General features: G+C 42.7%; 3 protein-coding genes across 6 annotated transcripts; 2 read left to right on the forward strand and 1 right to left on the reverse strand.

The window, feature by feature from the left end:
* The first annotated feature begins 8,287 nt into the window (after positions 1–8,287).
* On the forward strand, positions 8,288–32,665 carry GDAP1L1 (ganglioside induced differentiation associated protein 1 like 1). 3 transcript variants are annotated; one of them, XM_043989073.1, is made up of 7 exons: positions 8,731–8,843; position 9,096; positions 14,122–14,389; positions 15,376–15,549; positions 19,572–19,669; positions 22,610–22,724; positions 32,314–32,665. In XM_043989073.1, exons 1-7 carry the CDS (start codon positions 8,731–8,733, stop codon positions 32,655–32,657), a joined length of 1,113 nt encoding a protein of 370 aa, XP_043845008.1. In that variant the 3' UTR covers positions 32,658–32,665. The 3 variants fall into 3 exon arrangements, with proteins under 3 accessions (XP_043845006.1, XP_043845007.1, XP_043845008.1); XM_043989071.1 differs by lacking the exon at position 9,096 and having other exon boundaries at positions 8,288–8,843; positions 14,197–14,389; XM_043989072.1 differs by lacking the exon at position 9,096 and having other exon boundaries at positions 8,705–8,843; positions 14,120–14,389.
* Positions 32,666–43,739: 11,074 nt separating this feature from the next.
* Positions 43,740–48,620, reverse strand: FITM2 (fat storage inducing transmembrane protein 2). The gene is made up of 2 exons (XM_043986319.1): positions 48,380–48,620; positions 43,740–46,114 (listed from the first exon to the last, which is right to left on the reverse strand). The coding sequence occupies exons 1-2, from the start codon at positions 48,562–48,564 to the stop codon at positions 45,499–45,501; spliced, it is 801 nt and encodes a 266-aa protein (XP_043842254.1). The 5' UTR covers positions 48,565–48,620; the 3' UTR covers positions 43,740–45,498.
* On the forward strand, positions 47,643–100,914 carry R3HDML (R3H domain containing like). Of its 2 annotated transcripts, XM_043986321.1 has the most exons (7): positions 47,643–47,836; positions 82,669–82,792; positions 88,420–88,744; positions 91,525–91,643; positions 93,904–94,036; positions 94,854–94,969; positions 99,462–100,914. In XM_043986321.1, exons 3-7 carry the CDS (start codon positions 88,484–88,486, stop codon positions 99,592–99,594), a joined length of 762 nt encoding a protein of 253 aa, XP_043842256.1. In that variant the 5' UTR covers positions 47,643–47,836; positions 82,669–82,792; positions 88,420–88,483; the 3' UTR covers positions 99,595–100,914. The 2 variants fall into 2 exon arrangements, with proteins under 2 accessions (XP_043842256.1, XP_043842255.1); XM_043986320.1 differs by lacking the exon at positions 47,643–47,836 and having other exon boundaries at positions 82,574–82,792.
* Positions 100,915–144,179: the final 43,265 nt, after the last annotated feature.

A 144,179-nucleotide genomic window follows, 5' to 3' on the forward strand; every position in this document is an offset into this window, starting at 1 on the left:
TACAGGTAGGCTAGTCCCACCACTTATTTTACAAAAAAAAAAAAAAAAAAAAAAAGGATACAGGCCCAAAGAATTTAAGCGACCTGTCCAAGGCCCCACTAGCAATAAGTAGCAAAGCCAGAATTCAAACTCAAGTCATCTAATTCCAAATCCAGTGCTCTTTCTACTATTCCATGTTACCTTTCATGAGTATGTAAAAATAAAAGGTTACATTTTCTAAAAGTTTTTTTGATGCCTTGGTTTTTTTTTCTTTTTTTGCAGGGCAATGAGGGTTAAGTGACTTGCCCAGGGTCACACAGCTAGTAAGTATAAAGTGTCTGAGGCCAGATTTGAACTCAGGTACTCCTGAATCCAGGGCCAGTGCTTTACCACTGCGCCCTCTAGCTGCCCCATGATGCCTTGTTTTTAAACCACATTCATTTCCAGATGTATGTCTCACCCAGTCACCCATGCAGTGAGCCCTTCCTTGTAACAAAGAAAAAACAGTTGAGCAAAGCCAACTGACCCAAAGACTATGTCTGATCACACACACACACACACACACACACACACACACACACACACACACACACAAGCAAAACATTCTGCATCCTTAGTCCCTCATCTCTCCAAGGAAAGGAAATGGAATTTCTTATCACTTCTCTGGAGCCAATGCTGGTCATTTCAGTTACACATAATCCAGCTTTAGGTTATTGTCCTTTACATTTGTGTGTGTGTGTGTGTGTGTGTGTGTGTTATATATTGTGTTCTGGTTCTGCTTACCTCATGCTGCACCAAGTCATATGTCTTCTCACATTTCTCTGAATGTTTCATATCTGTAATTTCTTATGGTGCAATTATATTATTCTGTTATAATTACATACCATAGTTTCCCCAATTGATGACCACATACTTTGTTTCCAATTTTTTGTTAATATAAAAAGTTATAATTTGCTTTAAATCTTAAATGGTTATTCCTGGAGCACTGGATTTACAGTCAAGAGACCCTTCTCTTCTAACTGAATGACCAAGGGCAGGTCACTTCCCCTCTCTAGGCTAATGTTATTCATAAATACTGTGAAAGAGGAATGATGAAACTGAGCCCTCCATCAAACAGACACCTGGTTGTGGTTGGGGAAAACTGCCTCAATAAGGTAGAGAATATGCTGTAAGCAAAGAATAATTTCTTATTATTTCTAGAAATCTGTCCTGTCTAGGACAGATTATAATATAGGGAATGAAAGGGAAGATTCTTCCCCTCCCTTTAGGTTTAAAGGAATAAGAGGAAAAGATCAATCAATAAACATTTATTAAGTGCTTCCTATATGTCAGGCACTGTGCTAAGCACTGAAATACAAAAAGAGGCAAAAGGCAGCCCCCGCCTTCAAGGAGTTTACAATCTAATGGGGGAGACAACATATATACAAAGCAAGTTATATACAGGATAAAAAGGAAATAATTAAAAGAGGGAAGGCACTGGAATTGACAGGGGTTGGGGAAGTTTTCCCATAGGAGGTGTAACAATTGGAATGATGCCACCTGCTGGAGAGTTACTGTAGGAAAGCTCTGCCAGGAGGAGAAGGTGTCTGAGGGCAAGCCATGCTGTCAGGTCCATGGCATCAGGAAGTGACATTTGCTTGCGGGTACTATCTAGCAAAGCTACCAGCCAATTAGCTTGGAGCTGTGTGTGTGGGATGTTCCTAGTTTCACAGGAGGCTTCTGGGAGGAAGGAGGAAGCATTGGGTGCCTTTTTGTTCCTGACCTTGCCATGGCAGGTCGGATGATGGGGTGTCTTAGAAATAGTTATATTTTTACCTTTCTCTCTGATCATTAGATCCTAATGCTCTTTAATAAATACTTAAATACTCTTGCTAAAGCTTCTAATTTATTGGTGACCGCTCAGATATTTTAGACAGTATAGCTAGAATTTTACCCCCTTATAGAGGTAAGATTTTAATTGGGACTTGAAGCCAGGGAAGTCATTAGTAGGAGAGGTGGAGGGAGGACATTCCAGTCATAGGGAACAGAGAAAATGCCCAGAGCCAAGAGATGAGGTGTCTTGTTTGTGGAATAGGCAGGAGACCAGTGTCACTGTATTGAAGAGTATGTAGGGGATATAAGGTATAAAAATGGAAAAGTAGGAGGGGGCTTCATTATGAAGGATTCTGCAGTCAACATAGCCACAATCCTGTCGACACTACCAAAGATGCAAGGATCAGAAGTCAAAGCAATTTACCTCCTGGTGACCCAGAAACCTTAGTCCTGTCTTCACCTGCCTTCAGCCGGTACCTTGGTGTACTCATTAGAAACAGAACTGGCTTTATTGTCATTACTCAGAAAGATGTGGAAAGGGTTATGCAACCATTAGCAAATCAGTTTCCTTATAAGTAAAATTAGTATGAAGATGCTTCCATCTATCAATAATAAGGATTTATTGAGTGCCTACCATTTGCCAGGCACTGTGCTAGAAGCTGGGAACACAACAAACAAAACAACTCCTGTTCTTCAGAAACTTGCATTCTAAAGGGGAAGACAACATGTGTAACGTATTGTGTGTGTTTACACATACATACAATGAATATATAAAGATATAAGGCAACCTGGGAAGAGGGAAAGGCACTAGCAACAAAAGGAACCAGGAAAGGCCTCAGGTAGAAGGTGATGCTTGATTTGTCTATTGAAGAAAACCAGGGATTCCTAAAGGCAGAAAGAGGGGAAGAAGTAGAGCATTCTAGGCATAGAAAACAGCCAAGAAAAGACCCCACAGAGACAGGAGATAGAGGTTAAATTTTGGGCAGCTAGGTGGCACAATGGATAGAGCACTGGCCCTGGATTCAGGAGTGCCTGAGTTCAAATCCGGCCTCAGACACTTAACACTTGCTAGCTGTGTGACCCTGGGCAAGTCACTTAACCCCAACTGCCTCACCAAAAAAGAAAAAAAAAGGTTGAAGTACCACCAATAAAAATGAAATTAAAACAATTTGGGGGAATTATTTTGACCAACTATAAGCCAATAAAACTGACAATCTAAGTGAAGCAGAGTAATATTTTCTCTTTTTTTTGAGTAATATTTTCAAAAATATAAATTTCCCAGGTTAACAGAAAAGGAAAAAGAATATTTGACCCTATCTTAGAAAAAGAAATTGAACAAGCCATAAATAAGCTCCCTGAAAAAAATCTGCAGAACCAGATGGATTTACAGGTGTATTCTATCAAATATGTAAGGAACAATTAATCTCAATAATATATAAACTATTTTAAATAGGTAAAGAAGGAATCCTACAAAATTCTTTTCATGCCATAAATACAATTTTGATACCCAAACCAGAGAAAGCAAAAACAGAGAAAGAAGACTATAGACCAATTTCCCTAATGAATTTGATGCAAAATTTTAAATAAAATACTAGCGAGGAGATTATAGCAATACATCACAAAGATCACACAATATGACCAGGTGGGATTCATACTAGGAATGCAGAGCTGGTTCAATATTAAGGAAACTATAAGTATAATTAACATATTAATAACAAAAACAACAAAAATCTTAGGATTATTTCAATAGTTACGAAAAAGGCTTTTTGGCAAAATGCAACACTCATTCCTATTTTTAAAACTCTAAAAAGCATAGGAATAAGTGGAGCCTTTCTTAAAATGATAAGTAGTAGGGGGCAGCTAGGTGGCACAGTGGGTAGAGCACCAGCCCGGGATTCAGGAGGACCTGAGTTCAAATCCAGTCTCAGACACTTGACACTTACTAGTTGTGTGACCCTAGGCAAGTCACTTAACCCCAATTGCCTCACCCCCCCCAAAAAAAAAGATAAATAGTATCTAGATACAACCAAAAGCAAGCATTATCTGGAATGGGATAAACTAGAAGCCTTCCCAATAAGATCAGAGATGAAGCAAGGATGCCTATTATCACCACTATTATTCAGTATTATACTAGAAGGCTGGTTCAAACAATGAGACAAGAAAAAGAAAATGAAGGAATAAGAATAGTCAAGGAGGAAACAAAATTATCCCTCTTTGAAGATGATATGATGTTAAACTTAGAGAACTCTAGCTAATCAACTAAAAAAAAAAAACTAGTTGGGAACAATTAACAATTTTAGCAAAGTTGCAGGATATAAAATAAACCCACACAAATCATCAGCATTTCTATATATTATTAACAAAACCCTACAGTAAAAAAGAGAAAGTCGATTTTTTTTTTTAGTGAGGCAATTGGGGTTAAGTGACTTGCCCAGGGTCACACAGCTAGTAAGTGTTAAGTGTCTGAGGCCGGATTTGAACTCAGGTCCTCCTGACTCCAGGGCCAGTGCTCTATCCACTGCGCCACCTAGCTGCCCCTAAATTATTACTTTTCTTTTTTTCTTTTTCTTTTTTTTTTTTTGTTTGTTTTTTTGTGAGGCAACTGGGGTTAAGTGACTTGCCCAGAGTCACATAGCTAGTGAGTGTTAAGTGTCTGAGGTCGGGTTTGAACTCAGGTCCTCCTGAATCCAGGGCCGATGCTCTATCCACTGCACCACCTAGCTGCCCTGAGTCAATTTTATTTAAAATTACTGCAAATAAAATAAAATACTTGGGAGTTTACCTGCCAAGATAAACCCAGGAATCAACACAATTGCAAAACACTTTCCACAAAAATAAAGACAAATTTAAACAATTGGAGAAATGTCAATTGCTCATGGGTAGGCTGAGCCAATATACTAAAAATAAAAACTTTATCTAAATTAATTTAATTATTCAGTGCCATACCAAATTACCAAATAATTATTTTATAGAGCTAGAAAAAATCAAAATTCATCTGGAAGAAAAAAGGTCAAGAATAACAAGAAAATCAATGGAAAAACTTTAAAAGAAGGCAGCTCAGCAGTACCAGATTTCAAACTATATTACAAAGTGGTAATCATCAAAACAACCTGGTACTGACTAAGAAATAGAATAATGGATAGGTAGACTAGATAAGGACACAATGCATAGTAGTAAATGACCATAGTAATCTAGTGTTTGATAAACCTAATGATCCAAGTTTTGGGGGCAAGAACTCGCTGACAAATATTGCTAGGAAAACTGGAAAGCAGTTTGGCAGAAATAAGGTATAGACCAACATCTCACACTGTATACCAAAATAAGGTCAAAATGGTTGAATGATTTAGACATAAAGGGTGATATCATAAATAAATTGGGGGACCATGGAAAAATTTACCTGTCAGGTCTATGGGTAAGGGAAGAGTTTATAACCAAACAAGATATAGAGAGCATCACAGGAAGTAAAATGGATATTTTTGGTCACATAAAATTAAAGTTTTTGCACAAGCAAAACCAATGCAGCCACAATTAGAAGGAAAGCAAGAAATTGGAAACATATTTTTAGGAACTTTGTTAATAAAGGCCTCATTTCTCAAATATATAGGAAACTGAACCAAATTTATAAAAATCAGAGCCATTCCCCAATTAATAAATGGTGAAAGGACATGAATAAGCAGTTTTCAGAAGAAATCAAAACTATAAATAGTCACACACACAAATGCTCTAAATCATTATTGTTTAGATAAAAACAACCCTGAGAAACCACCTCACACCTATCTGATTAGCTAACATGACAGAAAAGAAAATGACAAATGCTGGAAAAGATGGGGGAAATAGGTATATTAACGTACTACTGGTGGAGTTGTGAACTGGTCCAACCACTGTAGAGAACAATTTGGAACTATGCCCAAAGAGCTATAAAACTGCACACCCTTTGACCTAGCAATACCAATGCTAGGTATATATCCCAAAAAAGATTAAAGAAAAGGGAAAGAGACCCATATGTATAAAAATATTCATAACAACCCTTTTTGTGGTGGTAAAAAAAAGGGAAATTAAGGGGATTTTCATCAGGTGGAAGATGGCTGAATAAGTTGTGGTATATAATTGTGATAGAATAGTATTGTGCTATAAAAATGATGGGGGGAGGGGCAGCTAGGTGGCGCAGTGGATAGAGCACTGGCCCTGGAGTCAGGAGTACCTGAGTTCAAATTAGGCCTCAGACACTTAACACTTACTAGCTGTGTGATCCTGGGCAAGTCACTTAACCCCAATTGCCTCACTAAAAAAAAAAATGATGGGGAGGGGGTCTTCAGAAAAACCTGGGAAGATTTATATGAAATGATGCAAATTAAAGTGAGAAGAACCTTGAGAACATTGTACCTAGCAACAGCAATACTGTAACAATGATCAATTGTGAAAGACTTAGCTGTTCTGATCAAGAAAATGACCCAAGACAATTCCATGATGAAAAATGCTATCCACCTCCAGAGAGAGAACTGATGAACTCTGAGTGCAGAATGAAACATATTTTATTCACTTTATTTTTCTTTCTTTTTTTGGTAATGTAGCTAATATGGAAATATGTTTTACCTCACTTCACATATATAATTGATATAATATTGCTTGCTTTCTCAGTTGGTCGTAGGAGGGCTGGAGGGAGAGAATTTGGACTTCAAAAAATTTTAAGTGAATGTTATAAATAAAAAATAAAAAGAAAACTGGATAAATAAGAGGGGCCTAGACAATAGGAAGCAGCCAGAATTTATTGAGTTGGTGAGTGGGTGCTCCTCCCCTACAGTATATATGATGTGATCAGTCCTGAGATTTAGGATAATCACTTTATCGGAGGATGGATTGAAGTGCAGAGACTTGAGGAGGGCAGAATCTCTAGGGGACAATTGGAATAGTCCAGGCAAGAAGTTATGAGAGCCTAAATTTAAGTGGTAGCAGTGTTAGAGGAGAGAAGGGGTCATTTTCAAGAGATGTTGCAAATATAAAATCCACAGTCCTTGGCAACAGATTGGATTGGGTGTGTGTGTGCGAGAGAGAAATAGTGAGGAGTTGAGGATGAACCCTAGGTTGTGATACTGAAAGATTGAGAGGATGGCACAGCCGTCAAACAGTAAGAGGAAAGTTATGGAGGAAGGCACTCTAGGCTGGAGGGGTGATGGCCTCTATAAACTCATAGAGGTGGAAGATGGCAGGATGAGATTTAAAAAACAGCCAGCAGTCCAATAGATCAGAATGTAGAGCACAAGGAGAATCGTGTGAAATTAGGCTGGGAAGGTAGATTGGAGCCAGATTGTGGGGGGACCTCAAATTCCTGTTTGATATACTAACCAGTGAATGGCTGAGAATTAAACAAACCACCACTCTCAGAAGTTCTTGCCTTTATAAAAGGAAAGCTTGTTACCAAACTAATGAATAACTCTCAAATGCTGGAATGTCAGAGAGTGGGATGGACTGACAATATGAATTATGTTGCCCTTCTAAAGTGTTTTACAACTTCAGAATTCTACTCAGCGCATATCTAATCTTGACTTCAGATAGCTGATGGTGAATGGGCTGGGCTGCAGTGTCTGGGACAAAAGATGATAGGGTCTCATATATCAGGTCTGAGAAATCTCCTGCCTCTCAGCAAAGATGTGATGGATTGATTATAGGTGCTGAAGGAGGCGTTCATTTTTAGACACAGCCAATGTGATGATTTGTTTTGCTTTACTGCACTTATGTGGCACAAAGAAGGCTGGTATGGGGGACAGTGTTGGAAAGTGATGATGATATACAAAAGAAGAGCATCAATAAAACATTTGTTAAGTCATGAAAAAAATATGAGAGGCAGCATGGCATATAGTGGATAAAGAACTAAGTTTTGAAGCTAGGGAGACCTGGATTTAAACCTAACTGACATCCTGGCTGTGTGATCCTGGGTAAATCATTTAACTTCTCTGTCCTTTAGGGAGCTACTCAGAAAAGGTATAGACCTGCATGATAGAGTGAGATGCCTCATTTGGGAGTTCCTATACCAACAAAAGCATGGCTCCAGTCCCTGTCCTTATAAAGAAAAGTATGGTCCCCAGAGTTAAGTAGTGTGTGTATGTGATTATTCCTCATTTTATTGAGGTGAAAAAAGTCACACAAATAATGGCACAGGTGGGACTCAAACCCAGGTCAGTGCTCTCGATGAACCTTGCTGCCTTTCTAAGTAAGAGGAGGTTTGGGGGTGGGGATGGGAAATACTAAAATCCCACTATCAGGTAGTCACCTGTACTTAAGACTGGCCCTCTCTCAGAATCATAGAAGGTAAAAACTATAAGGGAATGTAGAACACAGACTGGCAAAAATGAAATGACTCTTAGAACATGAAAAAGTCCCATTTTACAGATGAGAAAACTGAGGCCCCAAAATATTCAATAATTTGCTCAAGGTCACATGGCAAGTGATTGGTACAGCCAGGACTTAAACCAGGTCTTCAAGCCCAGGGCTGCTATTCCTCTCCAGTGATGTCCTCGACAGAAGAGGTGAAGGTCCCTTCCCCTGTGGGCGGGATGATCTCTCCATCATAAATCAAATTCCCAATCACCCTAGGGATTCTCAGGTGTCTTGCAGAACTGCTGGGGCCAGCTCTGGGTTTGGGCTGGAGCAGAAGCAGGGTAGTGAATTCTGCAGTGACCCTCCAGGGTGGGGCAGGGGCAGGTTCCCTGCTGGTCCCTCTGGAGCCCCCCGATGAGTAATGAGATTCCAGCCTGGAGCCCCAGTGACAACAGAGGGTTTGGAGAGGCCATGTGATGCTCCGTGAACGCTGCTGCTGCTGCTCCTGCCACCACTAGGAAGCTTCCTTCCCCCTTTCCTTCCGAGCTCAGCCTGTCATGGCGACGCCGAACAACCTGACTCCCACCAAGTGTAGCTGGTGGCCCATTTCGGCGCTGGAGAGTGATGCAGGGAAGGCTCCGGAGGCCTCGGAGGGCCAGGAGGCGGCTGACCCCTCCCAGTGGGCCAAGGAGAGCCTGGTTCTCTATCACTGGACTCAGTCCTTCAGCTCCCAGAAGGTACATGCAGGAGGCAGGTTCTGGAGGGCAGTGGGAGCGGGGAACCCAGAAGCCTGGGTATTGGAGCCTCCTGCTACAGGGGCCCTGGGATGGTATGGGACCTGAGCTTGGTGGGGGGAGGAGTGTTGGAGTAGGCGAGGCTTCCCTCTCCTCATCCCCGAGGAACAGCCAATATCCTGGGTTTTCCCCGGGTGCTTCAGCCCCAGCCTGCAGCTAGCCTGGCTTTCTTGGCAGGTTATAGTTGCAGTTGAGGGTTCCGGGTGGAGGAGGCAGCTGTCCCCAACCCACTCACCTACCCACCCAACTCCCGGTGTCTGAGACCTGCTCAATCCTTCTGCCTGGCTATTCTGGTTCCCAAGGAGAAGCTAAGAATGGAAGGGGGAGGGGAGGGGATGGGACCAAGCAGACAACTATAGACAAAGAAAACAGCAAAGAAAGCTGCTGTCAGAAGGAAGAGAGGAAGGAAGGGGGTCTGAGGGGCTCAGCTGGAAGAACTACTGTTTTCTCAGACCTGCCATACAAGACCCTATCATCCTTTGTCCCAGACACTGCAGCCCAGCCCAGCCCAGCCCAAAAGAGCTAGCTCCAACCTTTTCCCACAGAGGTGGAGATGGGGGTTGGGGTAAGTGGAGTGTCTATGGCTTTAAAGCACCCCAAGTCCACAGATTTGGAGCTACAGGGTCTCTCAGAAACTGTTTATTTCAACCCCATCACTTTACAAAGGAGGAGACTAAAACCTAGAACAATTACTTCCCCAGGGCCATGTAATGAATTGGAACCAAGGTCTCACAAATTCCAGTCTTCGGGGATTAGGGACTTCACTCAGCCACCTTTCTCCTCCCCACTCACACAGGCTCAGTCCTCCCTATACCTACTCACCTCTCAAACCAATGGATTCAAAGTTTCCTGGGTTCTGAAAGTAACATGAAATAGTTTTTGTTTTTATAAGAATGAGATTTGGGGTCAGAGAATCCAGGTTAGAATTTTAGCTCTCCTACTTACTATCCCTGTGACCTTAGGCAAGTCACTTCCCATCCTGACCCTCAGTTTTTTCAACTGTAAAGTAAGGGGGTTGGATTCTAAGATCCCTTCCAATTCTTAATTCCTTTGATGCTTACTGGCTTTATAATAGCGGTTGTCAGGGAAACCAGAAGAACTGTCTTTTCCCCAGAAGCTCTCAGCATCTGGAGCTGCAGCCAATACCTCTACACTACCTTACACTACTACTTTCCCCTCCCGGCCTATTTTCATACTGGAAAGGAAAGAGTTAACCCCCTCCCCTCATTTTCCCCACCCTCCTCTGCTTGTCACGGCTCCTTGAGGCCTGCTGGGCCCTTTCAGAGCTAGGCAGGCACATTTAAAGGCACAGGACACCCTTGATTCATTAACCCTTTGAACCTTACAGTTTCCCTGCAAATGAGCTTCAATGATACCAACTTTCTGAGTGAAACCCAGGAGCCATAACTATGGAGTTCATAATACCTGAGAATGGCCAGAGAAACAGAGGAAGAAGGAATATCACACACATCCCTTCCCCCCCCCCACACACACACACTCCGAGGTAGGGACAGTGAGGGAAGAGGAGAGAATTTAGAATTGCATAGCATAGTAAGGATTTTAGAGATCCAACTCTCACACACCCCCAAACACACACTCTCAATTGTATAGATCAGAGTACTGAGGAAGAGAATTAACTTTCCCAAGGTCAAACAGCAGGTTAGTGGTTGATCCAGGACTAGAACTCAGGTCTCTGGACTCTAGTCTGCTGCTCTTTCTGTAATATCTCACTCCTTCTCTATGTCCTTTTAGGTAGATATTTCTCCAAGAGTTGGGGCTGGGTTGGGGAAAGGCTGTAACAGTGTGGTTCTAGGGAGTGAAGGAGGGACTTGAGATCCTCCCCACTCCAGCATCTTTGCCAAGAAAACCCCAAATGGGGTCACAAAGGGTCAGGCACGACTGGAACAATGGAACAACAACAACACAATCAGTTGCTGACTGGAAGTCAGGTCCTGGGAAGTACTAGGAAGAAATGTGGGAGGGCAGAGTGGGGAAAAAAAAAAATATCCTTGTGTTCAGCACCATGGTCAGGGACACTGGTGAGGCTCTGCTGAGAGGAGCTCAGATCTCTTCGCTTTGACTTTTAACATGGGGAACAGTGAACTCTGACAGGTGTCAGTTCCTATGGTCCCCAGTCCTCTAAGGAGCCCCCTGCTTTCCTTAAGTCTTTGTGTTCCTACAGGTACTTTCCAATCTTGATCAAACTTCTGGATGACCAACCCTTGGGTTGGCCTTAGCTTTTCTCCTCAATTATAAACATGCACTAGTCATTGCTCCCACCCTTTCCCCTTTTCAGAACTGTCACCATTTAAAAGCATCATAAACTTGAGGAGGTAGCTGTGGTATGTTACAGAAAAAGGACTTGACTTGGGATCAGAAGGCCTAAGTTTAAATCCTGGGTCTGCCTCTTAGTAGCTTTGTGGCCTTGAACAAATCAGTGGGCCTCTTTGGGCCTCAATTTCCTAATCTGTGAAATAAGGAGGTTGAACTAAATGTTCTCTAAAGACCCTTCAAGCTCTAAAATCTGAGCATTGTAATCCTATTAGGGTGTAGCTTGGTGATGGTTTGAAGTCTTTCTACCTATTTACTAATAGGGACTTTTTTCCACTTTAAATGGGGCCTCTGTAAGACTGGGCAGTCTTTAAGGTTCAGAGGAATTTGACGTGAAGATGTATACTATCCCCTGCTACAGAAATGTGATCTATTATCATTTTTGATCCCCGATACAGTGCTTTCAGGTGCCCTTTTTCTTCAGAAAAAAAATAGTATGAAACATTCACTCTAAAGAGTAAGGAATGAATGTTCTCTCCCTAGGGTAAGGGGAGGAAGGATTTACAGCTTGCCAGAGGATCCTGGAGAGAGTGATACTTAAGCCAAAGGAATGAGTCACTAATAGTGGAGACTATCTGAAATGATAGTCATGAAATCATAGCATGTTTTTAATTAGAAAAGATCTCCAAATACAAAACACAGAATGTGAGGGATGGGATTGTTTGTATCCCCAGTGCCCTACACACAGTGGGTGCTTAATAAATGCTCATTGAATTGAAATAGAACTCAGAAAAGTCTGTAAATAATAATTTATTAAGTGCCTATTATGCACAGGCACTATGTGAGGTGCTGAGGATACAGAGAAAGGCAAAATACAACCCTTGAGCTCAAGGAATTCATGGTCTAATGGGGGAGAGGGGTCCAAATATCTCTGAATCTTATACACAAGATAAATAGGAGATAATCCATAGAGGGAAAGCTGAAGGTGGGATTTTAGCTGGGACTTGCAAGAAGACAAGGAAGTTCAGAGGAAAAGATGAGGAAGGAGAGTGTTGTAGGCAAGACAGACAGCAAATGAAAATGCCTGGGGTTGAGAGATGGATTCAAGAGAATATGCCTAGAGCCTCTAGTACAAAGAACAGCAAGGAGGGTAGTATCACTGGACAGCAGAAGATGTGGGATGGGGTTAGTGATGTAAGGAGTAAGAAGATTGGAAGGGTAGGAAGGAACCAGGTTAGGGAGGAATTTAGAGCTGAGACTTTAGTCACAATCTTGTTCAACCTTCTCATTTCACAGTTGGGGAAACTGAAGCCCCCAAAGATGAAGTGACTTGGCCAAGGTCATGCAGGTAGTTACATGGCAGAGCTGGTCCTATAACCTAGGTTTTCTAACTCAGAAGTCCAGCACTCTTTCCACCTGGGTAGGCATGATAACTAGGGACAGGAATCCCTTCCAGGAGCCCCTCCAATTTCTATTTAAGGCTGGCCCTACCCCTGCACAGCAAAGATGGCAAAGCTGAGCAGATGAACCTGATGGCCCTTCCCCACCCCCAGCTAGACTTTCCAACTGCTTTGGCCCACAGCTTGACTCAGAAAAAGAGATTCTCCTTGGTAGCTTCCGCAACCTCACACCTAGAACAACATTTACCCTAAGTCACTCTCCCTAAATAAAACATCAGTAGCTCCTTCCTCCCCCCTCCCCCGCTTCCAACCTCCCTCACTTCTAAAAGTTTAATGTAGGTGACAAGCAAAGGATTTTACAGTTGAAAGAGAGCTTAGAGACTATCATTTTGTGATGAGGAAACCACGGTCACGAGGGAATAAGTCATTGGTGTAGAATGATTGATGTAACTTACTGCACAGATGTCAAGCCCTTTTACTATAAAAATTATAGCATGCAGAACATCAGAGCTCCAGTCCAACCACCCCATTTAACAGATGGGGAAGCTGAAGGCCAGGGAAAGTGAGGGCATAGCCCAAGATCACACGGTGAGTCAGTGGGAAGTCCAGGAATGGAATCCAGGACTCCTGACCCCCAATCTAGGACTTTTCCATGTGCAGCAATTATGGTACCTGCTCTCTCTGTGTGGTATTGTTTTTAGTGCTCTCCTCCCTTGGAATCTGAATCTTTTGCTGTGGCCCCTGAAAGGGGAATCCAAGTGCTGCCTCCCTGTCCAGGGGTACTGGCACTACTAGGGAAGAAGGGGAGACAGTGCCTTGGCCAAGTTAGAAAGCATTGACTAACATTCCAGGAAAGAACTCAGGAAGAACATAAAACTTTTCTCCCAACTCTCCCAGCCCTCACCACTGTACCCCATGCAAGTAGGGAGAAGGAAGAGCAAGGATGCCTTATACCCTTTGTCATAGATGTTCAGGTGCTCACATATCATATATAGCTTGTGTTTGTGGCCCGCTTTAGAGTGTGTACACACATGCTCTGTGTCATATGCAGGTGCCTAAGTGCTTGTAGAGGCACGGAGAAACAGTACTCCCCACCCACGAAGAGCTCCCATTCAGCCCCACAGTGCTCCCACTGGCAGACATTGACATCCAGACTCACGGACAGAACAAGCCTCCTCCTACCTGCCATGAAATATGAGGATCTCGGGCTTTGATTAATGAGCATCCAGCCTTGGACTTAGCCTCTTTGGGCCTCTGGAAAATGAGAGGGGTGAATCAGATGATCTCTACGGTCCTTTCCAGCTCTGATATTCTTTGTTTTGTGCCCTAATGTCCCTTCCAACTCTAACATTCTGTAGCAATGAGACAGGAGAACATGGTGGAGAATGCCTCCTTGTAACTGATTGGGCCCACCCTCAGGAGGATGAGCAGAGTGTTTAGGGACCCAGGTCCCTGCCAGGTTACTCCCAGCTCGCATCCCCCAAAACAGTATTATACCCTATTGTGTGTTATCTCCCTCCCCACATGCCCCCCATCTCCCCTGAACAGAGTTTCCCCCTGTGTGTGTCTGGGCTCTTCCCATGCCCCTGTCCCCTCTGAGCCCCTCCACCCCAACCCCCACCCAGGTACGGCTGGTGATTGCAGAGAAGGGGCTAGCCTGTGATGAGCGGGATGTCAGCTTGCCTCTGAGTGAGCCCAAGGAACCGTGGTTCATGCGCCTGAACCTGGGCGAAGAAGTCCCCGTCATCATTCACCGAGACAACATTATCAGTGATTACGACCAGATCATAGACTACGTGGAACGCACTTTCACTGGAGGTATGGCTGCCTCTTCACCTTGGGAGAAGCCCTGAAGGCTGGGGACAGGCACAGGAGCATGGAGAACACCATGGGCTCTGCCACTTGCTAGCTATGTACCTATGAAAAAAGTTATTTCTCCCTCTGTGCCTAAGCCTCCACACTGGCAAAATGCAAGGGTTGGACTAGAGTTCTTAACCTGGGGTCAGTGAACTATATTTTTAAATACATACATACATGTGCCTATGTGTATATGTATATGTAGGTGTAGGTGTATGTGTGTGTATGTCTGTCTGTATATGTATATATATACATATGAACTGTATTTCAATATTCTTTTGTAATCTTATGTTTAAAAATATTATTTTGAGGAATATATATATATATAAGCTTCACCAGACTGCCCAAGAGGCCATGGGCATCAATTAGGTACCATGGGAACCAAAACCAAGTTAAGGACCCCTGAATGAGAGGATTTCTTTCTAGCTTTCTGACCTTTCTAGCCCTAAAGCCTATGACTCCCTTGAGATCTAAGGGTTCCTCAGTGGGAAGCTCCTTTGATCATCTCTGGCATGAGGATTCCTAAAAGGCACCAGGGGAAGAGGCTCACGAGCAAGCAAGAGCATCTGTGTGATGGGAGATGCTCTAGCCTGGAATTTCCAAGACCCAGATCTGCTAGTGATTGACTGTGAACATGAGCAACCCACTTCCCTGCTCTGGGCCCGTTTCCTCCCTTGTAAATGAGGGTTGGTCTAGATGCTTGCAGAAGTCCTTTCTCACTCTGCTGCTGAGGGATGCTGGTACCAGCAGGGAGTCCTGAGGAGTCCAGCTCTCTCCCAAGCAATGGTGTTCAGAGGAAGTGGGTTTTGCATAAGGGAAGAAAAGGTGATTGCTTCAGCCCCAGGTCTGAGACCATGACCCTAAGACATGCACATCGGGTCTGTTCTGAAATCCCCATCTTTGTGGACCGTACCCAGATCTGCCTCTTTCCTCTTTCCCCATTCCAGAACATGTGGCCCAGTTGATACCTGAGGCTGGCAGCCTGCTTCATGCCCGGGTACTGCAGTACCGTGAGCTACTGGATTCCCTCCCCATGGATGCCTACACCCACGGCTGCATCCTCCACCCTGAGCTCACCACTGACTCCATGATTCCTAAGTATGCCACGGCCGAGATTCGAAGTAAGTAGCCAGACCAGGCAAGCCTAGCCCAGCAGGAAGAGCCAGGGGTTTGAGCATCAGTTTTTTCCATCTGGTTGTTTCTTCTCCCTTCCTACTCACCTCTCTCTCTGATTTCCCTCCTCTTCTCTGCTGACACATTTATCTCCATCTCTTTTTACTCTGCTTAAATGAAAGCATAATCCTTCAGATTCTTCTCCTCTCTATCACTGATCCTTTCCCCTTCCTTCCCTTTTTCTACTATACTTAAAAAAATTTCTCTGCCCTCTGTCTTCTTTTCCCCAATTCTAGGTTCAGTGTCCTCCCCAAACCAATACCAGACCTTCTGTGTTGTCTCCAGTCATCGGATGCATCCCCATTTTCCTCCCCACCAAAGCTGCTATTGCTTTTACCAGGGCCAATCGTAGAGAGCCAGGTAGAACATGTGAAGTTGAGAGTAGACATAGCCCAACCCCCCCACCCACCCCCAGCAGCTGGGCAGGTGCTGAGGAGAACAAGTCACCTTGGCCAGGGAAGCTGATCAGACCTTGGGACTTACAGTGCCAGGTGCCTGATGGAGTTTGATCCTACTAATCAATCACTGGACAGGCCCACAGGGAGCCCTCCTCCTCCATGGTTTTCCTTTCTTTTCCCTCCCCTGCCAGACCTATGCTGAGTAGCCCTGAGAGGGGCCAATGTCTGCCCCAAGTGACTGACTGACAAGAAGATGTTGCTCTTGACCTTCAAACATTCATGAAACATTGACGAAGCTTAATATAGCCAGGCAGCAGGAACTGGGAAGGTGCTCCCTAGAGCCTGCAGCAGACTAGGGAGGGTGAGGTCAAGCTAAGAAGGCAGTGGAACCCTGATATTCCCCAAAAGCAGGACCCACACAAGTGAAACAGTCCCCTCCCCCAAGGGACACCCCAGACATGCCAAGTACCCTGGCTCCCTCCTTACTGCTGAGTAGTAGGGTTTTGACCCTGGGAACAAACAAGTGGCCCTTAGCTATCTAGGGCTATAATTTGAAGGGCTTCCACAGAAAGTCCCTCCTTCCTAAGTGGCCCCTTCCTGTTAGTGCTGCCTGCAAATACACCTTGAGACACTTTTCCTCTGGCTTAAATTCCCACCCTTCAGCCGCTAAGTGTTTACATGTTCACCACTCCTTCCCACCCTACCCTGGACTTGGAATTCACTGTAAATACTCCGAGACTAGGAGAACTAAACCTGGAGGACCTGGGCTTAAATACCAGCCCTACTACTTACTAACTGGTATGACCTTCAGCAAATCACCACCCCTGAGAGGCCTCAGTTTCCCCATCTGTAAAATGGGAAATGAGAGGATTGGACTAGATGATCTCTTGAGTACCTTCTGACCACACACACTCTCTCTCTTTATATATACATATACATGCATGTATATATATGTATATATGTGTGTGTGTGTGTGTGTGTGTGTGTGTATAAAATCTACCTTCCCCAGAAGTGCTCTCCCTTCATGATGCTGGCTCCTGCTTCTTCCTGTTCTTCTTTCCCTTCTGAGTCTGGTTAGCTAATCTCTCTTCCTGCTCTGACTACTCCAATCCTGTCAGATTAAGAAGAAGAGAAAGATTGGGTGAGATTGTGAGGAAGAGAGAAGAAGGGGAGTGAGGAGAGAGAGAGAGAGGCAGAGAGAAAGACTTCCCTTGGCTAACAAGGAGGAAGAGAGTGAGGAGTAATACCAGGAAGAATTAAGGAAACCACTGCAAGCTAAGTGGGGATGGCATATGAAGAATCGACGCTGAAAAGATAGATCTGACATAATCACTTCAGGTGATGTCTGCCTCTCATCAGAGAGCAGCATTTAGGAAGACACTTCGAGACCCATGGCAGAGTGGAAAGAGTCCTGGACTTGGGTTCAAATGCAAGCCCTGGTATTTCCTACCTGTGTGACCTTGAGGAAGTCACTTGCCCTCACTATACCTCCATTTGCTCAGCAGTAAAGCAGGGGAGTTGGACTAATTAACCTCTTAGGTCACTTTCTATTCTAAAATCTCCCCTCCTCCCCCTCTAATCACCTGTGATCTCTAGTGACTGAGAAGTGAGAGCAATGCATCTCATTGGGTTCTTCTTTGGGTTGGAAGGAGGAGGAGGAGAAAGAAGTTAGTTGCATGTCTGTGTATGGCGGCAAGGGTGGGAAACAAGATCATACCCAAGTGTGCTTTCTGTTATTTCTTCTAGTCACGTTCTAGGATACAATCCTATGGAATCTCCAGTGGTCTCTGGTTTTGATCTTTATTTCTATCATGATTATTACTCCTGTTATCTATTATAACTCATATTTCTATAGTACTTTACACTGGCTACAATCTCTACCAGTGAAGGAAGTACTAACAGAGAACACTGAGGAAACTGAGGATCACAGAGGTCTCGTGGCTTGCCAAAGTCACATGACTGAGTTCCAGTTTGCAAAGCTAGATCTCCCAACTCTAAGTCAGACAATATAGTCCTCACTGGATTCTATGCCTGGACACTAGAGCGGGGCAATCTAGAAGAACCAGGGAGACAGGCAGGTGACTTCTGGGTATTGCTTTGTTTTGAGTTTTTTTGTGTGGGGCAATGAGAGTTAAGTGACTTGCCCAGGGTCACACAGCTAGTAAGTGTTAAGTGTCTGAGGCCGGATTTGAACTCAAGTCCTTCTGAATCCAGGGCTGGTGCTCTATCCACTGCACCACCTAGCTGCCCCACAGGTTACTTCTATATAGACATAGTGGACAGTTAGGTGGCACACTGGATAGAACGCCAGAAGGGAAGTCAGGAAAACCTGAGTTCAAATTCAGCCTCAGACACTTACTGGTATGACCCCGGGCAAGTCACTTAACCTCTTTTTGTCTCAATATCCTCATGTGTAAAATGGAGATAATAATAGAACCTCCCTCCCAGGGTTGTCATGAGGATCAGATGAGAGAATAATTATAAAGCACTTAGCACTGGGCTTGGCACATAGTAAGTGCTATATAAACGTTAGCTGTTGTTCTATATCCCCAGTGAGAGTCTACTAAAAAAAAATTAGGAAAGCATGCAGAGAGGAGGCCTGGGACCCCACCATGGAGCCAATTTCTTGAACATCTAGATGAAATACCTGTGTGAGATTGGACGAGACAAGGCATCACAGAATCTCTGAGCTGGGAGGAATTTCAGAGGTCATCTAGTCCAACCAACACCTGGGCAAGAAACCCTTCCACAACATGCCCAGCATCTAGTCATTTAGCCTCTACTTGGAGTCCTCCAGAGTGGGAAAACCCACTGCCTCCCCTTCCAGATGACTCTCAGCTTTTCCTTGCATGGAGTTCCAAAGGCGCCTCTTTGGGACTTTCTTTTATATCTGCCCTTTAGCACAAAGAACAATCCTAAGGGGCAGCTAGGTGGCTCAGTGGATAGAGCACCAGCCCTGGATTCAGGAGGACCTGAGTTCAGATCTGGCCTCAGACCCTTGACACTTACTAGCTGTGTGACCCTGGACAAGTCACTTAACCCCAATTGCCTCAGCAAAAATAAATAAATAAATAAATAAAACCCCCCCCAAAACAAAGAACAATCCTATTCCCTCTTCCCTGACAGACCTTCAAATACTTGAAGACAGCAGCATATTCCTCCTGAGTCTTCCCCAGGCTAAATATCCCCCATTCTTTCACTTAGATCACTTTCCCTCTCTGTGCCTCCATCTCCTCCCCTGTAAAATGGGATCAATCATACCTGTGCTACCTGCTTTATAGGAATAATGTGGCACAATCCCTTTTTTAAGCCTTAAAATGATACCGGGGAGGGGTGGGGGCAGCTAGGTGGTGTGGTGGATAAAGCACCAGCCCTGGATTCGGGAGGACCTGAGTTCAAATCTGGCCTCAGACACTTGACACTTACTAGCTGCGTGACCCTGGGCAAGTCACTTAATCCTCATTGCCCCAGAAGAAAAAAATGATACCAGAAACATGAGTTGTTAGTATTATCTGTGTGGCAGATGCTGGAGGGAGTGAGGGGACAGGATCTGCCTTGCCTTCTTTTCTTAGGACACTTGGCAAATGCCAGCACTGACCTGATGAAATTGGACCATGAAGAAGAGCCTCAGCTATCAGAGCCCTACCTTTCCAAACAGAAGAAACTCATGGTGAGTTGTTTGAAGCCCCACCCCAGCTCCAGTTCCAGCTCTAGCACACATTAACACACACACACACACACACACACACACACACACACACACACAATCCTACCATGTTCTTAGAGGGAAAGAAATATCATGGGGTGGGGAGGGGCGGGGAGCTAGGTGGTGCAGTGGATAAAGCACTGGCCCTGGATTCAGGAGGATCTGAGTTCAAATCTGACCTCAGACATTTGGCACTTACTAGCTGTGTGACCCTGGGCAAGTCACTTAACCCTCATTGGCCTGCCCCCCCCCAAAAAAATATCTGGGCCAGGAAGATTCTGCAATGAGGAGGCTAAACTTCTGGAAAATTAGCAGTGACTCAAATGAATGCAAAGCCCTCCAAATAAGACCACTGGCTATATTGTTGGGAAGGGGGGGAGGGAATCAGGATGGTTAACAGACATACCAGTTCTGGGAGTAAAAAGTTGTGTGACCTTAGCCAAATGACTTCTCTGTTTTCTCCTTAGTAAAACTGGGGGGTTCTACAAAGTGATCTCTAAGCTCCCTTCCAGTTCTAATGTTCTATAAGGTCTCTTCTAGCTCTGATATTCTATGTTCTAAGATCCTTTTTAGTCAAAATATTCTACTAGTCTATTACTCTGAAGATGATAAGACACCTCTGTGTGTGTGTCTCATACCTCATCATCAAAGCATGGGAGAAGCTCCATGGAAGTATGGGCAGTAAACCTTCCTTAAGATCTTCATCAAGATTTATTAGAGGCAGTCAGGTGTTACAGTAGATACAATTTTGAACCTGGAGTCAGGGAAGACCTGAGTTCAAATCCAGCTTCAGATGATTGGCTGGGTGACTTTGGACAGGTCATTTTAACTCTGACTGCCTCATCTGTAAAATGGAGATAACAGCACCTACCTTCCAAGGTTGCTGTGAGGATAAAAAGATAACCTTTATAAAGTGTTTTGAAAGCCTTAAAGTGCTTGTTGCTGTTGTTGTTGTTGGATGCCTCACTATGGTGTGAAAGTGATCTTGAGTTCTTGAAGGCTATGCTAGAGATGTGCAAATTCTGACAGATCCTCGTAAAGTGGAAAAGCTTTACATATGGTCAAATGATGCACTTTGTGCCTGTCACCCAAGGACTAAACGGGGCAGAAGGCTAGCCACCAGGGGGATGTTTTTGGCCACAGCATCTCATGAAACTGTCTCCTGCAGCATGGCTGGGTTACCATCTGTGTCTGTGCAGAGAGCAGTAACAAAATCATGGATGCTTGAGATACTGGAGTATGGACCATGTAGTGAAGTGAGTAGGTCACTAGACTTGAAATTAGAAAAGCCCGGGTTTAGATCTTACCTCAGATCTTACTAGTTGTGTGACTCTAGGCAAATGGCTTAGCCTTGCTAGATCTCAGTTGCTTTATCTGTAAAAACAAGGGGAATTTATGGCTTCTAAGTCCCCCTAGTTCTAAGTCTACGGTCCTATGGGCAACAAGTTATCATCATGGTGCCTCCCAAGGACCACTGAAAAAAATCAGAGCTGACCTCTAGGGAGATTTTGGTCCTTATCCCTCACTTCATTCTCCTCATACCTGTCCATTCATTCAGTCATTCATGGATCCATGAATTACCTAATAATTTCTTATTGATACTGAGCATGTGCCCAATCCTGAGTTACATTCTGAAGAGAAAACAGAAGAAACAAATTATGTAATCCTTGGCATCAGGAGTTTATAACATAGTTTGAGAAGACAAAATACATGTTCTCTAATTGTTTCATGAGTGTTAATCTTCTCCTCCCAACTAGACTATGTAATTCTCATAGTTTTTGTCTTCTCCTTCTATTCTGTCCCCAGCTAGTGTGACACTGGGTGCATAATAATTACACAGTAAATCAATAGTGGATAGAACAGATATACCAAAGCAGAAGAGAACTAGAGAATGTTAGTGCTGGAAGGAACCCAAGAACATCAAACATGGGATGTCAGCACTGGAAGAAACCTTGGAACGTAGAAAATGAGAGTTGGAAGGAACCTGAGAATACAGAATATTAGAATATTAGTAATAATAGAATATTAACTGCTGGCACAGTAGAGAGAGTGATGGGCCTTGAATCAGGAAGACCTGAGTTCAAATCTGACCTCAGACACATACCAACTATGTGACCCTAGGCATGTCACTTTACCTCTGTCTCAGTTTTCTCATATGTAAAATGAGGAAGATAATATCACCTACCTCTCGGGGTTGTTGTGAGGATCAAATGAGATAATAATCATAAAGCACTAAGCACAGAGCCTGGTACATGGTAAGCACTATATGTTAACTATAATGATGCTGCTGCTGATTACTAACTGAATAGAACCTTAGATTATAGGACATAGAATGTCAGCATTAGAATAATAATCACAATAGCTAGCATTTTTATAATGTTTTCAAAGTACTTTATAATACCTCATTTAGTCCTCACAACATCCTGAGGCAGTAGATGCTATTATTAATCCCAATTTTACAGATAAGGAAACTGAGGTAGACAGAGATTAAGGAACTTGCCCTGGGTCACACAGCTAGAAAGTGCTTGAGCTAGATTTGAATGAACTCATGTCTTTCTGACTCTAGTCCCAATGGTCTATCCATTTGACTGCCAATTTAGAGATTATCTAATCCAACTCTCTCATTTTTTCAGATGAAAACCTGAGGCCAAAATGGGGAAGGGATTTATTTAAGGTCACATAGCTAGTAAGAAGCAGTGCTGGACCTGAAACTCAGATTTTCTGACATTTGGTCCAAGTACCTTTCCACTAATATATACTATATCCTTAGCTCCTACTGTCTCTCACCCTCTCATATCTGGATATGGACAGGTGGAGTGAGCTTTGGGAACATGGAGTGGGGAAGCTTAGCTCCTTGGGGTCTCCCTGGTTCACCTCTTTCAACTTAGCTCTGGTTCTCCTCAGGCCAAGATCCTGGAACATGACAATGTCAACTACCTTAAGAAAATCCTGGGGGAATTGGCCATGGTACTGGACCAAATTGAAGCTGAACTGGAGAAGAGGAAGCTGGAATATGAGGGTAGGTCAAGGGCATGTGGAAATGGGGTTGGGGTGGGGAAGTGGAAGAGAAACAACACTGATTTCTTAAACCCCATAGAAAACAGGTTCAGAACTCAGCTCAGCTCAGCTCAGGTCTGTCTTGGTGTGTTCTCTTTCAAACTACATTAAGTTCTTTCCACTAAGGTTCTCAAAGCACTGAAAGCCTCGGCTTCCTACCACTCTCTCTCCATCTCTCCATCCATCCATCCTGCATAGTCTTCCAAAGCATCTTTCTAAGACAGTGCTTTCACCTTCCATTCCCCTGATCAACACCCTATAGAGATTCACCCACTTCCTACCACAAATCTGAATTCTTCTACCTGGCTGAAATAGACCTTAGAACATAGAAGAGGGCATTTTACACCTCCAAAGATATTAGTTGGAAGGTCTCTTATAACATAGAATGTCAAACCTGGAAGACACACTGGAACCTAGAATAAGGATCATTAGAGGTAGAAGGGACCTTAGAATACGGAACATAAAATGTCAGACCTGGAAGGGATATTAGAACCTAGAATGTCAGAGCTGTTCCTCTGAAATCTGGCCTCACTCCAAATAAGCCCAGCCCTTCAGTCAAGCCTATATTTTCATTGTTCTTCACACACACCAGGCTTATCCCCACCTCCGTACCTGGGATTATGATGTCTTCTAACCTAAAATGTTTTCCTCCCTCCATTCCAATGTGCCCTATTCTTCAAGCTCGAACTTGATTTTCCTCTCCTCCCTGAACCCTTGATAGACACTAGCACAGAGGAAAGAGCACTAACTCCAGAGTCAAAGGAATAGGGTTGAAATTTTACCTCCAGGGGGCAGCTAGGTGGTGTAGTGGATAAAGCACCAGCCAGGGATTCAGGAGGACCTGAGTTCAAATCCAGCCTCAGACACTTGACACTTACTAGCTGTGTGACCCTGGGCAAGTCACTTACCCCTCATTGCCCTGAAGAAAGAAAGAAAGAAAGAAAGAAAGAAAGAAAGAAAGAAAGAAAGAAAGAAAGAAAGAAAGAAAGAAAGAAAGAGAAAAAAGAAATGTTACTTCCAGCACTACTTGTGTGACCATGAGCAAGTTACTTCATCTCAAACTGGATGTTCAGTAGACATTTTAAACCCAACATGTCCAAAACCAAATTCATTATCTTTCCTTGTAAACCCTTTCCCCTACTCCTATCCCCTCTATTACTGTCTGGGCAACACCAGTTCCTCAAGCTGGAGATCTCTGTATTATTCTCAACTTCTCACTGTCTCTCACTCCCATATCCAATCTGTGGCCAAGGCCTGTCAATTTCATAATTGTAATATCTTTCAAATATAATTCTCTCCTCTAATATTGCCACTACCCTTGAAGAGGCTCTCATCACTTCAAGTCTGGACCACTGCAATAGCCTTCTGGTGGTTCTGCCTGCTTCAAGGCTCTCCCCACTCCAATCCAACCTCCATTCAGCCACTAAGGTGACTTCCCTAAAATGTAGGTCTGATCATGTTACACCTCTATTCAATTAACTCCAGTGGCACCCTATCACCTCCAGGATCAAATACAAAATCCTCTGACATTTGAAGCCCTTTGGAATCTAGCCCCCTCATACTGTTCTAGTCTTCTTATACCTTATACCCCAATATATACTCTTGGATGCAGTAACACTGGCCTCCTGGCTATTCCATGGGGAAAATAATCCTATCTCTTGGCTCTGGGTATTTTCTCTGGCTGCCCCCCCATGCCTGGAATGCCTTTCCTCCTCATCTCCACCTACTGGCTTCCCTTAAGTCCCAGCTAAAATTCCATCTTCTACAAGAAGCCTTCCCCAACCCAAATTCTAGTGCTCTCCCTCTCTTAATTATTTCCTATTTATCCTATATGGAATTTGTATATATTTATTTGTTTTCTCCCCCATTAGATTATGGGCTCCTTGAGGGCAGGGACTGTCTTTTGCCTCTTTTTGTATCCTCAGCTCTTAGGACAGTGCCTGGGACATGGTAGGCACTTAATAAATGTTTAATGATTGATTGATCTTTCAGGGCCTCAGTTTCTTCATCTGTAAAGTAAGGGAGTTGGACTAGATGACTCATGGGGTCCCTTCCAGCCTTAGATCTGTGATCCTATGATCCTTGGGCTTCCCCTCAGTGGTTTTTCCTATTACATTAATTTCCTGTACTGTTTCATCTTACAGATGTAAAGTGGGTATAAGGTGGGCAAGAGGAGAGAAGAACTGGGGCTTGGTAAGGATAGGAAACCCAAGGTAACATCATAAACAGAGGCTAGAATGTGGGATTCTTATCTTCTGATCCAGTAGTGATGGAGCATGCATCTCCAAGAGGGGATGGAAAAAGATGATGCAGATTCTTCTCAGTCATGTGACTATAACAGTTGTCTTTCTGGGAGACACTACCAGGTCCAGCTGTTGGGTCTTCTTGTATCCTTTCTCATCTTCATCTTCCTTCATCCTCTCCAGTAGCTCTTTTGAAGTCTTTGATTAGTCATAGGCACTTGTTCCAGCCTGGCTGCCAACCAAGGTTCATTGTTCAGTGAAATGAAGGCTTCTCACAAGGAAGATAGAGAATAAATAGCTGTTATTCCTGGTCATGGGTTCTGAACATAAAGAGAAGGGATTTCCATTATATGTAAGGAAAAACTTGTCTTAATTAACAGAACAGTGAAAACTGGACCAGAGGTATAAGAGGTCAGAGCTTTTTAAAAACAAGGGAGAGATTGCTCTATAGTAGCTAGAGGGCATTAAATGTAAGTCCTCATTCCTGGTTAACTCACAATCCAATCTCTGCCCCTGCTTCAGCACTAAAGGGTATTAGTAGAGAAAATCACAAAACAAAGCTAACTTCCCCCACTGCAAATTCATCTTGCATAATTTCAGTTGGACAACAATTCTACTCTCTCCTGATTGACTTTTTTGTTAATTAAAAAAATTTATTTTTTTTGTTGTTTTTCTCATTGACTCTTTATCTTACTCCCACAGCATTTGTTCCAAATGATATCTTCTCTTGTCTTTCAAATTCTTCTCCCACCCTTAGAGCAGATAACCCAGAATGTCACTGAAGACATCTGCCATGACTTCTTTCAAGCACCTTCTTCCTTTACTCAAAACTTCTCGGGTCCATCACCCACCCTTGCTGCCTTCTTGGTCATCACAGAAGAGGAGATAGCTATAGTTCTCACTGAGGCTACTGATCCCTCTCCCTGGGCACATTATCTCCTGCCACTTTCCTGGACCTTTGCTACAGCACTCATCTTTTTCTCACGCATCTTCAATCTCCCCTTCTTCACTGTCTCCCTCTCCCCTTCGAACCGAGATGTTCAAATCACCCCCGTCCTAAAAAAATTTTAAAGTCTTCCCTTCACCCTTTTGCACCATTTTCCTAAAATCCTATCTTTCTTCTCTTCACTGCTAAACTTTTTGGGAAAATATCTGTATCTGTTGATAACAATTCAATATTCTCTGGCACTTTATGTATTAAAAAATGCTTTCCCACCAACCCTATGAGGCAGATTGTGTGAATACTATTATCTCCATTTTACAGATTAGGAAATAGACTATACAGATTAGGAGAATCAGTGAGGGGAAGTGACCTACCCATGGTCACAGAATAAGTAAATGTCAAAATCAGCCTCCTAACTTTAAGTCCAGTACTCGTTCTGCTGCATCATTCAACCTCAAATTGATGTCATCTGGTTTCCACTCTAACAAAACTACTCTACCAAAGATCACAGTGGACATTTATCATTTTCAAGGACCTGTTTTCAGCCACCATTCTTTTTGAGCTCTCTGTATCTTTTGACACAGGGAATGAATACCCTACTAGATTCTCTCAGAGGCCCATTATTATTTTTTTCTTTTTCTATTTTTTCTCATTTTAATTGATACTTTTTTGTCTTCACCTCACCTTAATTTACAATTTTATCCATTTCCCTACTCTGCAATCCCTATCTTTTGTTACAGATATTTTACTCAAAATATTCAGATGAATCTCTGTTGTCATCAATTTAGGTGTTCCTACCAATGACCCAGATCATAACCCATCCATTCCTTCCTAATCTGTGCAGCTCTTGAACATGTCTTTCTGTAAGTTCACTACCCAATGTGCTGGAGGCCTTCTTCAATCCCTCATGACACTACAAGGAGGCGCACTTTTCATTTCTTGCCCTTGACACGTGGTCAGCCTATCTTCTCTTACACATTTCCTTCACACCTTTTGTTCCTGTTCTTTAAGATTCCCCATTGGTTTTATGTTACAGCCTGTTCACAGTTACCATGTCCCTATCCATTACTCTCTGTCATTCATTTTTGTTTTGTTTTTGTTTGTTTGTTTGTTTTAGTGAGGCAATTGGGGTTAAGTGACTTGCCCAGGGTCACACAGCTAGTTAAGTGTTAAGTGTCTGAGGCTGGATTTGATCTCAGGTACTCCTGATTCCAGGGCCAGTGATCTATCCACTGCACCACCCAGCTGCCCCTGTGTCATTCATTTTTAATCATTCAAAAAAAAGAAAAAGAAAAGAAAACAAGAGTTCAAGAAAACTAACCAATATATTAACTATGTCTGACAGTACTACACATCCTTGCTGCCTCCCCCCTGCCCCCACCCCCGCCTCTTAAAAGAAAGGAGAAAGACATCTTCTGGAGTTGTTTGGTCATTATGACTACCCAGCATTCTATTTCAAGCTTTTGTTCTTTCCATTTACATTCTTGTAGTCATTGTGTATATTCTTTTCCTTTATATATATTTTCCTATGCTCCTCTGACTTTTTCATGTCTGTTGTTTCCTATGGCCCAATTATGTTTGAAACATCACATATGTGTTGTCTCCCCTGTTAGACTGTGAATGTCTCACAGGCAGTCTAATACAGTGGCAACCAGACACCAAAGGGGCTGGAGTTCAAATCCTAGCTCTGATATTTGCCACCTGTGTGATATTACACCCCAGTTTCCTTATCTATAAAATGAAGTGGTAGGACTTGATGACCTTCAACTGTGACCCTATCATTCTTGAGAAGCACTATAATTTTTTTAATATTTAGAATTTTATTTTTGCCCAAATTACATGTAAAAACAAATTTTAACATTAATTTTTAAAACTTTGTGTTCCAAATTCTCTTCTTCCCTCCCTCACCCCCCCTTAAGAATTTAAGCAATTCAATATAAGTTATACATGTGTAGTCATGCAAAACATTTCCACGTTAGTCAGGTTATGAAAGAAAACAGACAAAAAAAACTTTAGAAAAAGGAACTAACAAAAAATACTTTAACCTGTATTCAGATACCATCAGTTCTTTCTCTGTAGATGGATCGTATTTTTCCTAAGTTCTTCAGAGTTGTCTTGGATCACTGTATTGCTGAAAATAACTAAGTCAATCACAGCAGATCCATCTTACAATATTGCTGTTATTTTGTAAACAGTACATTTCACTTTGAATCAGCTCATGTAAGTATTTACAGGTTTTTCTGATAGCATCCTGCTCATCATAATCTCATCCCACAATTTGTTCAGCCATTCCCCAATTGATGGGCATTTCCCCAATTTCGAATTCAATTTTTTAAAATCTCTTTTTGGATACCAACTTAATAGTGGAATTACTAGGTCAAAGAGTATGCTTGATTTTATAGCCCTTTGGCCATAGTTCCAAATTACTCTACATAATGTTTGAATCAGTTTACAACTTTGCCAAGAGTGTATTCATGTCTCATTTTCCCCACATCCCTCACAACATTTGTCATTTTCCTCTGCTGTCCTATTATCCAATCCAATGGGTAGTACCCAGAATTGTTTTGACCTGAATTTCTCCATTAAATAGTGAGTTAGAGCATTTTTTCATATGGCTATAAGGAAGGAATCTTTGATTATCTCATCTGAAAACTTCATGTCTTTTGATCATCTATCAATTGGAGAATGGCTCTTATTTTAACAAATTTGACTCAGTTCTCTATGCGTTTGAGAACTGAGGCCTATCAAACAAACTTGGAGAAGCACTATTTTGCTTTTCTATTTGTATCCTCTGAAGTTAGCACAGGGCATTGAACATGGTAAGCACTTAATGATAGCTTTTTTCTTTATTGATTCATTCGTGCGCCACCATGTTTTTAGCCACTTCACAATCAATGGAAATATACTTTTGCTTCTTGTTCTTGAGCTAGCACAAAATGTTGCTGTGGATATTTTGGTGGGACCTCTTTCTGTCTTACATCGCCTTGGCATATCCCAAGCAGGACTAAACAATGACTTGATGCTCCTTTTGACTATCCATTCCTTTTCTGTCCCATTCACTGGTTCTTTATCCTCTTTTGAACCCTTAATTTAGGTGTTAACCTAAGTTTCTGTCCTTGGCCCTCTTTTCTCTCTCTGCATTCTGTCTCTTGCCATCTAATTCTCTACTATGGCTTCAACTACTACCTCTTTGCATATGATTTCCAAATATCTATCTGCAATCTTTGACTTCTTCTGAACTCCACACCCACATCTCCAAGCTGCTTCTGGATATCTCACTAATGTTTCATACTCAAGATGTCTAAAATTGATTTTATTATTTTCCTTAACTCTACTCTCCTTCCAACTTCACAACCTTATTCTGTGGCACCACTATTCACTGGTTGGCCATGACTAAAACCTTGGGTTATCTTTCCTATCCCTTACATCTATCCATTTACCAAGACCTATTGATTCTACCTCTTCAACATTTTTTTCACTCATCTCTTCCTCTCAATTTCTACTGCCAACACCCTAAACCCACCTGGATTACCATGTTCCTGGACTACTATACTACTATAGTATAGTATACTACTGGACTACTATAACTGACTCCTAACAGGCATTTCTACCTCCAATTTCTCTTCTCTCCAATCCATTGCTATAATAATCTTTCTTATACAGGGTTATGTTACTCCTCTGATCAAAAGTTTTCAGTAGTTCCTTACTGCCTCCTAAGTAATGTTCAAAGGCCTGTCGTTCAAGTTTCTAAATAATCTAGAACTACCCAACTTTTCCAGTCTTATCTCATAAATGTCCTCCATTCATTCTGTCCTGGGCAAATTGGTCCACTCTTTATCCCCTGAACACACCATAGGCCCTCTGTGATTTCATTCATACTGTTTACCGAGCCTGCAAAGCTCTCCCTCATTCTTTTCGAGTGCAAAATTCCCACCCAACATTCCTTCTCCAATTAAATACACACTCCCTTAATGACCTCCCTCAGACTTCACTAATGCACTATTTATTGTATGTTACAGCTATGCCCTATGAGACTATAAGGGATTTTGTCTTATCTAAACTGTTTTCTGCCCAGTGCACAACATAGTGCCCTGCATGCAGTAGATGCTTGATAAACATTTATTGAATAAATGCATGGATGAACAGCCAGCCCAAGGAAACTCATTAGAATATTGGTGATAGAATGTCCTTAGAGATCATTTAGTTCAGTAGTCTCTAAAATGTTTCTGATCATATGCCCCATCAGTATAAATAATAGATAGATAAAAAATTGAGCATATGCCTCTAATATATGTGTTCACTTATTGAAAAAGTATTGTAATTGCCTGAGAGGTAATGATAGGCTGAATTCAAGTTGGGGCTATGTGAGCAGAGAGAAGGGGACAAATGGAAGAGATGTTGCTGAGGTAGAAATGACAAGGTTTGACAACTGGTTGGAAATGTGCAGTGGGGGAAAGTGAGAAGTCAAGGATAATGCTGAGATTTTTGAACTTGGGTGATTAGAAGAATGGTGGTGCTCTTGAAAGAAAGAGGGAAGACTAGAACCATCCTTTGGATCCTTAGTTGATCACATCCCTTGGGGTCATTCCCTATTTCCTACCTTAAAGACCACTATCTAGTAGTCTACCTTCCTCATTTCATAGAGGACAAAAAAAAGAAGCCCAAAGAGATAAATGACTTGCCCAAGGTCACACAACTGCAGGTAGTTATCTGCAGAGCCAGAATTTGAACCTAGATCCTCTGCCTCCAAGTCCAGAGATGTTTCCACTACACTTTCTCATTCTATCGCCAAGACCTTTTCTTCAATTGCAGTTCCTGGCAAAGTCACTGGAATAACATTTCTGGGACCTCCTAAGGACTCTCTTTGAAAAATTCTGTCTCTTCTATGGTGGCCAAAGTCAAGTTCTCTTAATTGAAATGTGCAGCAACAAGAAGAAAATGACAGGGTTCTAAGGCAAGATGGAGGAAGGTTGTCAGGTTTATTTGTCTCTCCACAAGTAGCATCTGTGAGAGACAAGGGAAGAGGTTAAGTCCACAGTAGTTCCCCAAAATGGCTCAATTTGGCTTCTGCTCAACACCTGGTGTCCTTGGACCATTTGAGCTCCAATGTCTCCATTTAAATCCAGTTCCAGCAGCTTGTATCCCAGCACTTGGTTAGCCACCATCATCATTGTCATCATTGTCAGCAGCAGCAGCATCACAACCACAATTATAGCTAGCATTTACACAGCACCTACTATGTGCCAAGCACTGTGCTAAGTACTTTACAAATATCATCTCATCTGATCCTCACAACAATGCTGGGAGGTAGGTGCTTTTATTATTATCCACATTTTACAAATGAGGAAACTGAGGCAAACAGAGGTTAAGTGAGTTTGCCCAGGTGCACCCAGCTAGTAAGTATTTGAGGCCAGATTTGAACTCAGATTCTCCTGACTTCAAACTTGGTGCTTTATCTACTGTGCCACCTAGCTACCCATAGTAGGGACTATATACATGTTAGCTATTATTATAATTCCTATTACTATTATTATTAGTGACAAGCAAGTGGTCTAGCTAGTAGTAGGACCATTGGATTTAGAGCTGTTCATATTGTCTGTCTTATTTTACACATAAGAAGTTGAGGTGACAAAAGAAGTTACATACTTTTTCCAAAGTCACAGAAGTAGGCAGTGTAGGAACTAAGATTTAAACCCAGAGGCTCATATTCCACTGCTCTCTACATCAAATCATACTTCCAGTCCTAAGAGTTCAAAGGACAAAGTGATGATAAGGGGGTAGCGCAGTGAATGAAAGTTTTCTGGAAAAATTATAAAATGAATTAGTCTTCAAAAAACAAACAGTTAGGGCTTAGACAAGTGAAATGGTACCATAGTCAACACATACTATATTTAAAGAGTAAAGAGAGGGCAGCCAGGTGGCACAGTGGATAGAGCACTGGCCCTGGAGTCAGGAGGACCTGAGTTCAAATCCATCCTCAGACACTTGACACTTACTAGCTGTGTGACCTTAAGCAAGTCACTTAACCCTCATTGCCCAACCAAAAAAAAAATTAAAAATTAAAAAAACAAAACAAAACAAAGAGTAAAGAGAAGACAACTTGGCTAGCATGGTGGAGGTCTATAGGGCAGTAACAGATGTCAGTGTTTGGACAGGCTAATGCCAGACTAAGGGTTTGGACTAGAGAAAGGGAAGCCTCTGAAGAGTTCTGAGCAAGGAATGTGATAAGTAAAGAACATTTTAGGAATCAAAGGAGGCATTCCAGACCCACATCACCACTAATAGAGGCTGATTTGGTGGCCAGGGAAGCATGAGTTTGATGTCTTTTTTTTTTTTTACCCTATCTTGCTCCCTCTACTCCCCAGGGCAGAAATGTGAGCTGTGGCTTTGTGGCTGTGTCTTCACACTGGCTGACGTCCTGCTCGGAGCCACCTTACACCGCCTCAAATTCTTGGGACTGTCTAAAAAATACTGGGAAGATGGTAGCCGGCCCAACCTGCAGTCATTCTTTGAGAGGGTGCAGAGACGCTTTGCCTTCCGGAAAGTCCTCGGGGACATACACACCACACTACTTTCTGCTGTCATCCCCAATGCGTTCCGACTGGTTAAGCGGAAACCACCTTCCTTCTTTGGAGCATCCTTCCTGATGGGCTCCCTGGGAGGGATGGGATACTTTGCTTACTGGTACCTCAAGAAAAAATACATCTAGAGCTGGGATGTTCTTGGTGTTTGGTTGTTGGTGTCTCTGTGCTGTGTGATTCAAGATGAGCTCTCTTCAACTGTCTCATGAAAACTTGAAACAGTCCTCCCTACCCCACCCTTAATCCCAATCTGAGTATATTGTCCATGTGAAAACATTCCATTGTCTAGAAGTAGAAGTAACCAACAACTCAAGGAAGCTATTAAACCTGGACAAAAGCGAAAAATAACCCAAACAAAGCCCAAAGGAATGCCTTTTATTTTGAGTTTTCGAGCCTGAACTATAGGGACTGGTCCACCTTAGGTGTGAATTCTGGGCACCTCTACCCAAGGGGATCTTGAGTGGGGGAGGTGCTAATAGAAGGGAGGTAGGCCAGGTCCCTTCCTTCCCTTCCTTTACCCCCGAGGGATATTTTCAGGTGGGAGCAGATGCTCTGAGACCACAGTCTGCATTTCCTCAGAACTGATGGACTTATTTCTCTGGAATCTGACAATACTCCACAGGGGAGGCCCCTAAAGGTAGCTCTCTTCTGGGCATGGCCTTCACTGCATTTGCGATCATGAGAACATCCTCTCATTTTTGTCAAGGCTATTGTAGTCTGTTTAATTCTTTCTCAGAAATGCTTCATAAGGATATTCATCATCTCCATTCTTTTGGGTATGGCTTCCCCATCACCTTAAGTGTGGCTTTCACTCAATGCCATAACTGTCTCGAAGGTCCTTTTTAGCTCTATATCTACTATTCTTTTCTGAGAAGGTTGGTTCTGTCCTCACTGCCTGGAAGTAGGAGATCATGAAGTACCATATTGTTCTTGGCCCTGTCCCTCCTTGTCTCTCTTCCTCCACTCCTTGTCTAGGGGGCTGAATGGTCAGCTCTAGCCTCTGCCAAAGGACATCTGCTATTCTTCCACCTTGAAGGCTACCTTCTGACCCTGCTGAGGCATTTCCTCCTGCATAGTTCACTCCTTTCCCTCTGCTGGGAATACAGCACCCACATCATATATTTCATGTCCCTTTGGAGACGTTCCCATATCACATGTTTCCAGAGACACCACCCACATGATGCCTCTTGGAAGATATTTCAACATGTGTCTCACATAGCACTGAACACTCCTCCCCATCACATGTCTCACTTCCTTGTGCCTTTTGCATGTTGAAAAGGAGTCCAGGTATTGTTGTTGCTCGTACTTAGAAATCTTTGAAAAGCCCCCAAATAAACTATTCAGAAGGAGCAAGTGCTTTCCATTTCTAAGCATGTCTCAGTAAAACTGGCTTTCATTTCTCCAGGGCTGAGCTTGGCTCATACAAGAGAAAGGCTATCAGCTCCCAGGGACAGGTCTACAAATGCCCAACCTGGAAATTGGTTCTAGACTCCCTTATTTCAAAGCTCCAAGAAGAGTTCGGTGTGGGGACAGTGGGCCCTAAGCCAATCCTAGTCACGCTGGCACCAGTCATAGTATCTAAATGCCAAGGCTCCCTGAGGCAGGCTGTCAGTGTTCCAGGGGTTGGAAATGTGGCCTCGTTCTACTTAGATGAACCAAATGGTGAACCAAATATAAGGTGTGAGTCAAAAAGGAAGATTGTGAGCCTTCACAATGAGAAAGAGGAGGCAAAATGACTCATGTTGGCATTATGATGTAGGAAAAGGGGGCTGGCTTCTAAGTCAGAACTTAGTGCCTACATGACTCCTGTGGGGAAAATGATTTCATTCTTCTGGCTTCAGTTTTTTCATCTGCAAAATGGAGTTGGGTTAGATCATCTCTAAGGTCATCTTTCAGTTCTAAATCCTGAGATACTATTCATTCAACATTTCTTCCTTCATTCAACAGTGTGCAGAGCACTGTCCCTGGTATTGGGGGAACCTACAAAATTTAGACAATTTTGGTCCTTGCTCTCAGGAGTTTACAGCCTAATAGGGATACATAAAAATAAAAGCTGGTACATATATATATATATATATATATACACATACATACATATATATACATGTATATATATATATATCTCACAATATTATACCATAAGAACATTAAAAATGGGCAGAACAAAGTGCTACATGAGATGAGGGGTGAAGATAATTATCAGCCAGGAGGATAAAGAAAGTACAAACTTCATTAAGATAGCATTTGAGCTGAAGTTTTGGAAGATGGCAGGATTCAACAGGCAAACAGGAGGAAGATATTCCAGGCACAGGGAACAATGACAGCAAAGACACAGAAGTATGAAAGCGGTGAGCGGCCGGGGTGGGGGGATGTTTGGGAGATAGAGGGTCAACCAGTTAGGCTGAAGCAAAGAGTTAATGGAGGGGAGTGATATAGAATAAAGCTGAAAAGTTAGGGTAGCCCCAAATTGTGTAGAGAGGCTTAACGGCCAGGCAAAGGATATTGAATTTCACCAAGAAAACAATAAGGAACCACTGAAGATATTTGAACAGAGGAAAAATATGACTGTCTCTATTCATAAAAAAAATATTATTCTGGCAGCAGTATGGAGAAAGTGAAGGTAGGAGTAGCCATTAGGAAGATATTGAAATAATCTAGGTAGGTGGTAATGGATGTCTGTACAAGGGTGGGAGTAAAGAGGAAAGGACTTCAGAGCAGGTTTCTATCATATTAGGTAACTGATTGGACATGAGAGGGGAGAAATATAGGGAGTCACAGACAACTCCAAAGTTGTGGATGTGGAAGACAAGAATAGTAGTGCCACAAACAGAAATAGAAATAACCAAATCAGTAGAAGTATCTGTCCTCTGATTCAGGGGCCGAGCCCTGGTGTGGGGTAGACAGGCATAGGTTCCTGTCTTTGAATGAGAGAAAGAGACAGAGAGAGACAGATAGACAGAGAGAGAGACAGAGACAGAGAAAGACAGAGATAGAGAGACAGAGAGACAGAGAAACAGAGACAGACACAGAGATACAAAGACAAAGAGACAGAGGCACACACAGAGCCAGAGAGAGCCAGAGACACAGAGAAATCTAGCTGCTTCAGAGAAACACAGAAAGCTCTTTCCACATGCTGAGGTCATGTGTCCTTAGCAGAAGGACAATTGGTCATGGGGAGTAATCAAATCCAAAGAGGAGAGAAAGGGATGGCAAAGAACCAAGGAAAGCCTAACTCAGCCAGCAGAGAGGGGAGGGAAATTCTGGAAAGCAACAAAGAAGTGTTCTTCCCTGGCATTCTGGAATACATTAGGGAGAAAGGCAAATGATGGGTATGTTTGTCCAGAGAGGTGTGAGAACAGCTTGGTTGTAGGAGTGACGGAGGCAAATATACCTCATAAATTTGAAATATCGCCAAGAAATCAAGCAAAACAAGACATAACAATATGTTACCCCCCAAAATGCCCTGGGGAGCCCATGTGATGAGCATCTAGTGAGGGCAAATATTATCATCCCCATTAGATAGAAGAAGAAATAGGCTCAGGGAGATAATGTTGTATCGTGGGGGAATCACCAAATGTAGAGCTGGAAAGACCTTAGAGATCACCTAGACCAGAGCTTCTTAATTTGAGTTTCTGGATAGATTTCAGGGGGTGCATAAACTTGGATGGGAAATATACATATAGAGATATGCGTATCTCTCAATATGCATGTATATATCTTTATTTCCACTGACCTTTTGTTTCCTTTGTAATCCCCATGTATTTTATGTATTTGAAAACATTATTCTGATATTCTGAGAAAGGGTTTACCAAAGGGTCAATGGGTCCATAGCACAAGAAAAGATAACTCCTGCCCTAGTTGGACTTTTCCTTTTAGGAAGGCATTGAATGTGGCCTAGAGGGGAAACTGTGACTTGCCCAAGATTACACAGCTAGTAAGTGCCAGAGCCTGGTCTCCAACCCAGGGCTCCTGTACCCCAGCCCAGAGCTCTTCACATTACCCTTCCTTGACTCCCGTTCTTTGCATCCCATAGCAGGTGCTCCCATAGCAGGTGCTTGGTAGGTGTGCAGTGTGTGAAGGCTGAACTCCTCTCTGACTGAAGAAGTTTGCCTGTCTAGGCAAGTGCAGCCAAACCCTGCCCAGATATCAAGATGCCAATCAGGAGAAGCTCTCCCACCTCCTCCCACCTGCCTCTGGGGAATCTGAAGCTGCCCTGAGAACTGCATCCTCTGCTGAGTTAACTCCCTCCAATGAGGGAAAGGGATAGGGCCTTGGCTCAGAGCAGGAGCCCTGAGGCCAAGTGGCACAATTACTTCTCTCTCTGGTTTCCCTTTCAGTAGTTAAGCTGCTCCCACAACACAGGACCTACTTTAAGTTGTCCTTGCTGGGCACCACAAACACAATGGAGCTACTTTCTCCCCAATCTGCCTGCTTTGGACGTGTATTATCTCTGACTCCAAATCTACCACCTGACTGACTGATGGCTGACAGTCACAGCAGCAGGAACAGGTGGGAACAGGGTGGCCTTGAGAGAATGGCAGCAAGACCCTTGTGCAGAGGAGCTGCCCCAAGTCTTGAAAGATAATCATTGCTGACATTTACATAGTGTTTCACATTACCCTATCAGGTCCCTACGGGAACCATATAAGGAAGCCATTTCCACTGCAGCTTTAAGACTTGCAAAGCATGTTCCCTTTGAGTAAGTGGTGAAAGGATTATCATCCCCATTTTAGAGAAACCAAGACGCAGGTGAAGTGGTTTGCTCAGCATCTTGCAGCAAAATAGGAAGTGATCGCCACTCATGGGGTCTCCTTTCTATAAATAGGGACCATAGGATTTTGAGTTGGAAGGGTCCAGGAGACCACATCTAAGCCTCCCTCTGCCATATCACAGATGAGGAAAAGGGCCTGAGAAGTTAGGTATTTTGCTCACACAGATAATAAGTGACACCTACAGAAAAGTACAGTATGAACAACAAAGAGAAGAGAGCAGGGAGGCCCCTTGTTAAAGGATTCCTGGGTGGTAAATTTAAACTACTAACTTAAGGTTGAGCAGTGGGCTTTAGCCAGGGCACGTCCATAGCAAGAAATGCCTTTAACCAGCTGCCTGTACAAACTAAATTATATCTTATGGATAAAAGAATCTAGCCTACCAATCAAATGATAGCCTAGGAAAAACTGAAACTTTCTGCAATTCAGAATGTGGACTGTGACTTAGAAAAGACCTTCTTGATATACAGGGTTAAGCAGTAGCAAGATGTAATGGAAAGAACCCATACCACAGGAAGGTGAAAGAAAGGTCCCATACATACCAAACTATTCCTAGCAGCCTCTTTTTTTTTGTGCTGAGCAGAAACCTGGAAACAAGGTGAATACCCATCAACTGGGGAATGGCTAAACAAATTGTGGCATATAAATGTGCTGGAACAGCTGTTAAAAAAATAATGAATCCAGGGTAACTAGGTGGCACAGTGGACAGAACATGTGCCTTAGAGTCAGGAGGACCTGAGTTCAAATGCAGACCTCAGACACTTACTAGTTGTGTGACTCTGGGCAAGTCACTGTGCAAAACAAAAGCAAAACAAAAAAAACATGAATATGAGGAATTGAAAGAAACATAGGAAGACTTGTAAGATCTGATACTGACTAAAGTAAACAGGACCAGGAAACCAATAGACAAAATGTGTCTATGTGTGTGAAAATAAGATTAAAACAAATTAATTATAACAATCAAAACTGACTCTAGAGAAGAGATAAGGAAATGCATGGATATAATTTCCTGGGAGAGGTGGGGAACTATGGAGATGGAATGCTACCTATTCGGTCAAGTAGTGGTCATTGTGTTGGTTGTTTTAATTGTTCTTATTCTTCAGTAAAAGGAAAGGTTGGCATGGGATGAGGAAAGGAATTCATCCAAAAATTATTGTAATGTGAAAACAAAAAGGTAATTAAGACTAAAGAAAATAAAAGATGAAATGGGATAAACACAGGACTCTGAGTCAGAAGACCTGGGTCTGAATCCCCCGTGACATAAACCATGTATCCTTTTTAAGAACACGGGCTTTAGAGATGGCAAGGAATTAGTGGTTATCTAGGAAGGAGGAGATACCTCCTGGTCTTCTTATCACCAATGCTTTTGCCTGCCAACGTTTGGCAGCCCAACCAAGATCCATTCTTGCAAGAGGTGGGGGAAGGACTTTGGCAAGGAAGAGCTGCCTGCTGGGCAGGATTGAGGGTCAGGGCTAAGTGACACTGTTAAGCAAGCATCTCTTTTCTCCTCAGCTTGCCAGGGAATCTCCCGAGGGTTAGTAACAGCTGAACCATGGCCATTTCTGTCGGCATTGGGAAATTTCTATCCCACACCTCTCTGACCATTCTGAAGGTTTCTAGACACACCAAGGTCTCACAAGTTTCCTCAAACAGAAGATGCCTTTGGTTCCATGAACTATCAAAATGCTTAAAGTCAAGTATCTAAGGAAAGCTTCTGAAGTTCCTCCGTGGGCTATTCTGTCTCTTGGCCAATCACCAAGCATTAACTAAGTGCTTCTTCTGTGTCAGGAGGCACTGTGCTAAATGCAGGAATGAGCTCAGTAGAGTAGAGTGCAAAGAACACTGGGTTTTGAGGTAGGGAAGGAACTGAGTAGAAATCCAATCTTCCCTATGTGAGACTTTGGGCAAGTCACTTAACTCCCACAGACCTCAGTTTCCTTAACTGTAAAATGAAGGAGCTAGATTAGATCATTCTCTAAAGTCCCTTCCAGCTCTCAATCTGATGTTCCATAGAACCAGGATTGGGCTGCACTGGATTGCTATCAACCCAAAGATGTCAGGCAGAGATAGGAGGGAAAGTGATAAAATGCATTGACATTTGCTCCCCCCACCATGTCAAAGGATTTAGAACTAGGAGGGGCCATATATCAGGTTCAAACCTTTTACTTTTCAGAGAAACTGAGGCTCAGAGTGGTAAAACTTGCCCAATGTCACCTTTAAGGACAGTTGCAGGGCTGGGATTAGGACTAAGTTTTCCTGATTCCCACCCTATTACCTCTTCTCTCTATTGCTTGGTTCCAATTAACAAGATTTTGTTTGACTGCTAGTAAATCACTTAATCCCACTGGGCCTAATTCATCTCTGCTAAAATAAGGGGGCTGGATTTGATGATCTCTAATCCTTAGCGTTGCCAATCTTTTATCATTTCACCATTCCATTGTCTTGGTCCTCAACCAGGGATAATACAAGGTTCTATAAAGTGCCCAGGTATATGCTATTGGTCAATGAGAAACCATGGGCATGACCTTTGACTCTGATCAAGGAATGTCACTAATGCTTTCTTTCTTCAGGGCTAACAGTCTAACCTGGGAGCCTCTGAGGCTCTTGAGAAATGTTTGCTGAATGCAGTTGTCTGCAGATGTCCATAGAGAGCTCATAAAATACAGACTAACAAGCAAGCTGACACTAATCATCATTTAACTTACCCTAGAAACTCAGAGCTGGAAGAGAACAGAGCCATTTGTGAAAATCCTGGCCGATTCCCTCCTAGCAGGTACTTAACATGGAACACACTAGCCCACAAAGCAACCCATTTCAGTTGTTCACCAACAGATTAAAATGTCCAATCTTCCTCCTATTACCTCTCCCTCTTCCCTCCACCCCCACCTTTGGCTTTTTTCTGCCTTCTAGGGCCATACAGAACAAATAAGCTTCCATATGAAAATCTTAGAACTGGAGAGAGCTTCAGGTGTCATTCATATGTCCTGTTTCCTCTGAGACCCCTCATGCCTCTCCTTTTGGGTCAGCAAGAGATCTGATGAAATCTTAATTCTTTCTCAAACAGGCTCAGTTATACCCTCTGAGACACCCTCAGCAAAAGGCCAGGGCCAAAGGGGACCTTTTTTTGTGTGTGTTTTGTTTTGGTTTTTTGGTGAGGCAATTGGGGTTACGTGACTTGCCCAGCACAGCTAGTAAGTGTCAAGGGTCTGAGGCTGGATTTGAACTCAGGTCCTCCTAAATCCAGGGTCAGTGCTCCATCCACTGCGCCACCTAGCTGTCTCCATAAGGGACAGTTTTAAGGGCAGGAATAGCGTAGCAAAAGGGTGAGAATAGCATGTCTTGTCAGCCAAGCTGACCAGAAACACCTTCATGGGCAATTCTTAAACACTTAACTTTATTCTAGTTTTCCTGATCTGAAGATTAAAAATAAATCAGACCATATCACTCACCCTGGATAGGATGATTACAAGGGGAAGAGAACAAGCTTTAACCACCTACTATGTGCCAGGCACTGTACTGGGTGCTTTTACCAATATCATCTCATTCTCATTAAAGGAATGACACAGGAAGGAGCAGGCTAATACTCACAAAGTCAGCTGTAGTTCAAGCACCTTAAGTGAGGGAGGAAGAAACAAAGGCAAGAATCAAGAATTTTCATTTTTTTAGTTTACTTTAATTCTATTGTTTACACACACAATCCACTGTGCATATAACAACGTCAAGAGCCATTTGTTAAATACAATCTGGTACTCAGACTATAACAGATGTGCCTAGAGAATAAAGCTCCCAAGGGAATGAATCTCAGTACCGGAAGTTAAAACAACGATATGGTTTTGTGACCCTAGACACCCTGGGAAGGCTCTTTCTCAGCACCTCATGACAACATTTACCATTCAACACACACAACAAGGCTGAGTTTGGAACATGAAGCAGACACAAAATGGCATCCAATTGCAGTACAGGAGATATAACTCTTGCTCTTCCCCCAAATGATGGTCTGATTTCTTCTACCACATCTTCTCGACAACTATAGGTGGAAAGGGACCCCTGGGAGGAGGGGACCACCTTGGGGGTCCAATAGACTGAATTTTTTTAAAGGCTGCCTGAGGCAGCTTTGTTCTTGCTTGGCAGAAGTGCAACATAAGGGGTCACCAGCCCAGCAGATCTGGGAAAAGGGACCATTGAAGAAGGAAACTTAACCAAGCAAGATACGAGCTTTCGACTCCAAAGCTATTGAAGAGCACTTAATAAATATTTTTTGAATGCTGAAGCTAGATGTCCTATGTTTCAGCCTACAAGAGGACAAATGTGTTGTTTGTTCCCCCATAAAAATGATTGTGACTGAAGATACAGGGGGTGGGGGTTGGGAAGACTATAACCCATACAGGAGAACCAATATTTCCTGCTGTCTTGAACTTAATACGCATAACCAACTCTCACAACTGACAGTGACTAAGACAGTGAACCCAAACCAGACCAAGAGAATGAGAAAAACATTCCAAAATTTAAGTCTTACAAACAAATTTCCTGAGTAATAAAGTGTTTTTGAGACAGTCACCTAGAGATGTTGAAGTCTGAACCTCAGAAACATTTCTCAGTTTCAGGTAGCAGAAAAAGTGGGAGGTCCCTTTGACAAAACCGGTTGGTCTAGATCTCACAAAGGGAACTGGATTACTGTCACAGCCCGTCAAGTCCTTCGGACACATCTAACACACAATGCTATTTGCCTCGAAAGTCCCACTAGCCAGAGTGGGTGTAATTACATGTGTTATTTCATTCATTAACGATTAGCCTGATGCTTTGAGGCAGGAACACATAACTTAAATATATCTTTACAGGAGATTGGCAGCCACTGCTTTCTAGGGCTCATCATAAAAGCTTGAGCTATGGCAGTAAAGTGTAGTGTTTATTACTTAATACTATTATTGAGGTTAGAATTGAGGATAAAGTAGCTTCTTATGACTGGTTTTGTTCGAATGACTAGCAGAGTTAATGAGGCCCCCATGGGTGAAGATGACCAAGAAATTACAAGTTCTGGATGTACAACCCTTCTCCACCAGGAAGAGGTGACAATATTGCTACCAAACAACAAGGTTGGAATCTGATCTGGAGAAAATGAGTTTTAACAATACACACAGGGGCGGCTAGGTGGCACAGTGGATAAAGCACCGGCCCTGGATTCAGGAGGACCTGAGCTCAAATCCAGCCTCAGACACTTGACACTTACTACCTGTGTGACCCTGGGCAAGTCACTTAACCCCCCATTGCCCCGCCAAAAAAAAAAAACAAACCAATACAGACAAAGGGGCAGCTAGGTGGCACAGTGGATAAAGCATCAGCCCTGGAGTCAGAAGGAACTCAGTTCAAATCCAACCTCAGACACCTGACACTTACTAGCTGTGTGACTCTAGGTAAGTCGCTTAACTCTCATTGCCCTGAAAAAAAAAAAAAACCACACCACAAAAACAAAAACAAAACAAAACAAAAAAACAATACAGACAGAATGGGAGTATGGGGGCAAAGCTTTGAAACATACAGTGTCTAAGTTGAAAGGGACTTCAGAACACGGACTAATAAAACAGACTTTTAGAGCAGGAAGAAACCTTAGAATATTAACTATTACAGCTAGAAAAAAGTGGCAGAACACAAAACAAGAAGGTGGCATGATGTAGGGGAAAGAGCAAAGGATTTGAAATCAGAGAAGTTAGATATCCCCATTTGTAAAATGAGGGATCCTCACAGGGTCATGAGAAAAGTACTTTGTAAACCTTAAAATGCTATGTTAGTTACCATTGTTATAACCACCATCATTTACTGTTGTTGTCATTCTTGTTATTAAGCACATAGAATGTCAGTGCCAGAAAGGTTCTCAGAGAGAACTGATTCAAATTTATACTGATAAATGGTCAAAGGATATGAACTGGCAGTTTCCAGAGGAAGAAATCTAAATTTTTAATAACCATATGAAAAAATGCTCTAAAACACTAATAATTGGAGAAATTAGAGAAATAATGAAAATGCAACATAAAACAAACTCAAGTTTCATCTCAAACCCACAGGATTGGTCAAGTTGACAAAAATGGAAAATGACAAATTTGCTGGAGGGGCTGTGGGAAAACAGGTACATTAATGCATTGTTTGGTAGAGCTGTGAACTGGTCTAGTCATTCTGGAAAACAATTTGGAACTAGGCCTAAAAAGCATTAAACTGTATATGCTCTTTGACCCAGAAATTCTGCTAATGTGTCTATACCCCAAAGAGGTCAAAGAAAGAAGAAAAGAACCCATATATACAAAAAATATTTATAGTAGCTCTTTTTTTTGTGTGTGTGTGTAATGAATTAGAAACTGAGGGGGTACCCATCAACTGGGGAATGGCTGAATAAATTATGGCATATGTTTGTGATCTAATACTATTGTGCTATGAGAAATGATGAAGGGGATGGTTTTAGAGAAATCTGGAAAGGCTTTTATGAACTGATGCATAGTAAAATGAGCAGAACCAGGAGAAAAATTTATAGAGTAATAGCAATATCATAAAGATAAAAAATTGTAAAAAGTGTAGAAACTCTTATCAACAAAATGACCAATCACAATTCCAAAATGAAACATGCTATCCATCTCTTGCTAGAGAAGTACTTTGAACTCAGTACAGATTGAGACTTATTTTTTTTTTGGACACAGCTAATGTGGGAAGTTGTTTTGCTTGACTATACAGGTTTGTAACATGTTTGTTTTGTTTTTCTGGCTTTCTTAGTTGGAAGAAGGGCTAGGTGGAGGTAGCAGGATGAAAATGTAGATCTGAAAATAAAATTTAACTGAAGACCAAAAAAAGGCTCATAGAGCTCTATTCTAAATCCTTGTTTTACAGATGAGGAAATTGAGGCCCAAAGAAGGAAAGGATTTGCCAAAGGTCACAAAACTAGCTAGTGGAGGAACCAGGACTAGAAGGCAAGTCTCCTAGTTAGGATGTTTTTTAAACGAACTGGCTTCTTGCCACTACTCATAATGGCAATACTGCCTTTGAGCACTAAAGAGCATATCATGATTTTTTTTTCCCAAAACAGAAAATATCAAGACAATGGCAGCCCAATTTGTGTGTTTTTTACCCAATAAAGGTACTCTCTATATCACTGAGTGATATTCAGGAAAATGAAATATTAGTACTAAGACTAATTCTGGCAAGATCATCTTGAATCAGCTAATAAACCTCGTAAAATTGTTACCTTCTATTCCCTACAGTTTTTTGAGCTGCAACTTATTTAACATCACAAACCACAATTTTTGGTTTTTCAAAAGTCAGTTAGTGCTCAAGGGCAAAAAAGGGGAAAAAAGACAAGAAAGAAAACAATTTAAATATATAACAAAATACATGACTGGGGGGTGTAAACCTTAAGAACTGTCATTTAAGGTTTTAACCAACCACCCAGTTACTGCCAGCAACCATATAGAATTTACTCGAAGAAACAAGCATTCTCATAGTTTCAACAAAATACAAATGGACAATTACTCACTTTTAGTGAGTGCACAAAGTTATCTAATACTTTTGTCTTTAAGGCACTCCAGTTTAAAAGGCAGTCAATCAGAATCTGGCTGCAATATTTACAGTTAACTGAAGAAATGTAAATATTACAAGATTGCTTTTCCAGGCTTTTTCCCCCCATGGGCAAGATCCTAGCCTGAAAAACTTATGCAAAGAGTATTCAAGGCAAACATTTAAATAATATTAAGGGTCACTCAAATGAAAAGACAATTGGCAGCTAGGAGACAGCAGAAGATAAAGACGATTCTGGGGCCCTTAATCTTGCTTGCATATAGGCATAACTAGCCCTTGGACATGTATCTTAGTCCTGGTCCTCAAAAGACCAAGGAAGTCCCAGGTGAAGGTCAGAGGAAGCCCAGGCCAATCTGGTTAAACAGTACAATTCATGCTCAGAGATACTGTCCCTATATCAAATGATCCCAGACAGCTTCTTTTGTGGGATTGTAAGCTGCTTTTCATCTCTTCCTTGCTGTGAGACTGTCAAGTGTCACACATTTGCCAAGAACAAGACAGGGACGAACTCATTCCACAAGGGCCACTCTCCAGCCCCATCCTTGTTAAAACTGTCAAGTGAGATTGGATCGATAATTGAGCAAAGATACCTAATCAAAATAAATGAAGATAGATTAACCTTCTTGTCCCTCCCTAATCTTTCTTTTTATTTCTTGTAACTATCTTGCTTCAAATTCAGACTGGAGCCCTGGGGAGGAAGTCCAGGAGAAAAGGGTTTCAAGTACCAAAACCCATATGTTCCATACCAGCCCACCAAGCCAAACAGGGTACCGAACACTTTCTGGGACAGGTCATGGAAATAAACAGCAGTGCAAAGGAACATCCAAACCCAGATATATGCCAAGCAGCCCAAGGCAACGACCAAGGAGGTGAGAGTGAAGTGCAGGCTGTGGTTCTTGTCCATCTTGATCTCTTGCAGAACAGCCATCTCCTCCACAATGACCAGAGCACAGTAGGTCAGAAGGAAGGAGTGGCCAGAGATGTCAAAGCCATGCCAAAAACCGCCCCCTTTTCGGCATTCCTCCTTGCTGTTATACTCTTTTCGGATACTTTCCAGGGCAGGTGATTTGTAGCAGCTGCCGGTGTAGTGCTCAACGTGCAAGAAGACGGTTGTGCTGACATACCAGATCGCTGTCCCCACCAGCAGTGTGCACAGCCGCCTGAGGACCACACCAGCCTTCCCTGTCACATGATAGTTGGTGAGGGCAATGAAAGGCAGGAGGAGGATGAAGGTCCAGCCCCAGGCCACTTTGACAAAATACCTGGCAGAGGGAAAAGCAGAAACAGAGGGATGAAAAAGGAAACAAAATAGAGCTAGTAATCCAAGTTTTTCAACTCAGAACTGTAGAATGTCAGAGCTAGGAAGGATTTTAGAGATCATTTAATCCATCTACACCCAGCCCTCTTTTTCTTTACAGATGGGGAAACTGAGACTCAGGGAGGTGGTTTCTTGTCCAAAGTCACATAGCTACCGAGTGATATAGATGATACAAATTCTGAGTCTACCACTTGCCAGCAATTCATTTTACTAATCTGAGTTCCTATTTTCCCTTTTATAAAGTAGGGATAACAATATTTTGTTACCTACCTGATGGAGTTGTCGTGAGAATGAAATAAGAACGTAGAAAAGACAAAACCCTCTAAACTGGGACTCAGGGGACATGGGTTCAGACACTGACTATGACACTAGGATTGGAGATTTAGAATCGTAAGGGAACACAGGGATCATCAGGCCCACCTCTCTCATTTTAAGAGGAGAGCACTGAGGTGAAGTGACTTGCCCAAGACCAAACAACTAAGAAGGGTCAGAGGCAGGAACTGAACCCAGGTCTTTCAAATCTCAAGTCCAGCATTCAACCTCTACGCTGTCCTGTCTCACCTAGTATAACTATGGGCAAATCACCTTTCTTCTCTGAGGGTCAATTTCCTCATGTGATAATATTACTTGTACCTTACCAGAAAATACTTGGTTAAGAGGCTAGGTAAATGTGAATTGTTATAATTAAATACAAAAGGCACGATGTAAATCGTAAAGTGCTTTAGAAATGTTACCTGCTACAATTATTTTCATCATCATTATTTCCATTATACCATACATCCTTCTCTAAGTAAAAAGCAGAAATGGAACTGGTTAAATACTCTCTGACTTTGTCAACAGCACCTAAGACATAGAAAAGATCTGTTGAATTAGGATCAGTCCCAGGGGAATCCCATTCATCTCACTAGTCACAGCAAAAGTTTGGAACAAAGTAGCAGAAGTAAAGTATCTCCCTAAAACAACAAGGAATTGTCATCTCACTGGCAATATTCAGGAAAGGATACAGCAGATGGCCCCCTTTCCCTAGCAAGGCTGTCAACCCAAGGGCCAAACTGACTGGGAATGTGTTACCATTTCTAATCAACCCCTTGCACAATCTATTCTTAGACTAGTTTCTCAGGGTGGATGTGTAATCCAAGGGCACAAGATCAACTAAGGCCGGGACCCAACTAGCCACAAAGGTTTTCGACATTGCCCAAGACATAGAAGGCCCAGGCCAATCATCACTACATGCCAAAGTTCCGGGGCTGATTAATGAGCACTGATACCTGCTTGGTGCAAAGAATTTGGCTCTCGGCAGAAGCTAGAGAGAAATCCTGAAAACCAAAGAAACAAACGGTTGTTGCAGCAGGTCTCCGGTGCTGCCCCACAAGGTTTGTTCCGTTGGGAGACTTTGCCCAAAGCCAGGCCCACGAACGAAGGAGAATGAACTTTAGAGCGGGTGACTAAGGTTTCAGGATAATCCAGGGGAAAGTTCACTTGGGCCAGACTGGCCAGACCCTGAGGGGTCTCAGTTAACCTAGATTCAGGCACTGCACAATCACATGCCCTCTTCTCTTAGAGGTTATCACCAATAATCACTGATCCCCGGACCAACGTGTTCAAACCCTTCATTTTATGGAGCAGGAAACTGGCCCACATCCAGGAGAAGAGACTTGCCCTAACGGTAAGCAAACAGTGACATATCGTCACGATAGTGAGGGGTGGCGGTGGAGGTCACCAAAATACTCAATTTCCTTCCACACCCAGTTAGGGATTTAGAGTCGGAAGACCTGGGTTCTAATCCGAGCTCTGCTTGGATGATCCTGGGGAAGTCATTTCCCCTCCCTGGGCCTCAGTTCCTCATCTGAAAAAGGTGGAACCTAAAGGAGACGATCTCTCAAGTCCCTTCCAGCTCGAGGGCCAATGACCTACAGTAGCCGGGGACCCCGGGCTTCCGCCGTTCTCACCTACGAACCCAGGCCCCCTCCTAGTCCCAGCATGATCAGGTCTGAGCTTCGCTATCGCCTCACAACCCCACCTACCACTCGACATCTTCACCTGGCTCTCAGGTCGCGATAGACACCCCCAGCCCCACCCTCAGAAAGGGCGCTCCGGGATGGCCCGACCCATCCTCATGCACTTCCCAGTCGGGAGACCTCCCTTGGCTTGATCTGTAGCGACAGACGGCCTCGGTCGCGACCCAACCAAAGGCGAAGACCACACTCACACGTTAAAGATGTTGCGCTTGTTGCTGAGGTAGCTCGCAGGCAGCGGGGAGAACTCCTTGACAAGGGAGCCGCCCAGCATGAAGGCGAGCAACGCCCAAGGCAGGTAGCGCCGCACAGGCGCCCGCACTAGCGTAGTGCGGAGGAACCAGGCGCAACGCTCCAGGTACTCCATGCTGGCCACCATCCCCGTCCCGACCGGGGATCACTACTTATTCTGCACCCTCTCGGCCACCGTCCCGGAGGCCCCGCCCCTCGCCCTCGCCAAAGCCGTCCTCTCCTCTTACGCAAGCGTGCACCAGCCCCGCCCTCTCTGTTTCCTCTACTCCGTCCGTCCTCCCCTCCACGCCCTCCAGCTCAGAGGCCCCGCCTCTAGGCCGCCCGGGAGGCCACTGCGCAGCCGCACAAATTCCCTTCTCCTAGAACACCTTCCACCGTCCGGTCTCCTCGCGGAGGAGAGCAAAAGTAGTTCGAATCCTAACTCTGCCCTATGTGCTGAGCTCGAGGTGCCGCTGAAATTGGCTCACGTTGGGTATTGAAGCTTGGAAAAGGACATACAAAGCCCTATCAGTGAAAACTTCTGGGAGAGTGAGCAAAATTCCGAGCTGAGAGGCAGGATGCTGCTTACCTCCTACCTGCAAACCTAGCCCCCAGCATACTTAACGCTTTGTCTCCTTGGTTGTCCCCCACAGCCGTCCTGGAAGGAATCCCTGCCTTGATGTGTAAAGGAGGGCGAGTTCCCAGAAACCCTATGCTGATGGGCACCCTGAGGCACTGGGGGATGCGACCTCTCCCCCTCCCGAACCCTTCTCCTCCGGCCCCACCCCCAGCCCACCCCCTGCGGGAGCTGAGCCTGTATTCCGCAAATAGGTTCGGATCAGAGCTAGAGACAGATCTATGCTGGGTCTTAGGTGGCAAGGACCGGGTATGATTTAAGAGACTCTCTGCCTGCGCTCCCCTCCCCCCCAAAATTCTCTGTGTCTCTTTCTCTACCTCTCTGTCTCTGTCTTTCTCTCTCTTTTTCTGTCTCTTTGTGTCTGTCTCTCTCCTATCTCTCTCTCTCCCTCTTTCTCTCTCTGCCCTCACCTGGGGTCTAACCTGAATAAGGATTTAGAAGACTAAATCTCACCTACCTGTGCCTGAGGAAGACTTGAAAAGAGGCTAATGCTCTCCCATTAACACAGATTCTGTATCGTATAGATTAGTGGAGGACAGAGGCATTCTAGACAATTCAAACATCAAAGTCTGTTGACTAATCAGATAAGATCTTAGAGTTTAAAGCTGAAAGGTACCTATGGACTCCTTAATTTGTTTTGTTTTGTTTGGTGGTATGTGTGGATTTATTCTGTCTAGGGAACTCTGGGTTTGGAAACTCCCTCCACTGATCCAGATTAGCCACTTATCTCTAATTTTTTGGTTTATGGAATTGCCTGGGCACATTGAGACAAGCCCAGGATCACATGTGTTAGAGACAAGACTTGACTAACCTTCCTGACACGCCTTCTTTTTCTATTTATCTTTAATTTAAATATTTTATTCTGTACTTTAATGCCAAAATAGATTTTTCCATGCACACAGCAGAACACAGAAATTATTTACGACATTGAATCTCTATTACATATTGCTTTTTTAAAAAAAAGTATACAATGATGGACTAGAGGCAGCAAACCAGCTGAAGTCTCTCAATATTCATCTCTAAACAACTTTGAAATAACTTATTAAATCAAATCTTGAAGTAGTGGAGTTAAGGCAGGTCAGGGTAAGACATGTTTCTGGCCTAAGAAAAAATTAGGAAAGCTGCAAGAGAGGTCTGAGACACCTGGATAATGGCCTGCCTGGAGCATACACTTGTGGCAACAGCAGATGACAAAACAACAAAACAAATGACAAAAAAAGAACACGACAATAAAAAGCTATTATGGTGTCAGGGGAGCTTAAGACACAAACTCAGAAGAAAACAATAATGCAAAAATAGCTACAACCAAAACCTCAAAGAAAAATACTAATTTGACACAAGCCAAATCAGAATTTCTGGAAGAGTTAAAGAAAGATCAGAGTGATAAAAGAAAAATTGGGAAATTAAATGAGAGCAATGTAAGAAATCATGAAAAGAAAACAGTTTGGTAAAAGAGGCACAAAAAAGAAAACTCCTTAAGAAAAAAAATTGGCCAAATTTTGGGGAGGGGGGGAGAAAGGCACACAATCTCACTGAAGAAAATAATTCCTTAAAAAACAGAATTGGGCAAGTGGAAGCTAATGACTCCATAAGACATCAGAAACAATAAAACAAAGTCAGATGAGTGAAAAAATAGGAAAAAAATGTGAACTATCTCATCAGAAAAACAACTAACCAGGGAGATAGATCAAGAAGAGATAATTTAAGAATCATTAGACTATCTGAAAGTCATTATCAAGCAAGAACCTAGACATCATATTTCAAGAAATTATAAAGGAAATATTCCCTGATAGGCCCCAGAGGGCAAAATAGAAATTGAAAGAGTCCTCCAATCAACTCCTGAAAGAGATTCATAAAGTAAAACTCCCAAAAATATTATATACAAATTCCAGAGCTCTGGGTTCAAGGAGAAATATTGCAAGCAGCCAGAAACAAACCATTCCAGTATCATAGATCCACACAAGATTTAGCAGCTTCCATGTTAAAGAAGCAGAGATCTTGGAATATCACATTCTGGATGTCAAAAAAGCCAGGATTACAACAAAGAATCACCCACCCAGCAAAACTGAGTAGAATCCTTCAGGAGAAAAGATGGATATTTAATGAAATAAAAGAAATACCGGAGATGAATAGAAAATTTGACATTCAAACATGACTCATGGGACATATTAAAAGGTAAACATGAAAGGGAAGTCATAAGGGACTCAATTAGGTAAAAGTGTTAACATTCCTATATGGAAATATAATACACGTAACTCCTGAGGGCAGTTAAAAGGAGTTTATATAAACATAGGGCATGGGAGTAAGTAAATTATATTGGAATGATCTCCAAAAGAAATGAAGGGGTGAGAAAAAGAGATGCACTGGGAGAAGGGGGAAGGGAGAGGTAAAATGTGGAAATTTTTTTCACATAAAAGTGGCACATAAGGAAGAGCTTTTACAGTAGAGGGGAAAGTCAGGAGGGTAACAATTCTTGAACTTCATTCTCATCAGAATTGGTTAAATATAAATATATATTATATAATATATAATATATACATATATATACACACATACATGTATGAATGTATGTATACATACACACACAGTTCTGTGTAGATATCTATCTTACCCACCAGGGAACTAGGAAAAGAAGGGAATGGGGGGGGGGTATAAAAGGGAGGGCAAATTAAATGAGGTAGTGGTTAAAAGCAAAATAGACTTTTGAGGAGAGAAAGGATGAAAAGAAAGAGAGAAGAATAAACAGAAGAAAGTGGGATGAAAGGAAAAACACAGTAATCATAACTGTTAATGTGAATGGGATGAGCTCACCCATAAAATGGAAATGGATAGCAGAATGGATTAGAAACCAAAACGTTGTTTAAAAACAATTAGATTAGATTAGAAAAAATATGTTGTTTACAAGAGACACAAATGACACAGACACACAGATTTAAAATAAAGGGCTGGAGTATAATATGAATTATATTAATAACATAATAATATAAATTATATTATTCAAATAAAAAGGCAGGCATAGCAATCATGATCTCAGAAGAAAAAAAGCAAAACTAGACCTAATTAAAAGAGAGAACAATTTACGATGAAATAATATTTTTTAAATATATGGCAAGTTTCTCTGATAAAGGCCTCATTTCTCAAATATATAGAGAAGTGAGTGAATTTTTTTTTAAAATAGCCATTCCTAAATTGATAAATGGTCAAAAGATATGACCAGGAAATATTTTCTGTGTTGGGGGGTTTTATTTTTTTGCATCAACCTCCAATGGAACATTCAAGCTAGTATGGCAAGTGACACCTTTCAGAGAGCTTATTTCAGAATCCACATGTAAAATTGAACCCTTAAAAGCTGCCCTCTACCCAGAAAGTTGTTGTGGACTAGGTTGGGTAAGGCTGCAAGGAAGTCAGGGTCACACACAGCACTGTGTAGCAGGAGGTACAATAGTACAGTGAGAGTATGTTGAATATAGTATCATAACAAAGAGGTCCATCTGGAAATGGAAACAGGGTGAAATACTGCCATCTTGGTAAGGGAAGTTCAGAAAAGAAGACTAAGAACCAGAACCAAGGAATCAAGACCCAAAGGAGTCAATCCCAGCAGGAAATTAGGCTTGTTGTTTTGGTATATTGTGTACCCAGGGCTCTGTGGTTCTCAGACAGTTAGTTCTTACCCCAATTGCTGGAAAACTTTCACAGAGCCTGATCCTCCTTAGTTTGTGTTGGCAGTTGATCCTTTTTATGTTTCTCTTGAGTCTTATATTTGAAAGTTAAATTTTCTATTCAGCTCAGGTCTTTTCATCAAGAATGCCTGAAAGTCCTCTCTTTCCTTGAATTCCCATCCCCCCTCCCGGAGGATTATATTCAGTTTTGCTGGGTTGATGATTCTTAGTTGCAATCCCAATTCCTTTGCCCTCTAAAATATCATATTCCAAGCCCTCTGATTCTTTAATGTAGAAGCTGCTAAATCTTTTGTTATCCTGACTGTGGCTCCACAATACTTAAATTGTTTCTTTGTGGCTGCTTGCAATATTTTCTCCTTGACCTGGGAGCTCTGGAACTTGGCTATAATATTCCTAAGAGTTTTCCTTTTGGGCTCTCTTTCAGAAGGTGATTGGTGGATTCTTTCAATTTTTATGGGATGAGGGAAAATAGGTACACTAATGAATTATTGGTGGAGTTGTGAACTGATCCAACCATTCTGGAAAACAATTTGGAACTATGCCCAAAGGGTTATCTAACCATACATACCCTTTGACCCAGAAATACTACTACTAAGTCAGTATCCCAAAGAGATCAAAGATAAAGGAAAATTACCTATATGTACAAAAATATTTATATCAGCTCTTTTTGTGGTGGCAAAGAAAATTGGAAATCAAAGGGAGGTTCATCAATTGAGGAATAGCTCAACAAATTGTGGCATATGATTGTGATGGAGTACTATTGTACCATAAGAAATGACAGATGGGGGAGGCGGGTTTCAGAAAAATATGGCAAGATCTATATGAATTTCTGCAAAATGAAGTGAAGAGAACTAGGAGGTCATTGTACACAATGACAGCAATGTTGTAATGATGATCAACTGTGAAAGACTTGGCTACTCTGATCAATACATGATCCAAAAAATTCCAAAGGATTCATGATGAAAAAAATGCTATCCACCTCCAGAAAGAGAATTTATGAACTCTGAGTGCAAATTTAAGAATCATTTTTTCACTGTTTTTATAGTTTTGTTTTTGCAATATGGCTAATATGGAAATGTATTTTGCATGATTTCACATGTATAATTGCTATTATGTTGCTTGCCTTCTCAGTAAATGGGGGAGGGAGGATGGAAAGGAGGAGGGAAAGAATTTGGAATTCAAAATTTTAAAAGAAAAGAATATTTAAAATAATAAGAAAGTTTTACAGTATATAATATATTCCATGTTACTTTCAAAACTGTCCTGCTTGTCAGTTCTTCTGAATTTATGTTCTCTTCTGTGGATTCTTAAAATGCTTTAATGCCCCTCCTTTTAAAGCATCACTATTGCTATGCCTCCACCTTCTCCCATCTATTCCCTCAAAAACCAAGAGAAAAGGAGAGAAACCCTTATCATGAAAAGGTACAATCAAGCTTAATTAATATATACAGTGGTGAGGTCCAAAAATGTATGTGTCTGCATCTTGATTCCATCCCTGATCCAACAGGAAATGGTTAACATACTTCATTATAAGTCCTCTATGATTGGTCATTATTTTGATTAGAATTTTAAAATTTTTTGAAGTTCTTTTTCTTTACAATGTTCTTCTGGTACTCACTTTACTCTTCATTAACCCAAGATTTTCAGAAACCACGTATTTTTAAAAACTCTTAAAGTGCAGTAAACATCAATATACTGTGACTTGTTTAGCCATTCCCCAGTTGATGGACATCCCCTATCATTTCTTTGATTTTAGGGTGTTATCTTTTAATTCCCCTTCAAGATCAGGAAGTTTGTTTTGTTCAAAAAACTAAAAATTCCCTCCGTGGCATTATCCTCCCTCTTATACCTCTCCTCCCTACTCCCCATCCCAAATTCTCACTTGTTTCTGTATTGTTTAATTTACTTCTAAACCAAACTTTCATATGTGAGTGTGTTCCTCCAAACTTCCTTTCTCAATTCAGATAAGAGAGGTCCATCTGGTGGCTTTTACTTCACTCCTTCCTATGTGTTTATATACTCTTCTTATACAATCCAATTATACTCCCTTCTTTCTTCTTTCTACACTACTAAATAAATTCCTTTAACCCTCCTTTCTCTTTCATCTTTTAAAACCTCAAAAATGAACCAACCCCCTAACGCTCAGCCTCTATTTTTCTTTTTTAACTCTCTTATTCCTTTTGAAGACATAAAAGTTCTAATACAGGGATTGACAGACTTTTTCTTCAAAGGTCCAGATGATCAATATTGTAGGATTTGGGAGTCAAGAGACAATATAAGGATTATGTAGGTACTCATGTAACAAAAGAGAACAATTTTTTCCACAAATTATTTACTGATAACATTCAAAATATGATAAAAACAATAATTTAGAAGAGGATACAGGTTTACTAATGAGAAGAACATTACACTTTTTGGGGAGATAACATTTTGCTTATTTTGGTATTCAAATTTAGTGGTCTGTATCATCAAAATTGATTGCACATATTAATCTGTTAATGCTGATCTGTAATGAGATTTTATTTGTTTCATCTTTGAAACTGTCTTTCACATAGATAGGTACTACCAAATTCTGAGATCAACCTATGACCCTATGATTTTAATTGAGCTGAAAGGCTAATAGTATTAAACAAATTTATTCTCTGGAATAATTTTTTCAGCTACTGCAATGAAACACAATTTAATTAACTCACCACACTAAACTTTCTTTACTTGGCTAGCAAATGAAACAGTCAGAAATTTACTTTGGTTGTAGCCTCATTTTCATTTTTAAAGCTTTGTCAAGAGGTTCTGTTAATGATGAGACATTCCTTTTACAATTTTCTAATTTTTCTGACCATTGCTTTCCTATGCATTGGGAATATTTAATGGTAACATATATTGTATTCTTTTAAAAATACACACGAAGATTGCACAGCTATAGTTCATAGCCTAATAAACACAATGTTTTGCCATTTTTTGGGGGGGGCAGGGCAATGGGGGTTAAGTGACTTGCCCAGGGTCACACAGCTAGTACGTGTTAAGTGCCTGAGGCCGGATTTGAACTCAGGTCCTCCTGAATCCAGGGCCAGTGCTTTATCCACTACACCACCTAGATGCCCCTGCCATATTTTTTAATATCAAAATAATCTACATTCCACTGTACCTTAAAAGCTCAATATTCAAATTCCATTTTTCTTTTCTTGTTTTGATCTGATGTGTATGCATTGGTGGTGGTAGTAGTAAAGCAGTAATAAGCACAACACTCAAAATTCTGTTGAGGAATAACTGCATCACTACAGTTTGTAGTGTACCAAGTAGCAGTGTGAAACATTGAGAGAACCATTCTTTGTCACCACTACTCAATTCAGCCCTCCTCTTGTGAAAGCAGTTATAGACAATACATTGACAAATGAACATGCTGTATTCCAATAAGGGGCAGCTAGGTGGCAGTGGGTAGAGTGTCAGGAAAACTCTTCATAAATTAAAATCTGACCTCAGACACTTACTAACTGTGTGACCCCGGGCAAGTCACTTAACCCTGTTTACCTCAGTTCCTCATGAGTAAAATGAACTGGAGAAGGAAATGGCAAGCCATTCCAGTATCTCTGCCAAGAAAACTCCAAATGGGATTATGAAGAGTCAGGCATGACTGAAACAAGTGAACAGCAAACATATTCCAATAAAATTTTATTTATGGATACTGAAATTTGAATTTCTTATCATTTTAATTTTTCATGAATTATTATTCTTTTAATTTTTCCAACCAATTAAAAATATAAAAGGCATTCTTAGCTAATAGGCCATACAAAAACAGGTGGTGGGCCAAGTTTGGCCCATGGGCCACAGTTTGCCAACTCCTGTTTTAAAGATACAATTGTTTCTTCTTTTCCTATTAGAATTTAGTACTACCTCATCATATGGCCCCTTCCAATGACTCAAATAAAATTACCTTTCTAAGTTTTTCTTGACTCTTATGTTTGTTTTACTCAGCTCTGGCTTTTTGATAAGAAATTTTTGAAAGTTCTATTTTCCATTAAAAGTCCATTTTCAGGGGCAGCTAGGTGGTGCAGTGGATAAAGCACTGGCCCTGGATTCAGGAGGACCCGGGTTCAAATCTGACCTCAGACACTTGACACTTACTAGCTGTGTGACCCTGGGCAAGTCACTTAACCCTCATGCTCCACAAAAAGTCTCTTTTCATCCCCTCATGCCCATGTGGATTATATTCTGTTTTTCAGGGTAAGGTACTCTGGTTATAAACATATATCTTCTGCCTTATGGAATATAATAATCTAAGGTCTCTTCTTATTTATAGTAGAAGTTAACAGGTCCTGTGTGATCCTGACCATTTCTTAACACTTGAATTACTTCCTTCTCTATGCTTGTAGTATTTTTAGTTTGATGTGAGAGTTTTAGATTTTGGCTACAAAATTACTAATATTTTTTAAATTGTTTTCCCTAGGAAGTGATTGAGGGATTCTTGTTTTCTTTACTTTGCCATCTGATTCTAATGGGCAGCTAGGTGGGTGGTACAGTAGATAAAGCTACTAATCAGGAAGATTCAGATTCATAAGTTCAAATTTGGCCTCAGATACTTACTAGCTGTGTGACCCTGGGCAAGTCACTTAACCCTGTTTCCCACAGTTTCCTCATGTGTAAAATGAGCTGGAGTAAGAAATGGCAAGTAATTCTAGTATCTGCCAAGAAAATTCCAAATGGGGTTACAAAGAGTTGGAGATAATTGAAACAACTAAAAAACCAACTGGTTCTAATATATCTGGCCCAGTTTTATTTGTGATTTCTTGAAATAGAGAGTCCATACTTTATTTTTAAAACGTTTCTCAGGGATTCCAATGATTCTTAAGTAACCTATAATTGTACTGTTTCAAGTTCAGTTTTTTTTAATATCAGATATTTTACCTTTTCTTCTATTTTTTTAGTCTTTTGATTTTTGTTCTAATATTTCTTTCTGTCTCATGGGTAAGATTTACCCTTTTCTCTTCTAAGCTATCTATTCTTCTTCCAGTTTTTTTTCCTCCAGAGCTTTCATTTCATTTTTTTATCTCTTGCTTCATTTCTTTTAGATATTCATGGAGTTCATTCATGGTATAAAAAATACACTTTTCCTTTGAATACTAACTGTGTTAATCTCACCTTCTTTGTGGGAACCACTAGATTTGCATGTTTTTTTTTTTGCATATTCCCGTTACCATCTCTGTTAGAATGTAAATGCATTAAAACATTAAAAATTAAAATTAAAAAAGAATGTAAACGCATTGTGAATAGGAATTGTCTCATTCTTTGCCTTGTACCCCGAGTCTAATACAAGCATAAAACATAATCAGAATCACTTAATAAGTGATTGTTGACTTGACTTGTTTGTGAAATTGGTTTTGTCTACTATGATGGATGCAGTTTTTTGGCTTCCTTTCAGATTCTGCATCATGTTTCTGGGGACCAATTTCCAGATACTAAATAACCACAACAACTGGTACTTCCATAGCATTTTATGGTTCAAAAAGCTCTTTCACATCTGTGATTTCATTTGTTGTTCATATGGCCCTATAAGGGGGTTAAGGTAAGACTCATTATTCCAATTTTAAAGATAAGGAAACAGATCCAGTGATACAGTGGATAAAGCACTAGGCTTGGAGTCAGTAAGACTTAAGTTCAAATCTGATCTCAGGGACAGCTAGGTGGCACAGTGGATAAAAATCACTGTCCCTGGATTCAGGAGGACCTGAGTTCAAATCCGGCCTCCAGACACTTGACATTTAATAGCTGTGTGACCCTGGGCAAGTCACTTAACCGTCATTGCCCCGCCCCCCCCCCCAAAAATCAGACCTCAGACATTAATTAGATGTGGGGCAAGTCACTTAGTTTCTGTTTCGCTCAGTTTCCTCAGCCGTAAAATGAAGGAAATAGCACCTACCTCAAAAGGTTGTGAGGATCAAGTGAGATAATATTTGTCAAAGTGCTTAGCACAGTGCCTGGAACATAGGAGGTGCTATATAAATATATATTCTCTTCTCTTACTCCCTGTCACACTCTCACACAGTTAGTAAATGGCAGATAGGAACCTAGGCCCTCTAAGTCCTGGTTCTGAAAAGTTATATAATAATTTCTTATATGTATAGAATTAAAAAGCATTAAGGTCTCAGTAATTAAATCAATATTCAAAGCTTTGTGGAACAGAAATATAAATGAACGAAATATGGTCTCTGACCTCAAAGAGCTTACATTCTAGTGAGGAAAATAAGCTATATACATATGTAACTATAATATGAGGTAGAATGATGAGTGTAAGGGGAGTATAAGCAACACACTCTGAGATTCCCAAGGGGGAAAGGAGAGAAGAAGAGGAGGAGGAAGAGAGTGAAGTAGTGAAAAGGAAAATGAGGGAGGGAAAGGAAGAGACAGAGGCATACACAGAGAAAGAGAGATGACCTCCAACTGGAGGGATCCTAGAAGACTTCAAAGAGGAAATATATGTTATAGGAGATCTAGGATATTTATAGTTACATATGTAATATGTAATGACTAATATGTAATATTAATAGTTGACACAAATAGCATTTTACATCTGTCGGAGGCAGTTAGGTGGCCTGGTGGATAGAGAATTGTATCTGAAGTCAGGAAGACATGAGCTGAAATCCACCTTCCGATATTTACTAGCAAATCACTTAACCTCTGTCTGCCTCAGTTTCCTCATCTGTAAAATGGAGATAATAATAGCACCTACCTCCCAGAGTTGTTGTGAGGACCAAATGAGATAACATTGATAAAGTGCTTTGTAAGCCTTAAATCCCTATATAAATGCAAGCTGCTGTTGTTACTACTACTATCATACATCATTTGAGTCTTTCAACAGCCATGTGAAACAAGCATGACAGGGAAAGGCAATGTAACATGTAATGGGATGAGTCCTAGACTGGGATTCCAGCCAAATCAATTCTAGTCTGGGCTCTGCCATTAGCTTGCTCTTTGGGCAATTCAATTCCCCTCTTTGGGCATCATCCCCATATAGACTTGAGGATGTCTTTGAGGTCCTTTCATGCTCACTACAACAGAAAGAGCATAGAATTTGGAGTCAGACAACCTTGAGTAACAATTCAGTCTCTGCTACTGAGTAGGGGGTGGGAGGGAGATCACAATTAAGTGACAGGCAGTAACAGCAACATTGTGTGATGAACTATGGGGGCTAACTTGGCTCTTCTCAGTAGTGCAACAATCCAAAACAGTTTCAAAGTACTCATGATAGAAAGTGTTCTCAACATCCAGAAAAAAGAACTCTGGATTATGAATGCAGATTGAACCATACTGTTTCTAGTTTTGGACTGTTTTTTCCCTTCTTTTTTGAGGTTTTTCCCTTGTGCTCTGATTCTTCTTTCATAAGATGACTAATGTAGAAATATGTTTAATGTGATTGTACATATACAACCTACATCAGACTGCTTTCTGTCTTGGGGAGGAGGGAGGGAAGGGAGGGTGGGAGAAAAAATTTGGAGCTAAAAATCCTGTGAAAACAAATGTTGAAAACTATACTTATATGTAACTGGAAATAATAAAATACTTAAAAACAAACAAACAAAACCAAATAAGTGACAGGCAGGTGAGCTTATCATCTTGTTCAACTTGAGATAAAGATGTGTGTTCCTTTCTGTCTACAGCAGATGGTGCAATAAAACCATGGTTTTCATTTAGCTGTGCCTTTCCCCTGGCATCCTACAGTGAAACCAGCTCTCCGTAAATTGCAGGAACAAATTGTAGGATCTAGAGTTCAATTCAAATCCATAAACATTAAGTATTTCCTATAAATGGACTTCAGTGTTTAGCACTCGGGATACAAAGACACAAGTTAAAACTGTATTTGATTTCATTAGAGGGTCTTTAAAAAATTATAATGAACTAGAAAATCATCAACAACAGGAACATGTAGATATGTAAAGGCAACCAAAAATGAGGATTGTGTGGGAAGCTAAATTCACTAAAACCAACTCGTTCCTTTTAATAGACATTACATTTGGGAGCAGCTAGGTGGTGCAAAGGCCCTGGATTCAGGAAGACCTGAGTTCAAATTTGACCTCATATACTTGACACTTACTAGCTGTGTGACCCTGGGCAAGTCACTTAACCCCCATTGTCCTGAAAAAAAAAAAGAATTGCAAAAATAGACATTACATTTTATGTGGTAGTACCTTACATTGTCTTGCCTGTGTTTATCTCCCTCTGAACCCCTTCCTGGTCTCCTCTGCATATTTTTAAAAATAAAAATAAATATTTTTATTTAAAGTTTTGAGTTCCAAATTCTCTCTCTCCTTTTGTCCCTCCTCTCTCCCTTCCCTAAGGCAGTAAGCAATCAGATATAGGTTATACATGTGCAATTATGTAAAACATTGGGTATCTAGGTGGTGCAGTGGTTAAAGCACTGGCCCTGGAATCAGGAGGACCTGAGTTCAGATTTGACCTCAGACACTTGCTAGCTGTGTGACCCTGGGCAAGTCACTTAAACATCTGGGTCATTTCGAGATGTCCTGATGTATATCTTGCCTCTGGACCCAAACTGAACCCAGATGGAGGAGAGTGAGGTTGGTGACCTTGCACAGCCCTCCCTCACTTAAATCAGTGTGATGATATCATGGTCCTCTTTAAGAATGAAGGACATGGGGCAGCTAGGTGGTGCAGTGGATAAAGTACTGGCCCTGGATTCAGGAGGACCTGAGTTCAAATCCGGCCTTAGGCACTTAACACGTACTAGCTGTGTGACCCTGGGCAAGTCACTTAGGACAAACAACAATAATAATATAAAATGTTACCATTTTAGTAATTTTTGTATAAGAAAACAATTAAGAGAAAAAAATAAAAGAAAGTGAAAAATAGCATCCTGCAGTCTGTTTTCAATCAATCTGTATTTAGTTCTTTCTTTGGAGGTGGAAAATATGTTTTATCATTAGTCCTTTGGGATTGTCTTGGAGAATAATTAAGTCATTAACAGTTCTTCATCAAACAATATTGCTGTCACTGTGCACAACATTCTCCTGGTTCTACTCACTTCACTTTATACATCAGTTCATATAAGTCTTTCCAGGCCTTTCTGAAATCATTCTGCTTATCATTTCTTATAGCACAATAATATCTCATCACAATCATATACCACACTTTACCCCTTCCCCAATTGATGAGCATTTCTTTGATTTCCAATTCTTAGCCACCACAAAAAGAGCTGCTATAAATATTTTTGTACAAACAGATCTTTTTCTATTTGGGTGGATATAAACCTAGCAGTGGTATTGCTGGATAAAAGGGTATGCACAGTTTTATAGCCTTTTGGGCATAGTTACAAATTGCTCTCCAGAATGGTAGGATCAGTTCACAATTCCACCAAGAGTGGATTAGTGTCCCAGTTTTCCCACATCACTTTCACACTGCCTCCAACATCCAATATTTTCCTTTTTTGTTATATTTGCTACTCTGATGGGCATGAGGTGACACATTCCTCTACATATTTTAAAAATATTTCATTGCCACTTTTTTCTTCCTTCTCTTCCCTTTTTCTTTTTGCAAGACGTAATTCTCTCTCTCTCTCTCTCTCTCTCTTTCTCTCTCTCTCTCTCACACACACACACACATACACACACATACACACTTTTGAACTTCCTCACTCTCCCCCACATATAAAAGTCCAAAATGTCCCAGGTAACTTTGGGGGCATTCTGTATGATAAAAGTGCAGTTAAGCAAAACAAAGTTGTGTTATAATGGTCACATCTGGAAATGTATTTTTCAGTTTGTATCTAAGTCCATCACTTCATCACCATGGCAGGAGGAATACTTGGCATCATCAGTCTTCTGAAGTCATGATTGTTCATTACACTAATTAGAGTTCTTAGGTCTTTTTTATATTAATTTTTTTTAATTATCAAGCATTTTTTCTTCTTCCTGCCCCCACTACCACAACTAAGAAAAATAAAACCCTTGTAACAAAAACATGTAGTTAAGCAAAATAAATTTACATGTAATAATAACAGATATTCCCTAATTGGTGGTTACCCTCTTTGTTTCCAGTTCTTTGGCATAACAAAAGTGCTGCTCTCAATATTTTTTCTATACGTGAGTCCTTTCCCCCTATTTTTGATCTCTTTGGGATATATATATCTAGTAGTAGTGTAGCTGGGTCAAATGTTATACACAAATTAATGACTTTTGGGGGCATAGTTCCAAATTGCTTTCTAGAATGATTGGACTCACAAATCTACCAGCAGTACCCTAGTGTGCCTTTCCTCTCCCAGCACCAACAACTGTCATTTTCCTTGTTCTATTCCTTACCTGTTATATTTTCCATTCTAATGGGTATGAGGTGATACCTCAGAGATGCTTTCTCTAATTATCAGTGATTTTAAGCAAATTTAGACTTGGCTCTTGATTACTTGAGTTTTTTCCCTTGAGAACTTCTTATTCAGAACCTTTGAGCATTTATTTTTTTGTTTTTTGTTTTTGTTTTTGCAGGGCAATGAGGGTTAAATGACTTGCCCAGGGTCATACAAGCTAGTTAAGTGTCTGAGGCTTGATTTGAACTCAGGTCCTCCTGAATCCAAGGCTAGTGCTTTATCCACTGCACCACCTAGCTGCCCCCTGAGCATTTATGTAATTGGGAAATGGTTCATATTCTTATACACATATATGTATGTATAAAAATAAATGATATACACTCACATATATGAGTGTGAATTCCCTATATATCTTGAATATTAAGTATCAGACCTTTATAAGAGAAATATACTGCAAGAATTTTTTGCCAGTTAACTTTTCCCCTTCTGATTCTAACTGCATTGATTTGATTTGTGCAAAACCTTTTCAATTTTATATAATCAAAAGTGTCCATCATGTGGTATTCTTTCTACTTTATTTGGTTAAGAAATTTTCTTCTATTCATGGTTGTGAAAGGTCTCTTTCCATTCTCCTCTAATTTTTTTTTTATGTTGTGACATTTTATATGTAGGTCCTTTACCCATCTGGAGCTTATTACAGTAATTAGTGTGAAATGATGAGTAAGCCTAATTTCTGCCAGACTGCTTTCTAGTTTTCCCATCAAATTTTGTCCAATAATAAATCTTCACTCAGTATGACATTCCTGACTATGATAGTGTTATACCTAATCTATTCCACTGATCAACTTTTCTATTATTTTAACCAGGAACAAATTGGTTTGACGATTACTGATTCATAGTATATTTTGAGATTTTGTACTGTTAGGTCCCCTTCCCGTTTTTTTTTTTTTCCTTGAGATACTTGACCTTTTGTTCCTCCAGATGAGTATTGCTATATAAACTTTTCTAACTCTGTGAAGTAACCCATTGGCATTTTGATTGGTAGAGCACTGAACATGTAAATTAATTTAGGTCATATTGTCATATTGATTCTATTGATATGGCCCAACTATAAACAGAAATTCCTCTCCGATTATTGTTTTCCTTTATTTCTGTAAGAGTGTTTTGTAGCTGTTTTCATATAATTCCTATGTTGTTTTGTCAAGTGAACTTTAGAATATAATATACATTCTGTAGTAATTTTAGATGAAATTTCTTTTTGTAACTTTTTCTGTTGGATTTTGTTGGCAATATAAGAAAGATTGATGCTTTTGTCAGTTTATAGATTGTTACTTTGCTGAAGTTTTCAATTGTTTCTATTAACTTTTTTTTTTTTTTAGTGAGGCAATGGGGGTTAAGTGACTTGCCCAGGGTCACACAGCTAGTAAGTGTTAAGTGTCTGAGACTGGATTTGAACTCAGGTACTCCTGAATCCAGGGCCGGTGCTCTATCCACTGCGCCACCTAGCTGCTCCTTCTATTAACTTTTAGTTGAATTTCTAGTGTTCTGGGGGTAAACTATCATATCCTCTGTAAAAAGAAATCATTTTCTTTTTTGCATATTTATTTTCCCTCAATTTCTTTTTATTACCTTATTGCTATCCTTGCTCTACTTTGTTTTTATTGGAAACCTCTAGTGTTGTTCCTTTACAAATGCTACTTGATCTTGGTTTTAGTTAGATACTGTTTATTGATATTAAGGAGAGGGCTATTTATTCCTATGCTTTCTTTTCTATTTAACATATGTAAGGGTGGAAGCTCAATTGAGTTAATCAGTCTCCATCTAAAGTTAACTGACAAGATACTAGTCCTAGAACCTTTTTTTTTTTTAATTTAGTGAGGCAATTGGGGTTAAGTGACTTGCCCAGAATCACACAGCTAGTAAGTGTTAAGTGTCTGAGGGCGGACTTGAACTCAGGTACTCCTGACTCCAGGGCCAGTGCTCTATCCACTGCGCCACCTAGCTGCCCCGATACTAGTCCTGATACCTTTTTCATCAATCTATCAGAGGCATAAATTAAGTACATTAATTATGCATTTCTTTCCATCATATACTTTTTTCCACTTTTTACTTTTTCCCTCTTAGTTATCAAGTTTACAAAAAAAAAAAGTGGTAGAGAAAGAGAACTCTGATAAACACTAGTAATCTATAATTGTAATGGTCTGCTCCTAATCCTCTGTGCCTTGGCTCCTTTACCAAGTCTATATCTCATTCTCTGATTCTTTTACTTTCTTGATCAAACCTTCAAAGTTGAACTCTGTTTTGGTTATGATTATTCCTTCCCCATTTCTCCTGTCCCTCTTATGGCTGCTTCCCCTTTCCCTATTCCTGCCTATCGAATTGAATATTTCTACACCAAAGTAAGTGTGTGTGTGTGTGTGTGTGTGTGTGTGTGTGTGTTTGTGTGCAAAAGTCAGCTTGATTAGGTCATTACCCCTCACTAGTCCCTCATTTTCCTCAAATGAAAAGTGATGAAGTTGAACCAAATATCCTTTATATCTGTATACTCCTCTTATTATGCATCCTATTTATACTAAATAGAGAATTTCCCTCCCTTCTTTCTCTAGTACAAGTGCTGGCTGACTATAGCCAAATCCAGCCCGTCACCTGTTTTTATATGTCTCAACAGGTAAGAATGTTTTTTCACATTTTAAAATAAATGTTGTTGTATTTAAGAATGTTAAAACCATTCAAAGTCAGCCACATTTGACTCTTAGGCTATAGAATTGCCAACCCCTATTCTGGTGAATTCTTTTCCTTTCCATTTTTATTTACTTTCTTAAAATCTACAATGGAGAACAAAGCATACTCAATTCCTTTACCAAGTCCAGATCTCATTCTCTGATTCTTTTACTTTCTTGATCAAACCTTCAAAGTTGAAGTCTGTTTTGGTTATGATTATTCCTTCCCCATTTCTCTTGTCCCTCTTATGGCTGCCTCCCCTTTCCCTGTTCCTGCCTATCGAATTGAATATTTCTACACCAGTGTGTGTGTGTGTGTGTGTGTGTGTGTGTGTGTACGCGCGCAAAAAGGTCAGCTTGATTAGGTCTGAAGTGACATTTGTCTCTTCTTCTCATGTTAGAATATATGTACTTTGGGGCAGTGGATAGAGCATCAGCCCTGGAGTCAAGAGGACCTGAGTTCAAATCTGGCCTCAGACACTTGACATTTACTAGCTGTGTGACCCTGGGCAAGTCACTTAACCCCAATTATCTCACCAAAAAAGAAAGAATATGTACTTTATCATTGTTTAGTCCCCTTTAAGTGCTCAAATGTATTTCCTTTTTAAGACTTCAACTTGACTCCTGAATTTTCATTTCAAAATTTTTGCACAGTTCTGGTATTTTCATAAGGAAAGCTATTTTTGTCCCTTTAATATTATGCTTAGTTTCTTATGGTAAGCTATTCTTTGTAAGCCTTTGTCTTTTGCTTTTTAGAATACAGTTTCCCAAGATTTTCTCTCCTTCATAGTAGGTGCTATCAAGTCTAGGTGAACCTAACTGTGGTTCTTTGGAGCTTGAACTCTTTCTGATTGTTTCTATTATTTTTTTTCTTTAATTTGTATGCTCTGAATTTACTGGGTATTTTCAATTTGACATTTCTTTCAGGAAGTGTTTAATGGATTCTTTCTAGTTTCACATTGTCCTTTGGTTCTAATAAATCTAAGTAGTTTTATTATTTCTTGAAATATGGTGTCTAGATTTTTTGCCTTGTCAGGTGAGTCTAATCATTATTAAATTCTCTCTCTTTAAATTGCTTTCCAGGTCAGTTATTTATTTATTTTTGCAGGGCAATGGGGGGTTAAGTGACTTGCCCAGGGTCACAAAGCTAGTAAGTGTCAAGTGTTTGAGGCTGGATTTGAACTCAGGTACTCCTGAATCCAGGGCCAGTGCTTTATCCACTGCGCCACCTAGCTGCCTCCTTCCAGGTCAGTTATTTTTGATAATAGATATCTTACATTTTAAAACCTTTTTTTCCCAATCTTTTTACTTTATTCTAATTTTCTTCTTGTCACATAGAGTTGTAATGGGTTTTGTTACACATGTCCAAATCACCTAGCTTGGAGGAGGTGTCTATGTAAGAGATGGCAGAGATTTGCTTCTGGAAGGAGACATCTAACATTCTCCTTCCATATGGGGTGGGAACAGACTTTTTCCATTGGCTGCATCACTGGAACAGTCTGTGTCTTTAAAACTACCAGACTAGAACTGTCTCCTTTTCCTTCTCCTTCCTACCCCCTTCCTTCTCTTTCTTCCTTTCCCTCCCCCTGCCTCACCTCTCTCTCTCTCTCTCTCTCTCTCTCTCTCTCTCTCTCTCTCTCTCTCTCTCTCTCTCTCTCTCTCTCTCTCTCTCCAGCAACATCTAAAGGGTAAAGGTCCCATTCACCCAAAGTTTAGTCACCAAGAACTGAGCTGGCTGGCCCCAAGAATCAGGCTTTGATTTGGGTCTAGTTCACTTACCCTTTTCTGTTTTAGATGCAGGCAGTGGGTTCCCCAGGCCCAGGATTTTGAACCACTTCAACCTTGGAATCAGTATCAAGTCTGAATATTGCTACTAGCCCCATGGAGAAGCTTTGAGAAGCCAGGGTGCTGGGGTGCAAGGCCAGGGATACTTTGGACTTGAAACTTAGTGGGACTATACTATATAGGAATTGAGTTAAACTGTGAACCTAATCCATCTCCCCCTCCCCAGACACTGAGATGGTAAAAGGGAGTAATTATGCACCTACCTTCCTACCCCATCCCCACCCTGCAGGTATTAGGAGGAAATGTGTGTATGTTTGTTTTTGCTTTACTCTTGAAGTAAATATTCCTTTGTAAAAGCTAATCGGATTTAAGTGCTTAAATGAAGTTAGGGAGCAGGAGGCTCATAAAATTTAGGGAACACCATCATTTGGGGCTTTGTAACAGAGTAATTGAATTGTTTGTTCTACCTCTTTTTTAGGGATTCCACTAATTGGTTTTCCACCTTCTGTTCTAAGCTATTTATTTTCTTCTCATTTTTTTTCCTTTCAAGAACTCGCATTTCATTTGTTGTTTTAAATCTTTTGCTGCCTTCCATCTGCCCCTGTAGTTGTGAAGTTATTCTTTTCTTTTGGATTTAGCTTTTAGCATTCTCTTAACTGATAGTATTTCTTAACTTTGTTTTCTGTTTTCTTCTTTTTGCTCATTTATTTTTCCACCTCAGTTTAGTTGAGATTTTGTGCTTAGGCCAGACAATCCATTCTGGAACTCTTGGATTGATTGAGTAGGTATTTTTTTTTCTTTTCTTTTTTTTTCATTTGTTTTTGGTGAGGCAATTGGGGTTAAGTGACTTGCTCAGGGTCACACAGCTAGTGTTAACTGTCTGAGGTTAGATTTGAACTCAGGTCCTTCTGAATCCAGGGCCAGTGCTCTATCCACTGAGCCACCTAGCAGCCCCGGTCTTTTTCATCCTAAATTCTCTGTCTTCTGGATTTTGCTGCCAATCTAGATGGCATGACTGGTGTCAGGATCCACCCTTTGCCTTAATCCTTGATTTCTATCTCAGTCTCCTGGTGGCTTACTGGAGGTCAGGTCTCAAGTAGTTTCTTTCTCCTCTACACAACCCTCAATTTGGAATTAGTTTTTTTCATCAGTTGTAGCCTAAGCAGACCAGCCCAGTGGGATGCTGACCAGTGACCAGAGTTGCCTCAGGCTTCCCGCTCAGCCCTCCCTACCTTGATGCTAAGGTACCTTCCCCCTGTAGTTCTGTGAGGAGTAGACAGCCAGGCCTTCTCTCCCTGTGCAGTCCCTTTCAAGGATAGTTCTAGCCCCAGTTTGTAATCTCTTCTTCTCCAGGCCAAGGCCAGGATCTGGCTTCAGCCTCACAACTATTAGAGATGGAGGTGGTTTTCAATGTTCCTATTCAGAACGTCTGTTTGCCTCAGGCTTGTTTGTGGGGGATTGTGCCAGTTTCCCCTCTTTTCCTACCTCTGTTAGCTGTAGCCCAGTTCCCAGAGTTGCCTTGTGGGCCCTCTCCTTGCTGCTACTACTTCCATGTTTGTTTACATATGCTCATAGTGGCTTCCCTAGATTGACCTCTCTGCCAACCTCAACATGCTTTGGCCATATTTCTTTCTTTCTTTCTTTTTTGGTGAGGCAATTGGGGTTAAGTGACTTGCCCAGGGTCACACAGCTAGTAAGTGTCAAGTGTCTGAGGCTGGATTTTTGGCCATATTTCCATGCCATTCTGGACTGGATGGCACAGATTGCCTCTACTTCTTTTTGGATTTCTTAATTTTTGGTCTTATCGAGGTTGTTTTTAGCCGTTTGCAGGGGTTTATATGGGAGAGCTGGCCTTCTCTATAACCTTGCATGATACCATGTCAACTAGAAAGTCTGAAATGGAGATGGGAGATACTTCAACAGATAGAGAGGAGGGGCTGTTCTAGACATAGAGAATAACCTGGGCAAAGTTGTGGAGACAAAAGATAGGGAAGTGGAAAGTGGTTCACTTTGACTGAAAAAGGACATGATTTTGAGATGACTGGAAAGATGGGCTGGAGCCAGATTGTGGAGGGCCTACAATACTAAAAATCAGAGTTCCTGCTTAGTAGATAATAAGGAGCCACTGAACATTTTCAAGTAGAGGAATGACACGATTAGAGTGGCATTAGGAAGATGATTCAGGCACTGAAGTGAAGAAGAAAAATATTGGAGAGGGAAAATACTTGAGGCAGAAAGACCAGGGAGGAGGGTATTACATGATATTATAATAATCCAAGTGATAAGTGCCTGAATTCGAGTGCTTACCAAGATGGGGAAAGATGTAAGAAGTGTTGTAGAGATGGATTCTTGCAGCTATAGCTCCTATGGATTAAAAAAAAAAAGATTTGCATGCAATATCTCCACAGAAGTTCACTGAGAGGAGAAATCATTGTTGAGGTGGCCTCCCTTCCTCATAACTATTAGCAAAGAACTGCCGACCAGCTCGATAGTCAGATAGACACAGCAGCCCCCAGACTGCTAATCCTTCTTCTAGCCCAGCTCTCTCAGGTCATCAACTGGGGAAGCAACTTCTGGGGAGAAAGGATCAGGCATCCCCACCAACTGCCAACCAAATGCCCTACACAGGGCAGACAAAGCAGCCTAGCTGAAGCATCACAGTATCTTGAAGAGGAGACAAGAGGCATTATGTGCCAGGCAAGTCCAATTATTAGCCCCACTTTAACCATCATGTCCTCTCAGACCCTGACTGGGATATCTTAGGACCCTGAACCCTTTGGCAGGGAATAACAATGCTTTCGGCCCAGTGCCCACAGACATCATCCTGGGAAGCAACCCCTGTGATGACACAGCCTGGCAACTGCTACTGCAGGTGCTATAGCCATGGCTAAGTGGAGAAAATAAAGTTCTTGCCACCAAAGTCTTTGGTACTGTCAAATGATTCAGCATCAGAAACTAATGTGACTTAACCACATTAGTGGGAACAACATTAGAGAATTGAGATTAACATCTGCTTTGCTGCTACACGCTAAAGATCATGGAACCTTTCCATCTGACTCAAATGAAACTTTCCATTAGGTTAGAATTAGCCATTAGGATCAACCCCATTAGAAGGAGAGTTCCCTGAGAGCATAAACTCACTTGCATTTCTATTTTTATTCCCAGCACTTAGCACAATGCTTTGTACATAAGAAGTGCTTGGTTTTATTCGTTCTTTCAATTCATTCTCCAACATGAAAAAGCAAGACGATTGCTTTGTGTTCTGTTGGTTGAAGACAGAGTTGGTGTGCTTTAAACTAGGAAGGAGGGTTAACAGGGTAGACAATCAAATCCAAAGCAGGTTAAAACAATTAGCTGAATTCAATAAGATGACAGTTAAGTGTGAGATACTTTCATTGGATTTTAAAACTTGGGGGGGGGGTCAATGAGAGTTAAGTGACTTGCCTAAGGTTACACAGCTAGTAAGTGTCCAGTGTCTGAGTCCGGATTTGAACTCAGGTCCTCCTGAATCCAGGGCCGGTGCTTTATCCACTATGCCACCTAGCTGCCCTCACTTTCATTGGATTTTTTAAAAATCATCCGCACAAGTATAGTATGGGAGAAGCATGGCTAGGAACATGTCATGTAAAAAACATCTAGAGAGTTTTGTGGATTATAAACTCAATAAAAGTAATTAGTGTGACAGAAATTTTTAAAAGCAAATGCAATTTGGGGCTGCATGGAGAAAAGTATAGTGTCTTTTATGCCGAAGATGTTCAGTCCGTTATAGTTGAGCAGACTAAGACCATAACTGGAGTTCTGGGTTCATTCCTGGTAATCACATTTTAATAATGGCTTAAACAGACTAGAGAATGGGTAGACAAGAGCAATGAGGATGGCGAAGGGGTGGGAGAATGTGCCAAAAGAAGATCATGTGAAAGAACTAAGGCTATCTAAGCCTGGAAAAGAGCAGTTTAGGGCAACATGATTGTTGCCTTCAAATATTTGAAGAGTCATCATGTGGAAAAGGGATTGGATTTCTTTTGCTTGGTGAAGGAGGGCAGAACTTGGGGTAATGGAGAAAGTAACAGAGAAGCAAATTATTTGTTTGATGTGAGGAAAAACTTCTTAACATTCAGAATTGTCCAAAAATGTAATAAGAAATCAGAGGTTCCCCCTCAATGGAGGTCTTCAAGTAGATGCTAGATGACTATTTGTCAGAGATGTTATAAGAGGGGCTTCATGTTCTGGTCTAAGTTTCTGAGATTCCTTCCAACTCTGGTATTCTAAGATTCTGTTAGCTGGTTTTCAATTCTGGGGTTTCTATTTACTCATTTTGTGATCTTGACAAAGTCTCTAAAGCACTCTGAACCTCAGTGGCCTCACTGTCAATTGGGGGTAATAGCACTTTTACTACCTAACCCACTAGGCTGTTCTGAGAAAAGTGAGCACTTTAGAAATGTATGTTATTAACAAGCCCTCTTCATCTACCACCACCTCCAACCGCATTCCTTATCTACTGTCCCCTTAAAAGCCAGATAACCAAGATCATTAGTATTGTGTGTAAGGTTAGAATAAACAGGTTGTGAGGGAGGATCTGGCAAGCCTACTCATGAGTAAAATGCAAGGACTTTGGAGATATTTGTTTGGTCTTCTCAGAAATCTTTTTTCCCCTCCTTCTTTACTTATTCTCATCTGTCCTGGATGACCTTTTTTTTTTTTTTCATTAGCCAGTGTCCTATTTTGACTGCTGTGACACACCTGATAGCTAGAGGTGCTACTGATATATAAATTCCTACCAATATAAGTGAGGTGATGTGATAAATGAAGCCATTGTTATTATTTTATTAGTAGTAGTAGTACTTCCTGTCTACTAAAACCACAAGAGCAACTCCTATTTTAGGAGACTTCTTTCCTAAGAAGAAAACACATTTGTATTAAGTATCTGTTATTGTAATCCCTTTTTGCTTGCCTGCTAATAGTTTTCTTTGAAACAATACCACTTGTAAAATAAATGCTTATTAATTGAAAAATGAAATTTTAAAAAGATGGAAACATTACCACTTATACCCTCATAGATTTGCATGGCTTAAGATCAACAAATAATATAGAGTGTTCAGCAAACTGAAGACCTCATTACTGAGGTAAGAACTCATCTTATTTAAAAAAATATATATTGTTGGAAAAACTGGAGTCTAGCAGAAATTAAGTTTAGACCAACATCTCACACCATATATCGCTATAAGCTCCAAATGGACATAAGGCCTACATATAAAATGTCACATAATAAACAATAGACGAGCAAGAAAGAAAATACCTTTTGAAACTATGGATAAGTAACAAGTTTGTGGTGAGACAAGGGGTGGAAGGAATCATGGGAGAGAAAATGGATGAAATTGATTGCATAAAAATGAAAAGTTTTGCACAACAAAATCAACATAATTATAAAAAAATCAGAAAGCAGAAATAGCCAATGGGGAGGGTGGAGTGCTTATTAAACTATAACCTAGGCCTCAAAGTTCATTAGGATGGGACTTTCCTCATTAGAGGAGATCTATTATTCAATGTTCCATGCCTGCCCAAGAGGTGAAGTTGGTGAGAGCTTGTGGGGTAGAGAGATTGTAATCTTCTGGCTTCCAGCTTCCAGAGAAAAGACAGACACAGTTCCGAGTGATGTCAAAAGGGTAACCTTTTCTCTATATAAGCAGGAGTGATCAAGTCTCAGATTATATCACTGCCCAAAACGATGACTTCAATCCTGATATAGATTCATGGTGCTTTTATCAGAGTGGAGAAGGCTGGTGAAGAACCAGAAACCCTATTGGAGGGATCCCTGGAAGCATCTTTCGGAGGCCTTTGGCAGCTTTCATGCTCCTTGCAAGATCTAGCCAGCTCTAACTCATCTGTCATAACTCATACCCTTCAATAAACCCCATTGGAACATATATGAACCCATGTTTGGGGTTTTGCTTCTGGTTCTTTCTGCACAGGAATAATGCATACCACATGACTACATGTTTAGAGAGTATTTGCTGCTAAAAGTTGAAAAATGGGTAGGAAATGCCGATCCCTCCATCTCCTTTCAACCTCACATACCACTTGTCTTCTGGAAGTGTGAAGATGACAGATTCCTGAGTTCTATATGGACAAGATATTAGAATACTGGAAAGAGTGTGTGGTATAGTGGGTAGTGAACCAGTAAGGATCAACTGAGTTGACATATACAAAGCCAGGGGTTGGGACTAGAGAGGGAAGGATGAGATCAATGCCTTGATGTAGTCAAGAGATAAAGAGCAAAGATATAAAGGGACCTGGTCATTTCAAGGGGGAGAGAAGCCAAGGGAATACACCTGGGGTTACATCATTCATTAAAATTAGATTGCCCATTCTCTCTAGGATATTGCCCTAAGAACTTGAAAAGATGCACCATTTAGATGAACAAGGGTCACACACCCTCATAGAGGTTATAGTTCATGTACACACAGGGAAATGAGATGAAAATTCAGGTATCTATAATATACAATGGCACAGGACGTATATTAATGAAGTGTCCAAAAAAGTTCTATGATTCCCAAAGGGAAGGTTAATAATAAATAGGTGGATAGTAATATCATAGGATTTAGAACTGCAAGCGACTGGGGCGGCTAAGTGGCGCAGTGGATAAAGCACCGGCCCTGGATTCAGGAGTACCTGAGTTCAAATCTGACCTCAGACACTCAACACTTACTAGCTGTGTGACCCCGGGCAAGTCACTTAACCCCCATTGCCCCGCAAAAAAACAAAAAAAAAAGAACTGCAAGCGACCAAAGGACGCTGGGGGTCCCTGAGGCCTTTTTAGGGGGTGCTTGAGGTCAAAACTATTTTTACAATAATACTAAGACTTTATTTTCTTATTAAAATACTCCTCCCTTTTTCAAAGACAGATATAGGTGAGGCTGGATTTTCTTCATGTACTTCAACCAAAGCAACAGATTGCAACAGATTGAATGCCGAAGCAGAGATGAGAAGCCAGTTGTCTTCTATTTAGCCAGACATTAAAGAAATTTGCAAAAATATATGTAAAACAATGCCACTCTCCTCACTAATTGTTTTTTTGTTTTGGAAAATAGTCATTGTTCATAAAAATGTGTTATTTATGTTAATATATGAGTTTATTATTGTTATTTTTAAATGAATTAATAAATATGTTTAATAGATATCAGTTTTCATTTCTAACAGTAAATATTGATAAGTATAACCTGCATAAACAAAAGTTCTTTGGGGTCTTCAATAATTTTAAGAGTGTGAAAGGATCCTGAGACCAAAAAATTTAAGAATTCCTCATCTAGTAGAACCCCTTTATTTTACAGAGTAGAAAACAAGCCCAGGGGTTAAGTGATTTGCCCAAAGTCACACAGGTAACAGGTAGAAGAACTGAGATTTGATTTGAAACCCAGAGTATTCTCTTGGCTTACTGGAAAGAGTGGAATTTGAGTTGCTTAGGACAAATAGGAATTCAACAGGTAAAAGGCAGGTGGGGGGAGGGGCGCAGCTAGGTTTTGGCAAAGTGGATTCAGCCCTGGATTCAGGAGGACCTTAGTTCAAATCCAGCCTCAGACACTTGACACTTACTAGCTGTGTGACCTTGGACAAGTCACTTAACCCTCATTGCCCTGCAAAAAAAAAGAAAAGAAAAGAAATGATCCCTACTTTCAGTAAGGTTTTTGGACTGCATGATCTCTGAAGGGCCTTCCAGCACTGAGATTCTGTTTCTACTATCCCCAGGAGAGCTGGTAAGTACAGTAAAGTAAGCAATATGGTTGCTGAGTTACTCAGGGAATTGGGGGTGAGAAGGAGTGGGCAAACATGCAGGTCTAACTGAACCTTTGGAGATAAACAACCCATCCTGGGTAAGTACATAGTATTCTCTATCTACCCTGGTTACTTAAGGGAATTATAAGCACAATATTCTTAAGTATTTTTTTTCATAATTCACAGGGGGCTATAATGTGCTGGGATTTAAATAAGGCTACATCCTGATTCATAGGATCATAAGATATCAGAACTAAAAAAGACATTCTAACATGGTCCATATAAACTGTCAGAGCTAGAAGGAACTTAGAACAAAGACTATGAAAATTGAAAGGGTTATTAGAACATGGAATGTCAGAACTGGGAGGAGTCATCTTAGAGAATATCTAATCAAAGTCTCTGTGTAGTTAGGCAGAAATAGTAAAAAAAAAACAAACAAGCAAACAAACAAACAAAAAAAACCCCACTCTGGGCTATGGAATCAGAAGACCTATCAGTATGACTAAGGATATTACTTCCTCTCACAGGGCTTCAGTTTCTCCATCTGTAAAATGGGATGATTGTTGGATAATGCGTATACTAATTTTGTATATAATTTTTACAGGGCTATTGAGAAGAAAACTATAAAATTTTATAGAAGTGTATACTGTAATGATTGCTGAGAAAATGGGGGCTCAGAAAGGGGAAGTCATTTTTCCCAAGGTCACAAAATGGTAGAGACAAGAGCAGAATCCAGTTTTCACTCCTATCACAGCAGGGAACAGAAATCTTGCCCCTAGTACCAACTAGACTCCCACATGCCTTATCACCTCCATTTCAATCTGCCCTGTGCTGTCCTTTTTTCCTCCTGTCCTTAAAACTGGTTCCCCGGGGCTCCCAACTCTCAAGGCCCCAAGACTGGGAATAGGAGGGACATCAGGAATAGCCGCTACCTCCTAGGGTAAGGCAGCTGAACAAATGTCTGGCCCTGCTAGGGACGGGGACATTAGAGGAGAAGAATGTGTACAGGATGAGGGTGGGGGGCGAGGTAGGGTGAGGGAGGGCTGACGCTTTCATTGTGTCCCAGAGGACAGAGAGGTGTTCCAGCCAGACTTGGTCTGTCTGAGTCTGATGATGTAGACTTTACTTGGGGCTGTGAGGGAAAGGGAGGAGTTTACTAAGCTGGGAAAACCAAAGATGACAAGGCGATGCCAGGCCAGTCTTTCTGCCCCTCCTTCAGCAGCACTCACTGTACCACCTTTCAAATGCTGCTGATGCATATGCATACATATAAACATACACAGACACAGACACAGACACAGACACAGACACATACACATATACATATGCATATACAGACACAGACACAGACATATACATATACAGTCATTCTTTCCACACAACTTTCCCCATTGAGGTTTTGATATATCACAGGTCAGCATAAGAAATCCAGTGGGAATTTGGGGGGAGTTTAGCGGAAGCTGCAGACAATGTGAAGGTCAGCAGAAGACAGAAAAAGTTTAGAAATTCATGCATAAATTATAACTATAGTATTGTATAATATGAACATATTTCATCTTTTAATACCAAAATAATTAAAATTTCTTCTCTGGTACAAAGGGAAGGCCAATTTTATGCGGATTTTCCAGATCGCAGGAGAGCCATGTGCCTAACCCCTGTGATATGGAAGGCATAACTGTATGTGTGTGTGTGCATATTACATACACACACACACACACATATATATATATATACATATACATATGTGTGTATTTATGTGTATATATATATCCACACAAAACTTTTTTGTTATTTTTTAAGCAAAAAACAATTTTTAAATATAGTGACAGAACAAATTATAACAGCCAGGAATTTTTGCAAAACACCTTCCTTTCAACCACTCTAGAAAGAAGGCAATTCAGGTATGATTCTCCTTGTTTACTGATTAGGAATTTAAGACCCAGGGAGGCCCTGTGACTTGCCCAGGGTACCATGCTGAGTAAGTGGGGGATCCATGAGTCAGATGCAGCATTTCTAAGTCTGGAGCCTTGATGACCAGACCATGTAGCCCCTGGGTAGAATGGAATAGTTAGCCCTATTTGGCAGATGAGGAAATTGAGGCCTGGAAAGCTAGAGTTATCTGTCCATGCTTGCACAGTCAGTAAGTAACAGAACTTAGGCTAGAGTCAAAATCTCCCACCTCATTTCATGCCTGGTACTCTCGATCCCTCTATCCTTGGCATTTGCCAATCCTCTGGGGACAGTCCTGGCAGAGGGGGAAGGAGGCTAGGGGGGAAATGATGGAAAACAAGGACTACAACATTCATCCTGCTTATTCTCACCACTGGGGTTCCTGTTGAGCACCCCAGATGAGGACCAGAGTGGATAGGGAGAGAAAGGATGCAGGGGAGGGTAGGAGAAGGCGATGGCTCCAGATCATGTGGCCCTGGACCCAGGTGGCTTTGGAATGTACCCTGAGGGGCTGCCCGGGTAGGCAATAATCCAGGGCCATGAATGGGGAGCCCAGAGCTGACTTGAAGGGTTTTACGCTTGGCCAGCCCACGAGCTGGTGACACAGCAGATTCCAGAGGCCCCACCTGGAACTGCAGCTGGACCAGCCTGGCCTGGCCTGTCCCGGGAGGGATGGGTCCAGCCAGCATAGGGATTTCTCAGCCCCAGCCTGATGGGAACGGCTTCCACCCTCTACTCCCAGCCCAGGGGCGGTCATTGGTACTAGGCAATAACTGTCCTCCTTCCATCTGAATTCTTTCTTAAGATACTAGAGAATCTGTAATGGGAAAAGCAGCAGATTTGGAGTCAGTGTCAGCTGTGTGATCTTATGCCAGTCACTTCTCCTCCCTGACTCTCCGTTTCCTCCTTTGTAAAATGAGGGAGTCAGACTAGATGATCTCTATGGGCCATTCCAGGTCTAAATTCACTACTTTATCAAGTAGATATTGTGATCTCTTCCTCTGCCTCCTCTTCTTGTTTCTCCTCCTTTTCCTCCTTGCCTCCAAGTCTCCACCAGATTCAGGCTCTACCTGAGGACCTTAACCTCCCCCAAGATGGGAAGGACCAAGTCGGGTAGGTGAATGTTCATATCATCTGTCCCATGAGTTATAGAATCATAGAATTCAGAGCTAGAAGAGACCTCAGAGGGGGGCAGCTAGATAGTGCAGTGGATAGAGCACCAGCCCTGGATTCAGGAGTACCTGAGTTCAAATCCGGCCTCAGACACTTAATACTTACTAGCTGTGTGACCCTAGGCAAATCACTTAACCCCAATTGCCTCACTAAAAAAAAAAAAAAAGAAGAAGAAGAAGAAGAGACCTCAGAGGCCTCCAAAACAACCTCTTCCTTGCTCAAAGTCACAAAGGTATAAAGCGACAGAAGGAAGATTTGAACCCAAGCCTTCTGAGACTAACCCTGGAGTGAACTTAAGCCAATAATAAACACAGAGGCCTAGAAACCCTGCTGAAGGGGGGAGGGAGAGAATTTAGAATACATAATTTTAAAAAACCCAAATGTTAAAATTTCTGTTTATATGTAATTGAGAAAAATAAAAATTAAATGTGAAAGAAAGAAAGAAAAGGAAGGAAGGGAGGGAGTGAGGGAGGGAGAAGGGAAGAAAGAAAGGAAGTCAGGAAGGAAGGAAGGAGGGAAGGAGGGAGGGAGAGAAGGAAGGAAGAAAGGAAGGAAAGAAGGAAGAAAGGAAGGAAGGAAAGAGGAAAGGAGGGAAGGAGGGAGAGAAGCAAGGAAGGAAGAAAGGAAGGAAAGAGGGAAGGAGGGAAGGAAAGAAGGAAGGAAGGAAGAAAGGAAGGAAGGAAGGAAGGAAGGAAGGAAGGAAGGAAGGAAGGAAGGAAGGAAGGAAGGAAGGAAGGAAGGAAGGAAGGAAGAATTCATGCTGAAAGATGTTTTGAGGTCTATGGGACTGAGCCTCTGGTCCGTGTATCTGTAGGACCCAGAGAGGTGTGTTTATGTATGTTCTTTGCAAAACTATGCATGTGTGTGTCCTGGGAGTAGGTCTATTTGCAGAGTAGGAATATATTTGCCTGTGTGTAGAAAAAAGAGTTAGTACTTAGGGGCTGTAGACAATCAGATTCTTGGAATTGGAAGGTGGTGTGGAGAAAATCCAATTCATCCTCCCACCAATTTCAGAATATTATTTGTTGTAAGGCATCTTCCAGGTCTGATGTTTTATGTCAGCTGGTGACTCAGTAGATAGAGCACTGGGCCTGAATTCAGGAAGACCCAAGTTCAAATCCAGCCTCAGATGCTTACTAGTCATATGACCCTTGGGAAAGTCACTTGACCTTTGTTTCCTCATCTGTAAAATGAAGATAAAAGGCAGCCAGGTGGCCAAATGGGATAGAGTGCTGGGTCTGGAGTCAGGAAGGCTCATTTTCCTGAGTTCAAATCTGACCTCAGACACTTTACTAGCTGCGTGGTGCAGGGTAAGTCTCTTGACCCTGTTTGCCTCAGTTTCCTCATCTATAAAATGAGCTGGAGAAGGAAATAGCAAACCACTCCAGTTGTTTTTCTGCCAAGAAGACCCCAAATGGGGTCACAGAGAGTCAGACACAACTGAAAACAATCGAACAACAAAAACGAGGATCATAATAGCACCTACCTCCCAGAGCTGTTGTGAGGATCGAATGAGATCATATTTCCAAAGTGCTTAGTACTATGCCTAGCATATGGTAGGCCCTAAATAAATGCTTATTCCCTTCACTGTCCCCTTCTAAAGTGAGAGAAGCATAACATTCCAGATTTGGAAAGAGGTCATCCCTCCCAACCCAACCTGTTTCAGCTTGAATAAAGCCCAAGGTCCCTCTCAGCTCTGACATTCTACACTCTAAAGTGCTGTCCAATGCCAACATTCCATGTCCTCTCTGCTGAGCTCCCTTCTAGCTCTGCCATTTGATGTTCTATGCCAAGTCAAAAGTACCTTCTGGCTCCAAGGTCCCGATGTCTAAGCTAGAATTCTAAGCTTTCCTTTAGAGAACACTTGAGGGCTGCTCTGCCTGGCCAACTTGCTTATGTTTGTATATATTTGTGTAGAGAGGCAGCTCTCTTATCCTTGCAACTCTTTAAAAAAAATTTTTTTGCAGGGCAATGAGGGTTAAGTGACTTGCCCAAGGTCACACAGCTAGTAAGTATCAAGTGTCTTAGGCCAGATTTGAACTCAGGTCCTCCTGAACCCAGGGCCAGTGCTTTACCCACTGTGCCACCTAGCTGCCCCTATTCTTGCAACTCAAGACTTACTAGGGAAGTATAAGCAATTCACAAATAACTAGAGGGTAGAAGAAGACATTGGGGAGGTATAAGTAAACTGCCATCAGGGTGACCAAGTCACACAAAACTGGAAGATCAGAGAATGTTTCCTGGAGGAGGTGATATTTGAGTTCAGCCTTGAAGGATGGGTAAAGCTTTGAATTTGGAAGGACCCCCTCTGCCAGGGTAGACACTTCATTTCCCCTTTGAGAGTTACTGAATTTGAAAACAAGAGTGAAACTAGGTATATGAGATAGAATATTGATGCTTTTCCTTTTGTATCTTTTTGGTTATTGGGAGTGAAAGTTGGGGTGGGGGAGAGGCAGGATTGGTATTAACTATATTGGTGGAAGATAGAGACATTCCTGTGCCTAGGACCTGGGTTCAGATCCTAGCTCTGACACTTGCAATGTTCACGGTAAGAAAACAAGCATTTAGGGGCAGCTAGGTGGTGCAGTGGATAGAGCACGGGCCCTGGATTCAGGAGGACTTGAGTTCAAATCCAGCTTCAGGCACTTGACACTTACTAGCTCTGTGACTCTGGGCAAGTCACTTAACCCTCATTGCCCTGCCAAAACAAAATAAAACAAAACAAAAAAACCACATCAAGAAAACAAGCATTTATCAAAGCACCTGCCATGTGCCAGGGATGGTGCTTTATAAATATTATCTCATGGACCTCTGCAAAGTGAGGACATTGGACTCGATGACCTCAAAGATCCCTTCCATCCCTAAATCCTGTGACCCTATGATTCTTAGGAAAGAGATCTCTAGCCTTTCCAGTCAAATGGCCCAAAGACCATAAACAACCTCTTTCCTCTAAGACCCCTTCCTCCAGCCCCCCCATCCCCCTTGAACTCTCTTTTATGTATTGCCTTCCCCCCCTTTGAGGGCAGGAACTGTCTTTCTTTTGTCTTGTACTTGTATCCCTAGCACATAGCACAGTGCTTGGCACATAGTAGGTACTTAATAAAGGCTTACTGACTGACTGGTCCAGCCTTTGTACACACACTTTGAACAGGCTCCCTCTCAACCTCTCAGAATTCTTATTCTTAGCTGCCTTCAAGGCTCAGCTGAGGAGACACTTTTTTTTTTTAGAGTAGAAACTGTTACTTACTAGCAGTGTGACCTTGGGCAAGTCACTTAACCCTCATTGCCCCTCCCCCCAAAAAAGAGTAGAAATTGTTTCATTCTCTGTATTTGCATTTCTAGCACCTAGCACAGTTCCTGGCATTTAATGGGTGATTAGTAAATTATTGTGAATTGATTCCCCTACTTTACTCCTTGCTCTTTCCTCAAGTTATTTTATATTTACTTATCTGTGTGTATATTATATCTATCACTCAGTAGAATGGAAGCTCCTTCAGGACAAGAGCTGTTTTTTTTTTTTTTAACTCAGTGCTTAGCACGGAGTGTCGAACATACATCTGTGTGGGGAAATCCTGGTGTGAGAATCCCCTTCATCAATGCAGAAAGCATCTGGTCTATGAGTAGATAAATCATAAGGAATCTGCCTGAGACTCAGAGAGGATAAGAGGACTTTGCCTGAGTCACGCACAGCTACTGTTGGAGGTAGGATTTGAATCCAGGTCTTCCTGATGTCCATGTCCGCCTTCCATCTGTTAAAGTATGGTACCTTTACACCTCATGCATAGTGCTTATTACTGTATTTGTGATTAATAAGGATCAGACTGAATGTGTTAAATTCCAAGTCCTTAGGAGCTTCTGAGATAGGACCCAGGGCCCTGGGCCTCCCAGTGGCTCCAAGGGAAAGGAGCCTCTGCTCCCATTTACAAAGGGTGGAGGGAAATGTCTTTCCATATTATAAAACTGAATGCATCGTCCCATAGAAATATTCTTTCTCAAGATGGTTCAGCCCTGTAGTATTATTAACACAGCCCTGTACTCAATCGCTTTCTGTTTTCAATAGACCTTGGTGTGTACGTTGGCCTGGAAACATGACCACCATTGTTTCTATGGGAAAATACTTGGAATCTAACCCCCTAACCAGTTGTGGAAGGTCTGTATCATAGAATACCAGGTTAGGACTGAAAGAATCCTTAGAAATTAACTAGTCCAGTCTTTTCATTTTAAAAAGGAGGAAACTGAGGATCGGAGAAGGGAAATACTTTGCCCACCGTCACCCAGAGAGTTAGTGGGGGAGACAAGACTGGAATCCAGGCCACCCGGCTTCTGGTCCCTTGTACTGTTCTGCCTCCTAGGTATGTGAACATGCTTCTTGCTCTGTATATATAGTATTGGAATATGTATGTCTTTTGTATGTTTGTGTGAATGTGTGTATGCTCGTAAATGTGTGTTTAAGCTGAACTGAAGGATTATCTACATTTGTATAATGTTCAGAGGTATCTTCATTTACATGTGTATAAGGGTCTTACACAAAATAAGTAAGCCCTCAATAAATATCTACTGAACTGTGAGTTTAGTGTAGAGGGTGTTTTTTATATGCCTATAATTTGTGTTGGGCAGCAAGGTGGTGCAGTGGATAGAGTTCCAGGCCTGAAGTCAGAAAAACTCCTATTAAAAACTGGCCTTGGACACTTACTAGCTATGTGATCCTGGACAAGTCACTTAACCCTGTTTGCCTCAGTTCCCTCATCTGTAAAATGAACTGGAGAAGGAATTGGCAAACCGCTCCAATATCTCTGCCAAGAAAATCCCATATGGGGTCACAAAGAGACACGACTGAAACGTGTAAATAACAAAATAATTTGCGCCAAGGGTAAGGGCAGAATGGGTTATGCAAATAGGGAGATTTGAACATATGCTGTGTGTATTTATATATTTGGGGAGTAGATGGGACTGTAATTGATGCAGGTATAGAAATAATACAGGGACTGTGGATTCTAGATATGCGTGCAGTGTCAGGGTACTACTGATGAGTATTTGTTTGTACATAGGAGATAACTGTACATGGTTTTGTGAGGATGTATTAGGGGATGAGCATGATATCGGGTATCTATATCTGGGTGCAGGTGGATAGAAAAGACAAGAAGAAAGAGAAAGAGAGGCCCTGGATGGGGGGTGACTCTGAGGGTGGGTTTATTTTCTGAGCAGCCTGCTTCTCGGAATGCTTCACGGTCTGGTGAGCCCTCCCACCTCCCAGCCTGTGGACTCCTTTTTGCTCTGGCACAAGATGCAGCCAACAACCCAAGCCACAGCTGTGCTACTGAGGGAAGCCAAATGTACTGTACTTCTCTCCCGAAGCTCCCTCCCTACCCCTTAAAGAGGACTGCCTTAGGATTCAGGAAACCAGGGCTTCCAAGCCTGACCCTGTCACTAACTTACTGCAAAGGGCTTCCCCTCTTTGAGCCTCAGCCTCTTCCTCTATCAATTTGAGGGGGTGGTACCAGATGATCTCCAAGGTCCCTCCCAGCTCCGGCATTCCATGTTCTGTACTCCAAGATCTCTTCCAGTGATAACTTTCTATGTCCTAAGATTCCTCCCAGCCCTGACAGTTTATGAGTCTATGATCTCCTTCTAAGGAGTGGATGCTCCAGGTCCAGTCCTGTTCAGTAAGAGGATAGGATGAAGCTGTAGAAATGGAACAGATGTTCCTGGCACATCAGGGATTCCTGATCTAGGGCCCAAAGGCAGAGCCATTCATTCATTCAACAGACCTTTATGGAGTGCCTTCTGTTTGCATATCATTGGGGAAGATGGAAGACTTCCATAAGTTTACATTCTTGTTCATATGGAGCCCATACTCTGGAATGGATCTATACCCCAAATACACATAACTATTATACACAACACAGGGAAGGGTGGAACACTAAAGGATGGGCAAATAGAAGGGAGGGGGTTAGACAAGCTCATGGGGAAAGGTAGATTTAAAGCACTGCTAAAAAAGGGCAAATCAGGCTGTGGGAGCCCCTTGCCCCAGACCCCAGAGATCTTTCTTTTCATGTTGGTTAAATCTCTTTAAATGGGTAATTAAGGGGACCTTTGATCAATGGAACTAAAATAGATTAGGGACCACCTTGTTGTTGTTTGTCCTATGTTCTCAAAGAGGACCATGGCATCAGGAGGTGATGTCATGACTTGTATAGAATTGGATTTAAGTGAGGCAGGGCTGTGCACAGTCACCAGCCTCACTCTCTCCTCTGGAGCCATCTGGGTCCAGTGGCAAGATATATATCAGGAGGACTGGAGATGGCCCCCAGGGATAGCCTACAATGAGTTAAAATGTTACAGGCAGGCTTTAGAGCTGAAGAGGACCTTAAAGATCATCCAAGCTATGCCTATTCTTTTTTTATTTTTAGTGAGGCAATTGGGGTTAAGTGACTTGCTCAGGGTCACACAGCTAGTAAGTGTTAAGTGTCTGAGGCCGGATTTGAACTCAGGTACTCCTGACTCCAGGGCCGGTGCTCTATCCACTGCGCCACCTAGCTGCCCTGCCTATTCTTTTACAGAGGAGAAAACCTAGAGCCAAAGTGGCCTCAGTGACTCTCCCAAGGTTACCCAGGTCATGAGCAACAAAACTAGTATGTTCTTTCCACGCCACCACATAGGTTCTCAAAAGGCCACCTTCTTTGCCCCTGTCCCTGCTAACTTCCCTCTCCCTCAACTCCTACAGGCCCAAGACAATCAGCTAGGTTTGCTCAGATAGCCAGAAGCTGCTCTGGATGCTGAGACCAGAGTTGAGTCAAGACATATGTTCACCCTTAAGCCAAGTGTGAAAATTGGGCTTCCCCTGTGTGATCAGCCCTTGGAGTCTGGGAGCCTTCCTTGTAACACTGCCGGCTTGACTTCTCCCCACATCGCTCTCTGTGGGCTACAGAGGAAAGGCTTGTCTGGCATTCAGAATGTGAGCATTTATAAAAGTCCCGTTACAAAGTGAACCTTGTTGGTTTGGCTGCCTGTGTGTTGTGTCTTAGGTGGCTGATTAGCTTGCCTACCTCTAGGCCCGGTTTCAGCCTGGGATGCACACCTGCCAAGCTAGGACAGCTCTGGTCCCTCCTTGCCATGGATCCCCACCCTCCCCTCCCCTCGCTGCTTCCCCCCTAGGCAGAAGAGGCTGCTTTTCTCTGCAGGGAGGGTGTGCTTTGGCAGCCAGGGCTGTCTGGACTGTGGGAGCTGAGGCTGGGGACCTGCCCGGGCTGGGAATTCTGAGCGTCTGGGAGGGTGTCTGGGAGAAAATGGAGCTCAAAGTTCAGCCCCTCTGGCCCCCTGCAGCTCCCCTCCTGTGTGTTCAGTTCTGGATCCTAAAGGAGCTGAGGGAGGTCAGGGGGGAAGCGTCCAGACCCAGACAGGGCAGCCTGCACTCAAACTCCGGCAGGAGTGAGGGGAGGATGAGGATGCTGCCAACAAGGCAGATGGAGCCGTCCACTCTGAATTCAGTGAGTGTTTACTGAACCCCCTTTCTCTGTGCCTATCCCTGACTTCAGCACACGTGGGGGAAATATAAGAAACAATCCTGGCCCTCCTCGGCGAACTCACAGTCCCAATGAGACAAATATACACATGAAGGCCCTAACAATATAAGGCACTGATAGTGTAATGGAAAGGGTCTTGAATGGGAAGTCAGCAGAGGCTGGTCTAAGTCTTGCCTCTACCGTTAATTCACTGTGAGACCTTATGCAAGTAACTCTCCCTCTCCATGCCTCAGTTTCATCATCTGTAAAATGGGAATGATAATCCCTGTCTTCTACACTTAATAGGAAGGTTGAAAAAATCGAATGAGAGACTTTGATGGATCTATGATCTAACAGGGATAGACATGATCCCTACCAATGCAGATCACAATCCCTTCACCCCTTTCAGTCTTGTGCAATTCTCATCATGTCTTTTTGTAAATGCTTGATGGGGAATCTACCCAATATGCCCGAGGTCTTTCTCTGGTTCTTTGAAAGAACCAAAACCAGATTAAATGCTGAAGAAGTGCCTTATAAACTGTAAGCACTCAGACACATCGAAGGAGCGAAAATGCTTCACACCAAAATAGATCCTATTTGTCAACCACCACCTGGGTCCCACCCCATAAATGCCCACCATTAGAGGGGAGAGTCAGAGAGGGCTTACTAGTACTGGGTCCATTCCCACCATCCACTAAGGCGGCTTCCGACTGATGAATAACTTTATAACCATCAGAGGGGCTGAGGGAGCCTGTGTGCAACCCCTTCCCCCTCCCCATCACTCTAGATGGTCAAGCAGATGCTGAATGCTGAACAACCTAACAGAACCACTGCAGGAAAGATACTTGCTTGGATTGTGATGTTTTCCAGCTCCGATAGTCAAACACGACATTGTATCCAAGGTCCCATCCAACTTGAACTTTCTATGTTCTCTTTCTAAGGTCCTTTCCCGCCCTGACATGCTCATATTCTCTCTTCTATACCTTAAGGTCCATTCTAGCCACCACTGACATTTTGTGTTTTCTAACCTTGTCTTTAATACTTGAATGCGAATAAAATCCAATTCATACTTTCCTGTCCTCACACATCTCATACATAGAGTGGACTAGCCCAGCTCTAAATATACATGGGATGAAAAAGGAATAGGAAAAAAGAGTAGCCTGAGGCGGAGGGGGGGGGGAAGGAGAGGGAGAGAGGGAGAGAGAGAGAGAGAGAGAGAGAGAGAGAGAGAGAGAGAGAGAGAGAGAGAGAGAGAGAGAGAGAGAGAGAAGAATGGGGAGGGGAAAAGCCCATAAATTTTCTGGCAGAGAGCACACTTTCCAAACCCTGAGTCTTTAGTCTTTCCCTGAGTTGGAAGGGGGAGAGGGATTGGGATTGGGGTGGAGGTGGGGGTTGGGGTTGGGCTGGGGAGGAGGCCGAGCACACGTCAGATGCCATCAGCTGCCTGGAAGACCTGCCTGTTTTAAAATCCTCACTCACACCAGGGCCGGCTACAGTGTTTGAAGAGGTCAGCTTGCCTCCCCAGCCAGGCGGCAGCAGCCTCAGCGACTCCCCTGCCAACCGGCACTTCTCAGCCGGCTTTGGCTCCCTCCCCTCGGTATGCAAACTGGGCCCAGCATCCGCAGCTCTCTGCTCTCTGGAGGAAGGACCTGCTCTCTCATTCTCTCTCTGTCTCTCTGTCTCTCTGTCTCTCTGTCTCTCTGTCTCTCTCTCTCTCTGTCTCTCTCTCTCTCTCTCTCTCTCTCTCTCTCTCTCTCTCTCTCTCCTATTTTCTTCCATCCTTCCTTCCCTTCAGGAAGGATGCAGCCTGAGAGGATAGGAGGCTCTAGAAACCAAGAGACCCTCCCCCTCCTCCTGCCCCCATTAAGGAACTGAACCAGGTTGGGATTGGGTTGAAGTGGACTTGGTGGTATTGGGGAAAGGAGGGGGAAAAGTGGCTGGGAAGAGACTGAGCCCTGATAGGAGCAGCTTCAAACTCTCTCCATATCTGGGTCCCCAGTAGGAACAGACTCATAGTTTTCCTCTTGAAGAAAACACGTCCTGGGACATTTGCTCCCTTTGACTCATTAAAGGGAGGACAATGGGGTGGTAGTGGTTGTTTTCAAAGAAGATGGTCCTATGTTGGAGACAGCACGATATCTGGAGTCAGATACTCCTGTCATTGCTGTGTGACCTTAGGACAATCACTTAACCTTTCTAGACCTTGGTTTGCTCATCAACAAAATGGGTGGGTTGCATGGGATGACTTCTAAGATCCTTACCAGCTCTAAATGTATGATCTAATGAGCCTTTCCAACTATTCTGAAGTTCTATGGTCCCTTCCAGCTATAAGCTAAGTCCTATAATCTGCTTTTAAATCCTATTTCTTTTGGGGGGGGTGGGGAGTATCTTTTTGCATCTTTCCTCTAAAGAAGGAGCATTCCTAGAGATTGGTTTTGATCAGCACTGTTTCTGTGTATGTCTCCTACAACCTCTAGATATCCTGTTCTGACCCTGACTGGGAAGCATTTCAGCCTAGGAGGATCAGGTCCCTAGCCTACCATGTCTTTGCTACATGGCCCTCTGTGCCTTGTTGGTATTCTCTTCTTGGGGAGCCAGAAGGTGGATGCTCTGGTGCTTCCCAATACCACTCTGGTGCTGACCCAGCCTGGGGCCATGCACTCTGGGCTGGCCCTAGGTCTGTCCGTGACCAGGCCCCGAAGGAAGCGACATATCTCAGCCCGAGACATGAACGCACTCCTGGACTATCACAACCGCATCCGGGCACGGGTGTATCCACCTGCCGCCAACATGGAGTACATGGTGAGTGCCCACTTTCTGCTCATCCCCTTCTTCTCATCAAGCTATGCATTCTTGCTCACCTGGTGTAATTCAGCCCAAACGTTGTAGGTTGAGACACTCTGTTGTACCCTAACCTTTTACCAGCCTGCTCCAACCAGTCCACTTGTGTAAATTTCCAGCAGTGAAGAGAGCAACAAGACTTAATATTCCCAGTTTATGTGTTGGGGAGCCAAGGCCTCCTGGTAAGGAAAGCATATGGAACAGGTGCCAATAAGTCAGGAACACAGAGGCAAATCCCAACCCCCAGTCCTGACTTCCATCCCAAGGCAAATACCACCAGCTCTAGATATGATTATGAAGGGATTCTTCACTCTGTATGTATCTTGGACCCCTTGGGCAGTCTGGTGAAGCCTGTGGAATCCTTCTCAGAAGGGCATTCTTTTTTTTTGCAGGGCAATGGGGGTTAAGTGACTTGCCCACGGTCACACAGCTAGTAAGTATCAAGGGTCTGAGGTCAGATTTGAACTCAGGTCCTCCTGAATCCAGGGCCAGTGCTCTATCCACTGCACCACCTAGCTGCCCCACAGAAGGGCATTCTTACATGCATAAAAATACATAGGATTACAATGGAAATCAATTATATTGAAATAACAGTTACCAGAATATTTTTTAAAGTTCATGAACCAGGGCAGCTAGGTGGCACAGTGGATAGATCACTGGCCCTGGATTCAGAAGGACCTGAGTTCAAATCCAGCCTCAGATACTTAACACTTACTAGCTGTGTGACCCTGGACAAGTCACTTAACCCCAATTGCCTCACCAAAAAAAAAAGTTCATGAACCATAGGTTAAAAACCCTTTCAATAGAGGGAGGATACAGAATTGAGGTCAAAGACCTGGAAGAACCAGGGGTGGGAGAGCTGGTCTGCCTTAGATAGGCAGGGACCACCCCCTGGGGAGGGCCAGGAGACAGGAGGTAGTAGGCTTTCTCCATTGCTCATAATCCTAGACTTTCTGGGCCAGAAAGGTCCTTAGCATTATCTCAGTCCCTCCCTCTGTCCAATTGTCTCTACCCCAACCCGGACAAATAGTCATCTAGTAACTTCCTAGATATCTCCTCTGAAACAGATTGCAAGGCCCCCACAATAGCCAGTGTCTCCTACTCCTGAGGAGGAGAAATTCTATCAGGGCAGAAGGTTAATTAGTTATGGTCCAAAGCAGAGCAGGAAATGTCACAGGGCATGATGGGAGGGAGAAGAAAAGATGTACCCAGTAGGTTATCATTGGGAAGGCTCAGAGATGGGTGATGGGTTCTGGGATTTGGGTCTAGGTTTTAACAAGTCCCTTTTCTTCCATTTATCCCCTTTATAACAAGGGAAAAATAAAACAGCCTGCATTTCAATACTGTTTTTATGGATTACAAAGTGCTTTGCATGGGGGGCAGCTAGGTGGCGCAGTGGATAAAGTACCGGCCCTGGATTCAGGAGGACCTGAGTTCAAATCCTGTCTCAGACACTTGACACTTACTAGCTGTGTGACCCTGGGCAAGTCACTTAACCCCCATTGCCCTGCCCCAAAAAACCCCAAAACAAAGTGCTTTGCAACATCCCCATGAGGTTAAGTAACACTAATGTTTTCCCATTTTACAGAGGAAATTGAGGCTCAGGGATATAGAGCAACTTGCCAAAAATAACTAGAACTCACACCTAGGTCTTCTAGCTGCTCAAAGCCCCAGGATCAATCATTCCATTCAGCCACACTACCTCTCATTGGTTTTAGTGACTTGTCCAAGGTCCCCTGAAGAGGCCCTGAAGCCCCAACAAGAATCCAGGTCTTCCAACTCCATGTCTAGGGCTCTTGCTACTATACCACCTTTCCTGAATCCATTATCAAAAATGGAATATCTTTTTGGAGTCAAAGGACCTGGGTTCAAATTCTAGCAGAGTAGTCCTTGGTCAAGGTCTGCCTTGAGTGGCTGGCCAGATCAGCTGAAGCCTGGGCATCACGGTGTATCTGGGAACACGGGCCCCCACAGCCTGATGATTCTTGAGTCTTCTGGACTAGAGAAAAGATGTAGGGGCAGCTAGGTGGCGCAATGGATAAAGCACTGGTCTTGAGTTCAGGAGGACCTGAGTTCAAATCCAGCCTCAGACACTTGACACTTACTAGCTGTGTGACTCTGGGCAAGTCACTTAACCCCAATTGCCTCACACAAAAAAAAAAAAAAGAAAAGAAAAAGAAAAAAATGTAGAGGAGCGGGGAACGTGATCATTATTTTCAAGTATTTTATTATAGTTTTCTTGGAGTCTTTCACTTCCTTTCAAACTGAAGTGCCACCTTTCCTGACCCCTTTCCTCCCTTTCTTGCTAGTGCTCCCCCTTGAAATTTCTATGTATTTCTCTATTTTATATTTACTTATATGTGCACAAGTCATTTCCCCTGATAAAATGTAAAAGCACCTAGAAGGCTGTTCCATTTCTGGCTTCATTCATATTCCCAGCAGCCAGCACAAGGCCTGGCCCATTTACAAAGCTTTATAAATGCTTGTTGATTGATTGATTGAAAGAAGGGCTGAACCACTTGCAAAGGCAGATTGCACAATTCAACATAAGGAAGAATTATTTTCTGACAATCAGAGATGTTCAGAAGCAGAACGGGATCCCTTGCGAGGCAGGGAGGGGGCTTCCTATTATTGGAGAATTTCAGTGACCATTTGTAGAGGAGATTCCTGCCAGACACAGGTTGGGGATATCTCCTGTAGGCTCCATTCTAACTCTGATATTTTGTGATTCCTTCTGCTAGATCTGGGATGAGCAGCTGGCCAGATCAGCTGAAGCCTGGGCATCACGGTGTATCTGGGAACACGGGCCCCCACAGTTGATGAAATTCTTGGGCCAGAACCTCTCCATTAATTCTGGACGGTGAGTGACTCTCTGGCTTTTTTTTTTTAACTTCAATCATTGAGCATTTATTTTATCTCCCAGTCACTCTTCACTCCCTAGGGGAAGAAAAAAAGGAAAACAAAAACCTTGTAACGAATATGCACAGTCAATCAAACAAAGCAAATTCCCATATTGGCCATGTCCAAAAATATGTCTCAGTCTGTATATCTAATCCATCCTTTTCTCTCAGGAGGTGGGCAACATTCTTCATTGGTCTTTTGGAACAGGATCGATTGTCTTGATCAGAGGCATGATGTCTTTCAGAATTGTTTGTTTTTATGATGTTGTTATATACAGTACAGATTGTTCACTTGGTTCTACTCACTTCAGGTTATACAAGCCTGCCCAGATTTCTCTGAAACTCTCTCTTTCATTTCTTGCAGAACAAGAGTATTCTATTCCATTCATATACAAAAATTTGTTCCACCATTCCCCAATTAATGAGCATCCCTATAGTTCTGAGTTCTTTGCCACCACAAAAATTTCTGGCATAAATACTTCTGTACATTTAGATCCTTTATCTCTTTTTTTCTGGTATCCTCCCCATCCTCCTTCTGGGTTTCTTCAAGCTAACATGCTTATTCCCTAACCCCAGGATGATAGGCTTCCTAAATACACTTCATTCACAGTGTAAGACAGCAAATATTTCACCCCCAGCTTGCTCTCCCATCCCACTGCCATGAGCATCTTTTCCACAAGACAAAGTGACAGATTATCTGTTATTTTGAATTGGCTATTACTGCTTCCTTCCATAGTCTGGTCAATTAAGTTGTAGAGAAGGCCCTGGGTCCTCCCCAGAAGGTCCTTCCAACTGAAGAAACTTTTCTCAGTTCCAGAGATTGGTCAGATACTAAATGCCCCTGACCTCTTCTTCATAAGGCCTGAGGGGGGCCCAGAGAGGGGTTGTAGCTCACTGTCTCTGAGGATCTCAGTTCTCTCTTCCCAATGTATTTGGTCTCTTATCTCCAAAAGTTATGGAATGTCTGAGAAGGAAGCCGCATTAGAACATAGAATATTAGAGAATGAAATACAGAATGTAGAGAAAAGAACATAGAATGTTGGAACTAGAAAAACTTAGAACATAGAATGTCAAAACATAGACAGAAAGGATCATAGATTTAAAGCAGGCATTACCTAGTCCAACCCCTTCATTTTACACATAGGGAAACTGAGGCCCAAAGAGGTTAAGTAATTTGTACAAGATCACATAGGTAATGACAGAACTGGTCTTCATATCTTGGGGTGTGTGGGGAGTGCAAGAAGGACCCATACCTCTGAAGTGAGAGCTGCTGAGCCCTTTTCAGGGCTGCTCATCCACCTTTGGTGTCTACCTGGCATTCAACTCTCACCTGTGGCTCCAAGAAAGTGTAGCATGCACAGTGGCCACACCCTGGTAAACCATCTCAGGATACAGGCTAAACCTGGTTGAGGGTAACCAATGGGCCTCAAACCCATTGTTGAATTAGGGGAATGTCTACCTCAAGCATATGAAGACTTCCTTGGCTAAATGGATGGATGAGAACAAATTGTTCCAATGGCCACGAAGATGGTTAAAGCAGACACTGTGGAGCGCTTTGAGCTTGGTCAGACATTGAAGGTCACCCACTGCATCCTGGGCCACTGCCAGTCTTTGGTTTTGTTACTGGACTTCCATGACTCTGGAAGAGAGAGTAAGACTGATGACTTTGTGCAACTCTGCCTCACTGAAATGCAATTCACCAGATGCAATGTCCAAGTCAAGACATCACCCCACGATGTCATTGGTCCTCTTCAAAAATGAAGGACAAATGGGGCAGCTAGGTGGAACAATGGATAAAGCACTGGCCTTGGATTCAGGAGGACCTGAGTTCAAATCCATCCTCAGACACTTGACACTTAACTAGCTGTGTGACCTTGGGCAAGTCACTTAACCCTCATTGCCCTGCAAAAAAACAAAAACAAAAAACCAAAAAAAAATTAAGGACAAACAACAACATTCATATCTATGTTCTCAGACACTCAATCTACTCTTTTCATGGCACTATGGAAAGGGACATTCCATTTCTTCCAATCTTATTTTACAGATGAGGAAACCTTCCCATAATGGAGAAATAATTTCTTCAAGGTCACTCAATGAATTAATATAAGATCTGGAACTAAAACCCACATCTCCTGCACTCAGTTCAGGGTTCTTTCTGTTACATCTGAAGTCTTTCTCACAACTCTTCCCTCTTTGTTATGCCTTTTCTTCTACTACCAGGTACCGATCAGTTGTGGATCTAGTAAAGTCTTGGTCAGAAGAAAAGCAACACTACTCATTCCCCAACCCGAGAGAGTGCAGTCCCCGTTGTCCTTGGCACTGTAGTGGCCCAGTGTGCACCCACTACACTCAGGTACATTCAGGGTTGGAGAAGGAGGGGAGGCCCTCTAAGTATGGAGGATATAGTGTCATGGTCCACTTTAAAGGGATGGACAGATCTCTTGAGCATTATGAAAAGAAAGGGGAAAATGGTGAATTTAGAAGGAAGAAAGTATTGATTGAGTGCTTACTATGTGAAGAATGCATAATAATGGAGATACAAATAGAAAATGGGCCTTGCTTTTGAGAAGTTCACATTCTAACTGGGGAAATGATGTTACTAGAGGTTTTTAATACCTCTATGGCCATTTGTTAAATAGATGGGCTCCTGAAAAGTTACAGTCATAGAATGTTTCTGCTAGAGGAAACCTTATAAAGTAAGTTGAATTCTGGTAAATCAAATCCTTTTGTAAGTGCACTAAGGAACCCATTGGCTAAAGGAATCCTGCAATGAATTCTTCTACAAAAATGAAGAATTATTTGTAATGTGGATACACTGAAATTTACCTTTTATGAAAGATTATATTTTTCATGCATGAAGTTAGAGTGAGATAGACCTGACAACCACTGGGATCTTTGAGGTGTCTTTGTTTAGCCTCAATGAAGTCTAGTTTTGAAGCAGGCAGAAAAGTGGAGCTCAAGGTGGTGGGGCAATGGCAGGTCCCCCCCCCCCCCCCGCCACTACAAATTACAGCAAAACTGGATTGGATATCCTCATTTCAAGTCTAAAAATAACTTACCAACTCCTCCCATGACCCCTCCCCAGACCACCATTGAGCTCAGGGTCTGGCATGGGGGTGAAGTCGTGCTCTGGTGAACCTCCAACGCTCCCTCTGTCTGTTCCTTCCCAGATGGTGTGGGCATCCTCCAACCGGTTGGGCTGTGCTCTCCACACCTGCAAAAACATCAGTGTTTGGGGGAACCCCTGGCGCCAGGCTGTATACCTGGTGTGCAACTATGCCATCAAGTAAGTTCTTAGGCAGAAGGGAGTGCAGAGGTAAGGGGCAGCTGCATGGAGGCAGAGTTTGGTTCTGATGCAAGGGAGAAGGATCACTCGATATGTAATATGAATCCTCTGCTGAAGTCCTCCTCCAATGCCTCATTGTGGTGGGAGTGGGGAGGAGAGGGGTTTGCTCCTGGGTTCTCAAGGGCTTTGGCATATTTTACTAAGCTGGAAAGCCTTCAAGTTTGGACCTAACAATGGACTTAATGTCTGTCATTCAAGAATCAAACAAGCTAAGTTTGGAGATGCTCATCTCCAAGTGGGGACTATGATCTGTATTGGTAGCAGAGTAGCCATACAGACAAAATAATACATTCATGAATATGGAACCCAAACAAAGGAATTGTTAAACTGGGCTATATCAAGTGTTAGATGGCAGGTCACCTACTAGTATTGTTACCTAGACCTATTAGATGCTACAAATGGAATTCAAATCCCATGAAAAAGAATTCCACAGGTCAGCATCTTGTTGACCAGAATAAGTAGGTGAAGGAGCTTACAGAGAGATGAGGGTTGCTTTGTTAACTGTTGCAACACAATGGGGCCCATAGATCCAGACAAAAAAGAAGGATCCACACTTCTGAGAGCTGCTGATGTGAACTCATTGAATTCCTACATGCCAAAGAAATGTCCATGGTCCTAGGGAGAAGGATAAAAAGGTACCCAGTTGCTAAAGGAAGATCCTGAACTCTCAAAAATTCTGTAACTCCAAGAGTCAGAGTACCCCTGGGGTACTATAATTCTTAGATTCCTTGGGGCTAGCCATCATCATAACCACTTTGCTCAGCGAACATAGATTTTTTTCCCTTCAGTGAAAATCACTATGGAAATAGACTTCATTTTAGAGAATGTGCTTAAGGGTCAATTTTACTTGATTACTAATATTCTAGGTAGTCTTGGGTAGAAAAAATTTCAATATCCTAAAAATATAACTCCATGGGAGCCACATTCCTAAATTATATAATATTAGAGTAAGACTTTAAGACCTCAGAGGCCATCTCTATCTGGCACCCACCCACTCATCATTTTGCAGTGGAGGAAACTGAGGCCCAGAGAGTGGGAGTAACAGAATTCAAAGTTATACTCCTAGTAAGTAGCAGAAACAATATTGGAAGACAGGTCTTCTGACTTCAGAAGCCATGTTCTTTTGATCAATCAATCAACATTTATAAAGCACCTACTATGTGCTGAACACTATCCAAGGAGCTAGAGCACAAAGACCAAAAAATAAAATAAAATAAAATAAACCCTGCCTTCAAGGAGCTTATATTCTATTGGGATAAAACAACATGTATAGACAGATGATAGACAGATAGATAGACACACACAAATTAAATTGAAGGTCATTAAATACAAGGTGATTAGGGAGAGGGCACTAACAGTTGGAGGAGAATCAAGAAAGGATTCCTGTAGAAGGTAGTCGCTGAACTGCATCTTGAAGGAAGAGAGTAATTCTATAAAGTGAAAATGAGGAGGGAGCGCATTCCAGACATGGCAAACAGTTAGTACAAAAGTATGGAGATGGGAGATGAAATTCTACACACAGGTCAATTTGACTAAATTATACAGTGCAGAAAAAGAAGTTATATATAATGAGACCAAAAAGGCAGGTCCTTGTGAAGGGCTTCAAAAGTAGAGAGAATTTAATGTGTATCTTATCCTAGAGGCAATAGGCAATCACTTAAGTTTACTGAGTAGAAGGGTGATATGATCAGATCTGTGCTTAAGGAAAATCATTTTGCAAGCTATGTGTATGATTAATTAGAGAGGAGGAAGAGACTTGAAGCAGGGAGACCAAAGAAGAGGGCACTGCAATCATCTAGATATAGGGGGATAAGGGCATGGACTAAGGTTATGGCTGTTGAGTAGAAAGAAGGGCTTAGATTCAGATTTTTTTCCATTATTCCATAATGCCCATTTCTAGCAGGCTCCTTCCTCCCTCCCTCCCTTCCTCCCTCCCTCCCTTCCTTCCTTCCCTCCTTCTTCCCTCCCTCCTTCTTTCCTTCCTTCCTTCCTTCCTCCCTTCCTTCCTTCCTTGTCACTTTAAGTTTTATTGATATGTTTTGGTTTTATATTTCATACATTTATAGATTGTTCCTAATTCATAAGAGGTTTCTTGTAAGAAAGTGAAACAGTTGAGTCAAACTAATAATACAGTGACCTCATCTGAAAGTGCACACAACATTTCATATCTACAACACTCCCCCTCTATTTGAAAAAAAAAATGAACAAAAAATTGAATTTCTCTCTCCCACTCCCATGCCACTTAAAAACTCAAAATAAATTCCTCCCAAATTTGTGTATATGTGTATAAGTGTGTGTATGTATGTATATGTACACACATACATACATACATGTGTATGTGTGTGTGTGTGTAATTTCTCATTCTGCTCCCTAAATACATCACCTCTCCATCAAGGTTGGCATGTTTCATCACTGTTCCTCTGGAGTGAAAGATGGCCATTGTATTGATCAGAGTTTTTTAATTTGTTTTATAGCTTTTAATTGTATAAATTATTTTCATGGTTCTGTTCATTTCATTCTTTATCAAGTTTATAAAAGTCCTCTACATGTTCATTTTTGTAATATGATGTTATAGTATAAATTATTCTTCTGGTCCTGTTCTCTTTACTCTTCATCAGTTCATATAAGCTTTTTCAGCTCTTTTCGAAACCCTCTATTTCCTCATTTATTACAGGGCAATAGTACTTCATTATATTCATACACTACAACCCATTCAGCCATTCCTCAGTTGTTGGACATACCTTTAGTTTCCAGGGTGTTTTTTGCCACCGCAAAAAAAGAGTTGCTATAAATATTTTTTCCATTGCCAATTAGTTGCATGGTCTTTAAGTGCCCACTGCATGCTCCTAGCCTCCGTCCAATTATATCAATGCTGGTATTTATTTTCTTCCAGAAGCCAGAATTTCAAAACTTAGTGGATTCCTCTGGAAGAGTTCCCCTCCCTTGAGGGATGAAGACCAAGTAATTAATCAACCAATGAGTAGTATTTGCTGAGTTGCCTGTTCTGGGTAAAGGGGGAAGAAGGAGATACAAAGATCCTTTGTAAGATGTGGCTCCTTCCCTCACAGAGCTAATAAGCTAGTTAGGGAGACAAGACTGACACACAGGCAAAACCCACTAACCCTCAGGTAGTCTAAGCACCTAGTGGGTAGAACAATCAGGCAGGACTATAGGAGCTCAGCATGAGGAGAGATAATTGAAGTATTGGGATAATTGAAGAAGTCTTCACAGAGGTTTTTAGTTGGGCCTTGAAGAATGGGAAGAATTCAGAGAGATAGAAAGGAGATGAGAAGATTCCAGTGGGGAATGATCACAGCTTGAGCAAAGGTGCAGAGGGTAGAAATACAGGATGTTTTTGAGAGATAGTGAATAGTCCTAGGAATAGATAAAGGACTAGTGAAAGATGAGACAGAAAGTCTGAAAGGGTAAGTTGGTGCCACACTGTGGAGGACCTTAAATACCTAAGGGGTTATGGCCTTATTCTGTAAGGTCCCTGAACAACAGATAGATAATACATAATCGTGTTATGATTGTGACCCTTGTTCATGAAGGTTATGCCAGTGGATTACAAGTTTCAGCAGGTTCTACTAAATTGGAAAGGCTTTGTGTACATACCTGGAGACAGACCATGGGTCTACCATCTGACAATCAGGCTAGTTATATTTAGAGAGACTCATTGTAAGAGGGTTGGCCATAGCAATTCATGACATTTATCAACTAACGTAGGGGGATATGAGGATGTCTGTTGAAATCAGGGGCTTTTGAAGTATTGAAATGATAGAGAGCCACTGAAAATTCTTGAGGAGGGAAGGGCTGATGATCCAAGTTGTGTTTCAGGAAGAGTAACTTAATATTGGGCTACAGAACAGAGTGGAGCAAAAAGATTCTAGTGGGAATAAGTACAGATGGTAAGGAGACTCACCCCTCTGTATTGACAACAGACTTGTATTGGTTCTTTTTCATCCCCAAGCTGATATGAAGCCCTATCTTCTGAGATCTCTTTATTTCTTTTAGAAAAATATTTTCATTTCCCAATATACTCCAACCCAATGAACCCTCCTTTATAATAAAGAAAAATGTTTCAGCAAAACCAACTAATTGAACAAGGGATCCCATCTGTGTATGTAATATTCTTTACTTCTAGTCTCCCACCTTGCTCTACTGGGGGGTAGGGGATGGGAATGTGTACTTCGTCCTCTGTTTTCTAAAACCAAGATGGTTCATTGCAATTACTCTAAATGTAGCTGCTTTTAAGGGTTGTTTTCATTTATATCAGTGAAATTGTGGTGTCTTGGTTCCATTTTCTTCACTCTGCAACACTTCATATGGGTCTCTCCAGGATTTCTTGGAATTTCTCATATTTGTCATGTCTTACAGCTGACAACAATATCCATTTCTGTTCCTATCCCACAATTTCCTCTTCTCTTTCTAGGGGCAACTGGATCGGGGAAGCTCCATACAAGATGGGGAAACCCTGCTCGGCCTGTCCCCCCAGTTATGGTGGCAGCTGCAACAACAACATGTGTTTTGCTGGGCTCCGATCCAACCGACTTATCTGGTTCTAATCACTCCAGGGCTGGGGCAGCATCCTGGATCTAGGCTTCCCAGACAGGGCAGGCCAAGCCACCCCTCCAGCAGGGTCACACATGACCCAAAAGACTATATAGAGTAGAATAGTTATTTATATTGGGGAGATCACCTCTGGCTGTCCACAGCCCACCCCACCTCTCCACCCTAGGCCAGTCCTCCCCTTTGGGACTTTATTCCAGAAGTCCTGGCAGAGACCAAGTAGAAAACAGCATCAATATCTTTCTGCTTTCCAGTTATGCTGCTGCTTTTTCTCCTTTGGGTGCATCATAGCTCTGCTGATTCTTTCCAATTCTCATCTCAGGTTTACCCAATTTTTAAGATGGTCAGGTCTAGAAGGGACCTTAGAGATCATCTAGACCAGTGGTCCCAACTTTTTATATTCCTTAAAGCCCTTTCAACAACAAGAACAAGAAGTAATTTAATATGTTATCCATGACACTCTGCAATGATTTACTGCTTAAGATGCCATTGAAGAATTTAGCTCAGATCTCTCAGACCACCAATGAAAATCCCCTAAGGGTTCATGAACCACTAAATGGGAACCACTGATTTAATCCAACCCCCTCATGAACAGGAAAATGAGGCCCAAAGAGAAGTTACTTTTCCAAGTGGCAGGGCCAGGAATAAAACTCAGCTCTCCTGAAAAATCAAAAACCTAAGTTGGGGGAGTGAGGACCCCAGATTTAGGGCTGAAAGAGACTTTTGCAGCCACTTTCCTCCAATCCAACCTTTTCCCTATATTCATAAAACAAGGAGACTGTGATTTATCTAATGTCACACAGGTAGTAAGGAGCTGGAATTTGAACCCAGGTCTTATGACAAAATCAAACAACTTTTCTACTACATCAACTCCTTAGGTAATGTCTTTCTCTCTGCCCCTTCCTAGCCATAAGCTTTTCTCCTGCCTGCCTCACTACAATGATGAGAGTGGGGATATGGTTGCCAAGTCAACAGCCCACTTCTAAGCAGAAATAGTTGTCATTTCTTTCAGACATTCCTCCACATAGATGGACAAATTTGGAACTGCTCAGCAAGAGCTGGGATATAAAGTGAGATGGGGAAGAAAAATCCCAAGGGGAAGAAACAGACATGGGAAATGGCACCCCCAGGTCTTTCCCTTCTTACTAGAGTACTCCTATATTCCACAAAACACCCATAGACCATAGTCAGTCCCAACTCATCAATCCAACCCTAGCTAATGGGTGATCAACTTATGCCAGGAACCTTTAAGTGCCATCCAAAGCTTATTGTCCTCACAATGATGGGAGTTTTTCCGGAGTTTCCTCAATAAAGAGACAAGAAGAGGCAACTGGATTGATTCTTTCTAATGTACCCCAATAAACTTTGGTGGTCAAATGGGGTGGAAGGTAATTGAGGGAGAAAGTGTGAGGATGGAAGACAGACTAATATGAATGAAGAATGGTAGAAAACTTGGTAATTGAATTCTACAAGATGTCTTAGACTTCCAAGATTGAAGCAAGGGATGGTCAGAAGGGACCCAGGAAGAGAAGATTTCCCCAAAGTGTGATCAATCCCCTGATCTCAAACTCCAGAGCGTGTGCATTTATATGTAGGCATATATGTATATATGTTTTTGCATATAAGTGTGTACAACATGTCCTAAAAGTCTTAGTGCATTAAAAGTTTTAAGCTTTAATAGCTTAAAACCTCATTAAGAGGGGGCAGCTAGATGGCACAGTGGATAGAGCACCGGCCCTGGAGTTAGGAGTACCTGAGTTCAAATCCGGCCTCAGACACTTAACACGTACTAGCTGTGTGACCCTGGGCAAGTCACTTAACCCCAATTGCCTCACTAAAAAAAAAACAAAACCTCATTAAGACTTTTGGGACATCCTGTATGCATGCATGTAGTATGCATAATTATATATATATATGTATATATATATGGTATCACAAAGTCACAATACAGTTGCATGCTTTATTAATACTGAGGAAATTAACACATGATATAGACAAAAACCCTTTCCCAATTCTGGGCTCCAATGTTTTCATCTGAAAACTAAGCAAATTTTTTTCATCTTCTCAGTAACTCCGTGTGGTAGATAATGTAAGTATTATTATTCCCATTTAAACATAAGGAAACTGAGTCTCCGGGAAGTCAGATTACTTTGACTGTGACTTCAAGGTCCTAGAAGAAGTTCATGGCAGGAACCTTAGAGATCAATGAGTCCAACCTTATCATTTTATAAAAAAAGAAACTGAGGACCATTGGTACAATGAGGGGGAAAAGTACTGGTCCAGGGGTCAGAGGACCCGAGTTTGAATGCCACTTCTGATGCTTACTACCTTTATAACTTAACCTGCCTGGGCTCCAATTTCTCCTTTATATAATGAGAGGATTGGACTAGGTGGCCTTTGGAGTTCCTTCTATCACACTATGATCCTATGATCTTTTGGATCCATTAGCAAGGATTTATTAAGGGCCTATTATGCACCAGACATTGTGCCAAGCAGTGAGGATGAAAAGACAAAATTGAACAACCAAGAAGTTTACATTCTATTGGGAGAGCCAACAGGTACCTATGTAGTTATATATAAAATGAATACAAGTATAGCATTATCAGTTTGTTATGGTGAGCAGGATTATTTAACCACTCCTATTTGCCCCCTTCACCCTACTACTGACTCATCACCTAGATAGTTTTCCCCAGTATAAACACTCTTTCTTTCCTCTAGGTAGTTGTAATAAAAGAATTTATCATTCTTTCTCCAATATTTTTCAGTCTGGATTGTTTTTAGTTGTGGGATATCCAGTTTGGAATATCCAATAATCCAATAGTGTTGACTAGGTCTAAATGTACAGATCTAAGAAACACTTGCATAGAGATAACAACTAAATTCATGGGAGCTGATGAGAAAAAGAGTAGAGAAAGAGATAATCAGAGATCCTAGGGCAGAACCTTGGAGTATTACCATGTATAGAAGAAATTATATAGATCAAGCAAAGAAAACTAAGAGTAGTCATATGATTTCATGTTCCTATGAAGTGATTTCCCTAAGCTCAAACAGATAAGTAGAAGAGCCTAACCCAGCACTCTCTCTCCATGAATTCTGAGGTCCTTCCCATCTCTGATGGCTTATTCTAAATTCTCATCTAGTTCTGACAATCTGTATCTCAGGGTCTAAATCCTGGTTTTCAAACTTCATGCAGCAAGGCCTCCTTTTTTTTTTTTAAGTGAGGCAATTGGGGTTAAGTGACTTTCCCAGGGTCACACAGCTAGTGTTAAGTGTCTGAGGCCCGGAGTTGAACTCAGGTACTACTGAATCCAAGGCCGGTGCTTTATCCACTGCACCACCTAGCCACCCCTAGGGCCTCCTTTTTTAATTAGAGAAAGGAAGGAAGGAAGGGAGGAAGGAAAAGTTTTCCCACTTTTAAAAATGAAGTATACACACACACACACACACACACACACACACAATGTACTAAATTGTGCATATCCCAGTTTGACACAGCAATACCATTACTGGGCCTATGTTCCAAAGAGATTACAAGAAGAAAAAGACCAATACGTACGAAGATATTTATAACGCCACCATTGAACAAATGAACAGCTTTAACAGTTGAAATATATAACAAGCATTTATTTTCTCTCCCTGTTAAAGCTGTTCATTTGTTCAATCGTGGTGTTATTCAGGGTTGTACTGGGGCTAGCTGATTGTTAAATTTTCCGTGTGAGCCTTTACACAATCAGAATTCAGCCAAGGCTATAAATCAAGGCTTGATTTTTTTGTTGTTGTTGATTGTGAAAGTGATGGAGAAAATGGTAATAATGCAAATTGACCTTAAAAGTGTGTAGTGCATTTTCAGAGAGCCGATTGTTAAACATTTATCAGCATACCCCTGGTGTCACTATATAAATTTTTCTGGTTTTACTCACTTCAGTCTGCATTAGTGCATACAAATCTTCCCAAATTTCCCTAAAGTCATCCATTTTATAATTTTTTACAGCACAGTAGTATTCTATTACATTCATATACCATACTTTATTCAGCCATTTTCCACTTGATGGACATTCCTTAAGTTTCCAATTCTTTTGCTACCCCAAAAAAGACTGATTATAAATATCTTCATATATATTGGTCCTTTTCCTCTTGTATCTCTTTGGAACATAGGCCCAGTAATGGTATTGCTGTGTCAAACTGGGGTATGCACAATTTAGTACATTTTGGGACATAGTTATAAATTATTTCCAAAATGGCTGGACCAATTCATTGCTCCACCAATAATGCATTAATTTGCTATTTTCCCTAAACTCAAAAAAAAGCAAGAGTAGCAATCAGATTTTAGACAAGGCTATAGTAATTAAAAGAGATAAACAGAGAAATTACATTATGCTTAAAGGTATCCTAGACAATAAATCAAAATCAATACTCAAGAAGTCTTCCTGACTTCAGGCCCAACATGCTATCTACTGTACTGCCTAGCTGCCCAATATCTGTAAATATGTATATATGTAGATATATGCATCTATATTAAACGGCATAGTATCTAAATACTTAAAGGAAAAGCTAAATGGGTTACATGGAGAACTAGACAATAAAACTATTATAGAGGAAGACCTCTACCTAACTCTTTCAGACCTAGACAAATCTAACCAAAAATAAACAAGAAAGAAATTTGGGACTTGAATAGAATTTTAGAAAAGTAAGATATCTCTGGTGATTATGGAATAGAAATAGAAATTATTATTTCCCAGATGTGCGTGGCATCGTTATAAAAATTGGCCACTTTTCTTAAAACAATCTATCCAAATAATTTTCTTGGTTTTATTTTATTCAACAATATTAATAACATAATTTTATAATGACATACAAACAAAGCTTAAACTCCCAATAATGTAAATAATCACTAAATTCAATATAGAATCACTAAAATTGCATCATAGAAACATAGACATGGAAGGAAACTGATGTCATCTAGTCCAATCTCCTCATTATACAATTAAGGAAACTGAGTCCCAGAGAGTTGAAATGACTTGCCTAAGGTGACACAGATAGTAAATGGCAGAAGAGGATTTTGACTTATCTCCTCTGACTCTAAATCCACCTCTCTGCCAATTTTGCTGGTTTCCAACAACAAAAGAGAAAAAAATGAACTTGCCACTTGTTCCCCCATCCCCCAACTCTGGCTCCAAGCCTGGGGATCTCCTTAGTGGAGTGTTGGAGCAAACTTGAATTCCCTCTGTTACTTTTACTTTTGTTGACTTTGATTGGAATTCTGTTTTCTTTCAAAAAATAGTCAAGTTAAAGTAATACTTGAAAATAACCAATAACGTTGGCAACTACTCCTGCTCTCCCTGAGAGGGTCTTTCATTCCTCTTGTCCTGCACCGGAGCATGCCGTGCAGTGTGGAAAACTTTCATCTAAAATCCTTTGAAGGTCTGATGCTATGTGTCTCTATGAGGCTATGATTCAATTTATTTTTAAGTATTAGATATGGACCAAAGACAGGTTTGTTATTTGTCGGTATCAGCCTGAATATGTGTATATCGGTATACTGAAGAGAGAGAGGGAGAGAGAGAGAGAGAGAGAGAGAGGGAGAGGGAGAGGGAGAGGGAAAGAAATGAATAGAAAGATATAGGTGGATGGATAGATAGATGGATGGATGGATGGATGGATGGATGGATGGATGGATGGATAGATGGATAGATAGATAGATAGATAGATAGATAGATAGATATAGATAGATAGATAGATAGATAGATAGATAGATAGATAGATAGATAGATAGATACAGACAGACAGACAGAGAGGTTGAGAGAGATAGATACAGACAGGGATAGATAGATAGATAGATAGATAGATAGATAGATAGATAGATAGATAGATAGATAGATAGATAGATAGATAGATAGATAGATAGATAGATGATGGAGGGATAGATGATAACTAACATACTTCTCAGCTCTGGACAAGATTAGAATCCAGGCCTTGAACAAGAATGTCACACATTTGGGATTTATAGGATGGGGTGAAAAGGGCTGAGGGTAAAACTCAGGCTGCCCCTCTTAGTCTTAAATTCAGATGAAGTTTCCCCGGTTGGGTTCTTATTCCGAACCTGCTTCTGGCTGTCCGTGAATGCAAGCAGTGGGGTAGGGTGGGGTAAGGAGGACGTCCCCTTCCTGTCTCCCTCTGTGCCTCCCTCCCCCAGCTCTCACCTCACCCTCACACAGCCAGTCCTTTGTTTTCCCGTGTCTGGGCCCCCGCAATAAAAGCTCGGGGCCTGTGTCTCTTGTCCTGGGTGCAGGTTGGACTCTCACCTCCACACCCCAGCCTGTCCCCGTCCCTCCCTGCCTGCTGGGTCGCAGGGCTGTCTCCCTCCCCAGATCCAGGTGCAAGGCAGGTTGTAAAAGCCCTCCTAAGTTCCAGCTTCCCGGCTGTTACTATGGCTACAGCAACAGTCCCCTGCAGATCGGTTTCCCTAAGAGACTGGTTACAATTTAACATCCCCACCCACATTAGCCCTGATTAAGAGAATCAATAAGATAACACAGGCCACTGGGCCCTCCCTAGGCCATTGTCCCTCCCTCTTTCCCTCCTGTCTGGCCCCACTTTCAAGCTGCCTCAGTTCTCCACTCAGCTTTGGGGTCAGTCCCCCGGTATATGTGCCCAACCAGCAGGCGGGGAGATGGTCAGTGTAAACATGCCGATAGGGGCCAGTGTGGACAACCCTTATGGTGAGTACGTCCCAGGGCTGGCCGCCATCTTCCCTTCACAACCTTTCCTCTGGTGGTGGGCTGGCTGAGTGACTGCCTTTCCTCTCTCCGTCTCGGGGTCTTGGGGGCCTGAACCTGGGCAGAGGGTGGAAGTTGGTGCCAAAGAAGGGGGCAAGTGGAGCCGAGTGCCTTAGAACTGGGAGGTCCTGGAGAAAGCAGTTGGCAGGAAGGCAGTCTGTGCAGGGCCGGCCCTTGGGCCTGGGGGACCACAGGTGACTACCGGCCCGCAGTTGTGACTGGCCCCAGATATTCCTGGTCCAGAAATGGGTGCTTGAGTTGTGACTTTCCTCTCCATGGACCGGGGCCTGACCTGGACCTTGGCCGTCTCCTAGTCCCTGCAGTGAGCTTGGGCCACAGGCTTAGCTCAGCAGAGGTGGGCCAGAGTATAGGATGTGGTGGAGCCTGGCCCCTGGCTTCTGCTGTCCCCAGGGACTGGGTCTGCACACCTCCATCACTGGGCCATAGATTTAGAGTTGGAAGGTATTCCAGAGATCATCTAGTTCAACCTCTTCATTTTATCGATGAGGCTGAGAGAAATAAACTGATTTGCCCTCACTCACAATAACAGTGTCCCAGACTGATCACTATACTTTCCTTAGACTGGAGAGTTTCCCTTATAATGCTATAAAATGTTAGAGCTTAAAAGGACTTTATTATGCAGGATGTTAAAATTTGAGGGTCCTGCCCCCAATATAGAAGCTTGAGAGTCAGTAGAGGACTCAGAACATACAATGTCAGACGGGGAAGGGCTTGTAGAACAGAGAATGTTACTGCCGGAAGGAAATTTAGCTATCATTTAGTCCAATCAATTGCTTTTACAGAGGAGGAAAAGTCCTGGGCAATTTCTAGGATTGCAACCTAAGTCTGTGGAACCCCAATTCCTGGCTTTGTGGAAGGGAGGGAAGAGGGGGGAGAGAAGAGATTTATTTGAGCAAAGCTGACTTTTTGTGTGCAGCTCCTTTCTCCGGCCCCACTGGAACCATCTGGGGCTTTGTCCTCTGGGCTTGATCCACAGGCTAAAGCCACCCTGGGAAGTTTATTAAAATACAAACACCTGAACTTCCCGGCCACTCCCAATCCCCTCTTCCCCTGGTCCCAGGATATAGAGGGGGAAAGTATGGCTCACAGGCTTGGAGTACCCTATAGAGTTGCTCAGGCTGGACTCCTGACTGGGTTTGCATATTCTCTCCTTCCCCCATCCTGCTGTCCTTCTGCCAGAGGTGTTACCCAGTTATCTGTTCTATTCTCTGAGTTGAATTGATAAAAGAGGTGTCAGATGGTTGATCTTTAAGCTGAGAATGTCCCAGAAGCCCTTCGAGAATGTTCACAGAACTTTTAGAAATGCTTGTGTAGGCTGTAGCATCTCAATAGTCATGACACTAAAAAATGACAGAAAAGATTTCATCCAGTGCGTAACCTTGGATGAGGAACTGGTCTGGGAGCTTGGAAAAGTCCCATTTCTGACACATATTTAACATTAGGCAAGATGCTTTAACTCTCAGTGCTCTAGGCACAGTTTCTTAAACTGTGGGCTGGGACTCCACATGGGGGAGTATAACTGAATGTGGGGGTCGTGAAAAATTTGGCAACAGTAAAAGGTTATGTATATCTATTTTCTATTCCTATCTGCCCAGAGTCACATAAAAATTTCACTGGCAAAAAGGAGTCATGAGTGGAAAAAGTTTAAGAAGTCCTGGTTTAGACAGCCTTCTAAACCTTCTCACTTATAGAGAGAGTATTGATCTGTATTGGCAAAGGGAGCTTTTTGTGCTGGGAGCCCCCAACAGCAATGAAATCCCAGGTCTGGTAGCTATCCCTATCCCTTTGTGTAACCAGAAAAAGAAATGGACACTCCATGCAGCTGAGGCAGATGGCTACCCTTAGGTATCATTGAAATGTTAAAAGACCCAAGAGAAAGCCTCTTACATATTGTGTAGATCCCTTATGGAGAATTTGTGGAAGTACCTAAACAAATAAACAAAAAACAAGAATCACTAAGGATGAGAAGGTGTGAATGGGTCATACAACTCACTCACGGAAGGTGTATGCAATAAAGGATCATTCAAAGAAAAATTTTTAGCGCTCAAAGCACCCTTAGATCCAATGACTTGGCAGAGCTGGAAGGGACTTCAGAATTACTTATGGAACATCTATTGTGTTCCTTAAGTGCCAGCCACTATTCTAGGGGCTGGGGATACACAAATGAAAGTCTGAGCGACTCTGACCCCAAAGAGCTTACATTCTATTAGGGGAGGCGTACAACATTTATGCATGCATGCATGCAGATAAATGAAACCATTGTCAAGCATTGCCATTTCTATCCCATCTCTGGAATCTGTCCCTTTCTCTCTGTTCATGCTGACAGCCCAGATCACCCACACTGCCTTGTCTCTCTCCATTCCAATAGATCCTTTACACGGCCGCCATGCTACTCCCCTATTCAATAATCTACAGCAGCTTCCCGGAGACTGTAGGATCCAATATCATTTTATATGTATCTATTTCTATATTTTGCATAAGCTTTACAGTACTTATAATTATTGGTATATTAACACATGAGTGTAATTTATAAATAAATTTATCAATCAATAAACAAACATTTACTAAGTACCTATTAAGGGCCAAGAACTGGGGATATTGAAAAGTGGCAGAAGACAGTCCCTACCTTCAAGGAAGTTACAATCTAATGGGGGAGATGACGGGCAAATAAATACCTACAGTTAAACTACATACAGGATAGATAGGAAATAATTAACAGAGGGATGATACTAGAATTAAGAGAGGTTGGGAAAGGCTTTTTATAAAAGATGAGATTCAAGTTGGGACTTAAAGGAATCCAATGAAGTCAGTAGGTGGAGTTGAGGAAGGTATGGGGGTCAGTCAGAGAAAATGCCTGGAACTGAGAGAGAAAGTGTTGTTCCTGGAACAGCCAGGAAGCGCCAGTGTCTTTGGACTGAAGAGCAAGAGTTGGCAAGTCAGGAGTAAGAAGACTGGAAAGGTAGGAGGGGCTAAGTGATGAAAGGCTTTGAATGTCAGACAGGATTTTGTATTTGATCCTGACCGCCATAGGGAGCCACTGGAGTTTATTGAGTGGGGGAGGGGGGAGAAGGGAGGACAGTGATCAGATCTGTGCTTTTGGAAGATCACTTTGGTGGCTAAATAGAAGATGGACTGGAGTGAGGAGAGATAGGCACACAGACTCAACAGCAGGCTATTGCAATATAGAGGCATGAGGTGATGAAAACCTGCACTAGAGAGATAGCAGTGTCAGACAGGGGAGGGGGCCTATACAAGAGATGATGTAAAGATGAAGTCAATGGGCCTTGGTAACAGACTGGATATGAGGGAGGGGAGGACTTATATAACAATATAAATACATTTTAGGGGTGCATGGCTTAAATATTTTTTACTGATAGAGCTGTTCAGTCAAAAACGGTTTGGAAACCAGTGCTCTAGAGAATTTTCCTCACTTCCCTAGAACCTGGAGATCTCCAGCTAGAGATGGATTTGGGGCTTGGGGCTATAAGAGCCATATACTATGTTCTATGCATAGGTTTGAAGTTTGGCTTCTTCTCCTTCTGAAAGGCAGAAACTTCTTTTCCCCCTGGGAAAAGGGTTGACTAAAGCCTAGGCTTGCATCTAAATGACTTCCTTTCACAAACTGTCAGAGCTAAAAAAGAGCCTTGAACATAAATGATCAGAACTGCATATTCTATGGATATCTGGGTAGCAGATGTACAAGAGTTAAGTGTTACAGAGGCTAGAATGCTAGACCTGGAGCCACGAAAACCTGAGTTCAAATCCTGAGTCAGAGGAGACATTTAAGGTCGTCTACTTCAATATCTTCATCTCACAAATGAAGAACTGGAGCCAAAAGAAGGTTAAGTGACTTTCTCAGGGTCACATAGATAGTAAATATTTGAGGCAGGATTTGAACCTAGGTCTTCCTGACTCCAAATCCAGCACTCTGGTTTCATGAAGTACTTAATAAATGTTTTACCTGTTGCTCTCTGTGTGTGTCTTCGTTTCACTCTCTCTAGCTCTCTCCCCCTCTCTGTTTGTTTGGCTTTCTAATCGGTAATCTGTTTGTCCTGCTGTCCGTCTGTCTGTCTGTCATGCATTCTCTAGTTCCATCATTCTGAGATAATGGCAAAGGAGAGACCAGGACAAAGTTCTCTAGCAAAGTGTGAGGAAGGAAGGATGATTTTTACCTGGGCTAACAAAGAGGAATGGGATCAGAGAAGGCTTCATGGAAGAGATGAAACTTCACCTTAGAGGTAAAGGAAGAGAAAGGGTTCAGTAAGTGAAGATAAGGAGGGAATTCGGTGCTTTTTCATGCACTGGGGCTAACTGAGGCAAATTCCTAGAGATGGGATGGCAGGCCAATATTGGAGAACAGCCAGTAGTTCCAATCAGTTCAACTATTTAGGGTGCCCCCAAAATCTTAGTCAAGTTTTATTTATTGGGGGGGGAAGCAATCAGGACTAAGTGATTTAACCTGGGTTACACAGCCTGTAAATTTCTAAGGTCAGATTTGAACTCAGGTCTTCCTGACTCCAGGGCTGGTGCGCTATCCACTGCACCACCTAGCTGCCCCTAGTTTTAACTTTTAATGGCTTACAACTGCACTGCGACTTTTGGGATACCCTCTAAAGAGTGTGTGAAAGAGAATAGAAAGAGTGCTAGCTTTGGAGAAGAGTAGCCTGGGTCCAAATCCTCTCTCTGCCACTTACTATTTGTGTGACACATCACAACCTATTCCTCAGTTTCTTTATCTGCAAGATGGAACCTCTGCAGTCCCTTCCAGTGCTATATCTTTGTTTTGTTTGGTTTGGTTTGGTTTGGTGAGGCAATTGGGGTTAAGTGACTTGCCCGGGGTCACACAGCTAGTAAGTGTTAAGTGTCTGAGGCTGGATTTGAACTCAAGTCCTCCTGACTTCAGGGCCAGTGCTCTATCCACTGTGCCACCTAGCTGCCCCAGTGCTATATCTTTGAACCTGAGTCTTTAGCTTAATCAAGAATTTCTATTTTGTCCCATTGGGAATTTGAGACCTTTGGAGTGATATGGTAGATTATTTTTGGCAGTTCTGGCAGATCAGTTAGGAAATTTGTATATAATTAGATTTTTATAATAATATAATAATACATATATTATATATAATATGAGGTAATAAACTAGAGTGGTGACAACATAAGTAAAAAAAAATAGAGTCAGTTCAGGAGATGGTCTGGAGATAGGAAGCTTTAGGGGACTTGGGAGGGATTGTGGTACCAGAAGCAATCAGGGTCCCTGTACTGAATACTTATAACTTGTGTGACCATAAATCATTTCGCTTTGCTTGTCTGTAAAATGGGAATAATATCTCCTCTCTTCCTACCTCACAATGTTATCCGGATCAGATGAGATCTCCTCTAGGGAAGCACTTTATAACTAGAACATTCTAAAGGTCTAAGAGCCCTGGGGGGGCCAGCGGGAAGGAGGAGGATCTTGGATCCTTTTGTAAGGGATGGGAGGGTAAAAGAGATGCCAAATCTAAGAAGCTCTGTTTAATCCTAGCAAAGAAAGTGTTAGATACATCAAAGGAGAGAGGCAGAATTCAGCCACCTTTCTGAGCAAGCTGAACCCATTCCCAGGAAGTCAGGCTGATCGATCTATCAATCAATAAGCATTTATTAAGCACTTACTAGGTACCAGGCACTGTACTAAGTGCTGGGGCTATAAAGAAAGCAAAACACAGTTCTTGCTCTCAAGGAGCTCCCAGTCTAATGGGAGAGACAACGTGCAAACAACTATGTACAAACAAGATATAGACAAGAAAAGCTGACGATAGTGTGGGAAAGGTACTAACATTAAGGAGGATTGGGAAAGGTTTCTTGTAGAAGGCAGGATTTTACCTGAAATTGAAGGAAGCCAGCCAGAGAAGCTAAGATGTGGAAATGAAGAGCGAGAGAATATTCCAGGCATGGAAAAGAGCCAGTGAAAATGCATGGAGTTGGGAGGTAGGAGTGTCTTGTTTGAGGAGCTACAAGAGAAAAAAGAAAATTGAGAAAGAAATGCCCAAATCATAGGATTTAGAAATGGAAAGCATCTAAGACCGTCTAGTTCAAATCCTCATTTTACAAAAGAGGTAAAAAAAGATGACATGAAAAAACAAAAACAAAACAAAACAAACAAAAAAAAGATGACATGACTGGCCCCCAAACACATGAATTCTATGTAGCCCAGCCAGTAGTCAAATCCAAATTCTCTGACTATAATTCCAGTAGGTATTAATAGTATATCCATACTGTTTTCTATTTTTAAAAAAAATTTCCCCACAAAACACATCAATGGTCAAAGGCCACATTTCATAAGAGACTTTAACAAAATATGGGTTTCTTATTAAAAATGAAACATTCTTGTCTTCAATGAGTTTACATTTTATAGGGTTGGTAAAGGATACATCCACAAATAAGTTTATGCTAAACATATACAAAATTTAATATAAGGTACATGGCTGAATGTTGAAAGAATGAGAGTTTATCTATTGCTCTATATGTGTGTCTGTCTCGTGTCTATCTCAATCTATCTGTTTATCTGGCTGTCTATCCACCAGTCTGTCCCTCTGTCCATCCATCTGTGCATCCGTCCATGAGTCCATGCATCCATGCATCCATCCATCCATCCATCCATGCGTCCATCTGTCTGTCTCTCACGCATGCTCCCTCTCCCGATCTACTTCTATGACTTTGTAATGATAGATCAGCCTCCTGACTGTTTCGCGAATAGGACACTTTATCTCTCAGTTCCAAGAATTTTCTCTGGCTGTCTCCCTGTGCCTGGAATGTTTTCCCTTCTCAACTCTCCCTACCGACCTCACTGGTTTCCTTTAAGTCCCAACTTGAATCCCATCTTTTATAGAAAGCCTTTCCCAACCCCTCTTAATTCTAGTACCATCCCTCTGTTAATTATTTCCTATTTATCCTACATGTCGCTTGTTTATCTGTATTTATTTGCATGTTGCCTCCCCCTCTCATCCATTCTCATTATGTATGCATGCAGATAATAAGATACAGAGCTAGGTCTGGTCATTTCTTTGAAGGGACCCTAGAATATAGAATGTTGAGAGATGGAAGAAACCCCAGAACACAGAATGTCAGATGGGGAAGGACCTTTAGAATATAGACTGGTGCAAGCTGGCAAGGCCTTTAGAACAGAGAATATTAATGTTGGAAGAAACTTTAGATATCATTTAGTCCAATTGCGGGTTTTTTGGTTTGTTTGTTAGTTTTTTTTGGGGGGTGGAGTGGGGCAATGAGGGTTAAGTGACTTGCCCAGGGTCACACAGTTTGTAAATGTCAAGTGTCTGAGGCCAGATTTGAACTCAGGTCCTCCTGAATCCAGGACCTCCGCTTTATCCACTGTGCCACCTAGCTGCTCCCCAATCAATTGTTTTTTATAGAGGAGGAAACTGAGACCCAGAGCTCATAAAGGACTGGACAGCTTCTAGGATTGGAACCTACAAGCTTCATGGGGGATTAGGAAAAGTTTCATGTTGAAGGTATCTCTTGAGCAGAGTTTTGGAGACCATCAGATGGACTAATAGAGATCAGGTCACTTCAGCTCCTGTCCTGTTAGGAAAGGTCAGTGGTAGGCGGTGGGATACAGCAATAAACCAGGAGTCAGGAAGATAGAAGTCAGTGTTCTAGCACTAGGGCAGTCCATCGATGGAGATCCCTTTTCACATCAGTGTAGGTACTATACGGATCAAAATCTCTCCATGGCTTTTCATCTACTGTCCTCCCCATCCATGTCTTTCCATAAATCTTCTCTAAAGAATCTACCCAGTGTCCAAGAGACTCTCCCCCTGGGTTTTTAACATTTCAACCCGTGTGCCAGTGCAGCTGGGCATTTGTTTGTTATCATTCTCAGCACATGACTGGAACACCTCTTTGTTTGCTCATACATGGTCCCAGGGATGCCTTTTACATCATTACTCCCATGCAGATCACTCTTAGTGACCTGACCTACTGAAACCGAATCACACCACTGCTTGTTAAGCCGCCTGGATTGCCATTAATTAGATCCATGGTCTTAGGCAAGTTGCTTTTGAGACTTATTTGAGTTCCTGAGGATTATGAGTTATGTGACCTTGGATGAGTCACATCATCTCTATCTGCCTCAGTTTCCTCAACTGTAAAATGGGAAAAATAAGAGGAATTGTTATGAGAATCGAATTAAATAATCCTTGTAAAGCCCTTAGCTCAGTGTCCAGTGTATAGCAGGCACTATATAAATTCCTCTTCCCCCTCCTTTTCATTTGTCAAAAGGAAATGAATAACATCTGCTCTAGCTACCCCCATGGGACTTTTGCCAGATTCAGAAAAGAAAGTGGGCATGATAATAACAACTCGCATTTGTCTCTTTGCCACTTCAAAAAGCTCTTTCCTTGCCACTTTGGGAGATGGGTATAGCGCAAGCACTATTACCCTCACTGTGCAGATGTGATAACTGAAGGGCTCAGGCTGCCTGGGCAACTTGCCCAGAGCCACATAAGACCCCTAGGATGAGGTCTGTGCCACTTTCATCTGCAGACATGATTAAGAGGAGCCCAGTGCTGGCAGAAGATCATAGGATCACAAGCCTACAGCCAGAAGGAACCTCAGAGACTGTCTGGTCCAACACCCCCAGGAGGAGCATCAAGGCGGTTAGGAGAAGGCCGAAGGCTGTAGCCTTCTTTCTAAGTGTGTCCTAGCCAGGTCTTCCCTCCCTTGTCTCCCCAGGCTACTCCGCTGGGTAAACAACAGTCCTCAGTACAGACAGGCCACTGTTTGAGCCTCTGTCTGCAGCTGGGCCCGCCAAGTCTGGGGCCACTAGGGTGGGGATGACCTCCCAAGCCCCAGGAAAGGGGAGCCCGCTGGGCAACAGCAATCACAGAGGAGAGAACTAGAGAAGGGGCCGTTTAAAAGTCATCCAAACACTCTCTGGTAGGAGTCAGGGAAACGGGCAGAAATTAGTTTGTGTTAAGAAGAGCTGGTGGCATGCTCCTTGGGGCATTGTCATCAAGGACCTGCAAGGAAGCCCCAGACAGAATAGAACATGAGGGAATTATGGAGTTGATAAGAGACACAATTCATTTTATGAGCTTTCCCTTGCCTCCATCTTCTTCAAAGTCTCTCTCCCCACCCCCTATCTTATAGAATCCTATAATGTCAGAAGTAAAGAGACCTTAGGACATAGAATGTCAGAACTGTACAGGATCTTAAAGCAAAGAAGACGGAACATGTCTCTATCTGTGTGCCCTGAGGTGTTATATTTTTTTCCTTTTCTTTTCTTTTTTTTCTTTTGCGGGGAAATGGGGGTTAAGTGACTTGCCCAGGGTCACACAGCTAGTAAGTGTCAAGTGTCTGAGGCTGGATTTGAACTCAGGTACTCCTGAATCCAGGGCTGCCCCTGAGGTGTTATATTTTAATGAAGGACCCAGGGTCAATAAGGCAATGGAAAGATCTTTGGCTAGAGTAGCACAGGAGTGGGTCTGGGGGTGAGGAGGATTAGATATTTCTAGGACTTGCTTTTTAGGACTGGTAAAATCACACTGCAGCTGACCTGGGATAGAGGTCCCCGGGGTCTTTAAATGCATCCTCCCTTAACAGAAACGTAGAAACAATTCCCCATCCCAACAGTGCCTCACCATCCCCCCATTTGTGACTCCTTCCTCCCCTGCTTTGAGTGTCTCTCTATGTTATAGTAGACTTCAATCAACCCACAGTAGCCCCCTTCTTTCTCCAGCCCCTCCTAATAAAGGCTGATATGATGCCAGTTAAAATATTAATCATTTTCCATCTTCTAGATGACAGGGTCCCTTTCAACCTGGGCTTTGTAGAGACACAATGTCCTTCTTAATGACAAAACAGTCACTTAGCCATATTTTGTTCGGCCCCAGAAGACAGAACTAAGGATGAAACAAAAACACAGGGGAGCAGATATAAGCTCAACAGAGGAAAGAATTTCCCAAAAATCAAAGCTTCCCAATAATAGAACAGTCCTACTATCAGTCCCAGAGCACTTCCATCACTGGGAGGATACAAGCAAAGAGGTTGAATGAGTGAATCCTTGGGATGTTTTAAAGAAAATTCCTATTTCAGCTCCAAATGGCTAGATGACTTCTGAGGTCCCTTCTAAATCCAGATGGCATCTAAATACCTTCAGATATTCAAATACATGCTCAGCTCCATAGCCGCTATATCCTGGTGTCCCCTCTACTTTCTCCTGATGTCTAAGCAGCAGAGGCAGCTTCAGATCTGGCTTGAAACAGTAGCTGTGTGACCCACTTAATCTCCGCCTCGATTTCCTCATTGTCAAATGGGAATAACTATAGTACCTACCTCCCAGGCTCACTGTAAACATAAAGTGTGACAATATTTGTAAGGTGCTTTGCAAACCTTAAATACTAAATAAATGCATCTTGTTTGTTGTTCAGTTGTGTTCAACTCTTTGTGACCCCATTTAGGGGTTTTCTTGGCAAAGATATTGGAGCGGTTTGCCATTTCCATCTCCAGCTCATTTTACAGATGAGGAAACTGAGGTAAACAGGGTGAAGTGACTTGTCCAGGGTCACACAGTCAGTAAGTGTCTGAGGTCACATTTGAACTCAGGAAGATGAGTCTTCCTGACTTCAGTCCTGGCACTATATGAACTATGGCGCCACCTAGCTGCCACTAAATGCAGGCTATCACTATTATTCTCTGAAAAGTACACAGGCTTTCTCCCTCTTACCATATGACCCATCTCTTCCATCCATATATATATTTTTTGCTGACATCTTTGACTCCATTTATGTTTTTAAAATTCCTCATTTAAAATGTGTTGCAAACTAGTCACACTCTCCGTGACCCTGGTCTGGGTGAAATTCATTTTTAATTATTCAGAAACTATATTCTTCAATGACTTTGGGATCCTTAAAACAACTTTGAAATACCATAATCCTTCTACAATATTTTTATCAGTAACTTTTGTTTTTACATCATCATTTTTTATCACCATTATTGAATACATTCCTCCCTCCTCCCCTACCCAGCTGACCTGAGTGTTCCCTGGAAGCACCCCCTTAAAAATCAGTTCCCCCAATCCCTCTCCCATAGACCAGGGCTTAAACTTTTTTTTCCACTCACGACCCCTTTTCACCTGAGAAATTTTTATGTGAGCCTGTAATATATACACACACACACACAGTTTAAGGAGCTAGGCCCTAGATGGCCTAGACTGAAGAATCACAGCTTCCAAGCTACCATGTGAAATCACCAAAACCCTGACCAGCTGGCCCTGGTTTCAACCCTTTGTCCCTTCTTTGACAATCCATAGCCTAAAACAATGGCATATCTGCAACTCAATGAAATGTTAATTCTACTATCTGCAGCTGGACTGCATGGGGAAGGAATTTTCTTTTTTTTTGGCCATGGAGTGGGAGGGGGAAGAATCAAATGTCCCAGTGACACATGTTGGCTTTCAGGTTTGAAAGTACTTCACACTTTACTCTTTTGATCCTTACGACCACCTTTGAGGTAGGTGCTATTTGTCGTCCAGTCCTTTTTCAGTTGTGCCTGAGTCTTTGTGACTCTATTTGGGGTTTTCTTGCCAAAGACTAGAGTGGTTTGTCATTTCCTTCTCCAGATCATTTTACAGATGAGGAAACTGAGGCAAACTGGGTTAAGTGACTTACCCAGGGTCACACAGCTAGGAAGTGTCTGAGGCCAGCTTTGAACTCAGGAAGAGGAGTCTTCCTGACTCTAAGCCCTGCACTCTATCCATTGTACCACCTAGCTGCCCTGGGTGCTACTATTAACCTATTAATAATAGGGAGAAAGGAATAAGAATTTATATAGGACTTACTATGTGTCAAGCATGGTGCTAAGTGCTTTACAAATCTAGTATCATTTGATCCTCACATCAACCCTTCGAGGTAGGTGCTGGGTTTTTTATTATCCCCATTTTACAGATGGGAAAACTGAGGCAAACACAGGTTGAGTGACTTGCCCAAGGTCACATAGCTAGGAAATACCTGAGGCTGGATTTGAACTCAGGTCTTCCTGACTCCAGGCCCAGTGTTCCGTCCATTAGCACTGTTATTATTACCTCATGTTATAGATGAGAAAAATTGAAGCAGTCAGAGGTTAAGTGACTTGCCCAGGGTCACACAACTGTCTGAGGCAGGATTCAAACACTGCTCTTTGTGAGCATTATAAGTCCAGTCCTCTAAACACTGCCCTAAGAAAAGAAAAGAGTAGAAAAGAAAGCAAAATAGAGGGTTTAGAGAGCAAGAGAAAAACTGGTTCTGGAGGTTGGGAGTATAAGGAGGTGTCTTTAGTCTGAGGCAAGACTAGTGAACCTTGAAGCTTACATGTCTGAGATAGAACATAAAATGTCAAAATTAGAAGAGACCTTGAAACTACTTCGTCTGTTCTGCCCACGGAGGACAATTGACTTGGCCAAGGTCATTTGAGTTAGCAGATTGAGCACTAGAACCCACCTCCTTATTCCCTGTTCAGTGCTGGTTCTACTGCACAACCCATTTGTTCATCAATTATGAAACTAGGGGGAATCTAACCCTATCTTTTTAGATGCTCTTCCCAGGTCTGAGTGGATGGAGGGGGTTCTTTATTCTCAGCATTCCCTGAAGGAGCCTTTCTGATCATTCAATCATGGAACATTTACTAAGGTCTAGGGGTGAATGGGGTGTTCAGGGAGGACTAGCACTTTTGGTGTGAGGGCTTGCCAAGCTCATCCATCTTTGGTGTCCACCTCTCATCGAGCTCTGACCTATGGCTTTGAAAAGCTGACACATGCACAGAGGCCACACCCCTAAAAACCATCTCAAAAACAGGCTAACCCAGGTTGAGGGAAACTAACAGGCCTCAAAGCTGTTGGTGAGTTAGGGCCATGTCCAGCCCAATGGGAGATAAGAACAATTTGTTCCAATAGCCATAAAGGAGACAAAAGCAGGTGGTGCTGTAGATCGCTTAGGGCTTGGTCAGACATTAAAGACTCTAAAGTTATCCGCTGCATCTCAGGCCATTGCCACTTGTCCTGACTATTGTCTTGCCACTGGGCTTGGTTGACTCCAGAAGAGAGAGTGAGGTCAATGACTTTGTGCAATTCTGCCTCACTTATATCCAATTCACAAAGGAGTCCAGACATCACCCAGTGATGTCTTTGGTCCTTCCAAAATGAAGGAAGGCCTATAAATTGCTGAGCATACAAAAACAAAAATGAAACAGTCTCTACCCCCCCCCAAGGAGTTTCCATTCTGTGGAATGAAACCTAATCTGTGATAGTAGAACTCTTCCAACTCTCTCACTTAACTTTATGTGTCTACTGGCTACTTCTTTGCTGCTTACAAACTTGCCCTTGTCCCCCCATCTTCGAAAAAAACCCAGTTGACTGGTCCATTTCCCAATAGCTATCTCCTCCCTTTTGTGGTTAATGTCTCCAAGAAGGCACTCTAGAATAAGGGTTTCCATGTCCTTTCCTCTCATTCTCTTTTTAACTTTTTTCCAGTCTGGCTTCTGACCTCCTCATTCCATCAAAACTGCTGTCTCCAAAGGGCAGCTAGGTGGTGCAGTGGATAGAGCACTGGCCCTGGATTCAGGAGGACCTGAGTTCAAATTCAGGCCTCAGACATTTGACACTTACTAACTGTGTGACCCTGGGCAAGTCACTTAACCCTCACTGCCCTGCAAAAAAAAAAAAAGAGTTAAGCAAAACTGCTGCCTCCGAAGTTACTAATAATCTCTTTCTTAACTGCCAGATCTAGCTCTTTTCTCAGTCTTCATCCATCTTGACCTCTCTGCCTCCTTGGTAACTGTAGATCACCCTCTTGTCCTTGAAGCCTTTCTCTCTGTAGTTTTTTGTCACCTCATTCTCCTACCTGTCTGAATGCTCATTCTTGGTCTCCTTTGCTGGATCTTCATCTTTGTCGTTGGTGCCTGTTAACCATGGGTGTCTCTTAAGAGTGTGCATTGGGCTTTCTTTTTCTCTTTAGGTTATTTTACTTGGTGATTTCATCAGCTCCCAAGTTTTCAATTATCATCTCTTTGCAAATGATTCTCAATTCTAATTGTCCAGCCCTAATCTCCCTCCTGGCCTCTAGTATTACATTTCCAGTTTGCCTAGGAGACACCTCAAACTGGATGCCCAGGAGACATCTTTTTCTTTTCTTTTCTTTTTTTTTAAGGCAATGGGGGTTAAGTGACTTGCCCAGGGTCACACAGCTAGTAAGTATCAAGTGTCTGAGGCCGGATTTGAACCCAGGTACTCCTGAATCCAGGGCCAGTGCTTTAACCACTGCGCCATCTAGCTGCCCCTTAGGAGACCTCTTAAACACAACATATCCACAACTAAGTCCCTTATCTTTCCCTCCAAACCCTGCTCTCTTCTTTTCTTTTTGTTTTGTTTTTTTTTTTAATTTGGTGAGGCAATTGGGGTTAAGTGACTTGCCCAGGGTCACACAGCTAGTAAGTGTTAAGTGTCTGAGGCCGGATTTGAACTCAGGTCCTCCTAAATCCAGGGCCGGTGCTCTATCCATTGCACCACCTAGCTGCCCCTGCTCTCTTCTTAATTTCCCTGACACTGTAGACATTCTCCCAGTCATTCAGACACTCCTAACCTTGGTGTGAGACTCCTCATTCTCTCTCATGCCTCATAAACATCCAGCTGCCAGGTTCTATTGTTTCCACCTTCACAATAGTTCTTTGTGTCCTCTCCTCTGACATTGCCACCATCCTGGTGCAGGCCTCATCTCACACCTGGACCATTGCAGTAGCTGGTTCATTTCCCTGCCTCAAGGCTTTCTCCACTACACCCCATCTTCCCTACAGCTGTCGAAATGATTTTGCTAATCCTATCACCCTGCCTATTCATAATCAACTCCAGTGGTTCCCCAGTACTTCCAGGATCAAATAAAACTTTTCAATTGACTTTTAAAGCCCTACATAGCCTGGCCCCTTCCTACATTTACTTTTTTTGGGGGGAGGGGGAAGGCAAGGAGGGTTAAGTGACTTGCCCAGGGTCACACGGCTAGTAAGTGTCAAATGTCTGAGGCCAGATTTGAACTCAGGTCCTCCTGAATCCAGGGGCAGTGCTTTATCCACTGCGCCACCCAGCTGCCCCCTACATTTACATTTCTTATACTTTACTCTCCTCCATGTATTCTACAATCCAGGGACACGGGTCCTTGCTGTTCCTTGTACAAAACATTCCATCTCCTGCCTTCGTTTTCACTGGCTGTCCTCCATGCCTGGAACACTCCCCTTCCTCATCTCTGCCTCCTGACTTCCCTGAATTCCTTCAGGTCTCTGCCAAAGACCCCTTCTTCAAGAATGCTCTCCCTGTCCTCCTTAATCTTAGGACTTTCCTTCTGAGACTACCATTCATTTATCCTGTACATGTCTTGTTTGTACATAGGTTTTTGCAAATTGTCTCCCCCATTAGATTGTGGGCTTCTTGAGCGTGGAGATTTTTTGTCTTTCTATCCCCAGTGCTTAGCACAGTTCCTATCACATAGGAGGTGCTTATAAGTGACAATTGACTGACTAACAGGTATTTCTTAAATTGCTTTTGGATCTTGTTAACAGGAGTTTTTATCCCTCCTCACCAAGATTCATAGAGTGATCAGGGAAGTGTTTGCGTAGAACCAAGAATTTGGTTTGGTCACCATTTATAAATGGTAGATAACCTGAGAGAACAGGAACCCAGGTGACCGCAGCCTTGTACGTTGTGGACCCCAATTAGTTCCACAAGGAAATTTTTAAAGTGGGCCAAAGGTGTTATAGTGGTAGTTTGCAAATTTGCACTAGAGTTTGGTTATATGATATTGATCAAGATAATGTTATGTGGGCTGTGCTTGCATAGGCAATGACATAATCACAGGGTTACCAAAATTTGGAAGTCAGAAGGGACCTCAGAGGCTATCTAGACTAACCCATAACTGAAGAGGAATCTGCATTGCACCCCGAAATGGTCCTCTGTCTCTATTTGAAGAGCTCCAAAAAGGCAGGCTCCTCCTATCCCAGTAGATAGCCCACTTTACTTCTGGACACCTCAGATTGTTAGGAAGTGGATCTTGGGAGCTAGTCTAAATCTGCCTCAGCAACTTCCAGCCCTTGTTCCTGGGGCTACTCCTAGGGACAAACAGAACAAATCTAATCCTTCCTCAGCTGGCTAAGTGGAAGTAAAGAGAAATGTTTGATATTTAAATTTTTAAAAAACAGCGATTCACTCACAGATGGGAATAAATGATAACTGTCCCCTCTGTGTCTTCTCTAAACTAAACATTCTTTCCATTGATGCTCATTTGACACAAACTTTAGGTCCTTCCTGGGCAGTTAGGTGGTGCAGTGGATCGAATGACAGGCCTGGAGTCAGGAATACTTGAGTTCGAGTCTGGCCTCAGATACTTACTAGCTGTGTGAGCCTGGGCAAGTCATTTAACCCTCCTTGCCTCAGTTTCTTCATCTGTAAAATGAGCTGGAGAAGGAAATGGTACAGCATCAAAAAGGATCATGAAGGGTCTACTGAAAATGCCTAAACAACAACCATAAGGTACTTCACCATACCAGTTACTCTCTTCTGGACAGTCTTCACAGATGAGCAGCACACTGGATAATATGTTGGGCTTAAAATCAGGAAAACCTGAGTTCAAATCCAGCCTCAGACACTTATTAGCTCTATGACTCTGGACAAATCACTTAACCTTCCTCAGCCTCGGTTACCTTATCTGTAAGATGGGGGATAATAATAGATCTACCTCCTAGAGGTGTTATGAGGACAAAATCATACAATATTTTTAAAGCACTTTTCAAACCTTAGAGTGCTATATAAATGCTAGTTATTGTTATTATTATTATTACAGGTGACCTTCTTAAACTGTGGTGCTCATAACTGAACATAGTATTTTGGATGAAATCTGATGATAGAAAGTAGAATTTCAGTGGGTGTGTAAGAAACATTAGAAGCTACTGGTTCAGGGCACAGAGGAAAAGAAATAGGGCCACAGCCCAAGAAGAATCAATATGACAAGTCCGGGAGAATAGGTATTTTAAATAGATGCAAAATATAGTCAGCACATCGGGGCAGCTAGGTGGCGCAGTGGATAAAGCACCAGCCCTGGATTCAGGAGGACCTGAGCTCAAATCTGGCCTCAGACTCTTGACACTTACTAGCTGTGTGACCCAGGGCAAGTCACTTAACCCTCCTTGCCCTGCAATCAATCAATCAAATGTTATCTAAATGTTAGCTAATTATTGTTATGAACCTGGGATAGTTGTATGCTCTGACTTATGTCGAGATATTGTTAGCATGTGGACTGTAATTAGTTATCAATAGTAGTATATCTAGACTGTCATTGGGAGGCTATTGCTAGATCTTGCTCTGTGACAGCTGGAACAGTGAGGTTCTCTGGATCTTGATTTGTAGAAAGGTGGTCCTTCCCACCCTGAGACTTGTGATGGAACCTGACCTAAATTCAAGGCAGAGTATATATAACTTGTGATTGGTGGGAGAGTGGGTGGGAATGGCAGGCTCTCCTGGTCTGTGATTGGTCAACATGGTGGTTAATCAACACAGGGGTATAGCCTGCCCTGTGATTGGATAGTAACTGAAGTTATTCTTGTCTGGGAGTTCCTAACACTTGGCAGGGAGTCAGGTGGTATTGATAACTCTGTCCACTAGGAGGAGTCCAGATACTTGGCAATAAGCAGACAGCCTAGAAGCCTAGAGGTAGGTATGTGGTAGGAGGGTAGGTAGGCTTGACATTATTAGTCAAACCATTTTCTCTACTGCCTTGTTAACTTCCATTATCAACTGAAGAAGACATGCAAAATATTCATTCGCACTCCAGCCTGGGATATCTTCTTTTGCTAAATATTATCAGTCCTTTCTAGGAGAGCTGAGTCCTTGCTCATTGCTTCTGCTCCTGGACAGAGTTAGAGTCATGGGGCTAGACAAGCCAGAGAACTCTTGTTCTAGTAGTAGGTACTCCCTGAGCCATGATCTCTGACTCCAAGCTAACAGTAACCTCCAACTATGTAGGTATCATTAACGTTATTAGCTTCTGTTAAAAGATCCACTAGGGAAAAGTAGAAAATCCTGGATCTGAGAGTAAGAACTGGTGTATCTATTTCACAGACCAAATAGAATATCAGAATGCAGAGGGTCAAAGCTAGAAGAGATCTTAGACACCTTCTAACCCACCGCTGTGCTAAAATGAAGGAAGTTTAGGTCCAGGATTGAGCTAGCATACACACAGCTAGTGAAGCATGGTCCTACAAAAGAGTCAGTAGGACTGAAACATAGGAGTCTTAGCTACCTCTGAGCTGAGTGTGGGGGGATGAAAGAGGGGAGAGGGGAGAGGAGCTCACCTCACTCTAGGCTAGGCTGCAGGATCCCTTCCAATAGGATAATTCTCTGTGTTGGCACTGAATGGAGCCTGGCCACTGGCTGCCCTAAAATCTCATTGTGACTGGCATTAAGGGATTAGATTAGCCTGCTGGTTGGCCTGCCCGACTTCCTTGGGTTCCCTGGATGACAGAACCTGGCTATTCACAGAGCTAGATGAAATCTTAGAGACCTTCTACCCCAAACCCCAAGTATCAGGGAGGGCATCCCACGGAGGACGATGTCCCTCCTGCTCCCCGGGGTCCTAGAAGCTGCAAGAGGATGTCAGATATCTGCTCAGTTGTCTTCCAGGGACCAGAAGGTACAATTATTCCCATTGTGTGGTGGGAGGGGGATTTCAAAAGCAGTGCCAATGGTAGCAAGTTTGAGTGAAAGGACTTCTGTGTTTGGAGTCAGAGGGCCTCGATTCAGATCTCAGTCCTGTTACTAGCTGTTGGATCATGAACAAATCAGTTCCCTTCTATGAATCTCATTTTCCTTGTCTGTGAGATGAGGAGGGTGGATTAGATGGTCTCTGTGATCTTTTCCAGTCCTAGATCCTCTGAACACGGATGGATTTCAGGTCTGGGAGCCTGGACATCAGGCTCTGACCCTGGGCTAGGCCTGCAATCTTTACTTCTTCGGTCTTCCCAACTTCACTTTCCCAGCTGCCATTTAACTTTCCTCAGTCCAGGAGTACCCAGTCATCCCTTCATCCCCTAGGGTACCTGTGAGGGGTAGTTGGATGGATATTCTGGGACAGGAGAGGGGCTCTTCAGAAAAAAAGGAGGGAAGCAGGGTGTGGAAGTTCTCTCTAATGCAGGGATTCTCTACTTGAACTCCTTGAACTTTTTTTTTTTAATGTTAATATCTATATTTCGATAGAATTGCTTTCCTTTGTAAACCTATGTATTTTATTTATTAATTTAAAAATATTGTCCTGAGAAGGCTTCCCCAGACTCTCCAGAGGGGCTGAGACACAAATAAGCTTAGGCACCCTCGTCCTAATGAATCACATTTCACACTGTAGGGGAGCTAGTTGGGACAAAAGTCTTGGGTGCTTTAGTCCCCTAAAACATCAAGAATGCCCCGAGAGCTAGTAAACAGACCTTCCGATGGAAAGTTAGGAGAGCTGAGTGTGAGGCCCAGCTTTGCCTGCCGAGGACTCTGCCGGCTCCATCCTTCGACTCAGCAAATATTTGTTAATTGACTGATTGAGAATATGACCTCGGGAGGCTCTCTGTGTACCCTGGAGTCGGTGTGTGTGTGTGTGTGTTTGCATATTTAATACATAGGTAGTGGGACTGTGGTACAAGTCTGACCATCTCATCCCCCCTCAAATCCAATCAATCCCAGCTGCTTCCAGAGTCAGATGGGAATTACTCTGCCTTTTCAGTCTTGTGGCAGTGTACTCTCCACTGTTCCTCTTTTCACTCCTACTCCTGTTGTCTTTTGGCCTTCTTTTGTATCCCTAGCACTTGGCACACTGCTTGGCACCCAGTAGGCAGTTAATAATGCTGTTTGACTGATTTCCCCCTAATGAAGTAAGGCTCTTGTTTAGTCTTCACTGGGCACCTGGGAAAACCAGATGTGGGTAGTCTGCTTCACTCGCTTTGCCCTCTGTCCCAGTCTCACCCTGTCCTCCCAGTATTCCCCCCTTTCAACCCCCCCCTCCTAGCCCTGAGTTGTCCCCAGGGACAGAGTGCTGCCAAAATACCCTTTGCCAGAACACCCACCCCCTGTTGTTTACTTTGTCTGCCTTCCCGGACAAGCTAGGAGGAGTTCGGAGGCTGGGGATGGCAAAGTGGGCCAACAAAGACACAGGGTTCCAGGCTGGTCAGGAATTGGGAACCTGTGAGTCTCCCTCCAGATGATAGTCTGCCCTTTTCCCGTTCAGAACCTAGGGCTCCTAGCTTTTCTGCCTGACCCAAAGAAAGAAGTCCTGATCACTAATCTTTTAGCATTTTCTTCTACCCTCCTGCTCTTTGCCAAGCAATGGGCTGGGAAGACCTGCCAGGCTAGTGAGGGGCCATGCAGTGCTCTACTGGAAGCAGACATGTGTGTCCACCCTGAGGCTGGCACTTTTTTTTAGAGATTTGCCAAGGCATTTAAGGGGGCTTCAGAGCCCAGATGGAGTAGTTCTTACCCCCCCCCAAATATTACAAAAATGTTTATAGCAGCTTTTTGTGGAGGCAAAGAACTGGAAATTAATCGAGTGCCCATCAATTGGGAAGGAACTAAATAATCATATAAGAATATAATGAAAATTCCGTCAACCCCTGTGGCCTTCCAACCTTGGAACATCCATCTTCCTTTACTACCCCCCTTTTCTATTGTTGAGTTCTTCCTGAAACACTCTATTCTGAGAAAAAAAAAACAGACTTGCCCCACCCCAGCCCAGTCTTCAGCATTGACCAGCTCGGGGAAGATAGTCTGTCCATTTGGCTACCTTGACTGGGGGGTTGGGGAGGTTCTCTGCCTCATTCCACCTAATAGAGATGTGAGAGTGACGGCTGCTGCTTGGTGGTCAAGGCCCTGACTCTAGGAAACCCCAGGGGCTCATACTATCCCAGGATACAACAGGTGGAAACAACCTCAAAGACCAATGAGTCCAGTCCCCTCCTTCTTTTTTTTTCCTGGGGCAGTGAGGGTTAAGTGACTTGCCCAGGGTCACACAGCTAGTGTCAAGTGTCTGAGGCCAGATTTGAACTCAGGTCTTCCTGAATCCAGGGCCGGTGTTTTATCCACTGCGCCACCTAGCTGCCCCTAGTCCCCTCCTTCTAAACTGACTCCCATTACTCAATAGCACTCCACATTTACAAAATGCTTTCCCATCTGTGTCTCATTGAGAGTCAGCATGGTGGAGTGCAAAGGATCCTGCATTCATTCAGTCAGAAGACCCGGGTTTGAATCCTGACTCTAGAGGGGTGACAATTGACAATTCCACAGTACTGTCATTCTGCGCTGAGCACCCCAGTTCAAGAAGGACAGTTGATAAGCTGGCAAGTGCCCAGGAGAGGATGACGAGGGTGGAGAAGTCCTGACTTTATGGGATGGGCCTGTGTTTATCCTGGAGAAAAGACCTTATAGCTACATTCAACTATTTAAAGGCCTGTCCTTCCTATGGAGGAAGGATTATTCTGTTGGTTCTAGAGGACAGAATCCAGAATAATGAGTGGAAGATGCAAAGAAAAAGGCCAATTTCAGCCAGATGGGAGGAAAAGCTCTCCCCCCCCCGGAGGTCTTGGGGTCATTTGCACACTAGAGTGGGTGTTCCTTTGTGTGGAGGGCTAGACTAGATGTATTCTGAGGTTCCTCTCCACTCTCTGACTCTGGGATTCACTCCAATGACCAGTCTTGTAGGGTGCTGAACTAGGAAATCACAGGACACGAGTGTGAATCTTGGCTCTATCCCCTTCCTCCTTGTGTGTGACCTTGGGCGAGTCACCGTAGGTGAGTTGGGGTGGGAGTGGGGGGGCTCGATTTCCTCACCTTTAAAATGAAGATCATGGGCTCAATGAGTTCTGAGGTCCCTTCTACCCCTAGATCTAATGTCCTCTGAGTCTCAGTTTCCTCATCTGTAAAATGGGGATGATGATACTGGCATTATCTACCTCCCCTTGTTATTATGAAAAAAGCTCTTTGCCAATCTTTAGTCACTACAGAAACCTGAGTTTGTCTTGGGATGCTGTAGTAAGTGTAATTCCTGAAGACAGCCTTGTGAGGTGGGTGGATTACTATGTGTATTTTACTGGTGAGGAAACTGACTGAAGCTCAGAGAGGGGAAGGGACTCGCCCCAAGGCCACACAGCATGTTCAGGTTTAAAGAGGGGAGATGGAACTTTTCCCCAGGAACCCCAGAGGAGGGAGCAAGAGCCCAAGGGAGGGAGGTAGAGTCTGGTCTTCACTAGGATGATATTGGGAGGTTCTGTCCCCTTGGGCCCAGCAAGGCTGACCACTGTCTCTTCTTTTACCATGGGCCCCTTTCAAGCCAAGTCTCTGATCAACTCCACTAGCTTCTCAAGGCCAATAGTGTACATAGTGTTGAGGAAGACAAACACGGAGGAAAATAACAACCCCCAGGCAAACTGGACAGGAGTCATGTGCTGCTGAGGAACTAGCTGGAACAATGCTGGGGGGTGCCAGTGAATCTAGTCTGGGGCCTTATCTTCCCAGCTCACAATTAGTTTCTCCGAAGGCTTTGGAGTCAGAAATCTCCTAGTCCAACTCTTCCTAACATTACAATTGAGAAAACTGAGATCAAGAGAAGGAAAATGACCTGTCCAAGGTCACACAACAAGTCAGTAGCAGATTTGGTTCTGAGTTCTTGGTTTCCTCATCTGTGAAATGGGGGTGATAATAATACTTGCACTCTCTACCTCACACCTACCTCTCTACTGATGTGAAGAAAGCGCTTTGTAAACTACAGTGCGATATGGAAATGTGACTTATTTCTATGTCACCATTCTGAATCATCATCAGATATAAACTCCAGAGAACCTACTACCACTTCCCATTTCAAGCCCATCCTGCTCCAGTCACACTGGCCCATTCACAGGGCACCAAATGAGTCTTACTCAGTCCCTTCCTTGCACCTTTGCTCACACTGTTCCTCCCCTGGGTGCAGGGAGAAGGGGAAAGGAAACAACCATTTATTAATCACCTGCTATTACATGCCGAGCACACTCCAGGGAGGTCCAGGGACCTCACTTCTCCTGCCTAAAGGCTCCTTTCAAATTTAATGTCATCCATAGAAAGTCTTCCTTGATCTTCCTTAGTGCCCAAAGACTTCTCATTCCTCTGAATGTCCCTGCCTTTTAAAACGATAATGATAGTTACCATTTCTAAAGATCTGTCTGCTTTACAAAAAGCAATTTTACATGATTTTGTTTCATTTCAACATCCCTGGGCAAAAATGACTGTTGTCACTTTGTAGATGAAGAAACCAAGGCTCAGACTTGTCGGTCCAAGGTCACATAGCTGAAAGCCCCAGTCTGGCACTCTTTAAAAGTATACCATAAGGGGGCAGCTAGGTGGAGCAGTGGATAAAGCAACGGCCCTGGATTCAGGAGTACCTGAGTTCAAATCCGGCCTCAGACACTTGACAATTACTAGCTGTGTGACCCTGGGCAAGTCACTTAACCCCCATTGCCCCGCAAAAAAAAAAAAAAAAGTATACCATAGGGGCAGTTAGGTGGCGCAGTGGATAGAGCACGGGCCCTGGATTCAGGAGGATTTGAGTTCAAATCCAGCTTCAGGCACTTGACACTTACTAGCTGTGTGACCTTGGGCAAGTCACTTAACCCCAATTGCCTCACCAAAAAAAAACAACAAAAAAGTATACCATAGCAGTCTGATCATTTATATAGCACTCCTTGGCATCTTCTGAGACGGCAGTTATATGGGTGCCCATTACTCCCTTCCTAGCAGAGTGTAAACTCTGTGAGGACAAGGGCTGGGAGTGTCCTCCACAGCCCCATGCAGAGGGCTGAGCCCAGCTGGGCACTCAGATAAATGACTGAATGATCACACCAGTATAAGTCACTGGAACAGGAGGCAACCTGTAAATGAAATCCATAGCCTAACCCTCACTTTTGCAGGAGACAGTTCCACCCACTTCCTCCCTTGTTCACCCTTTACCCAGAATAGCTGCCAAGGAATTTTACAAACTGCTTTCCATCCTCCTACTTTCCCCTCCACCCCCCAAATCCCTTTAATCCAGGAAATGGCCCCCAGATAATGATGAGTTGGCTCCATGCTTTGGAGCCCTGGCTTTTCAATAACACCTTTTGTGTGTGTGTGTGTGTGTGTGTGTGCATGTGTGTGCCAGCTAATTGATTATCATCATAGGGGCCTATGCAGGGTGGCATACTCCATTTTACAGGTAGGGAAACTAAGACACAGAGTAGAAAATGACTTTGAGTTAAAGAAGGACAGAGCCAGAAGAGACTTTAGAACATGGGATGTCAGAACTGGGTAGGCTCTAACCTAATCATTCTAGCCTAATGGTTTCATTTGACCAATGAAAACACCAAGGCCCAGGATGGGGAAGGGATTGACCCAAAAGTATCAATCCAGATTTCTGAGATCTCAACTCAAGAGCTCTCTATCACTCCCCATTGACCCACCACTGGCCCCTCCCTGGCCACAGGCTGCGTAGGATCCTCATGGGTATCTGAATGGCATTCTGCCGATTTCAAGTCATTGCCTATCCCTTTTCTATATCTGTCACTTGGTTGACAAATCTCTAAGAGATACTGTTCCTTAGAGTGACTACATTCTCCATCCTGGCATAAACTCACAGGGTTTTAGAATTGAGAAGGATTAAAGACATCTCCTAGTTCAGTCCCCTCACTTCACAGATAAGGAAACTGAGGCCCAGAGAGGGGAAGTACCTTGCTCAAGGTCACATAGGTGGAGCTGGGATTTGAACCCAACATTTCTGGTCTTAAATCCACTGATCTTTCCACAACACTGTGCTGCTGTGTACTTGTTTATAAAACTCTTTCACCAGGCACCTTTATCTCCCCTTTGGAAACAAGATCAGAACAAATTTGCTTAGGCCCAGAGCGGGGAAAAAGAGGCTGTTGACTTTAGACCAAAATCTAACCTTTTAAGAGAAGTGGTGAGGATAGGGAGGACACTGCCTCTTGCATAACCCAGGGGATCCATCTTGCTGGCCTGAGCCTTTTTTGGGGTTAGGGGGCAAACCAAGCGGTAAACTAATTCCCTGTTAATTTTTTAAGGCCAAATCAACAGGCCAACAATGATTAGCAGGTGGGTAGGTTCACTTTAATCGAGGGAAACTGGCTGAGGAAAGTCAGCAGGCAAGGCCTGTCCAGGGAGCAGAGGGCTTGAGCCCAGTTATCAGTTAACTATGGGAGTTCTTTTTCTTTCTCGATGGTGGCCTTCATTGGGTGGGTGCCCTCCCTTTTCTTCTGGAAGTGCAGAAAATGGCTCGTCATTGTCCGAGTTGGCATGAATTGATCAAGGAATAGAAGTTTACGGAGAACCTGTTATTTACAAATTCCTATGCAGAGCACTGAAAGATGAATAATATGCTGACCCTTCCCCCTCCACCCCCCCCCTCCGCAGGCCTACAGTCTAGTTGGATAGACAGCACTCACATACCTGGAGAACTCACATTCCCAGACCTCGTGTTCTCAAATACCCAATGAGTAGCTCTGCTAGGGCTTTGAGGGTTCAGACTTGGGAGAATTGTCCTTTAACCATAGAACATAGAATGTCAAAGCTGGAAAGGACCTTGGGACATGAAACATGGAACCTTAGAGGTAGAAGGATCCTTAGAACACAAGATACAGAGTATTAGAATTTTTAAGTACTCTAGAAATGTGGAGCATGGTTAGGACTGGAGAGGCCCTTAAAAACATAGATCATAAAATATCAGCCCTGGGAAGAGCCTTTGAACATAAAACAAAAACTGTTAGATCTGAAGACCCTTAGAACATGAAACATAGAACATCTGAGATGGAAAAGACCCTCTGTTTTTATAGTAAAGAAAACTGAAATCCAGAAAGGGATTTCCCCGGTTCTCACAGTCTGTGAAGCAGAAGTAGGCAGGATTAGAACGCAGAACTCCCGCTCTTTCTACTACATTCTGCAATGGGGGAAAGGAGAAGGGGGATGTCTGAGCCTTCAGGAGAGGGGCACCCAAGCTGAATCCTACCTTGTCTCTTGCCTGTGGTTGCCAGTGATTGTAACCCAGCAGTAGTTCCAAAGAAAGAGGCTGCAGGCTTTAGTGGGCCAAAGGGAATCCCTCATGATCAAGGGAAAGGCAAAGTTAGGGGGTAGTCCAGAGGAGACTGATCCCTTTGGGGTTCCAGGGAACTGAAGGAAGTGGCCAGGTCAGGCCAGCCCCAGTGGAGGTGGCTGCTTGGAGTGGAGTTTGGTCAGTGGTTGGGGATCTATATTGTGAGATAGCTAGGACTTTGTCCACAAACTGGAATTTGAAATTTCAAAGGGGAGAAAGCAGAAGTGCCCTATCCCTAGGAGTGGATATGGCTCTTGGCTTCTTTCCCCCCACCCCCAGCCCCTCACCTCCCCCTGCTTCTGACTTTTGTTCTTTGTCTTGATAACTCTTGGGCAGCTGTAGTTGGGGTTGGGGCGGGGGGTGGGGAGGGGGGAAGACAGGAGCACTTTGGGTAGACCCGGACCACTTAATACAAGAAAGCTCTCCAGGCCCAGCTCTTCATAGACCCACCTCTGCCTATATGCCTGCTCCTCAAAGAACATCTGTTTCACTGGTTTTCAACCACATCTGAACTGTATGCCCCAAAGCCCGGCCATTACCCTCATGTGATCTCCCATACTGTCAAAGTATTGAAATGACAAAGATGGAAGGAAGCTTAGAACACAGTGGCTTGGGCTTAGACCGTGGAGTGTAAGTGTGGGAGGGGACAGAGGACAGATGGTCAGAGTCGGAAGGGGTTTCAGAGCATGGGAGATCAGTCCTAGAAGAGACCTTAGAATACAGAACATACAGTGTTAGAGCCAGCTTTAGAACTCAAACTCTAGACTCTCGGAGAGAGAAGACACTTTAGAGCCCTGGAGGTTAATGCTGGATGGAGTCTCAGAGCACAGTGTCAAGGGTGGGAGGAGCCTGGAAGCATTAAATGTGAAAATTAGAAGGGACCTTTAAACATAGAATCTCAGAGTTTAGATGACTTCTTAGAGATCATTTAATCCAACCTTTTCGTTTTGTGTTTTGGGGAAAATGAGAGCCAGAGTATCCAAAGTCATGCACAGTACATTACTGGCAGATCTAGGACTTAACCCTGGTCTCCCAGAGAACAGAACTAGGAGCAAGGGGTAGGAATTGCAAAGAAGCAGATTTAGACTTCAACAGAAGGTAAAACTTCCTAACAATTAGATCCACTCAGAAGTATAGTGGAGCAGCTAAGTGGCTCAGTGAATAGAGCCAAGGGCCTGAAATCAGGAAGACCTGAGTTCAAATCTGGCCTCAGACACTTAGTAGCTGTGTGACCCTGGGCAAGTCACTTAATCCTGTTTGCCTCAGTTTCCCCATCTGTAAAAAGAACTGGAGAAGGAAATGGCAAAGCACTCCAGTATCTGCAAAAAGAGTCAGACACGACTGAATAATGACTGAAGCAATCGCTCATCACTCAGCAGGGCCTTCCCTTTCTCTCTTGGCTCATAGGAGTACAGACTTAGAGCTGAAGAGACCTCAAAGGCCATCTCTCCACCCCACCCCACCCCCAATGTTACAAATGATGAAACTGAGGCCTAGAGAGATGACCTGCCAAAGGTCACATAGGGAGTAAGAGGCAGAGGCAGAGGCAGATTTTCCACTGTATCTCTCTGCCTCCCAAGGAGATTCTTTCCAGGGAGGCTGAGCTCAGTTGTTTAGAGCAGGATGCTGTGATAATGTCAAGATCTTCGGTCTGATCCTCAAATGAACCACTGTACTAGGAGGAGGCAGAGAGGTACAGTCATTGCCTGAGCCGCTGGTTTGAGTGCTGCTAATCTGAAAGGATGACTCTTCTCACTGCTCTCCTGAGGCTCAGGTCTGCCCATGTCCCTCTGTTACTCACTTCCAATGGCTCTCTCTCACCTCTGAATCAAATATCAATTCTTAGTTTGGCATTTAAAGCTCCTGACAACCTGGCCCCTTCCGATCTTTCTTGTCTTCTATCGCTGTAGTCCCCTTCCATACTGTCCCATCAGTTGTTCCCTTTGACCACCCGTCTTGAATTCCTTTAAGGCTCAGGTCAGTCGCCACCTTCCCCAGGAAGCCTTTCTAGTTCTTACAACTGCTAGTGTCTTCCCCTCTAAGGCTGCATTCTGGCAACACTGTATTTATCTAGTAGGTACTGATTTATTCTCATCCCCATTAGAGCGTAAGCTTCTTGCCAGAATTTGGCATAGTGCTTAGCACAGAGAAAACACTTAATAAATGCTTATTTACTAATGAGTTAATAGCTGTGTGTGTGGATCAAGAAATAATGTACCTTTCTTTTTTGTTTTTGTTTTTCTGGTGAGGCAATTGGGGTTAAGTGACTTGCCCAGGGTCACACAGATAGTAAGTGTCAAGGGTCTGAGGCTGGATTTGAACTCAGGTCCTCCTGAATTCAGGGCCGGTGCTCTATCCACTGTGCCACCTAGCTGCCCCAATAATGTACCTTTCAGTTGAGGAGAGTAGAAAAATAAATGTTTGATAATTGAAAAAGATTAATTTACACACACACACACACAAACAAAAGAAGTAGTGAGTAGGCTAGAGTTCATCCCATCTTGAAGTTCATCCCATATGACTGTGGCCCAAGCACTGACATAGTAGACTGCTTTTCATGAAACCCACCCTATCCTTCTCCCTACCTTGGTCCCCCTTTCCTTGTGTCCAATTCTCCACTTTTATTCAGCACATTTCCCACCACCAATCAGATCTCCTTCCAGGCTCAGTCTTGTCTCCCTTTGACAAGAGCCCTGTGGAGCCCAGGAGATTAGTTGGACCCAAATGAATGAGGCCTTGGGTTGGGGTTGGGAGGGGGTGGGGAGGGAAAGAGGAGGCAGAAGTAAGGAGAGAGACCACAGGCCAGTGTTTGACTTGATATGAGACCCTTATCTAATCATAGGGGTTATTTGGGCTGAATCTAGGGGGAGGGCCAGCCAGCAGAGGAGACTGCCCAAGGATTGAGCTTATGTTCACAGGGTCTCTTCCTCACAAATAGGTTAAGGGGTTTCCTCTCCCTAAGGGAGATATGGCACTTTGGGAAGCCTAGAATCTGGAAAGCAGCTTCTCTTGGGTACATGCCAAGGATGTTCCTGCTAAAAATATCCTCCTGGTTCGGTGGAGGTAGGACTGGTTTAGGAGTAGGAATACATTGGTTCAAATCCCAGTCTTGCTATTTATTAAATGTATCACCTGAGGCAAATTGTTATCTCTGTCAGTAGCCTGTCAGCTCTGATTTTCTCTTCTGTAAAATAAGAGGGCTGGATGCTATGAATAAATACTTAGTCAACAATTGCTTTTATTTTTATTTGTATATTTAAATGTTTATTTTCTTGTTGCCCACTAAATTTAGAATACCCTTCATAAAGAAATAAAATGAGAAGGTTGGTTGAGATTTAGGGCACCAAACTTTTAATAGGTGCCTACTATTTGCAGGGCACTGTGCTAGAGGTGAGGAATGCCAAGCCTATAATAAAAAAGTACCTGGGTCCAAGCAGCTTCCTGTTTATCTGGATGCTCTTTAAGCTCCTTTCCAGCTCTGCACACTTGAATCCCCTTCTATTAGAGGAATGGGGAAGGCCCAGCCTGCCCATCTAAGAACTGGGGTTTGCCAGGTATTTGAGACCGTCAGAAGTCATTTCATCTCTCTGCCTGCCTCCAAGAAGAGCCGTGCCAACCCAGACACCTGTATATAATCTGTATATGAAGCTCTCCATGAACAAGGCTATCGTGATTATAATTAGCATCATAATGTGATTTCTCTGTAGTATTTGGTAGTGTTGATCACCCTCTTCTGGACACTTTCTCTTGCCTGGGTTTTTGTGATTCTTCTCTCTCTAGGTTCTCCTAGGTAGCCAGGTGGTACAGTGGATAGAGCCCTGGGCCGGGAAACAGGAAGGCCTGAGTACAAATCTGACCTCAGACACTTACTAGCTTTGTGACATTGGGCAAGTCACTTCACCTCTATCTGCCTCAGTTTCCTCAACTGTATAATGGTGATAATAAATAGCACCTACCTTCCAGGGTTGTTGTGAGGATTACATGAGATAATATCTGAAAAGGCTCATCACAATGACTGGTACATTGTAGACATTTAATAAATGCTTCTTTCCTTCCACCTGTTTGACTACTCCCTGTCAGTCTCCTTTGCAAGATTACCATCTACAAGGGGCAGCTAGGTGGCGCAGTGGATAAAGCACTGGCCTTGGATTCAGGAGGACCTGAGTTCAAATCCAGCCTCAGACACTTGACACTTAACTAGCTGTGTGACCCATGGCAAGTCACTTAACCCTCATTGCCCTGCAAAAACAAAAAACCAAAACCAAACAAAACAAAAAAGATTACCATCTACATCCTACCCCTTAAACTTGAGCCTAGCCCAAGACTCTGTCCTGGGCCCTCTGCTCTGTTCTCACTCCTCTGTCCTGGTGACCCACCCAGGGTTTAAGGGTTGTCCTCTACTCCTCTCCTTCACCCTGTCTGCTCACATCCAGGCGATGCCAAGTTTTGTTGCTTTTCCTTCCACAACATGCCTAACCTATCTCTCTAGGTTTGTTCTAGACCACTCTGTGTCCTCCTGCACTCTGTGATACAACCAAAAGGCCTTCTCACTTGTCTACATGCATAGCATCCCATCCCTCATCTTCCCACCTTTGCACAGTCTGCCCCCATAACTTGAGTGTTTTCCTTTCTCACCTCTAAGGCCCTTCAATCCAAGCGTTATGACCTACGTGAAGCCTTTCTTGACACTACCCCCTTCTCCCACACCCAGTTGTTAAGTGGTTATTGAATGAGTCTTCAGTGTCATCAGCATTCATACTTCTTCCAGGAAGGCTGATTCAACCCCAAGAAGATACCAGCTCCACACTTTAGTAGGTGTTGAGAGTATCTATGGCCCAAAATTCATCACACAATAGCCAGGCTTTCTTTGGCTAGGCAAGCCCTTGTACAGTTGGCACACCGTCCCTTGAAAGTCCCATGCTAAGGCCTTTCTAATATGAATGTTGTTGTCCGGTTATTTCAGTCATGTCCTATTCTTCATGACCCCATCTGGGGTTTTCTTGGCAAAGATACTGGAGCGGTTTGCCGGGGCAAACAGGGTTAAGTGACTTGCCCAGGATCACACAGCTAATAAGTATCTGAGGCCAGATTTGAACTCAGAAAGAAGAGCCTTCTTGACTCCTGACTTAGCACTCTATCCACCACATGACCTAGCTGCCCTTTTTTAGCTTGATGAGACTTGCGAGAATTTATTTTCCCTTGGAATAACCTTTGAGATTCCAGGGTCACCTGCAGGGTATAATGAAACATCAAAAGTAGAACTTTAGGAGCAGCTAGGTGGCACAGTGGATAGATCACTGGCCCTGGATTCAGGAGGACCTGAGTTCAAATCTGGCCTCAGACACTTGATACTTACTAGCTGTATGACCCTGGGCAAGTCACTTAACCCTAATTGCCTCACTAAAAAAAAAAGTAGAACTTCAAGCTCACTGGACTCATTATCTTTTCCCCAAAACCCTTATCCCTTCTCAGCTCCCCTATTACCATTGAGGGTATCACCATCTTCCCAAGTCACTCACTCAGGCTTGCCACCTAGGTGTTATTCTTAACTCTTCACTCTCCCTCTCCCCCCCACTCTGAATATTTAATCAACTGCAAAGTCCTATGATTTTTAACTTCATAACATCTATTGCATATGCCCCCTCCTCTCCAATACCACCACCACCCCCTGATCCAGACCCTTGTCACCTTAGGCCTGGACAGTTGATTGCAGTGGCCTCTGGCTGGTCTCTCTGCCCCAAGTCTCTCCCCCACTGTAGTCCATCCTCCACTCAGCTGTCAAATCGATCTTCTGAAAGTGTAGGTCTGACCACATCACCTCCCTCCTCCTTCAGTGAAGTCCAGTGGCTCCCCATTACCTCCAGGATCAAATAGAGCAACCCCTATTTGGCTTTTTTATTTGGCTTTGAGGGCCTTCCATAATCTAGCCCCTTCCTGCCTTTCCAGTGCCCTTCTTCCCCTTTCCTCCCCTCCTCACATTCTGCAACCCACTGACAACGGCCTCCTTGCTGCTCTCCTGCCAGACAGAACAAGCTGGCTCTGGCCTCCCTGCCCATGCCTCTAATGCACCTCATCTCCTCCTCCAGGCTGCTCTGACTTCTTTCAAGCATCAGCTAAAATCCCACCTCGTGTAGCAGCATTTTCCCAGTCCTTCTGCATGCGGGTGTCTTCCCTCTGTGCTTATCTCCAATTTATCCCGCCTGTATCTTGTTTCTACACAGTGATTTGCCTGCTGTCTCTCCCCTTAGATTATGAACTCCTTGAAGGCAGAAACCATGGGACTTTAGGCAGGGATACAGACTGTATCTCAGCTGCTTAGCACAGTGCCTGGCACATAGTAGGTGTTTAATAAATGCTTATTGACTGACTGAACAAGCCTGATAGGAAATAGTGCAAGCATCATTATCCTCTTTTGACTAATGAGGAAACTGAGACTCAGGTGAAAGGATTTGTCCAAGGCTACATTGCTAGTTTGTATCAGATCAGGATGTGAAACCAGGTCCTCTCAATTCAGTTCAATTCAAAGAGGCTGCTAGCACCTACTTTGTGCTAGGAAGCCTGGAGATAGAATGCCCCAAATAGAAAAACAGGCCTTGTCCTCGAGAAGCTTATAGTCTACTGGTGGATCTAACATGTAAACAGATAATGGAAAAACCAGATAATCTGAGTCCCAAGAGAGCCCTCCACCTAAAGGAGGTCAGGAAAGGCTTCCAAGGAGGTGGCCCTTGAGCTGATTCTAGGGCCACTATACTTAGAATTGGGCCATGCTGCCTATTTACTATAATAGATATGGAACCAGATAAAGCCTCAGAGGAAGGAGGAAGAGGAAAAAGAGACAGATCAACACAGAGACAGAGATAAAGGCCTATGGACTGAGGTGGATATGGGGGAGGCTTCTCTGAAGAAGCGGGGTTCCAGTCAGGCCTTGACCAAAAGATTTCATAATTTCATAATCACTTTTTTCTCATGTCTCCCATTGCCTCCCATAGTTAGGAAATGCCTGTTTCCCTCTGATCTAAATCTAATAGACCAGCTTGGCATAGGCGAAAGAAACCTAGATTTTAAATCAGAAGGCCCAGGTTTGAATTTGGGCTTGGCTTCTTCTGACCTTTGTGACTTTGGGCTATCAGTTGAGTTCAGCAATCATTTATCAAACACCTACTATGTGCAGGGCACTGTGCTGAGTAGGTGCTGGGGGTGCAAAGAAAGCCCCAAACTGACTCTGCCTTCAGGGAGCTTGCATTCTCCTGGGAGATGCCCAGGGCAAGGAAAAGGCGGCATCACTGTCCCAGCTGGCCTCAATTTCCTCAGCTGAAAATGAGTGGTGGCTTAGATCATCTCTACCATCCCTTCCAATGATGGCATTCTATGTTTTAAGTTTTCTTCTGGTTTTCATATCTTCTGTTCTCTGTCCTAAGGCCCTTTCTAGTTCTGACATTCTATGATAAAGCACCTTCTAGCCCGAATGTTCTGGGTCATTAGATCTTTCTAGCTGCAACATTCTATTATCAATACCTCAAAATCATTCCTTCATTCATTCATTCAGCAATTATTAAACATTTACTATGTGCCAGGCATTGTCCTAGGCACCTGAGCTACAGACTGTACCCCCATGCTTGACCTGCTGCTGGTCCTTTGAGGGCTGACCCATCTGCCAGAGAACCTGCTGCTTTTGCCAGACATGACTGCCTCCCCGGTAGGACTTTCTCCTGTGATGCTTCACATCTGCTCTCAAGGAGTTTATATCCTGTTGTAGGCAGGTCACTACCTCCGTCCGTGCCTCAGTGTCTTCATTTGTCAAAGTAGGGAGTGGAACTGTTGACCTATCCAAGCTCTAAGGTCCCTTCCAGCTGCGAAGCCTATGATCTCTTCATTTCATCTGCCATGGTCAGGTTTCTTCCTCTAGGCAGAAAGCCACTTCCTTCCATCGATCCAGCTTCTTAGAAAACTGGGCCAGAGCCTTTGACTACAACTTAGTCAGCTGGGAGGTGAGGAGGGGGGAGGGTCACAAAGGCCTCCATGTCAGATTTTTCTGTTGGAAAAATCCCTGCATTGCTACCTTCCCTTAGGTCTTCAGAGGCACCCCGAAGGTCCCAGCAGAAGCTAGATAACCTGCCTTGACTCTCTGGTTGCATCAGCCCATGTGCAGCTGACAAGGGAATAGGAAAGAAAAGCAAAAGCGTGACACTCTCATAGCTCTGGGACACATGGCACCCGTGTGACCAAGTGCAAGGCTCCGCACTTTCCTCTGCATCTCCATTTCCTTATTGGTTAAAGGGAGCTGGCCATCCTTGCCTTACACACTTTCCAGGCAGGGTATTTGAGAGAAGAGCGCTCTGTGTAAACTTCGAGGCTGGGAGTTACTGTCGTCATTATCAAGGACATCGGCTATTGCTGTCCAAGAGAAATGCGAAGGAAGCAAGGGAAGGGCCAGAAAGAGGAAATAAAATGACTAAGGTGCTGTCAGATTCATGGAGCCAGTGTGGGCCAGTGGGAAGGGCCCTGCCTTGGGAGTCAGAGAGCTGGCCTGCAGGCCCAGCTCGCTAATTGTGTGACCTTGAACGAATCACTTACCTTCCCCGAGCCTCGGTTTCTTGATGTGTAAAACAGGGGCAGTAATAACTGAGCCACCCACCTTCTTAAAGGTAACATCAGAAGATTAAATGAGATTACAAGGTATTGGATTTAAAGATAGAAGGTGCCTTATCAAGCATCTGATGCAGAAACAGAGGGGTAAAATGTGGAAGTGACGGTTTAGTAGGGAAGCTGCAAAGCTAGGATTAGCCCGGAGTTCCCCTGGTTCCAAATCTTAGATAATAGATGTGAAAGTATTAGGCACTTTTCACTCAGTGCTATGGGTATTAACAAGTATAGATCTCTGCCTTTAGAGAGTTGGCAGGCTAGTGGGAAAGCTACAATTCAGGGGTGGAGCCAAGATGGCGAAGGAAAGGCTGTGACTTCCCCAAGCTCCCGATAAATAATCCAAACACTCCATAGAGAAAGCTACAATTCACATGTGAAAAAAAAAATCAGTTTCATTCATTTGTGCCCTGACGTCCCCTCTAGAGCATGGACTTCCCAAGGTAGAGAGGCGAGTCAGCTTCTTTGCTCTGATATCCCTCCCCATCCTCAACCCCAAACAGCATTTTTGCACACAATAGGTGCCCAGCAAACAGTTATCCATTTAATTTTATGAAAATAGCAACACAAGATAGTAGAAGAGATTTCACAAGACCTTGGTGGTGTAAAGCTTTTCAGAAAGAGAGATCCCAGCTTCTGAGCTGGTCAAGGAAGGTTTCAGGCAGAGGTAGGAAGTGATTTAAGCTTTAAAAGATGGGGAAGAATTGAAAAAAGCAGAGAAAGAGGAGGAGGGGGAGGAAAAGGAGAAAAAAAAGATATGTTCAGGGACAATCAAGTGACCATCCTCTCAGGAACAGAAGGTGATCAAAGAGAATCCATGAAAGGAAGACAATTTGGAATGATAAGTGGGGAGTAGACTATGGAAGGCTTTGAATGCTAGGTTGAGGGGCAGCTAGGTGGAGCAGTGGATAAAGCACTGGCTCTGGATTCAGGAGGACCTGAGTTCAAAGCTGGCCTCAGACACTTGACACTTATTAGCTGTGTGACTCTGGGCAAGTCACTTAACCCTCATTGCCCTGAAAAAAAAAAAAAAAGAATGTTAGGTTGAGCAGTAGAAAGAATTCTGTTTTTAGAGCCAGAAGACATGAGTTCAAATCCTGAGTTGACTGACCTTTTACCTAGTTGAGTGACCTTGGCCAACTGTAAAATATGGGGATTACATCGCCATGATCCCAGCTGGCCCCTATGGTTCCTTCCAGTTATTCCTTCTATGGTTCTAGGACTTGAGCCTGTACATTATCCATTAGCCATGAGGACGGACATAGATGATGACAATTTTGTGAGCTACCACACCCAGGTGTGTCAGGACAGGGCTTTGTCAACCTGAAAGCACTCTAAAAATGTGGGCTGTTACTTTTATTATTAAAGTGGAACATCGAGGGAAGGGAACAGAGGAAGTCTATGAAAACTTCAAGGGCATGAGGAAGGAAAGCAGAAGCTTGTTCACCAGATCCAAGCGGGCTGAGGAAGACATGCTCGAGTTAGCTTCCTTCCAGACTTTCCTCTCTTTCAGACTTCCCTCTTTCCATCAGAGGCACAATCATTCTTCCACTCTCCCGGGTTTATAACCTTGACATCATCCTCAAGGCCTCCCTCTCGCTCAGCCTGTATCTCCAATCAGCTGCCAAATCTTGCTAATTCTAACTCCACAACATTTCTCCTATATGACCCATTCTCTCCACTCACACATCCACTGCTTTAGTTCAGGCCCTCATCCCCTTTTACCCAGATTATTGCAATGGCCTCTCAATTGGTCTTTCTGCCTTGAGTCTCTTCCCTTCCCAGTCCATTCTCCACCCCATTGTTGCCAAAGGGATTTTCCTTACGCACAGATCTGACCATGCCACTCCTCTATTAACTCTGGTGGCTCCCTATTGCCTTTGGAATCTACATTCCTCTGTCTAGTTTTGAAAGACCTTCTCAACATGACTCCAACCTATCTTTCTCAGCTTCATTTCACATTACTCCCCTCCAGGACTCTGCAATTCAGTCAAACTGGCCTTCTCTTTGCTCCTTGCACAGAGCACTCTATCTCCAACCTACATGCCTTTGCAGCAGTCATTCTACCCCTTCCTCCCTATACCTAGAATTTACTCCTTCCTCACTTCTGCCTCACAGAATCCCTTTCTTCCTTTGTTGTTCAGTAGCATACAGTTTTACGTGACCCAATGGACTTTTGTCCATGGGGTTTTCTTGGCAAAGATACTGGAGTGGTTTGCCATTTCCTTCTCCAGTGTGCCCCCATATTATAGATAAGGAACTGAGGCAAAAAGGAGTTAAGTGACTTGCCCAGGTTCACACAGCTAGTAAGTATCTGAGGCCAGATTTGAACTCAGGTCCTCCTGACTCCAAGCTCTCTATGCACTGAGCCACATAACTGTCCCTTTTCTTCCTTTAAAAGACAGCAAAGTCAGCACCTTCTATATGAAGCCTTTCCCGATCACCCCAACTGCCAGTGCTATTTTTATTATCTTTATATTTATTCTATATGTATTTATATAGATCCTAGCCTTCCCTATTAGAATGTAAATTCTTTCAAGTTCAGTGTTGTATTGGTGCCTTGCTCATAATGGGCAATTCATAAATTATTGTTGATTGATTGATGATGAAGTTTAGAAGGGACCATTCAGAACAAACCAAGGGAAACCCCTTCTTCACACAACAAGAACTAAAGAGTTTGTTACCTCCAAATCGATGGCATTGTGGTGAAATGGAAGAAGAGACTGAGATCCCAGGTCATAGATCTATAAGGGTAATTAAGGGCGTATAATGCAGTGGGGAGAGAAACCTGGGGCCAGAGGTCTGAAACAGAACCAGAATTAGAGAGGGGCAGATGGAGCTTTTCCCCAGGACCAGGGCGTCTAGGGATGTGTTCTCCTTGCCATTGCTGAGTCCCCTTGTTTCTCCTTCTGGTCCTCTGAGGGCCTCTCTTCAGCAAGGCCTCACAGAACCCACGGTAGGCTTTCCTCTTCCCCTACAACTGAACATAGCCATGCACAATTT

Source organism: Dromiciops gliroides, chromosome 2 (assembly GCF_019393635.1).
Source record: "Dromiciops gliroides isolate mDroGli1 chromosome 2, mDroGli1.pri, whole genome shotgun sequence".
Taxonomy (NCBI): Eukaryota; Metazoa; Chordata; class Mammalia; order Microbiotheria; family Microbiotheriidae; genus Dromiciops; species Dromiciops gliroides.

Coding starts and splice junctions, on each gene's coding strand:
- R3HDML (XM_043986321.1), top strand. CDS start 88,484: ATGTCTTTGCTACATGGCCCTCTGTGCCTTGTTGGTATTCTCTTCTTG. Junction 91,644..93,903: donor CTCTCCATTAATTCTGGACG/GTGAGTGACTCT, acceptor TTCTACTACCAG/GTACCGATCAGTTGTGGATC. Junction 94,037..94,853: donor TGTGCACCCACTACACTCAG/GTACATTCAGGG, acceptor GTTCCTTCCCAG/ATGGTGTGGGCATCCTCCAA.
- GDAP1L1 (XM_043989073.1), top strand. CDS start 8,731: ATGCAGGGAAGGCTCCGGAGGCCTCGGAGGGCCAGGAGGCGGCTGACC. Junction 14,390..15,375: donor GGAACGCACTTTCACTGGAG/GTATGGCTGCCT, acceptor TCCCCATTCCAG/AACATGTGGCCCAGTTGATA. Junction 15,550..19,571: donor TGCCACGGCCGAGATTCGAA/GTAAGTAGCCAG, acceptor TTCTTTTCTTAG/GACACTTGGCAAATGCCAGC.
- FITM2 (XM_043986319.1), bottom strand. CDS start 48,564: ATGGTGGCCAGCATGGAGTACCTGGAGCGTTGCGCCTGGTTCCTCCGC. Junction 46,115..48,379: donor AAGCGCAACATCTTTAACGT/GTGAGTGTGGTC, acceptor TCCCTCTGCCAG/GTATTTTGTCAAAGTGGCCT.